Below are 143,744 nucleotides of genomic sequence, written 5' to 3'. Positions count from 1 at the left end.
TCTCTCTCGGTTGCCCGACCTCCGGCACAAGCTCGAGCTCAGGCAAAGCACGGCCTTCCGCCGTGCTTTGGTGATCTCGAGCACCATCGAAGGTCGGAAGCTCGCGCTCCAAGTGGGACAAGGGAAGGACCTCCACGCGGCTCTCATCCACTCAGTGGGTACATAGAAACACGCCGACCAGCATGAACTGTTTATAAACAAGCCCGTGTTTGCCAACACCTGTTGTGGGCATTTCCCGCGCGCAGAAACCAGAATGCCAAGTATCTGCGCATGCGCAGTGCCGAAAACAGCGCCACCGCACGGACGTGACGTCAGAGATCTGAGTTGGTCTACTTTATGCGGAGAGCAAGTCGTCTGCTTCTTGTGCAGGGGTTGTGGTGACGTCAGAACGAAGTCGAGCTCTGATTGGCTATGACTGGGAGGGTAGTGGGTAGACCTCAATGCTATAAATGCCTTGAGATCTACTCACTATTTTTTTGCAATCAGCCAATAAGAGCTTGGCTTTCTGACATCAACGCAACCACTGTGCAAGAAGCAGACAAACTTGTGCTCCGCATGCGTTTGTCAGCAGGAGTGGGAGCTCTGCAGCGTCTCGTGTCAAAGATTGTGCGAGTTGACTCGGGACCAACCTGCGTGCACTCGGTGCTCGAGAAAAGGCCTGCTGAGCGAGACATAACTGTTTATCTCACCGTTACACCATAATTGAAAAAAAGTCTGGACTAAAATTTGGATTTAAATTTTTGTATCTGAGAAACGCAGACTGGGAGTTGTGGCTCTCTTTACCTGCTGTGAGACATTGTGTAGTGCCGGGCCACAGAATTCGGATGGCAGATCGTGCGGACGTTTTTTTCCACGCTCTCACCGAAATGCCATTGCTCGTTCAGAGTGCGCTAAGGAGGTCTGATGTACTTAGAGTATCTACGGCGTTGACAAGATGTACAAAGCGTACCAAAACTATTGTATTTTTTTTTCTTAAAAAAAAAACAAACAACGACAAAAAAAAAACAAAAAAAAACGGCGCATTGCCGAGCGCTTAGTTTCCTCCAAAATATAGCTCTTGCGGTCCAACTCCCAACCAGACACAAAAGTTACAAGACTAACCTCTATTTTATTAAAAATTAAAACTTGTAAATCTTTTATTTGTTTTTTAATGGGAGTTTTGAACACACGTAAAACGGCGCTCTCGAATACATGGAGCTGAATGCGGGTAATTACCAAAAACGGGTGGCATTTTCCCACTGAAATTTTCAGAAAATAAAATATAAACTTTTGAATAAGATGACGGTTAGTTTCTAGACCTTGGAATCTGGTATGAACCGCTAGCGCTACATTTCGACAAAGAATAGGCGTTGAACAATGCGTCGTTTTCTTTTGTAAAAAAAAAAAAAAAAAAAAAAAGACGTTTTATGTAATCATGTCGTATTACACCTGAGAGTGCGGTGGAAGAAATCGGAAGAACTTTCAGTAGAAGGAACAGACACAGAGAACGTCTCAAACTCAGCTAACTGGTTTATTTCTCAAACAGCCTTTAAGTACCCACGGAACTTTTTCCCAACCACACTCTACAGATAAACTCCTTTGTTGCAGACAAAGGAGTTTATCTGATTAAGGATTTATACTATTCGCTTGAGAAAGTGCGCTTGATGCAAAGAGTTCGGCAGGTGCTAGAGTTAAACCTGGTAAACTTTCAGTCCAGGACGGGCATCGCCGTCGACAGTTTCCTTTCACTTCTTGATTTGTACCTTCAAGCAACAGTTGTTGAATATAATGGGCAGAAGTATGTTCAAAGAGATGGTGTATGCATTGGATCTTCGGTGGCTCCGATGTTAGCAGAAATCTATCTTAACACCTTAGATAGTAGCGTAAGTGAAACACTTAAAGAAAATAACTTGAATAGTTGCATTGTTAAAAGGTACGTGGATGATATTTTTATTTGCGCTTTTCGAGAGAATGAGGCTCAGGTTTTGGAATCGATAATAAAAACAGCAGCTCCGGAGCTTAGGTTTACAACTGAAAAACCTGAAAATGGGATCCTGCAGTTTCTAGATTTACGAGTACATGTCGAAGAAGGTCTTTGTTGGGAATACGGGAAAAAAGCCGGAAAACCTGTGTTAAGTAGAAAGAGTTGTCACGCCAAGTCGGTTAAAGCAGGGGTAGTTAAGTCCTTAGTAACAAACGCGTTGGGTAAATCATGCGCTCATTTTATGAGTAGTGCTGTGAAAGAACAGTGGAGGAGGCTAGAATCTGCAGGTTATGAAGAAGAATTCATTAAAAGACAATTAGAACTGAAATTTAACAACGAACCACGGGAAAAGGAAGCAAGAAAGAAGATTGCAGTAATCCCGTATTTCCACGGGATTTCCCACAACCTAAAGGCTCTCGCAAAAAAGTTCGGCGTGGACGTAGTTTTTTCTTCAGATGTAAAATTGAGCTGATTGACGCCCTTTCTGTCGGACCACAAGGGCTGTCAGAAGGCCCATCGGGAACCTCCAGTTCCTTGCAAAGAGAGTGTAGTATATGAGATTCCGTTGACATGTGGATTTAGGTACGTGGGACAAACTTCAAGATGCCTTAATGACAGGTTACTAGAACACCAGAGAAATGTACGCACGCATGCGCCGAACTCCGAAATAGCAAAGCACATAGAGGAATGCAATAATTGTAATGCGCATTGGTCAGAGACAGAAGTTCTGCATAAAGAGCGAAATGACATTAAGAGGGTCGTTAAAGAAACAATAAGAATAAGTTCTATCGATGCAACTTGGACGCAACTCCAAAAAGTTTCTCAGACTTTGAACGAACGCATTCGGTTTACGAGAAGAAGGTGGGGGAGAGACAATGTATATGTGTATATACATCTAAAAATTTTTTTTCTTTTTTGTTTTTAAATGTGCTTGTGATCGCGATTTCGAGATCCCTTGGGTGTGTTTTCCCAAAGAAAGGAAAGGGGAAAAAGAAAAAAAAAGGAAAAAAGTGTTGTTTTGTGATTTCTTTTTGTCTGGGTGCGTCGCCACGGTTTAGGGGCCACCTGTGTTTTTTTTTTTGTTTTTTTTGTGCGCTTTGACGCGGCTGTTGGGATAATTCGGGACATATCTCTGTCAAGGTCACTGCGATGATCCGCAGTGTCCCATTGTTAAGTCCTTGTCTCATGTGTGGGTTGTTTTGTATCCATCCGGTTTGAAATGTCTGCAACAAAGGAGTTTATCTGTAGAGTGTGGTTGGGAAAAAGTTCCCTGGGTACTTAAAGGCTGTTTGAGAAATAAACCAGTTGGCTGAGTTTGAGACGTTCTCTGTGTCTGTTCCTTCTACTAAAAGTTCGTCCGATTTCTTCCACCGCAGTCTCAGGTGTAATACGACATGATTAGCTACCACCAGCTCGCCTGCACTCTCACCGTCTTTTCACGCTTTATGTGTTTTAAATTTTTTTTTTTCAGAAAAAAAAAAGATACAAATTTATGCGCGCTCTGCTTTCTCGTTTAATGCTGCATTAAAAAACAAAAACAAAAATTAGGCACTTTCTTCCATTTGCGCCGACTTCAAGCCGTTTTCCCGCCAAGAGGCGGAAAATCGAAGTGGTCGGTGGACGCCTGGCGGTCTTCCGTCAGTCTGTCTTGGCAGCCGAAAGAAAGTCCGCTCATTGGCTGAAATAAAGTACAATTCTTTTGAAAAAAAGAAGCATTATTGGCAAGTTCAAGAAACAAACTAAAATATATTATTTCGTATTATTCTTCCAGGCCGGGGCCCTGTGATGGATCTTTGATCACGCTCTTTTTATATAAAACGGGGAACTCACGTGCGAACTACTCGAATCTTCTTCTTTTTTTTTCTTCTTTTTTTAGGCGTCGTGCAGAAGTAGGTTGAGTTATAGCAATAAACTTACGAATTAAAACAAATTGTTTCGGCAGCTCTATATATTAGGTAAAAATTTGATAAAAAAAGCCTAACGATTGACTCGTCACATATGCATGGTGAAATATACCCGTACGACCCATATGGGGTCGTGGGAAGTACCACGATGCATCGTACTATCATTTTTTTAATATTCTGAAGCTATCACCCGTTATGCAAATTCGAGCCTAACTATGAGGCCCTAAGGTCGGTGACAGGTTAAGGAGGCAGTAGACATTTCCGTCGGCTCTGGCTAGCTACATGTACGCCGAAGTGTTAGCGAAGGTAGAAATTTGGTCGCGCTAGAGGTGGAGCAGTTACCGCGCTTTTAACCTGCCTGTCACCGACTGTATGTGGTGCGAATCATGCAGTCACCAGCAGGTGCTCGACGAGTGGAAACAATATTGTCGTGCTCACGAATTCGTTGCTCCCTTTGCTTCAAGTACACCCTCACAAGCTTCTGCAGATACTCGACTCCGCAAACTATTACTCACAGCACCAACCAGCGATCTTCCCTTCAGCGGTTCAGCCAATGAAGAGGGAGTAAAGCGGTATCGCACCCTTCTTGCTGACTGAGTAGATAAACCCATGCAGTGCAAAAGAACAGACACACACACACACACACGCACACGCACACACACTTGTTTTTGGCAATGGCTGCTGAAGCCTGAGAAGCATGGCTCTTCTCGCTCGTCTGAGTGATTGAAGGACCAGAAATGATTGCTGCAAAACATGCATGGCGGATCAGCGTGAACTCACAGACTTCTAAAAACACAGAGGCTACTAAACGTGTGTACGATCCACAGTCGGTGACGAGGCAACGTTACTAGTCAAATGCCCGTAGAAAGCACTTGACGGCAAAGAAAAAACTCACGAACACGAGTGCGTAGGCCACATTAAGAACGGATCATTGATAACATTCCGCACCCTACTTGAGCAGGGACCGACGCTGACAAAGTGAGGCGCTAACATCCAAACAAGAAACAACACAAAATTAAAGAAGACACTTAGGACTGCTTACGTGTAAGAATGCGAAAGCATTCCTACACGCAGAGCATTCCTACAAGCACGTCTTTTTTCACGCGGCGCTCCGGCGGTGAACGCTCCCCCTAAAGTCACTGGATCCTGGGAAAGTAGCGCCATTTCCTTTCCTACCCGCTAGCCGGACACAAACAGAGCATACAGACGAACCAAACCTCGCAAGTTCATTGGCTAATCGGCCTAATTAGAAAATTTATTTGCAACACTGTGGACAGGATTGCGCTACGTTGCCATGGAAATCGCCATCTTGGTCCATTTAAATCTTCGAAGCTTCCAGGGGGTCGTTCTAAACCAGTCGCGCCAAGGTCACCATAAAGCATCATCGTACTGGAAGCGTTCCTCGACAATATAAGAGCCTTTGGCACTTCGTATGCGACCAACTTATTAATCATGCCCATCTCCCCGGATCTCTTACAATTATATTGTTCTTCTTGCGCATTTCAAGACAGTAAACTTATATTTCAGTGCCTCGAAGCACCGACACAACATCTGGTGGGGGTACGAAGGTGTACGCTTGTTTCGCCGGTGTGTGGTTAGCAAAATCTCGGTATACAAAATATGACTCAATAAAGCTACCCGTCACCAGCGAATCTCGATCGGCTCACCAAGAATAGAGGGGTCAAGGAGAAATTTCTCATTTCACGGACCAAGATGGCGACCACACGCGGAGCTTGGCGTTACTTTCCCAGGATCCAGTGACTTTAGCTCCCCCCACCGCCGGCTCCACGGCTTCTGTGACGACGCATCTGCGTTGCTGTGCTTTGGGCCAACGGGAATTTAACTGCCGTTTCGCTGCTACAGACGGTTACATACAACGCCGGCTTCGCTCCATGGGACAGTTAATGCTTTCGAATTAAATGTTGGGTGTTTGCGCTAACTTTATAGTTATATACTAAATGGCTGCTTAAGAACTCGGGACGTGGCTCTATATGTTAAAAATGTTTACTTCGTGACTCGTTCGTTGGCGTCCTTATTGGCGAATACCTTAATCTCATTGGCTGGGGGCGATAATGAGATGCTTATAAGTCATGACGTCATATGTTTCTTCAGCTGGCAGTGATAATACAGCGCACCTGGGCCCGAGGTGGGCGGAGGGCGAGGGTTGGGGGATGGGAGAGGGCTGGGGGCGGGGGGATCACACACGGGCTATGGAAGGTAAAAGCGTCGAATCGTTTGGAGCAACATATCCTTGGTTGAGAGCCTTCCCATATAAAAAAAAATATTCCGTCTCAGTATGCATTTTGTTTTACTGCCGATATTTTGATTAGGAGCATGAGCACGAAAAATCAAAAACGTAGTTTTGGGGTCCTAACCTACACGGCGGGACCAAGGAACCGGGACATCGCCGCCTGTTTTGATTGGTCGGCGGTGCTGCGCTCACCAACCGCACCAGGCGGTGATGTCCAGGTCCCTTGGTCCCTCCGTGTAGATTAGACTCAAAGAAATGCCTGCGCGTCTACTTGCCCGCAAAACACTCAAAGAGCCAATCTCTGCGAACTACGAAATCAGCACAGCGAATGATGAGACCGAACATACGTTCAGACCTCAAAATGAAGTCTGCGCTGTGGCATTAAGCAATGCAAAGCGTCATGCTTGCATCGCGTAATGCCACAGCGCAAACTTAATTTTGAGGTCTAAACAGATGTTCCACCTCATCATTTACTGAGCTGATTTCGTAGATCGCAGAGATTGTCTCTTCGAGTTTTTTGCGGGCAAGTAGACGCGCAGGCATTTCTTTGAGTGTAGGGCCTCCACCGTACAGATTAGGGCACCTGTTATAGATATAGAAATACTCTTCAATCACCCCTTTTTAGGCATCAGTTGTCATGGAAAAACGGCATGGCTCTCGAAGACTGATAGCCATCGCTCGACTTGACACGCTCGATTTGTTTCGCAGGATATTTGACCGGCCCTCTAGCCATTTCTGACCACAAAACTTCAGATATATAAGGCACTCCGGTGAGAAATCCCAGCGCGTTTTGGATATGATTGCTTCGGTTCGAAAAAAAAAAAAAACTCTCTCACTCTCTCTCTCTTTCATTTCATTAATTTTTTGCCCCTTTTAATAAACGCAATTCATTAGCATCATCATTGCTTTAACGGGTCTCACAGGCAGTTGTTCTGCAGACTGCATAACGTTCTGTGGCACCTACGCTTACGTGAGCAAATAAATAACTTCCTACTTCTGTGCGTGTTTTTTTTTTTTTTTTGAATCAAGGCATAGAATTATAGCGGTGATAAAAAGCTGGTTGCGCTGCTTTGCGGTAAGTCGCCACACAAACGACAATATTATAAAACAATTCCGAGATCTTCGCTACCCTTTCCAAAAACATTTCGCAGTTTTATTGTTTTCCGACAGCGGCACCATGACTTCCTCTTCTTGGACACGCACCTTCAATTTACACTCTGTTGCACCGTGTCGCCATCTAGAGGGAGCTCTTACAGATGCTCGACCTGGCACAATACCAAGGTGAAGTTTTCAAAAAGTTCGGGGTGACGCCGGCATGTTCCAATTGCTCCCCTTCCCCCCTCCCTCCCTCCCCCCTCCCCTTCCCTCCTCCCCCCTCCCCTCCCCCCATTTAAATCGGCGCATACACGAACCTAACCATGGTGGCATCGATGGCCAAGCGCGTTAACGCAGCGCAGCTCAGATTACGTGGAGTGAGAGCTCGCACTGCAGAGGCTGCAGCAATCCTGGATTCAATCCCCACGCACTCTAAAAAAAGTCTGTGCGTCTACTTTCACGCACAACACTCGGAGAGCCAATCAGCGCAACTTACGGAGGCAGCTCAGCGAATGACGATGCCGAAACATCTGTTTAGATCAAAAAACGCAGACTGAGTTGTGACATTAAGCAATGCAAAACGTCACGCTTGCATTGCTTAATGTCACAACTCAGTCTGCGTTTTTTGGTCTCAACAGATGTTTCGGCATCGTCATTCGCTGAGCTGCCTCCGTAAGTTGCGCTGATTGGCTCTCCGAGTGTTGTGCGTGAAAGTAGACGCACAGACTTTTTTTAGAGTGTTGCCCCTTGATCTGGGGCCCTTATCTGGACATTTGACGAAGAAGCCGGCAAGAAATCCGGTGGCTCTGATTGGCCGGCGCCAAGGTCAAGTGCGGAGTTGGCCAATCACGGCCGCCAGATTTGTCGCCGACTTTTTCGTGAAGTGAGGGCCCCTGGATGGGTATCGTACCGACGTGCGGTCGTGTATCACTACTGCGTGATAAAGACCACGGGATAGCAGTGGGACTGAAGTAGCTACATTTTCTATCTACGGCAGAGACACCGAACGCCGGTGAGGGCTGACTAACTTCCAGCCGTCTACATACACACGCAACACAATTAGTTATCCAAACATGTCTGCGGGCGTAGGTTGAAGGAAGTAGTAGCCTTTAGAACGGTGCTAAGATGATCCCGTTTCTCCAAAAGCCATTAGATCTCGGGAAAGATCCCGGGAAAGACATTGCGAGGTTTAGCGCCTGTGCTAACATACAGGCGGTCAAACCTCGCCATGTGATAGGTTCATGAACGTCGCTCCGCTTGAGTTGCGATAGAAATTGTGAATTATAATACTTTCTAACTGTAATCTATACTTGTAACTAATTGATTTTTACGCTAGTATTAATTCTTACCGTAGTTAGTTATCTTTGGAACCTTACTGTTAACTAGGTAACGTTAATCGCAGTTCAATAACATTTGAGTAAGTTTGATAGTTGAACGAAGTATGTTGGGACGTCCGTTTCCTCTCATATATGAGTGAAAACCTTCCGCTGTGAACAAACTTTCTCGTGAACGAGGCACATGGAATAAGAATCCTGTCATTCGGAGGGGGGGGGGGGGGGGGGGATTTTTATTAATGGTACAACTGGCTGGTGAAGGAAGAAGGAAGTCGAAGACATTTCTATTCAGAAAATACGATCTGAAGTTATTTTTGCACTTGAGGACTTATCTATAAAACCGGATAAAATTGTCTTAGCTGTTTTTTTTTTTTTTTGCTAAGTATTACTAATTCTTACCCAGCCAACGCAGCCATCGGGAGACGGAGTCGCTTCTAACTCAAGCATGTATACCTTCCCTATAGTGCGCATAACGAACGTACGAGTACTTTGACAGATAAAAGGAACTTACTTTTAATCAGGCGATTTTTCACATAACCTTTCATTATTTTGGCTGCTAAAAATACAGACTACTTTTCTCGCCGTTTTAAGAATTGTCTTTATAATTACACCGACGTAAAAAGAAAAAAAAAAGTTTTTTTTTTTTTTTTTCGTTTCGAATTTCGAGATAATACAAGCAAGGCAAATGTCATATTACATTTGCAGCGCCAACTCTATGAGGAGAATGAGTGGACACGGTTTAGGAGGTCCCGAGTTATATCTGTCCACTCATTTCACGTCTAAAACAGTTTCGCACTCGAGATGGACACACCGTGGTTAAACCCAAACCGAGACATCCTTTCGACCCCTATCGGAAATTCCCAGCGAACGTCCGTGAAAAATTTATTTCAGCCGAATAACTGCATTTTAAAATGAAGCCACCAGCTCAATTTTGACCGACCGTCGTCAGCATCTCTTTGTCAAGTGTGCACAGTGTTGTCACGTCATGATTCGATGCGCCGCGGGGGGCCTCCCGGGGTATGGCGTACTTGCCTTTCTGCGGTGCTGCGTCTCTACCGAACCGAACTAAATGATACTAACACTTATAAATCGTAATACTCCCGGGAAGAATTACAAACGGCCACAATGATATTTACTACCAATCAGAAACTCAGCAACCTATAGTTTAATTTCTCAGCCCGACATCCCTCGTTGCACTGGGCCCTATAGACAACTTTTGGAAAGTCTTTGATTTCTGCACACCATATTAAAGAAACGTAACATTAACGATGATTGTTGTAGGGTGAGACTCGAGGCACATCCCGAAATTAAAATATCACTAATTCCATAAATACATTTTTTTTATTTGATAATTTTTGAAGTTTTTACATTGACCAGAGTATTTGCCCCTGTAAAGGTGTCATTTCCGTGCAAATTGAGGCACCGAGGTTAAGCAACCTTTACAAACGCTACACTTGAGAACATGAAATCCATGGTATACGGAACGCAAGTTGGTTTGCTTTTCTTGAGGGGGTTGTGGTGACGTCACAAATACGCTGAGCTCTGATTGGCTCTGATTGAAGGATAGTGGGTAGACCTCAAAGCAAGCAGCCTAGAGGTTTAACGACTATCCTTTAATCAGAGCCAATCGGAGCGGCGCCTTTCTGACGTCACCACAACCCCCGCAAAAGAAGCAGACGAACTTGCGCATAACATCATCAGACGGAAATCGAGGGACCACTTTTTAGGACGCGGTAAACGGTCCAGTCGCAGACGCCTTCTTCCAGGCACCGAAGTATTAGGCGTTCGTAACACACCGTTGACGTTTAAACCGTGACGTGGGCTCTCGCAATCAAGCTGACATAGAATGTCTCGCGATGAAGGCCATGTACCATTGTGAAAGCTCGACATCTTTGCTTCTGGACCAGCTCTTAACGACTGCGTAAATATTGTGGGGCTTTTTGCTTTTGTTTTATTGCTCGTGCGTAGCTTAGAGTGCCTTCATACAAACACGCGCTTTTGGTTGATTGATGACATCTGAGCCATTTTTCCGCACAATCGTCTTTTTTTAGCGTGCAAACCGGTGTGACTCAGCTCGAGCGTGTAGCCTCGGCTGATGCTTAGACGCCATTTTACCGCACAAGTCAAGCACTGAGTGCGCCAGCATGTCGCGCGCTGTCCCACTCAATGCAACGAAGGATGTCTTCACCCTGAAACAGGCAGACATGTAGTCACCCTAACGTACTGCTCCTAATTTTTGTTTGACTTTGAGAAATGGCGCGCTGTGTTTTGACTCTTTTAGATTTGACTGCACCGGTGTTTTTTTTAATTTTTTTATTATTATGATGTATGTAGGTGACCTTATTTCTTATCTAGATTTTTTATTGTGACCAGGGATATTTTCATATTATGCCACTCCTAATGTATTTTTCAGAAGAAATGAAAGTATATGGAAATAAATAAAGATAGGTCCAAGGTTAAAGCACTGTCGCATTCCTTGGTTCTCCAACTTTTTTCTCAAACTTGAGAGTTGTTTGTGCAGGCGCCTCATGGTTTTCCCAACGTTGAAACCCCACCAGCTCGCCGTTGCCCTGAACTTTTTTTTTTTTTTTTTTTATTATAGCCTCCTTTATACTTACAAAGCCTGGCAATTCAACGACGGAGCCATAGGGTGCCCGGTCGCAGATTTGGAGCACGAGGATCTGGTAGCAAAGTGCATCAAAGAGCCATTTTTCGGGGAACCTGGACATCAGCGCACAGCTTTTGCAGCGGCGAAGACCCGAAACACACTTGTTCGCTCGGGAGAAGTCTGTTTCGGCATCTCGCCGCAGCGGGGCGCCCGTCACGTGGCTCTCCTCTCCTCCGTTGTCTGCCGCTCTACCTTCTCCATTTCGGCGGACGCTTCTCGTGGCGATCTGCCAGGCTTCGTCGGTATATAGGAGGCTATGCTTCCACTCATTTGTAGGCCTGTTTCCCTCGGCCAGGAGGCGGTATAGGCTCTTTGCACACGCGCCGGATTACAGCCGTCATTGCTGACCTTCTCTTGCCTTACCCATATGCCGAGCCAATGAAGCGGGCGTTGACGAGCTTGCCTCAAAGGTCAATGCTGGGGAGAATGACACAGTATGATCTAAAATGGCCATACATGCCCTGCTGTGGTCACGACGAAGCGAAGTAAAGGTAAGAAGAGGAAAGAAAAGTTGAAGTTGGGTTCGGCGAGCGGCGCCCACGCACAACTGCTGTAAAGCATCCGTAGCGTTCACGAGACGCGATCACAAAGAGGAGCCTCTGCTGGCGTCTACGAGACGCGACCACTCAACACCGACTTGAAGCGGCGTCCTAGCGTGCCATCATTCCACGGTCACAAACTGCCGTCTGCCAGCGTCCCTCGGCGTCTGTCCACGGGCAACTAACAAAGCGTTTGAAAAGACGCAACGTGACGCATAGCGAAAACCTCGACATAATTATTACCAATTTTATTCGCTGCCCAAAACTTGAGAGCTACATCCCTACGGGGTTCGGTAACGAGCACCTCCCGACTGCGACACCGAAGGCCGTGAAAACACACCTGGCGATTAATGTAGACATGACTGCGGGCGATATCACCAGATGGCAGCAGCTGCCCTACACCCCGCGCGACACCGGCGCGGCGGGCGCGGCGCCCGAGCCGCACGTTTTCTGCGCCCAGGGTTTGGGCCCCAGGGCCGTCCGTCCCAGCCCGGGTTCGGGCCTTTCCGGTCCGGCGGAAGCAGACGAGGCTCCAGGCCTCGTGCCGCTCCGGACAGCGGACGTCGTCTCTCAGAAAACAAGCTCCTGCGTCCACGCGCGGTGAGTAAGTAAACACCGATTTCATCGCTTATCACCCGAGTAAAAAAAAAAAAAAATGCCGAGTCATTCAGCCATGCAGCGTGAACGGGGTGTAATATTCTGCAGAAGAGAGCCACTGCGCATGCCCAGAATGCGTTCCACAGTCCAGCAGACACAAATGGCAGCGCGCAGAAGCATTGAAATACGATAGGTAATTTTGCGGGTCACGATTTGTGTGATGTCTCGTTTCACTCTCATTTACTCATTCAACGAGAGACGTAGTTGTTCCAGGTCAGCTGTTGAGTCACTCCTTGAGTCAAACGTCAGAAGACGGTTGGCTTCTCATGATTACCGGATTGATGAGTTCTGTGGAGGTGATCACCAGAACTCGTGCTCGATGCTAACTATCGTGCGACGTACAACATGGTGTCACTGTTGTTGTCCGTGATGAAAAACAGTGTGAAACACAAGGACACAGAGAAGAGAAATACATACAGGACAAGGCGCTGTATTTCTCTCCTCTGTGTCCTTGTGCTTCGCGCTGTTTTTCATCATGAATGTTTACCAACTAGCCCAACTGTCCATTTCTGTCACGTTGTCTTCACAAAAAGCAATACGAGAGTTTTGTATGTATACATACAAAACTCTCGTATTGCTTTTACAGAAATAGACATCCAGGAAACAACAAAAAAATTCCGAATGATTTTGCGAGTGTGCAGTACTCTTTGGTAGAAACGATAGTTTCTACCAAAGAGCACTGGACACTCGCAAAATCATTCGGAAATTTTTTGTTGTTTCCTGGATGTCTATTTTATTCGTGGCTAATGTTGTGCCGAATCGTAAAAAACGCACGCGCCCCTTGGGGAATAATTGGTTTGGCCAACAGTAATTTTTTTCATTAATTGTTTAAGCGAAGAAATCAGTAACAGTCAGGTTTCAGTGCCAGAAAACAGTGCTTATGAATACAATTTTTTTTTTTATACAACGAAGTAAATTGTTGTTTTCTTTTGGTTCATCGCGTTCACACGTATTCAGCCCTTAGCATTGTGGTGAAGTATAGTATACTAATGTCGAAGCACCACCCTAGGCAGTAAAACACTCTATCGAGAAATGCAGCGATGCCACGTTCGCGCTAACCTATCACATAATCAATCTTTGTTTTATCGCTATACATCTCGTTCTCCACGCGCTAACTTTTATTACGTCGTCTCAAAGACAAAAAACACAATTCAACACCGCAACAATTAGACCCAAACGACTCGTTTCACGCGCGCGCAACACTCGCGGATATATAGTTCCGCCCTTGAGAATCGGAAACGAGGCGACGCACTCTATCACACACTCCACATAAAACGAACTCCCTTCCGCCGACAACTCAAGGTTAGAGTCGCTCGATATACACACATCGCGACGCTGTCGGCGCTCGAACCTTGGCACGGACTCGGGCGTCGTTAGGTTAGGCCAGCCGCTCGAACAAGGTCGTCGCACTGCAGTAGACCCTCCCGTAAAACGCGATGTGATCGAGGCGAATCCTGCACCCTGAATGAAGGGGCCGCGGCAATTAGCGGGGGGCTTCCGTCTTAGCGCGCGGTGCCACTCCCCCTCCCATATGCCGAGCCTCTGCGTCTGGTCGGGGAAGAGCCTATTTCGGGCTGGGAAAGTCCCTTGGTCGGAAGCCAACCCTCAGCACGAGCCGGCAGGCGGTCCCGAAAGAGCCACGAAACCCCTACACTCAGCCGGGGTTCTCGGTTCGAATAAAGTAAACTGCCGTTTCTTGTTTTCGTTTTTCTTGCGCTAAGGACGACCTAATCAAAACATCGGCTCGGGGAGGGAGAGAGAGAGAGTTTTGAGGGTCGTTGATATTGAGGGGGGGAGCGTTTCTATTCTCGTGATATAGTGGTGGCTGTCAAAACGCGTCCGTGGGCCCGATTTGTATATAACCAACTCGGTGTTTGGGACGTCACGGCGCCCATGGGGGTGGCGCGCCGACTATCGGCGCGCAGATGTTCTTTTTGGCGAAAACAAGGCTCCTTGCGCGCGAGCGGTTGCCCTCGCGCTTGTTTATGAACAACAAGTTTATGAATACGACGTATACTCGGATCGCCCGTGTGGGTTTAGGGATCTCCGCGTTCAAAACAATGGCTGTTTATCGTGACGCCGGAAACGGAAAAGCTCTAAGATGGTCCGCATCTAACATTGGAAGATGCTCGACCTTGCTCCCTCCTCAATCATGCCCTGCCAACTACGAGGTGTGCTCGCCGGGTGCTGAGAGGAGTGGTAGCGGAGTGCCCAACTTGGTGCAGTGAAGAACGTTATCCTGTTTCTCCGTAAACAGTATCTACGCGCTGATTATCTCCCCACTAACCCGAATTAACTTTATACCTAGAAGAATCCTGAGTAAAGGCTAAATTTTAAGAGAGCAAACCGCCTGAGCACTGCGGTGAACAGATGCGCGAAGGGGATATCCACTTCTTGATCGAGCACCACATATGGCAACATGCAGCCGTAAAAATCGACTCGGGGAATGACGCAACGACCTTGTTGCATTTCTCTCTTATGTTTTATATCTTTTCGCAATTGCATAAAGCGTCCGGCCCGGTTGTGGTTGACGATCCATGACTAAGCTGTGAGACCGTAAGACGTTTGGACCCGCACAACTGACAGGTCCAGAAAGCTTTTTTTGAGGATCTAACAGATACCAATCATCCTTCGCAGCGCCCCTTCCGTGGGCTGTAGTGCACTCGGCGTGTGCGAAATACGCGCCCTGATGGCACACATGTATAGTTGCGCAGACGTCACCAGAAACTTATAAGTAACGTTCCCCAACGAAACATTTTTCCAAAACTAAACCACCCAGACAAAACAATGCGGAGTCCCCATGCTGTGGACAGATGAGCGCGGTGGCGCAGAAGACAGCTACTGCGCATGCCCAAAACACGTTCAACAGACCCCGTAGACCAAGACCGCAGTGCCTCGAAGGCGATTATTCGGATGGTCTATATGAACGTCCGCATACGACTACGTTTTGCGTCTGGCTGCAGACCATGCACGTTCGAAAAAACCTGCTACTTAAAAAAAAGAAAAAAAGGAGAGAGGTTATTATTTGTGTCTGCTTTAGGTGAGAACATGTCGATCGCCTTCCTAATTGGAATCTTACGGCCTAGCCTAGGACTTTCGGCGACGAGCCAAAGCAGGGGAGAACCCACGCACCATGAGGTAAGTACCCCGGGTCACGCGACTTGATCCCCCCTGAATTATGGATGAGAAGCACAGCGGACCCACGCTGCTTTCTAATCTTGGGAACGACAGATCTTGTATTCGAAGCTTCTCGCTCCCAAAAGTCCCCGAGTGGATACTGCGCCGCAACGCACTCGGGCAACCAATCATCGGTCTTCCTTCGAACTGGTCAGTCAATACAAACTTTTCTAAGATAATTTCCACCGCCCCTGCATACGCTCTCCGCAACGAACACGCCACTAGCTCCTTCCGCAGAGTTCTGTATCTCGTTGAGAGTTGCGGAGAGCGTTGTGGAAGCGTGCAAACGATCCACGAAAAGTGGCCAAGAATAAGCTCGGAGCTCGCCGCACCCTGCGATCCTTAATCTGGCAGTGACTCCACACGTTCAAACAAAGCGCGATACAGTCACTGTCGGCTTAAGAGACGCAGGGTCTGGATTGACATGTTCACGCTCCTTGCTTCGTGATTGGTTATCACCATGGAATGACGCAATCCCATTGGCCACTGAGCGCCGAGGAGATTCTCGGGACTCGCCCTGCCTTGTGTGTCCTAAAAAGTCATATGGTGTTCACTGTAGACATGGTGACAGAATTACCTACGGACAGTGTACGCCTCGAGCATGTTCGAAGCATGTTTTCTTCGTACTTTTGTGCGCTTCGAAACTGTCTGCAGAGAGTGTCAGCAGGCTGCTTTTTTAATTATGTATTAGCACAGCAGTGTGAGCGCGGGTCTAGGTGACCAGTTGGTGACAGGTTAAGGGTAAGCTCCTCCCACCTATTTCCACTTTAGCAGATCGAACGCTGGAGAGGTCGCCTCGTTTCTAGCCTTCGCTCTGCTAACGCGTGAAAGGAGGCGGGAGAAGCTTCCCCTTTTAGCCTTTCGCCGACTGTAGGTACAAGACCGATCGGCAGCATGCTCCGATAGCCATGCAGACCGACCCAGTGGCAAAAGAAGCGGACAGCTTCTTTGTAACTGAAACCGCGTGACCATTGGGGCATGATAACTCTCGGCTTTCTAATCGTCTGGACGGATTAAAGGAAGACCAGTGATTGGTGTTCCGAGTGTCATGCGGTGCAACACACATGTGTGACCTTCTGAGGTTGCGGAAAAAGACCTCTGTTGTATGTTTTGTAATCATACAGGAGGACGCCTTCGAGAACGATGTTGCAGTGCTCCCCCGGAAGGTGTCGATGACCATGAAGTGTTCGACTGTGGCACTAGTCCTGGCCCTGGTGCAGCTGGCGACTGGAGTGGGCCTCACGGCGCTGTCTATCCACACCATGCTCAAGCTGCGCTCACTCACCACCAGGGACTGTCCCCTGTGGGCCGCAGCACCAGTAAGTACACGGTATACAAAGGGAGGGCACTGCTCATAAACAAGCACGCTTGCTTACAAGAGCTGTGGGGAATGCGCATGGGCAGGATACATGTAGCAGACGGTGCGGACCCCTTCTGCCACTGAGACCAGGTGACCATTGGAGCATATGGTACCGATGAACATCCTCGTTGCTTCGACTGATTAAGCTCTTAGGCTTGCTCCGGATGCATGACGGCCTGGAGGCTTTTGAGAACGTAGAACGTTAAAGGGCCCATGAAACGAATTTTCGTCTGGGATAAATGAATTTAGATTGGCATTTTACTAATAGCATATCGTTTGGTGGGCCAAAAGAAGGCAGAATGTCAAAAGCCCGATTTTCGGTACGAAACTTTGAAAACACAGCAGACTATTTCGTACCTCCTTCCCTTCGTAAGCTTTCTGCCTTTTCAATGTGATACATCCGCGGTACCCAAAGCACGCCCAAACGCACGTCACACGACACCGGACCTTACTTATTCCCTTTACCCCTACGCTGACAGTGCGGTGGAAGCTATGCATTACCGGACCAATCAGCCGCCTCTTTTTCATCACTTGACCTCATTGTCTGCTCGTGGGTATGCGCGAAGGATCGTGATCACGTGGCAAACGTTTGGCTGGCCCAACGAGCACGTAGCTTCCACAGCACTCTCAGCTTAGTGGTGAACGGGGTAGGGAAAGCAACTTTTGTTCCAGTTTCGAGCGACGGGCTAATCTTCTAGGAGCAGAATGACCGTGTCCGGGTACTCAAACGAGGGCTCGAGCATGAGGGGAGTCCTACTTTTCCGTCTTCTTGAACTGTTTGGTACAGTGCACGATTTGTGAGTTGAGGAGGAAAGCTAAGAAAGAAAAAGATGAAATATCGTTTCACGCCCCTTTAATCTCTGAAAAACCCTAAGATTGAAGGAAAAAAAAAAAAAAAAAGGCACCACACACAGATCTTTAATTTGAGTGTCTATGAGTGTTGTCCCCTTCTTTTTGTTTTCTTTAGTCTCGAGATTTTTTAACGATGAATTGTCACCAGCTGATCACCTGTTGTTTCAGTACAACGTTGATTATAAACTTGCTTCGAGAGATTTAAAGATACACGTTTTGCTTTGCGAGTGTCGGATGGGCGGGCAGTGACCGTCTCACCATCTGTTCATGCTCATTTGAAATACATGTAAAATTTTCCTTGCCCCATGCGCAGTTGCTGTCTTCGGGCATCGTGGCCATCATCACGGTGTACAGCAACAGTCACTACAAGAGTCAGTCGAACCGAAAGCCCATATTTGTGCTTAAGGTGAGTCGGTCGGAAGTTCATTCAATGCACGCATTCCAGCGCTATTCCGCTCTCAATGCCGACTAAAAGGAATGACCCCGGTCTGTTTGCCTTTAATGAGAATAAACGGCTACGGCTGTTTTGACACCCTGGAGCCTCGGTACTGTCATAGCTGTGCCAAGTCACAAAGACGTAAAGGTAGGTTAACTTGCCTAGCCCTGGGGACTACATCAACAGTTCACAGCACCTGCTGTGAGCAAAGACTTGACGTTGCGAAAGTGTAAGTCGTAATATACTTTAGAAGCGTAAGAAAATGCTAACCATAATTTAATTGTTTCTCCCGCACTCCTGACAAAGTCTCCAGACATACATGTATGTCACAAATCATCGTGCTTCTTAGAAGGAGTGATACTTTTTGCCACGACCTCCACCGTGACAACTTTAGGAATCGACTGGCACCGTATATAGAAGCAGCATGAACTAAAAGACGTCGTGTTCTTCCCGCGAGTTAACTTCGTCATACGTGTCTGTTGTCGCCACTTGGTCCAGAATACCACGTGACTTTACCCTGGCGCGTCGAGTGTCGCCTGCGCGGGTAGACCGCGGACTACGCGTGCGTGGTGTCATGGTGCTGCCTGTGCTTCACTCGCAGGCCGTGAGCTTCGCCCTGAGCAGCCTGAGCGGGATCCTGTGCTTCGTGGCCGCCTCGTTCCTGGTGCTGCACGTGCTGCTGTACATCGACCGGTACTCGGACTGCCACGACCAGGGCCAGCACTGCCTGTGCACGATGAACGACAGCAGGCTGTACCGCTACGCCGGAGTCAACTGTGCCCAGGTACGCGACATCCATCCAGCCCTTCCGGAAGCAGAAATATGCATTGTAAACATAGAAATAAAACAGCGCAAACAAACACAAGGACAAGTAGAAGGAGGGACACAGACACAGCGCTGACTCACGACTTACTTTCTTTCTCATCTTTTTAAAACATTTCAACATAAGAAAACAAGAAATGAAAAATAAAAGAAGAAGAATCCAGCATGTAGGATATCCTCTCTGTCATATGCCATCTGAGGAATTTTTTACACAAACTAAACATTATATACCATTACAACAAAAAAAAAAAACAAATTAAAAAAAACAAATTAAAAAAAGCCAAAAACCACAGCGCGAGCCCTAATGCTCTGTGCGTACCTGTCTTGCACGCGGACTCTTGGTATGTCGGAACCCTTCCCTGGCTGCATGTAGGCACGCGCCTGTGGTTATAGGATCACTCCCATGGAAGCAGAAAGAAAGTGTTAAAGAGACGTGCCTAAACTCCGAAGAAACTCGAACTCTTCACTGTATAACGTCACTGACTCTGAACTGACGCAAAGATCGGGACCGTGTTGTCGAATGTAAAACGCTTCATGGATTTCCCTTGCCATTTTTTGTGAATGTTTAGCCAAAATTTCAATGTCGCATAACCGAGGGGAACAACCACACCTATCACAATGAATGGCTAGGTGACCCGAAGGTGAAGACCTCAAAGACAGATAATGCTCCCGAGCTCGAACATTAATACATCTGCCCGTCTGCCCAATATACACTTTCCCACATGAAAAGGGTATTTTATAAACGACCCCCACAGCACAAGCTACATATTTGATGCGATGGTTTATTCCACACCCTATATACAGAAATATACATTCCGGAGCTTATCGTCTTATCGTCTGGCGGCGACAGCGACACACGTATGAGCGCGTGAACGGCAAAGAGCGGTCCGTGGAAAGAGGCTCCCACAGGCTAGACGCTACTAAACATGTCTCGAGCGTACTCACTTACACTTTAAGTCCCACCGTAGCCGAGACTGTGATCCGATGGTGCCAACAGAGCCGCGCCGAAACTTGCCTCGTCACGGCACTCGTTGTCTCCGTGGGTTCTGCTATCATCTCCGGCTAAACCAGTTACGGCTAAAAACAAGCGCAGGATCGCGGCGCGTTCACAGTGCGTGATTGGTTAAAGGCCTGTTCACACATGCAGCGGAGCGCTACAAGCATAGCGCTAACCTCGCGCTAAGCACGTGCTGACGGTAGCGTTCACCAGCTTTGTATCGCACCGTCAAAACTGTTGCTCATGGCAGACGATAAGTAGCTGACGACACGTGAGGAGCGCTACATCAGCGCTTCGCTGCATGTGAGAACCGGCCTTAAGTCGCTGATAGCAAACCCAGAGAGACAAAGAGCGCCGTGATGAAGCACTTTTTGGCGCTACTTGAGTGGCTCCGTCGGATAACAGCTTTGGCTGCGGCAGGACACACTCGCGACCAACGGTACTAAAACTCTCAGTTGGGAAACTCACCCTTCAAACCGGGGCCGCTGGCGTCTACCGAGACCGAGCTAAATACGATAATAGCGCCACCCTTTAGCGACGAGTTGAAACATTAAAGTTGCTTCACATAGCTACTGCGAGATGTCCCTGCGAGATGGCACCACCGGCCCTTGCCCGACTCGACGTGCAGCCGAGCAGTTCCCGGAGTGGACGCTGCGGGAGAAATGGCGGCGTTGTGTTCGCCTTTAGCTCGGTTCTCGAGTACGGATTGGGGCCACTTTTTTAAAGCAGGCTCTATGGCAGTTTCCCAACTGAGTGGTTTTAGTAACGTTGCTCGCGACTGAGCTGAGCTATGGACGCATGCGCAGCGTCTGATACCGCACAACAGAGCAACAGTGCATGTTCACAAGGCGTTCCACAGACCAGCAGACAAAGATGCGAGCGCGCAAGAGGCGAATTTTGTAAAAGTCTATAGTTCGTCCTAAAGCCCCTCGACTCGTTTCAGTGCTGCGCCGCCATTCGCTTCCAAGGGCCGCTCCAGACGCGGGCCTCGTGCACTGGCGCATTTGACGCTACTTGCATGCAAGACCAACGAAAACACATTGAGGGGCTTTAGTTGGTATAGTCAGACACGGGTATCTGAACCAACACTATAGTATAGTCAAACACGGGTGTCTGAACCAACCTATAGTGTAAAACAGACAACGAGGAGAGGGCCTTAGAGCGATAAACTGGCAGCTGAAAGTGACCCCCGATTGGCTGCTGCCCATTGGGGTGTCACTTTTTTGATCACTAGACACGTGACCTTACATTTTACGTCTAGATTTTAACGAATTACCGCGCAGAAATAATGGCTTCCTGATATTTAATAACAGTACCGACGAGATGAGTTATGTTTCGTTTGTTTTAAGTCCAAAAGGTGCTTTCACGACAAAAACTCGGGCAGCTTCGCAATGCCTCCGCTAGATGCCGTCAGCCGCGGTGCTGTATTTTGGAATTTTATCGGAGCTAGACACTGATCTCTGGGGCTAACAGTATTGAAAAAAAAAAATAGTTTATCGTGTTTTTTTACAGCGATCGCGATACAGATCTCGCTCAGTTTTGCGTAAAAGCCTCAGGATTTGATACGGTCAAGTGTCTAGTCGTCAACAATGTACAACATGGCAGCAGCCAAGTGGAGGTAACTTTTGCCTAGTAAACGGGAAGGGCTTAGTTTGTCGCGCTAAGCCCTTCTACCTCGTTAAAAACAGAGCATACCGCGCGCCTCCATCTAGATGTGTCCGCTTAAACAAAGTCTTTTATAGACCAACACACGGCCGTGACGTCATGTGGCCATGACGTCACACAGCTGCGGTGGCGCTGTCGACGGCAGTGCGCATACGCAGACGCTTCACTTCACGCGAATTCGGTTTCTGCGCACGCGCAGTGCCCACACCTGGTGTGGGCAAACGAGGGCTTGTTTGGAAACAGCGTGTCGGTCTATAGAGTCTGCAAACCAGCGCTTCCCCAGGGGTGTGCACATAGTCGCAATAGCAGCCGAACTCTCGGTTCTCCGAGAGGAACCGTTCCGAAAGCCTTCTAAACTTTCGTGAAGCCGGATGACATTCGCACCATTTTGAGGCACGATGCTTCGTTCTCTTATTTGCCCCGGAGCACTCGAAAGAACGTCTCCATGCTCCAGCTCATAGTTCTAACCAGTTTCGACCGTCCTCTGATGGCCTCACAATGCACGCAGGTCCGTGGGACAGTAAAGGGCCTGTTCTACGTGACGGCGTCCGTGTCTGCAGTGGGAGGCCTGGCCAGCGTCTGGCTCCTGGCGCTGCTCTGGAGCAGCCGCTACGTCTACTTTCAAGCGGGGCTTAGGCCACCTGGCCCCAACGAGGCCAACAGGGACGCAGCGGCAGACGTCTACGAACAGTACTCGGCGAACCCGGAGCCCAGCTAAGGCCAGAGCGTCTCAGCTGAAAAACTGCAGTTCTTCAACCAGCCGAAGAACTTCAAGAGCCCAGCTAGGGCTAGTGCGCCCCACTGAAGAACGGAAGTGTTGCAGTAATTCAGCCCGCTGAAGAACTACAGGAGCCCGGCTGGGCTAATGTGTCCCCTCTGAAGAAAAAAAAAACTGCAGTTTTTCGGAGGAGCCCAGCTAGAGCGAGTGCGTCCTTGCTGAAGAACCGAACTCCGCGAAGCATACGTGAGGGACTGTCAGGCTTCGAGTCATCATCACCCCATCGCCTGAAACGGCAAAGCGGAAGCAAGCAAAACATGAAGACGAAGTTCAATTGCATCAATAGTGAAAGATGGGCTAGTTAGTACATCGTTCATTTCAACAAAAGCGCCTCAACACAAGGACATAAAATCACAGCACAAGAGTTCAATTCTTTGTACAGGGCTTGCACGTGACGCCGTCGTATCATGATGGTGGTCATTCCTGCTTGTTCATGTTTTCAGTTTTGTTTTCGGTATTGCGAAACGTATCTTGCAGAAGGTACGCTCAACAACAAGGCCATCAATATCGCAGCTGATGTGACGTTAATGCAATTCTGTATACTTAATTTGATCGTGACGTCATTTGCCATGCTAATGGTCATTCCTACTTCAGTATGATGAAGGTGCGCACGCAACAGAAAGGCCGCCACAGTGGCCGATGGTATGATGTCAATGCATCTATGTATAAGTGCTTCTACAGAACCGTTCTTCAGCCTTCTAAAAGTCAAAGTTCTCACCAAAATCGCTTTTGTTTCAATTCAAGGAAGCTTCTGCGCTGTGCAAGACGGTGTTTGTGATGCGAGCCAGCCTGGCAAGCCCATAGCCTTCGCGGAATAAGCTTGAACCAACAGCCGTCCAAAACCTGAGGACACTTCAGACTCGCTTTGGATTTGGTGCCTTCGCGGGAAATCGTGTCACAATTTTTTGTAAATTTTATATTAAAATTACTTTTGCTTACAGCACGAATCGTCCGACTCTCACTTGCGAGCTTATACGGGAATGCTCGTTACCACAGATCCATCATGAAGTTGCACGTGCCATATCTTGGTACAAGTAGCCTCCATCAAAGGCTCTGAGCGAAGCCGTACAATTGTACGTCCTTCTTGCAGCTTCAATCGGTCTAAGCTTCTTTCGTATCCTTCGTGAATAGAGGCGGAGTTCATCACCCCGAAAGAAGTCACAACTGTTTATGTTTCAAGATGCCAAGACAGGTGAGTCGAACTTTAAGAATAAGTGCGATCATATTATTCCTGGGAAACCCAATTTGGAAGGACCACACCAGCTTATAAGCCCTCTGCATTTCCCAGGGTCATTACTCGCACACCTGCGTGTGTGCATTTCTGTGAATACGTGCGTCGTCGTCTGCGACTCACCGAACGGAGTCGTCTTGCGGACTGCTGCAGCTCTAAAGTTTGAGTCATAAATACCAGGATCAAAGTTTCCCTTTTAGTCTTGAGGTGTGAACCTTAGAGAGCGCGCACGTACCAGCTGCATGGGCATTATCACCAGCAGGGTTGTTCAAGTTACTCCAGAAATGTATCCAAGGTATAACCCAATCGCCAATATCTAAATTTATATTTTAATGAAACAAAATCGCGACTCATGATGCGAGCAACGTGTCAAGAGATCGCAGTTCTTACTAAAAAAAAAAACTCCTGAAAAGTTGAGATGTCGAGTCAGCATTCATCAAGTTTCATTTTGAATCCTTCTGCTTTAGAAGAGAGACGTTTTCTTTTCTTTAATAAGCACGTGGCTGCGCTGCGGCTAGGGGAGATTATCAAAATCGAGAGGTCTAATTTGCGCCGGTGCTTCTTCGCCGCAGCGCACACATGCGCGGCAAGAAGCGCACTTAACGGAGCTACCACTAGATCGTACCAACACATCACGAACAATGTAACAAAATATTGTGGAACTTCTGAGTACTGTGAATGCTTAATGCGAAGACAAAACATAACTGACAGTACGTCATTCGCTGTTACCGTATATAGCTCGGTCTCGGTGGACGCCAGCGGCCCGAGTTTCAAGGGCGAGTTCCCCAACTGAGGGTTTTAGTAACGTTGGTTTCAACACAGAACGTTCAGTACACTGGCTAGATTACACGACGCTTTTATTCTTTATCTCCGATTACATCTCATCTTCGGCTCACATAAATATGCCCAAATTATATCACCCAATAGGTTTCCGTCCCTTCAAATTCGGAGGTGCTTTTTCGGGGTTTATTTATTTTTTTCCTACGGATTCGGGGTGTCAATTTTCGCTGTCAATTTTCGGTGTTTACCGGGGGGCCTACTTCGAAGAAAACCGAACACGAGAATTGGAATCTTGAACCATCAGGAATGCAACACGCATGCGTGAAACACGAATTCTCCAAAAAAACGTCCCGGGTACCGATAAGAGATGGAAACAAAATAAAGGGCGTGGTTCCGAAAAACATTGAAGCAGCCTCGCGGACAGTTCCGCGCTAGCACGAAATAAAATTGCCGATACAAATGTTTGTCCCGTGAAGCTTCTGTTTGTCTCATCGACGGACAGCGCTCTAATTGGGGGTTTTTCGTCCCCCCCCCCCCCTTTTTTTTTTCTTCAGATTTTGATGAAATTAACTTGGTGGGTATTTTTCCGGGCTTATCGATATTCACCGAAAACAGCTTCTCCCGCCTCTCTCTCCTTTGCAGAGCTAACGCTGAAGAGAAGGTTGCCTCCTCTCCAGTCTTCGCTCTGCTAAAGTGGAAAGGGGTGTGAGGAGCTTGCACTGTACTTTTAAGACTACAGTTATCTTATCACCCTCTAGGTCTTTGCTTTTTTTTTTATTTGTTTAGCAATAATTTTAATTTTAATAGGCACACCTACAAACTAGTTCGAGCACCGATTTTCCCCGCCCGTAATGAATGCGGTCGACCAATGTTGATGCTGCCTATGCTATGAATTATGTATAAAAAGAAAAAAAAAAAAACCTGGTTGTACAGCATTGAACAAAACTGCAGTGCTTTTGAGACCCGCACTTGCACCTACGTCACGGTTCGCCTGGGCCAAGAACGTTTTTTGTTTTTATTATTATTATTATTATTATTATTATTATTATTATCACTCCTCTTACTGTCAAAGGCACCTACGTTTGTGCCAATAAAGTAATATGGTCATTATCAGTGGTGTCGTGTTGTGTAGCGAGAGGCGACTTACGGGAGCAAGACAGACACACGTGCGACGCTTAGGTAGCCAAGTTTGAAGAACGTTTATTCATACCCGTGTTGCCAGCGTCTTGGGCAAATCTGCTAGTTAACCTATGTGTTCACAGATGGCAGCACTATCCCACATTCACCCCCCCCCCCCCCCCCCCTTTTTTTATGGGATAGCCATAAGGTCCGCTGTGGTGTTTTCAGACACCGGTTACCTCTGCTGTGTAGGTGCGAGTTGTCCCCACATCTTGTTTGACATTGTTCCGATCCATCGTCGTCTGACGCACTTGTTGACGGTTTCGATTGGTTCGGCGAGGCAGGAGAAGGTGAACAAGGGATTAGATGTGTTCTGTTTCTCCTGACTGGACCTTCTTGTGTGTCGACGATGTAAGATCTTGGCTCAGAAGTGCGACGGTGTACTGTTCCTCTTCTTTCCAGGTCAACGATCCAGACTTCTCAGCCGTCGACAATGTCGGCAAGGTCTGGTACTCGGTGTCGGCGATCATAGGCCTTGCATTGTTTCACGCGAAGCTCTTCTTCATATTTTCGTAGCCGTGCCATGTCTGGAGTTGATGGAACCAGCATCTTCTTGGCTGTTGGGATCGTGGACCGGAGTCTTCTTCCCATTAGCCGTTCAGCTGGGCTGTACCCATTGTTCAGTGGTGTGGTCCTGTACGCGAGTAGTGTTTTGTATGGGTCTCCAGTCTTCTCCATCGACTTTTTGATGATCTTAACTGCTGCTTCAGCCAGGCCATTGCTTTGCGGGTAATGGGGAATAGATGTGATATGTTGGAAGCCGTACTCTTGAGCAAATGCGGAGAATGCTGACGTTTTCACGCGCGAGAACTGAGGACCGTTGTCCGACACGACAACCTCCGGTATCCCGTGGCGGGCAAAGATGCTCTTACAGTGGCTAATCACTGTTTCAGAGGTGAGATTGCTAAACAGTGGTACTTCCGGGTACCTAGAGTAATAGTCCGTAACGATGAGCCACCACTTGTTCTGATGATAGAACAGGTTCATAGCCACCCGTTGCCATGGCCTTTCGGAAAAGTCCGTTGGTAGTAGTGGCATCTTTCTGTTGCTTGACTTCTCGATGCAACGTTGGCACCTCTTTACAGTCTCTTCAACATCCCTGCTGATGCCAGACCACCACAAAGAGTGTTTAGCTCTGGCCTGGGTCTTGACAATTCCAAAGTGCCCTTCGTGTAGAAGACGTAAGGCATCTTGCTGGCAATGCGCGGGCACGACGATCCTTGCGGTATACAGCAGGATGTCGTCTTCCAGCGTGAACTGATGCCGAAACTCGTAGAAGGGTCTGACATCCTTCTTGAGGTCACGGCGACTGGGCCATGCCTGTTGTGTGTACTTGCGCAATACTTGGCATACAGGATCTTCGAGCTAAGCATGGAGCTCAGTGGTTGAAGAACGTCAGCCAAGTTAGGGACAAACCTGCTAGTTAACCTATGTGTTCACAGATGGCAGCACTGTCCCACAAGTGGCGTACCAACTTGTCTTTGAGTAAGGGCGAACCAACCAACCCATCCCCCCCCCCCCCCCCCCCCCCCCCCCCCGGGGCGGGGGGCGGTGCCTTTGGTATCCCCTGGGCGCCACCGGCCAGAGTTTGCCCTGCCCAGTAGCGGCTGTTTCAGGGAAGGCAAAACACATGCCTTGCCTCCACCCCCCCCCCCCCCCCCCCCTTGCACCCGCTGGTTAGTACGCCCGGCCCATGGTCATTATTACTCTTTGCACCTTGGTAGGACCTTAGTTATGTACCTTAGTTATTTAAATGCAAAACAGACAGTCGGTGCTAAAATAATGATATACTGAGAATGCACGAAGTACAATATTCGCAGGAAAACTGGTGCGATCCCAACATTCAAATTTTATACTGGAACGAAAGTGTATTTACCCCGTTTAGCCTGAAATTAAAGTTCGTCGCTTCCTGCCCCCTTTCCCTTCCTTTGCCTTTGCCTTCCCCTCCCCCCCCCCTCCCCCCCAACAAAAAAAAAGTTCATTTTTAGAATGCTTGCTATAAAAAATAGCCACATTTGAATGTCCCATCATGTACCATGGTAATAAAACCCGAGACTCAGGAACACACAGAAGGGGACGAACACAACACAACGTCCCCTTCTGTATTCCTGAGTCTCGGGTTTTATTACCATGAATCACCACCAGCTCGCTTTTTTTTTTTTTTAAAGTATTATTCCATCATGTACCCCGGAAGGAGGGTGCACCATCCATGAGAGTTTTGCGTCCGGGCTGCGAGAAATACATCGAGACTTGCCATTATAATGTCCGGACGGCCTTTTTACATAAGCGTTTAGAACTGCAAACTTAAGAATGTTCACTCCAACATTTGTTTTGAAATCTGTAAAATCTGTAAGTATAATAAATTGTAAAATATCGCGGGAATGTTTTGATGGGGACGCATGACTATACAACCGCCTTGTTCCGTAGACAGCAAAAAATACGCCCCCCCCCCCCCCTTACACACACACACACACACACACTAACCCCGGAAGAAAAAAAAAAAAAAGACGTCTCGTGTGAATTCCTTATTCCTACCAAGAGAATATCCTGCCGGCGAGGCAATGCCGAAACCCAAGCACGAGCTTGTCTCATTCGGATGACCTACAACTTGAAGCCTGTGCACGAAACAAAGTGCGTAAGAACTGCGATCACGCGATCTATCCCAAGTTTTCGTCTTTATAAAAAAAAAAGTTATATATATATATATATATATATATATATATATATATATAAATTTTTATTTATGTTCCTTTACGAAACTTTTAAGCAACCTTGTTCAACTGAGACGAGCGAAGTGCAGCACCGCTCTCAAAATGTAAACAGATATCGGCCGAGAAAAAAAAGAACAGTCAATCGAATTGGGATGTTGCATGTACGTCATTCGTCTTTATTAAAAGTTTATTACAATTGAAAAAAAAAAAAGAAAAAAAAAGTTTGTCAGAAGTGGGGTTCGAACCCACGCCCTCTTACGAGGACCAGAGCTTAAATCTGGCGCCTTAGACCACTCGGCCATCCTGACAGGACGGGAACAGCCGTTTAAGAAGGCTTTAAGAACCTTCTGCCCTCAACTAAAAATTTTAACATCTTCAGTCGTTGTTATAAGCTTTCTAATCAAATACTAAATAGATAGACTGCTGCCTTTAACTGCCCGCATACATCCAGGTCTAGAGATGTCGATTTCTAGTACGTTTAAATGGCGTCCGTCATCAAAACGTGAACACTGTCATGCGATACCGCTCGCCGAATCCACGATCAACGCTCAACACTTCTTGCACGCACAGTCACCATAATATCACAAATGGCACAAATCATATTCGAGCGTTTTCATAACGACTTGATCAGCTGAAAAGAGAGATCCATGCGCGACAAACGTGCGGCGGTGAGCAGCGGTATGTTTGTGAATTCGCAAGGGAGCAAGTTGAACGTGCGCTGTCAGCTGCAGCGAGCTGCCTTGAGTAAGCTAAGCCAGCCAAAGGACTTGTGGTTCTCTTATCGGTGTCGCAAAACGGGGTTCGCTAGATACGTTATATGCCACTGGAATCAAAACAAACGGACCAAAATCCTGACGCTGAAACACTGAAGGCTGAAGCTTGAACGAGGTGAACGAACTTGAACCAATCGAACGTACCATGCAACTTGCACTGGACACTTCGTTCGTGCAACTGTCTTATCTTGGATCGTCGTTGGTGCCGTTAGAATGCTTTCGTTTACCGTTGTTCTTGACTGAGCACTAAAACGTCTACGATAGCATCTATAAAAAGTATGATGAAGTATGAAACTTCTCTTCATTTGCAATGATTAAAGGATTTGCCGGTTCGGTTGTTTCGGTCACTAAAAGTTTTCACTAAAAACAGGCAAGGTAAGGAATGTCCATTTGAAAAGAAGCCTCTATGCGACAAAGAAACAATGAAAAACAAAAAAGGCTTTTTGCCCGTTCTTTTTTTAGACGTTTCATTATTTTTATCTGTCCAGCAAGAAGTACGCGGTTGTCGCATGAAGCACCTAATCCAATCCAATCCGCGTATGGCCGATTTGGTTTTGCGTGAATATTTCGTATGTGGATGCTACGTTTCTATGCTGCAAGTGCTCCGAGTAAAACAGTTCTGGAATTGATACATCGGTATGGGCAGTCAGCAACAGTCTCCACGTAAGATGAAATTACTGAGCTGAGAGGTAAAACAAAACAAACGGTTAGAGTACATGCGAACTGGCGAGCTTGCCTCCTTTACCCCGCCTACCCCACCAGTGCCTTTGGTATCATGAAACATGTCCATGTTATTACAACATGTATTGTTTGCGGGCATCGAAATAGTGTAGATGGTTGAGCGTGTTGGGTTTCTAATTTACGATAACGAAAGAGGGACATTAAACAAACAGACAATACAGTCTGTTGAAGACAGCAGACTGTATTGTTTGTTTGTCTTCAATGTCCTGCTTTCGTTATCGTAAAATCGAAATAGAGCTTTTGGGTTTACAACGCAGTGCAAATCGGCATAAGAACTAAAAGAAGGCCTACCTGAAAATCAATTCTTAATTTTAGAAAATACTTTCGACCGCAAATGCAGTTACAAGTAGTATGGAACATGAAAACCGAAATTGCAGACGGACAGATACTGTCTCACGTTACTTTCACAAGCCATGAAGCCATAGAACGTTATGTGTCTACCACTCAACATTTGAGTCCATTTAAAAAGTTGTTAAACAAGAAATAACAACACTTCTGTGTTCGAACAACATGAAACAGTCAAGGCTGCGGCATATGTTGCACTGGTCGGTTTTATTTTTTGCAGAACACCTACTTTGACGAAAAACGACGAAAATAATCCCTGGAGAAGGGGAACAAGAGGGGCAAAGGACAAACACAAATCTCCAAACACAGCTAGGTGACAGGTGCGTGACCGAAAAAATCCGCCTGGCCCGGGTATCGAACCCGGGACCTCTCCATTACAGGTGGAGTGCTCTACCAACTGAGTTAACCAGGGGTTAGACGTCGGTAGAGCAAACGGGTTTTATCAGCTGCCACCAGTCTAACACCAACAGGGGTGAAGCTTGCAATTTAAGGTTATGATTATAATGCAACTGAATGCAAAGGTGCAAGCTAGCTGGACAAGATTCTTGTCCAGCTCGCTTGCACCTTTGCATTTAGTTGCATTATAATCGAAACCTACTTTGAATTTGTGAGCTATTTAGAGCTCCAGTTCTACCCAGAATCTTGAGAGCTTAATTTCACAATGTTTTCATGAAGCTACCTGACCACTATTGATTATGAGTATGGCATACATGAACTGACTGTCTGTCCTTATGCTTGGTGCTAGCCTTGCTCACTGCCTTGCTTGCCCCGCTGTGCGAGGCATGGGTGTCCGAAAGATTCGAACTCTACCGTGGATGGATGTCCCAAGATTAATATACGGATGGAGGCAGCGGCGTAGACTTTCCATTTTCCCGGGGGGGGGGCAGGCTGAGAAGTTCTGGGGGGGGGGGGGGGTGCTGCTGCGCCTTACCTTTTCGCCAGAACTGCAGATTGAAGCTAACGAAAGCACGCTGGCATTCCATTTCCCATGTATTTTGTCAATAAAGGCAATGTGGGCGTTATTTTGTTTACATGCCACTACTCGAAGCTCGTTACATGGCACGTAAGCAGCGTCTCGGTAAGGATCATGGCCCGAGTCTGGGGGGGGCTCTGCCCCCCTCGGATCTCGCCGGGGGGGGGGGGGGGGGGGGGGGGGGGGCACGAGCTTTGATGCCCCCCCGAAGTCTACGCCTATGGATGAAAGCAAATCAGCGCATTCCTCGCGACTGAGAAATTGTCTGACCCAGTGATGCATGCTTGTGCCATCATGCAAGGCACCATTTTGCGTACAACCTCTGGAGTGCTCCACATAGGGTAGTGTACCAGGCCCTGCGACGTGCAGGGTGTCTAGCGACCGGGAAAACCAGGAATTGTCAGGAAAATTTTTATTACCGGGAAAAATCAGGGAATTGTCAGGGATATTGTCAAAAAGTGAGCCCAGTCGGGGAAAATGAGCCGGAAACGCCATCGAGCGCCCTGAGGAAAGACTTGAGGGCTGAGGGGCAGAAAAATGGGCCATAATTTCTCCTTAGAGCAAAGCGCGGGCTCTGCTTAGCCGACGTAGAGTGTGCTAGCCAATGCAAAGAGAACAGCCGACAAATCCAGCCCAAGCCTTGGATTGGATCGGTGTGGATTGAGGGCTCGACACTAGGCTAGATCCAGTTATAGCTACTAGATTTTGTAACAAATCGGAAAGCCACAGACCCCAATCCAATCCAAGCCCCAAGCCGAAAGTATCCGAAAGTGTGCATCTGGCGGCCATGCGGCCATGCTGCCATTCAATTATTTACGTGTGTGGTTGAGTGTCGTGTTTTCATCGTGTTTCCATTCCGGAAGTGGCCTCATCGCTGGCGATGTCGGTGGCGAGAAAGTGCTTGTTTGATCCAGGCTGGACGAACCCGAATATTTCGGAATATGCAAGTTGGTTTAAGCCTGTGCAAAATGATCCTCACTGTGCCCAATGCTCAATGCCTTGTGTTATAATGGTCTTATATATTTAACCGCCTCTAGAGTGGTCAGGGAATTTCACCTGAAATTGTCAGGGAAATACAAGGTAATAATTTGCTAGACACCCTGGACGTGACATCAATATCTCTAGTTAGAGGATTCGGAACTGCATTGCTACTTAGCGCGGCAAGATTGGTATGTATGGGCTCCACAGGGGCAAGTGCACTTACAGGTATGACACATTTCAACATTAGTGCCAGGCTTGCCTACATAACCACTTGGCACATTGGGCGCCTCGACGTAATCCTCTTTTCCAGCCCGTCTTCCATATTTTATGTCTCGAGTGAATGACTGTTTGCCCACATTTCAGCACAAGTCCCAACTAATGCCTCATTCGTCAGGAGCATTGGTATTCTTCGCTATAAATGCTGCGTCCCCTTGTTTTGACCACGCAGTATTGGTCCTATTCTCTCTGTCCTATTCCTGGAATCAGGTAATGGCAGAAGATGCACTGGAAGCAAGTCATCAAGAGAAGATAAAGTGGAAGCAGATTATTGAAAGTAAAAGTGCGCAGTAGGCTGACATGGTGATGACATGGTTCAAAGCTGAAGGACAGGAAGAAATAAGTAATGGAGAGCACATCATAGCTCACTGCACACAGCTCAGTGAGCTTCACTGTGTGCTGTATAGCAGTGACACACACAACTCAGCATTTGTTCATCGGTGCTGTAAGGAGCAGTGCAGAGAAGCTGCTGTCTGGAGAAAACGACAGATTTTCATTTACGTGAAGACAACTTTAGAGGTAGAGCCTTACGAGCAGCATGATAGGACCAATGTGTGCAACTGAATGTTTGCCTATTTGTGCCACAAGATACATTCCAGGGAAGCTGAAACCCAAGAGAAAGGGTTAGTGTCATGACTCCGATGAAGCCAACTTTTGGGAGGTCTCGGTTTGTCTCAGGGTTCGGAAAACCATCCAGTGATGTGTAGATTGGGTGGAATTTGTAAAGACTTTGCATGGGAGAACAACTTAATAATACGGAATTACAGTGGAATGTGATTTAAGGCGTGGGAGGAAGACTCATGTTTGCAAAACTCGATAACTAGTTTGGTGCCTGTTGTATGCTTAGAGAGGACAGTTTAAATGGGGTGGAATTTTTATTACCCAGAGTTAGAAAACCATTCAGTTTAAACCTGAAAATCCATGTGTCTGTTCTGAATCTTGGGGTGTGTAATAAGCACATTGATTTCTCTGAACGAGCTGCACGGACGGGGACCTAACCAGCAACAAGAATAAAGGCAATGGTGCTCCTCTGAATTGTGCGTACCGCCACATTTCCCTCTAGATAATATATATATATATATATATATATATATATATATATATTTAAATAAAAGGTGTATATGAAATATGTTTCATGATTTGTGGGTCTCGGCTGCTATCTTGTTCTCTTCATTTCTGCTCATTGCATGCTGCTCAATGTGCACATAACTGCCTATTTATGCACATTCAATTTGGAAGCAAACTCATTTTTGTCTCACTTTCTGTATCGGACTGTGAAGTGCTGGTAAACTTTCACATTCAACTTTTATAGAATTTTCCATGTACGTATATTCGTCAATGTATCGTAATCTATTAGATTTCAGCTCCTCTAGTTTTGAGATTGTCGCTTAAACGTACAACGCGGTCCTTGGGGTTTAAGCCCGGTTTTTATCCGCACACTAACGATGGCACCGGCTTGAACAGCGAAAATACAACAATTACTACAAATGTGGCCTCGATGTACGTTTTACACACTCCATGAGGTTGGGGTGGCGACATGTCGCTCCATTTTGAACATCCCGCCGTCCTATTTGTAAAACGGTGCTTCATGTTAGACCCGACAGATGGCGCCACAAGTACCGTGCCACAGCGAACGCCTCGGCTGGCGCGCTTTATTTAAACTTTGGGCGTGCCTCCGAACAAACATGCGACAAAATCATGATTTTATTTTTAACCTGTTAGATCAGGCATATTTGATTCAAATCACCTTGTCTAAAGAAGACATAGTTCGTGCCGCTCAACGTGTGTGTGTGTTTTTTTTGGATCACGGCAGACTCGTGATTTGAGTGAGTTAACAAGCTTTTGCCGGTTTCTTCCGTTTTTCTCCCCGAAGCACAACTAAAGCCCCTTGACAAAATTCGCACGTTGCTTTTCCTACAAGTATCACCAATCATCGACCTGAGAACGCTAAAGACACGTGCCACGGCCCACGAGCGGGTGCTCTGCCGTCGTTCACTTCCTAAAAGTGAATTGGTTGGATTCGGACATTTCCTCGAACGCCGTTTCATCGAGCACCGTTTCGTGGAAGCCGTTTTATCGAACGCCGTTTCATCGAACGCCGTTTCATCGAACGCCATTTCATCGAAGCCGTTTCATCGAACGCCGCCTACTTGAGCAGTAAGACTTCTACATCTAAAAAATAATTTTTTTAACGCCGGTAGGATAGCAGTGTTTTAATATTTACTATAATTTATAAACTTATACACATATAAAAGGGATACAACTTTTTTGTCACCTTATATTCTTTTTTATAGTAAATGATGAGCTCTGTTAATATGGCCAATAAGAAACGGGAACGCTGACGACACTTTCTAAAGCTGTGATCATCAGGTGCAGTGATGAACGCACGTCCGTTCAAGGGCGTATACGTATACCTTCTTCCTTGAATACACCTATTCTGCTTCAAGACGAAGCCGTCCTTGAAGCAGTGATCTGTCTCCGTGTTGTTAATCTATTGTAACCGACAGAACCATAGACCTGCCGGATATTTGAGATACAGTTATATACTGCATGTCGAAGATCCGAGAGGTCCAAGCTCCTGTCGGTTTCAATAAATTATCGAAGGGGGGGGGGGGGGGGGGGGAAGAGAGAGAGAGAGAGAGACACGTCTTTCTTAAGAACGTATATGTTCTTAAAAAGAAAGCTATTCTCCTAGGATAAAATGAAAACACGGGTAAATCGTTTATCATTAAATTTTTTGATTACAATGAAAAAATGCTATTGATGAGAAACGCTCCTAAACTTAAAGGTACTAAGATATCGGTATCTGAAGATTACTCTCGTCGAGTTCAAGACATTCGAAAACAGCTGTGGCAGACGGTTAAAGATAACAGAACACCAGATGACAAAGTCTTTCTTCGCTACGATAAACTTATCTTAAACAACGACGTGTACGCGTGGGACCACGTAAACAACACAAGAATTAAAGTTACATCCGCACGTGCGGAAAAGTGACTCTTAAATGATCAGCAGCGTCAGCTCAAAATAATAAATGTCAATGCAAGAAGCCTGGCGAACAAAGTTGAGGAGTTGGAGCGTATACTGCTTGTTCATTCTCCTGATGTTGTGGTTGTAACAGAGACATGGTTACATCCTAATATAGCAAATTCAGAGCTATGCCCGCCTGAATATAACATAGTTAGAAAAGACAGGGCTTCTAGGGGAGGGGGCGTAGCTATAATTCATAAAACGTCCTTGTAGTGTATGCCCGTATCTACACCAATTGATCATGAACTATTGCTGTGTAAACTCTGGTACGTCAATGTGTCATTCATGGTATGTGCTGTTTATAGACCACCAAATGCAGCTATCAGTATGATTAGCGATCTCAATGATTACTTAATTCAGCACGTTAAACCCTAAACTAATTTCATCCTACTGGGAGACTTCAATCTACCGCACATTGACTGGAGTACACTTACTGTGTCCAATAAAGATCGTGCGAGTGGAGAGGCCCTGATTGATTTAACATTTTCACTAAATTTAGTTCAAATAGTAAATTGCCCTACTAGGGGCGAATCACTACTAGATATGTTTTTTTTTAAATGATCGCTTGCTTAGTAAAAAATACAGCAGCGAAGTTTGCGAAGGTATTGCTCATCATGATATGGTGCTTGTGTCAATTTATTTAGATCAAAGATTGCGATCTTTACCTGTTCTGTTAACAGTTCCAGATTTCAACAATGCTGACGACGTTTCTATCATCGATTTTTTAGAATTGTCTTTTGATAAGTTTGAACAAATGTCTTTTGAATGTGGTTCTAACATTGAAGCGCTGTGGTACTACTTTAAGAATATTGTAAACAAGTGTATATTGAAATATGTACCTCATCGAAAGAAAAAGACTAACGTTCATAATCCATGGATTAACAGAGATATCTTGCATTTGAAACGTAGAATTGCCCGAGTGAGAAAGAATTCTAAATCTAATAGAACAGAAACATGTCGCCAGCTTCTTTCTGAATTAAATGCACGACTTAAACTTGAAATCTCAGAAGCAAAGAAAAAATATTTTAATACTTCGCTCCGCTCTTTCATTAAAAGTGCGCCACAAAAGTTCTGGCGTTATATCTCACCTAAGGATAAGTCATCTGTCCAAAGTAATATTACCGCGACTGAGTTCAATTCTTTTTTTAAATCGGTATTTACTTATAACTCAGGAGGGAATTTTTAACTTAATTTTAAATAAATTAGACGCTAAGAAAAGTACTGGGCCGGATATGATACCAAACACTTTTTTAAAAAGGTATGCAGAATGAATGTCCAAGTATTTACATGTTTTGTTTTGTTTTTCTCTTGAGCATGCAGTATTACCAAATGACTGGAAGACAGCAAAAATAATTCCGATACATCAAGAGGGTGACTGGAGTGCAGCATCAAACTTTAGGCCAATATCTTTAACTAGCACCACGTGTAAATTGCTAGAGCATATTATTTTTACACATATTTCATGTTACTTAGATAAGCATAACCTAATATATAGAAATCAGCATGGGTTTAGGAAATCACTTTCGACTACAACTCAGCTCATAGAATTTACGCATGATTTGGCTGAAGCCATTAACGAGAGGGGCCAGACTGACGTAATTTACTTAGATTTTTCTAAGGCGTTTGACACGGTGTGTCATCCAAAGCTGCTGGCAAAACTTTCCAGTATACTCAAAAACTCACAAATTATAAATTGGGTAACCGCGTATTTATCAAACCGAAGATGCAATATGTCCACTATAACAAAGTTGATTCGGACAAAGTGCGCGTTACTTCAGGAGTGCCCCAGGGTTCCGTACTTGGGCCACTTTTGTTTTTGATTTACATTAATGACATTCCAACCAATAGTGATGTCCCGATTAGATTGTTCGCTGACGACTGTATTATATACAAAAACAATAAAAAGCCATACCGACAATCTTAAACTGCAGCAGGCTTTGGATGAGATACTGTGTTGGACTAAAAAATGGCAAATGAAGTTAATTTTTTTTTAAACAGCCGTCATGACAGTGTCCTGTAAAAAAAAGCCAATTCAATTTAGTTACCTACTGGATGGACAACCAGTAAAGCGGGTCGAGGAGTACAAGTATTTAGGACTTCTTTTTAACAATAAACTGAACTGGAACCAGCATTTAGAATTAACGGTTAACAAAGCGAGGGGCACTTTGTTTGCGTGTCGTAGGAAATTAAAATATGCTGATTTTGACACTAAACTTATTGCTTATAAAAGTTTTATTAGGCCTGTGCTCGAATATGCTAGTTCAGTATGGTGCCCTTTCACACTAAACGGTATTAACAAGCTTGAAAGTATCCAAAAGTTAGCTGCTCGGTTTATTTTTAATGATTATCGTAGAGAAACATCGTCCACCGAATTAGTTATTAGAGCGAAGCTTCAACCGTTGCAAATGAGAGCGAAAATTGATAGATTAAGATTGTTGTTCAATATTCTTAATGGCACTCTTCATGTTCAAAGCTCTAATTATATACAACCATTATCGACCGGGTCCTCACGTCTAAACCACACAAGAGCGTTAAAACAATACAGGTTCAAAAACGACTGTTTTAGATATTCTTTCTTCCCTCGGGCAATTCAAGAATGGAACGAGCTACCAAATGATGTCGTCGTTAACACAATTGTTGCTAATTTTGTATCTGCTCTTGAATTCACACTTAATTGAGTTTTCATTTATAAATCTGCATCTTGTATACATGTTTTGTACCCACTCCTACCATGGCTCCTTGACTGGAGCCAGTAGTATTCCTAAATAAATAAAAAAAAAATACAAAATAAAAAAGACGCGGCGGAGAATAGCTGTTTCCCTCTTAAAAAAGTGCCTTGGCACGCGTGAATAAATAAGGGGATGAAGTGGGGAAAAGTGTGTAGCCGAGAACAGCCGCCTACCTCGCCAGACAAGAATAAGTCGCGTATCCACCCATATTTTGATCAAATAGCTACCTTCTATGATTCAGTAGCCACCGCTTTGGGGGACAAAAAATGTACAGGGTAGTAATTCTATTTCTGGTGAATTTAGAGCGGCGTCTAAACTATTTCAAAAGCGATAAAGTTATGTAGAACGTATTGTATTTCTCCAAAATTCGGCAAAGGAAGATTCGACGAAACGGCGTCAAGTGATTCGATGAAACGGCGTTCGATGAAATGGCGTTCGATAATATGTCAGCCTAAATTGGTGTATGTTTCTTTACACAGCTTAGAACTCGGGTTCCCTCCACGGGCGACTTAATGTCTCCCAGCTGTAGATGAGCAATGTAGCCAGTGCAGTACGAATGCTAGCCTGGGGTCTTTAACGTGCACCACGCAGTAGTGATCCACGACCGCACGCCGGTACGATGCTCATCCAGATCGAAACGGGCAGGGTCGGGTATTGAACCAGGAATTCCTGGGTTCTGCAGCGCAAGCTTTCGCTCCACGTGCTCCGTGCTGATGTGCGCTAACCCACCCATTTTGTTTTTAAGCAGCAAGAGTTACGCGGGTTTGTATGCTTTTACCGCACAAAAGCAGACAGCCGACACGCCGGCTCTTTTTCTGTTAGGCTATGAGCAGCCGGCCCGTTATATCATTATACTATAGGTTGTTTGCACATGACGTCAATCCGCCATTTTGTTGTTAGTTTGTGTTTTCAAACAAATTCACTACATTGAAAGATTACATCGTAACCGGTTGAAATGATGTCAGCGTGGTGAAACATAAGCTTACGTGCTCTACGCATTTGAGGGGGCATGCAAATCCTTGGAAAGCTCGAGTTTGGCACACACCAGACAGCTCACAGCAACAAAATGGTGGACGAAATTACTTCAGTGAAAACACCCTGTACAATTTCTGGAGACGTCTTTCGATGAAGTCCCACTGCCAGTGGCGTGACGGGAAGGGGGGGGGGGGGGGGGGGTGGGGGGCGGACGGACCGCTTCGGGCGCAGCGCTGAGGGGGGTGTCGCGGAGGGCTACCGCCCCGGATGCCACTCACCCTAGTGACACCACTGCCCACTGCTCCTTGTCCTCTGGAAATCTTTTCGCCGCAACACTGAGAGGTCCGACTCAACAATTGACCGCAAAATACCACCATGTTCGCTTGGCACGGATGTCGCACTCGAGATACGCAGTTCGGGATCCCCATGTCGCGTGCAGTCCGAGCACCACTAAAGCACGCAGCACAGTTGGAGAGTGCTCTTCGCTCTTACACACAACCATTTGAACACGTTCCAGTCAATTTCAAACTCTACAGTGAAGAAGCACTTCAGTTCCGCCCCAAAAAGGTAAGCGCTGCTGCACTCCACAAACACGTGATGTAAGGTTTCAGTCGCCCCGTACAAAGCGCAGTTTAGCGACCACGGCACAAAGAAGCATTTCTTGTCAATTGCCAGATCTTCACAGGGAGCACTTTAACATGAAAACAAGGAAAGAAATATTTGCTGTTTGCACAGCTTTCTCAGCGGCTTGAAGAGATCGGATCGGTTGGGAGCGTTGACGCACTGTCAGTACAACATGACTCGTAAGACTGCTGAGCGAATGTCCCAGTATATGACTATAGATATGTGCGAACTAGATGTGTCTGTCGCAAATTACTGGCCTTGTAAGCTTCATCACTGAAGAACTTTTGTATAATTTCCAAAACCACACAAAAAAAAACTTTTTTTTTATTGTGCCGTCCCCAGTCGTTCCGGGACAGACTGGTGACGGCACAGATGGAATACATGAAGGCTGCCCTAATGACGCAAGGAACAGATGAATGCTCTGGCACTGAGTGTTCAAAACTTAACTAACATTGCCATCGATCTAATTGAACGCAATGCACACCTGCAGGGAAGGCTGGATGAGCGGGCTGTCAAACCGCCTCGTAGCTATGCTGATATGACCAATCAACACAAATAATAGGACAAACTAAAAAATTCACAAACCTGACAACGCTAACAGCACCTGAAGACAAGAGGCGCGAGCCAGAAAAGGCAGCATTTCTGGTGTTCTCGAAAACACCGCAGAAGGGGAAAAAATTCCTACAAGTAATCTCAACTCTGAGATCGGTGGTCCTCACTGAAGAGTTGGCCCTTACCGCTCCCTAGTTTCGGACCATTAAAGGGACAATGAAGGCAATTTCGGATATTTTTTTGGCGATCGAACTGGGTTCCCGGCACGCCTCAGGCCACGATGCCCAAATTTCTGCCGAGCGTTGCGGGAGAAACCAGCAGGAGCGGGGGTCACGTGACCCTGCGGGGCCTGGAAGCGTGACGTCACAAGAGACGTGTCAGCGATTGGTCGAAACGAGAAACGTGCCCTCGGTCACTCTTTGGTTCGTGGTTTTTATTAACACCGTTCTAATTCCACTTGAATAACCATGAAAACTATAAATCGAACCGAAAATGATAACTAAACCGTAAACAAAACACCATAATTATTTTTCTCTTTGCTACACTGCACGCGAAACGGGCAACGAGCAACTATGGGCAAACAAAATATATAAAATAAAGAACACAGCGCGGAGCACGCGGGAGTTTTTTGGTTCTGGTTTCAGATGTCGGTGCCGTGTTTACTTTAGGCACACGGCACTCGAGGGATTCTGCACAGCGGTAGTCATGCCAAATTTGTGCGCAGTTGAAGGATGTCCAAACGGTCGACTGAGGACACCTAAGACTGCTTATGTGTAGGAATTCGAAAGCATTCGTATACGTATACCGTATTCCTACAAGCTGCGCGCCACGCTATCCTCTGCAGGGGCCGGCCGGAGAGCCTCTGCGGACCGCGGCCAGGTTATCCCCTCCAAAATGGAAAAGAGGTTTGAAGACAACCTGCAACTTAATGGCCAATACCCCCCCCCCCCCCCCCCCCCCCACACACACACACACACACACACAAATGTTCAACCTTTTCACTCTCGTGAAGAAGGAAGACCAGCGGAGCTGTACTCGATACACTGTGTGCTTCTTCGTCGTCGTCTGTTTTTCGCGCTGTTTCCCACGATGAATTCCCACCAACGCGCCCAACTATCCATTCTTCTATTATAGCTGGAAAGGTTGCCGCCATCTACGAGCGACGGCGGAAACCATACTGATTGTGAGCTTGTCGCCGTCGCTTATAGATGGCGGTAGCTGTCCAGGTAAGTTTGTGTCGACATACTCGGACACGATCCTGGGGAATTTAGCCTTTAACAGCTCCGCTGTAAAAACAGCAAGACAAAAACAACAAAACAACAAAGATTGAAATTCAACAAAAGATCATAATGGGGAATAGTCTACAGTGCGGGGGGAGGGGGGGGGGGGGGGGGCATCAATGTCCCGCCTGGGAGTAGGGTACAGACCAAATAGGTGCCCACTTCCTCCTCGCTTGGAAGGCCGGTCGCTTCGAAAGACTATTATTAAAGCTTGCCCTCTAATCCTTCTAGAAAATGAGAAGAAAAAAAACAGTGTATAAAAAAATAAGTTTAAATACCTTGGAAACAGGAAAGGATGCACCCATAGAGTTATTATAATGTACGCTAGAGGTTCAACTGGCGCTAGTGTCTATGCGACTTCCGGGAGGCAAATTGAAGCAGACAGCAACCAGTCTACTTTTGCGGTGCTCCTGTGCATTCCTATGGGAGAACGCGTGTGAAATTTGTCTCTTCGCCGGAAAATAACATAAATAACTTTTATCATTTCGGTTGTACCGGATAGTGTGTACATTTATTAACATTGTAAAAGTGTATTGCTTTAATTACAGCATTTTTCTTTACCACCGAACGATGTTAAGCTTCGCTATATTTCAGGCCCAAACCTATGTTTCATGGCAGGTATGTAAAAGCGAGCGACGATTCTAAGCAAACTAACGATCGAAAAGAATGTAGAGTGTGTTCAAGGTTCGCTAGCATTGCGGTGGCGCTTATATATTGCTAATATGCCCGTCCTGTCACTCTATGAAAATGACTCCTTCGTGCTTCTTTACGACGCTTAAAAAACATTTGAATATAAGAAATAAAGTACGTGGACTACGAAAGGTGTGCCTTTTTATTATTTCCTATGCCGGGCAGTTTTTATCGGGCACCTATTCTCTGACTTCTCCCTATTTGCAAAGATTTGGAGCGTGCGCAGGCATGCGGTTGATGATTGGAACCCAGAACATGCATCTTTGCACATATTCATGAGCAGAAAGAATAAAGCACTACTTATTTATTGCAAAATTTATTTTGATCACCTGCATGCACTAGGAGTTACTTATCCAGTTGCATAGTTCTTGCCGCTTCTCTTGGTTTTCCACATGTCTTTCGTTCGTTTGACACGTATATCCCCCATGGTGGAAAGCGCCGGCCCCGTGTTCGCGCTAACAGTGTCCGACAGTGCACATAAATACATGTACGAAGCGGTTTTAGCACCGCTTTTCATGCCACGAATTTCAAATAAAAACGCCGTAACTGACCAATTATTTTGTCTGCGTGACTGAGAAATGTTCCAATGTGCCAGTACGTACGAAATATTCGTGATATTTGCTCTTATAACCGAGCGCAGCGAGAAATGCACTCGCTTTTTCCCATAGAAATGCATTACCGGAAGTCAATTTCGGACTGGTTGCTGTCTGCTTCAATTTGCAGCAGCACACTAGCGCCAGTTGAACCTCTAGCGTGCATTATAATAACTCTATGGATGCACCGAAGACATTCTGAAAAACAACCACTATACCTCTTTTGAAAAAAGTGAAATGGAAAAACGTAAAAAATTTATAAAATATTACATGTACATACCTGTGCAAAAGGTTTTCTTTGGTTTTCGTTTTGTTTTGGATTGATTTGTCTTATAATCCTATGTTCTCTTAAAGATAATAAGGAAAAGAAAAACAAATAAAATTGTATATAAAAAACAAATAAAATTGTATAAGAAACACTTAAATGGACATTAGCCTAATCGGAAAAAAAGAAAGAAAAAGCGATCTTCATTTTAACATGATTAAAGTTTAATTTTTTTACAGAAACAAAATAAAGGACAAGTACAAAGACAAGAAGAAAAAAAAACTCAAGAACAAGTATAACGTACAAAATATTACCTTTTTAAAAATAAAGAGCACTAACATAGAACAAGCCGTTGATCGAGCCCGCCGCCATCTTATCTGGGGTATCGCTCCAACTATTTAGTTTTCTTCTTCCCTTCAATTGGTTTTTACTTTTCAAATATAACATTTGGTGGACCTGCCATCCTATTTATTTTGATTTCAAATTGGCTCTAGATCGGTTGTTTCTTCGCAGGTGATACCGATAGAGGTATACTATTTGAAATTGATTTATCTTCCTCACTGCCAAAGACGGGAGCGAAGAGGCCAGTTCCGCCATGGGGTTTCCGGATGGGATTGCTGTCTCCTTCGTTGGTCGGACCCCTCCCACCCCTTCCTCCCTCCCTTAAACAAACACATCTTTTTTTATGTTTTATTTTTTTAGCAATGATCTCTCATTTACACAGAGCCCCAATCTCATGTACTGAATCATTCAAATGTTAACTTAAAAGACAGAAAAAAAAAAACTGGGCACGCGGGTTAAGCTGGCACAGATTCATTTTTGAACGCGGCCGGTCGATGGGTCTAGAAGGATTTTGTTTCTTGAGTGCGGCATCGACACCCTACCGCTCACCGCTGCAGAATCTGGGACACTGGAGAGGCAGCAGCGGACCGCAGGCTGGGTAAACAAGCGTCCGTTGGAGCATCGACGACACGCCGCAACGTTCGAAAATCTTCGCCGTCCAGGGATTCTTGTTATCACAGCGGCCATCGTTCAATAACGTCGTCCCCTCTGGAAATGCGTTGTATAAGCATACAGCTTTCCTTTCTCTCCAGGGCGCTTGCTCGCGGTTTCCGAGTTATTAAAAATTCCCTCCCCACGCTTATCGGGAAAATCCGGAGAATCGGAGACACGGACGCCGGTCAGCACGAAAGTATACATATATATGTATGCGACGGCTTACTCGCACGTTTCGGGCTCAACAAAGCGTGCGTGGTCACTCGGTACAAAAAAAAAAAAAAAAAAAAAAAAAAAACAGCATTGCATTGTTCCGACTGTCATTACCGTTTTGCCTCAAAATAGATAGAAGCCCAATAAATGCAACGAAGCGTATAGGCAGCAATAGTTCTTCGATCCCTGAAGCATCTTCATGCTTCATTCATGCATTGATCATAACTGCAGACATTTTTTACATGACCAGCGTGACAGGACCGTAAAAGTTACACCGACGACGAGTTCGCGCTTTCCACTTTTCACTCGCTTCCTCCTCTCTCCCCTTCTACCCTGTCCACCGTTGCTTGTTTCGTTCTTCCCAATGGTGAGGATCGAGGATCTTCTGCCTGGCAGAATCTCGAGTCTGGTCGTCGGCGTTTAAGCTTCGCATTTAAGAGTGCAATGCGACCGCTAATTATAAATCCCCGCTCGTTTCCAAGCCGTTCAAGTTACAAGGGCCAACCTCAAAAATTGAAAACCGAAAGATATCGCGACCATTCGCTCGTTCTCGCACCAAAATGTTTTCACTTGGTGAGCAGCCGGCAAAACGATCTCTGGGCGATGAAAGACGATATGCAGTAACCAAAGAAATTTTAAAACTTGACCAAGATGGCGTGACCATCGACGAACCATCCTTAATCGTTAAGGCATACCATGCCTACTACTCAAATATCTTTGGTAAAATGATCCCCCAGGAAATGCTAAAGAGATAGAAAGCCTATTATGAACGATGACTTTGCATAACGAAGATAGCAAAAATATCATAGAAGGCCCTAACCCGTTAAGTGAGGTCAAGGCAGAAATTGATTCCCTTCAAAATGACAAAACACCTGGACCCGACGACCTCAGTGCTGAAGTTTATATTAAAAAAAATATCGGGACAAACTATGCCCAGTGTTACTAAACGTGTTGCAAGGCTCTTACTACTGTAAGGCACTCCCACCTTCTTTTTAAGACTGTCATACTGTTCTAATACCTAAAACCAAAGACAGAACTTTAAAAAAAATGCAGTAGGATATTATAGGCCAATTTCACTCTGCAATGTGGATTACAAAATCTTCGCGAAAATCGTTAATGACAGGCTTCAGATGGTAATTGAAGATCTTGTTGAGGAGCACCAAACCTGGGGTATACGTGGCAGATCTATTCAAACAAATATCCATGTCGCGCGCTGGGTTTTCGAGTGTGTTCCAGAGTCTAAAGGTAAGGTTGCCTTAGCGCAAATTCATTTGGCAACGACTTTCAATCATGTGAGCCACACATTTCTACTAGTAATCCTACGACACATTCACCTAGGCACCACAGTTTTAGAGGGAGTTAACCTATGCTACCAACATAGCTCGGCAAGCCTAATAGTGAACAGCATCCTCTCTGCCAAAATACACATAAAGGCTTCTGTTAGACAGACTTGTCCATTATCTCCTTTTCTTTTTGACCCTTATCTGGAACATTTGTGTCATGAGTATACTAAAAAGTCAGAATATCCGAGGAGTTTTACTACATAATGTAGAGGGGAAGATTCTTGCCTACACTGATGATGTTGCCGTCTTCTGTCCCGATAAGAAAAGCGTGGAGAAAGCTATTCGCGTAACCAAAGATTTCTGCGATGTTACCGGAGCATCAGTTAATCCTGCCAAATGTAATGGATATTGGTACGGTTCGTGCGCTACTTTGTCAAGAGCTTTTGCTGCTATAGCCTGGGATCGCGACTCACTTTTGTATCTGGGAGTCTCACTTTCACACTTAAAAAGCAGCACATCATATTGGACTTCGTTGTCAACCCTATTGAGAAAAAACGTCGATGCATGGAAGGGACGTGACATACCCATGTTCCCTAGAGCAACCGTATGCAACGTGCTTCTTGTGTCCAAGCTAATGTACGAGTTACAGGTGATGCATTGCGACCGTAAGAATATTAAAAAAAAATTCACTGAATTTTCGTCGCATTTATTTAGTTTTCGTCATGGCCGGGAGCCTCTTACAAGAGACAACCTTTTCTTTCCTCTTAAAGCAGGTGGCTTGGGTCGCTGCCATTTATTTGTCCGGCAATTAGTCTTCCGCTTCTTTTTCTTTAAAAATGCCAACCATCCTTTTCTCAATACCGTTATCTAGCTAAGATTAGCAAGTAGCTTAAATTACTTAATTTTCTCAAGCGATGACAGCTTTCAAGGGAAGACCCTGGGACTTTTTAAAGGAGGTTGTAAACAGGTTTGGCTTCTCAAAGACACGCTTCTAATTAGAGTTTTTGTTCACTGTACAGAATTATCAAGGGCGACAATTGAAAGCCTTTTTCCTCTACCACTTTATCGAAGTCGCTTACCCGTTGATCCCCAGGATGACGTCCTTAAGAGAGTGAAAAATATGTCTGTTCCTGCATAAACTGAGACCCTCTTTTTCAAATTGCACACCTCCACCTTTGCCCGTTAAAACTTGGCTTGCAAGTAAGGGGATATTTATACCGAGGACTGTTAACCGCAGGTTGTCTAACAAACCCGAAACAATAGAACACTGTCTTGTTTACAAAAATAACGCTTTCTTCTTCTGGGACGTCCTACAACGAACGCTAAAAAAAGATCCCAACATCACCGAAAAAAGATCGAGGTAAACGTAAGCATTCCTTATGAGTTGTGAATGCGAAAGCATGCAAGCCGCTCGTCCGCTCCTTTTTTCGTCTGCTGCGTACTTTTCGTTGCCGGTCGGCGCTTGTGCTCCCCTGGTGACCTTGGACGCTCCGCGCTAATGGACACGCAGCGCCATGGGGTGAGCTACATGTCGTGGAAACTGATTAACACTGCGATGGCGGCGTTAAATAAGTAGCTGTACGAGATTCCCCAGCCAATTTGTGAGAGCCTGCTTCTGCCCCTCAGCCCTCGCTCAGGAGGACATATGTGGTTTGCCTTGGTTGTGGAGGCCCACGGGGAAGAATGAGTCAAATGCTGGGAATCCCGGATGTCTGCAACGCGGTTCTGCTGTTGTCGTGTTTTGTTCTTGTTTACTTCCAGGAACGTGTTCGCCCGAGTGCCAGTCGATAAATATTGATTCGCGGTCGACTGTGTGGACCGCATAACTCGGTTTTGTGGCCTCGTGTTTTTCCACGAAGGACCATTAGGTATAAATGATACGTTTAATTTTATACGTCTTTGCAGGGCTTACAAGCGCCTAAGAAATGAAACGCGAACAATAGAAGTGTGTTTAATGAATGTTTTATATTAATCACCACACACACGCGCGCAAACACAACCGCACACGAACACAATAAATAAATGCTGGGGACACCACAGGATGGTAATAGTCACTTGTGCCCCAAAATTGCAATGTTATTTTCTTTTAAGTGGCTCAAGAATATTGGTTTATACCATTCCGTACAAAAACAATTAATAAATCGGTATTAATATTTTTTATTCTAGTCAGATTTATTTGATTTAAATCAGTTTCATTTGATTTTACTGTCAAAATAGTGATTTTCAATCTCTAGAGTAATCTGTCAGGTCTTGCGAAGAATCACTAGACCTGACAGATTTATTGATCCACCCGTCCGACCATTAAAAACAAACCAGAAGAAAGAATTACCGTAAATTTAAAGCGTAGCTTAATTAACAACTTTTTTTTCTGAGTAATTGAGCCTTAGCTGAAGAAAAAAAAGAGCATGGTATTTTTAGTTTCGTGAAAAGGGTTTATTTACTCTTCCTTTTGCATTCTTATTTCTTGTAATATATGACACTACTTTTCTAGTGTTAGCTTCTTTCTTTCGCGTTCTTATTGCAAGAGAACGTGACGTAACTGACGATAAGTATATGGTAGAAAGAAAACTCAACGTTCCGATTTGCTCGGAAGACCTCTGCTTTGTGCTCGTGTTCAACCTGACATGAATCTTCCTTGATTGATGGCTCCTTGATTTAAATGCAAAACAAATGCACATACAAAGCATCAAAGGACAAACAAACGGTACAGAAAGAGACAGAATAAACTTTATAAAACCCTAATAAGATCCAGAACGCGGGTTCCTTCTCCTACTGCCGGCGTGGTACCTCCCCTGCAGAGTCGCCGGGCGGACAGGGCGGCGACTTGCTCGGCTCGCAGCGAGTTGGAGAACGCAGCCGAAGCTGAGCAGCAGGGTCGTCCACTTCTCGTTGTGTCAAGTGTCGTGTGAGGGAAGAGGGTGGGGGATCGGCCGGGCAGGACCAGAATATATGTCCGATCGTGGCCTTGTTGTGCTCGTCGGCGTCCTTTGTTGGATCATAGCACTTGGTGCATCGGGCCTTGTATAGATCCGGGAGGCAGTGTCTGAGTGTCGCGGGGTAGGAAGGGCATTCGTCTGAAGTTGGCGTCATAATACTTGATGGCGTCTGTTGAGTGACTTATGTGGTGTTGGGTATATCTGGCGCTGTAATCCGTAGCGTTGTGTAATGTCATGGAAACCACGAAGTGGTTCCTTATGCCATGGGAGATCCCTGTACTCGTTAGCAGTCGGAATGGCTACGCCGACCGGCCCGCATGTCCCGCCTCGGCGAGTCGCATCTCGATCGGGCCGCGGCGTGGGCCGCCTCGTTACCACCGACCCCCCCTGAGCCGGGGACCAGATTAATGTGATTGGGTGTGTAATTGGAGGGCTGATGGATGATTTGAATGTTAGGAACTTCGTTGCCGATCGAGAGACGCGACCTGAGCCGAGGCCGAGAATGGCCGTCTTGGAGTCACAGATTATGGTGTGTAACGACTTGGGCGCGTGGTTCAGGGCCAGGCCGATTGCAGCTTCCTCCGCTCTGGTGGGGGAATCCTCCTTGACTGAGGCCATCACTACAATGTCCCATCCACCATGGCCAGGGCATAGCGGTCCCGGTGTTCGCTGTAGTTAGCCGCGTCTACGAAGTATACGTCGGGACGCCCAGCGTACAGCCTGTGAAGGGCCTCCGCTCGGACTTTGCGGCGTTGAATATGGAAGGTCGGGTTCATGTTCCTGGGTAAGGGTGGGATCTTGAGCCGAGATCTAAATTCGGTTGACAAACGGTACAAAAAATATGTTTGGGATTATAGTTTTCCGGAAGATATTTGATTTAAATCATCGCAGTAAAACCGGTCTATATAAATCGCGATTTAAATCCTCTTGATTTTAATTATCCAGACAGCACAACACTCTAAAAGGGCTGCCAGATGCATACTTCCCCGCCAAGCATTCGGAACACCAATCATTGAACTTGATAAATCAGTTGAGCCAGCGAGAATGCAGATCGGGCATCGGACAGTTTTTGTGGACCGTACGCAAAAGCTTTGCGTGTGCAAATCAATTGCAGGTCAGGAGTGCGCATGCGCAGAATGAAATAGAAGGGCTTGCGGACTGCGTACGCACTCCCGAGATGTCTCGGGACCAGTGAGAGCAGTTTCAAGATGGCGGTTATCTCGACTGGGGCAGCATGAGCTTGGCATGGGCGACGTGGTGTTCGCGAAGTTCAGTGTTACATGAAATTACGTGGTTTTTAGCTCGGCTATTCTTTCCGGGACCTACCGCAGTCGAGTCAGATCGCCGTGCAGTTGAATGAGTATGAAGATTTTCACTGCTGGCAATGATGCGTGAACGCTGCAATCTGCTCAACGCTAAGCATCTTCGCGCAGTTCATCGACGACTGAAGATTGACCCCCCCCAAAAAATTACCAAGTTGTCTCTGTGCACTGGACATCATTACGTCATTTCTTCCCGCGATAGCATTGATAGAAGGTGCCGTTTCCACGGGACGATTGATGGAGGCTTCGTGATCGAAATTCGCATGGTACTCGATCGTAGCCTCCGTACCCCGCAAAAAAGCGCGCTCGACCAGGTAGCTGCGGCTCGGCGTAATTTGAAATAAAATTATTGGAAACGTTTTCATTTCATTATTTCTTTTGAGGAGCATGGTGGCGCTGTAAGCACGGGGAATTGTACGGCTCTGGCAAATTGAATGAAGATGATCATGCGAGATGTTCACTTGGCAATGCTTACGAAACGCACAACTAAAATCCGCGCGAGCACGCAGTTTTTAGCGTACGCTAAACTATTCCGCATTGCGTACGTAAGAACCAGCAACGCTATACTAGAACTGATGGATGTGTAAACCGGCCTCCATAGTATACTTCGTTTCAGCTTCGGTCCGAGCGCGGCCGATGTTATGAGCCGAAGGACCAATCAAACACCGCAAAAAGCGCAGCGTCATAGCGTGCTCTCTGCGCTTGATAAGACTAGCCGGCGGAGGGGCACGCACAGAGAGACGGCGAATACCGGCTGGTCCAATCAACTGCAGAGAGCATGCCATATCGTTGTGCATCTTTCGCTGTTTGATTGGCCCTTCGGCTCATAATATCGGCCGCGCTCAAACCGAAGCTGAAACGAAGTATAGCGAAAAAGTTTTCACCCTCTTTGCCGCTCAGACTGCCATTATAGAGCATCATCGATAGCGATCACCGTTCTCGTAGGCCCAACTGATTGAACGAAGGTCAATCATTGGTGTTCCGAGTGATTAGACGCGCCGTTATTGACCTCCTCACATCTTACCGAGATTCCGAGCCACTGAAGCGGGCGTTGACGAAATATATGTACACAAGGTCCATATATGTAGAACACTGCAGCACCTGGAAAGCCAGTAGCCTGCCCTGTTGCGGTTGTGATAAAGTAAAGTTAATGGATCAAGAAAAAACAAAAGGTGATGGTCGGTTATGACAGCGTCCATGCACAACTGCCGCGCCTTGGACTGATGAAGGCCCATGTTGCCTATGTTGAGCAGGAGTAGACCGGCAGCATTGGTCTTTTTACTGCGAATCAAACAGGGAAAGGCCCGCGCTGTAGCAACATAAACTAACCCGCAAAAAAAAAAAAAAAAAAAAAAAAAACTTTCTGCCAAGCTTTGAAGTAGTTCTTGTTATTTTAGCTAGGATAGCCTCTGCAGCTATGGTGACTGACAGGATTAGAGCGGTATGGGAGGTATTTCGGTTGTCCCGCCTTCAGCGCGAGTTCCCTATACCTTCGATACCGCTTCGCAGCAGCTTCGAGCGTGCACGCGCAGCACGACGAAGGTAGGATAACGAGCGCGTGCTGGATGCGCGAACCTTCCAAAGGGACGCCATTGCCGTTTTCATCATGGCAATGACTATGGGACTCGACGAAAGCTGCGGCCGCCCTGGTCGCTTCCAGCAGGTTTCTCTTCAAGCCCTTCCAGCTTTGCGTCTTAATAAAAAAAAAATAATACCGACAAACGGCAACGAATATTGAGTCCCTTTTTAAATAGTGATTCTTTGCCTTATGTGTACACACGATTTAGGTGCCCCTAGTCCGGAGCTCCCGGGATGGACTCCAAGGCCAGTTCCGCACGTTCATCCAGGCTTTGTTGGTTGTCTGTGCTGCTGGAGTCGGCCAGCCTCCCCTCCCATGGGGTGCGGGTGGGACCTAATGATTCTCGTGCCTCTAGTCGGCTCCCAGACTTGCTTATCCGAGAAGGGCAAACAAATCTGGGTGCCGGCAAAGGGCTCGCGTGGGAATCACCGATAAGGAAAGCTGGGAGCCAACTGAATGGGAGCACGTGACTCACCAAGGCGTGTTTACCTAAGCATCTCCTTCCTCTCTACTCGATTACACCAGGTAATGTGACGTGAGTGGCGAAAAAGAAAGGAAAATTCAAACAAACCGCGCTCTTTGTTTGAACTTTGCTTTCTTTTTCGTGTGTAAGGAGCGAGTTTACGGTGTGAGGGTACTTTTGCAGTAGTGCACTGTAGTGTGTGTCCCTCAGCTTTAGTTTAGGTGTTGGGAAGCTCATGTAATATAATGCTTTCGTTTTGTCGCGAACTATTCAAACGTTCGTAGAGAACAAAAAAAGGTTCCCTCTGACTTCAGATACAGCTTCAGATAACTGGCAACAATGATTTTAAGTACCAAGACGGGTAAGCGTCATTACTCCGAAGCGGTGCTCATTTAGTGGCTCTAGTTTAGCCCGACCGCACAGGCACAAGAAGAGAACGAACTGCATGACCCCGTGCTCTTTGCGCTGCTTCAGTGGCTTCATCAGCCCATCACGTTAGTTGCGCTCTGAACTAAGGTAAAGCGAAGCAAATATTCAGCTCTTACGTTTTTACAAGCAAAACCAACAAAAATCATCTAACACGCCTCAGCAAAAAAGAAAAAAAAATCGCGCGCTTGTTTTGATTTAGATGGTTGAGCGTGTTGGTTATTAATTTACGATAAGGAAAGAAGGGCATTAAAGACAAACAGACCTTTTGACGAGCAACAGAAAAAGCAGATTGGCCTCCGTCAGAGTGTTGGCACCTCGGTCAGTATTCAAACCCGACAAATGGGGATTCATAGGCCAGTGCGTTGGCTCAAAGCCACTGAGACGTTTTAATGTTTTGTGTTTTGTTTTAATACCATTGTCATTTAAAAGCCATTCAGGTGGTTGTGAAACAAAATATAGTCTAACCATTCCGACAAGCATAGTTATAATTCGAGAATGATATTGTTTTTGCATACGTGGTGGAATCCCAACTAGCGAAATTGCTTTCATGGTGCCCATTTCATTTGGATCGAAGCCAGGTAGAGCCACTAAATGAGCTGCGCTTATTTAGTGGCACTGTAGAGCCAGGCCAGAGCCAGGCATGTAAACCTACGCACTATAGAACGCGCGCAAAAGCAGCTGTGGTGCACCTACAACGCCGCGCTTGTTTTGACATCTCTGGCTCGCTCACTGCGGGCATCCAGGCATCTGGTACTCTAACATCTAGCCGTCTTCCTGTCTTTCACTTGGCGTCCTATGCGGAACATGACGGCAAATGCACATCAAGCTATTCTTGAACACGTGTCACTACCTGTATTTTATATTAAGAAACTGCTATTCGCCGTGACTGAGTAGGAAACGTTCGAGGTCTAATAACATTCTTCATGTGCAATATATCGATGTAGAAGGTTTGAAAAATCTTATATCGAAGGATGCTTCGTAATTTAATGTCTACTAATTTTGATTAATTGACGTGATTCCGTTTTTATAACACGAAGAAATAATATCATTTTAAACTTTATTTTTTATTTTAGGATATACATTATCTGTACAGTTCGTTGCTTACGTTTTTATTATATCCAACCGACCGTTTACGTAAATTATCGTGAACGATGGAACGTAATAACTCGAGAAACCATTTTTTTTTTCAATATTGGAGACTGTGGTCTATTAAAAGCTGAATATTAAACTAACAATTAAAATAATTATAATATCGAGACATCAAAATACAGTTAAAAAAGTTCTTTAATTTGACATTAACTTTATGACTGTAGGGTACATAAAAACAAAGTTATAAAAAGGACCAAAACGTTATGCACAATGGGGCTGCAGCTTAAATTGCAAACGCTCTCCATGGTTCAAGTTGTTCGCTCCCTCTTCGGCCTGGCCCATCGCGGTCACCCAGCGCCAATTGTGTTTGTGCCCAAGGGAGAGGAAGTCGATCGATCATTTTACCGGAAATTCGTTCCCGGTGCGCCCCAATTGCCCGGACCCGCATTGTTGCCGCCTCGCGGTCATGCTTCCCCCAATTTGGCTTATCCTTCAACCCATCTTGAATGGTACTCCGTTGCGCTATTGATAATGATAATAATAATAATGATGATGATGATGATGCGGCTATTATCTTTGGGTCGGGCGGGTTGAACAGTGTTCATGTCCAAGCCTGGGGACAATTGCGTGTTTAATGTCCACTGAGGTTGATCTTCCACCACCAGTATTCTAACCTTCTTTAGAGCGCAGCTCTTAGGCGCCCGTTTCCGGCTTGAGCGGCGTCGGCGTCGCCGTCGCCGTCGGCGTAACCGCGCGGTGCATTACGGGTACATTTTCCCAAAGGAACCCGAGGTCCTCCCGAACAACCTCTGGTTCCTTCGGGAGGACCTCGGAAGAACCTCGGGTTCCTTCGGGAGGACCTCAGGTTCCTTCGGGAGGACCTCGGAGGACCTCGAGTTCCTTCGGGAGGACCTCGCAGGACCTCGGGTTTCTTCGGGGGGACCTCGGGAGGACCTCGGGTTCCTTCGGGAGGACTTCGGGAGAACCTCGGGTTCCTTCGGGAGGACCTCGGGAGGACCTCGGGTACCTTCGGTGACCTGGGGGAGGTGTCATGTGACCTCGGGGGGGGGGGGGTCACGTGACCCCCCCCCAGGTCACACGACACCCCCCTACCCCCCCCCCGAGGTCACATGACACCTCCCCCAGGTAACGTGACCCCCGAGGTGCCATGACCCCCCTCGAGGTGCTGTGACCCCTCCCCCCCCCCCGAAAACACGTGACCCTCAGTACCCTTCCCTCCTCCTCCTCAATAGCTGCGCTCTAATTAGGCGTTACAAAAAGTTGTAAACGGCTATCATTTTTTTATGACCTCTACAGGAGGCCTGTGTGGCCCTCTGGAGGTCGTCTCCCATGGGCGTACCAACCGGGGGGCAAGGGGGGCGCTCGCCCCCCCCCCCAGTTGCCACAGTGGGGGGGGGAAGGCATGTGTTTTGCCCCCCCCCCCCCCCCCCCCCCTGAAACAGCCGCCACGGGGCAGGGCAAACAGTGGCTGGCGGCGCCCAAGGGATACCAAGGGCACAGCCCTCCGGCTCGGGCCGGGGGGGGGGGAGGGAAAGGGAAGGGGGGAGGAGGGTCTGGTTTGCCCCCCCACTCAAAAACAAGTTGGTATGCCACTGTCGTCTGCACTTGCGATGCATTGCTGGTTGCTTGCGCGCTCAGCCCACCTACCCCTGTCTTGTTAGGTTGGGGTCCCTCTATTGTGTCAGTGAAGCCCAGCACCTCGACAAGCGCCAGCGGTCTTTGAAAGTCTGGGCCGTTGTCTTGTGTCCATGGCTGGTTGGAGCCTTAGACATTCTAGTACGATGTGCGCTATTGTCTCGTCGTGAGCCCCGCACACCCGGCAGACGCTCGCAGTTACGGTCGAGTCGAAATGTCTTCTGTAGGGCAGCGTCCGTTGTGCCCCGGCTCGAGCCTCGAAGAGCAATCGACTCCGAGGGAGGCCAGTCTACCCAGCGGAGAGGACGCGAGGTAGGAAGTTACCGCGTAAACCAGTGTGTTTCGAAAACCGGAGCGGCGCCTGGCGGCCGAAGTGCGAAACGGAGAAGAGGGGAATAGATACATGTGGAGGTATTTTCTCATACATTTTATTTTATTTATTGTTGCCGGGATCACACTGCTCATACATCATACAAAAGGCAGGCTGCAAACTCAAGTCACCGGAATATCCCTGGTTCGAATGCCGCGTGCCAAGTTTCCTCCTTGAACTCATTGCCACGCGGCGTTCGAAGCACGGATTTCGCGGTGACTCGCGTTCAGACCTACTGTTTTTTGTAAGATGCATAAGCAGTGTGACCCCGGCTTTAAAGGCCCAGTAGGGCGTTACATAAGGGGAGGGGGGGCATAAAAAGTGATTATTAGCGGCGAGTTGTGTCGGTGGCTTCCTCCTGTGGGTCCCTCTCGTGACGTCAGTACCATGCTAACGACGAGTTTGATGGTGTTTGTAATTAGCATGGTGAAAGCTTGAAATCACAGCTCTCTGAAACCAGTACTGCCAACACCGTCAAAACTGAAGTTCTTACATTCTTCTTATGTCCGTCAATGATAAATCCTTTGCTGACGTCATAGTTAGCATTCAACCAATCGTGGAAGGCCGACCACAGCGACGCTTTCGATCGCTCACGTCGCCAATAGAACACTCATTATCTACAACTACCAATATTCATCTACAAAAAGAAAGAACAAAAGAACGCCCGATTCAGATGCAAGAGTAGATACATACATATATATATAAAGTGAACATAATTTCAGTTATAATAAACAATAATAAATTTACTAGAGGTTACAATACGAACAGAACTAGTCCCTTGTAGAAAAAAATTAGGTTAAATATTCACGAAACAAGATGGCGTAAGCAACGTCTACGATAGAATGTAGGGAAGGTCGTTCCCAATCACGGTTGCCACGTGAAACTGTTGAATTAATGATTGCATTCGTCATACCGGTTAGACGATTGAAAGACACGCGAAAGGAACGATGACAAAATAAGTAAATGTGGACGGCCTCAAGCACGTTCCAACCATGTTTGCCTCATGCATCTGCAGGCAGTTTTTTTTTATGCCTCTGGCATGACCGTCTAACAAGGAAGAAACACGCTTCAGACAGTGTCTATACAGGCTGTCCTTTTTTTCTTTTTATTTTTGTACGATGTATTAGCAGCTTGTTGCAAAGTTTGAAGTCAAACTTCGCAACGTGTTCCGGTTTCATGTCCGCCAATGCGGTGGCCCTTGATCCTTCCGCGTCAAAGAGATCACGGAATTCCTGGAAATCGTCGCGAACAACACTTCATCAGACGAGATAAGCGAGTCCGAGATACCGACCCTGAGATGCGGTTCGAAAGCTCGCCGAATATATCAGCGAGGTTAAATCCGGCAGCGCGGCGACGTAGGGCGTGTGGTTCCGACGCATCTTCGTGCGAAAGCGCGATTTCAGTTCCGGCCCAAGTACGCCCGGAATGTGGGCGGGCAAACAAGGCTGTATTGCAATTCACCAAGAATAAACACACTTGTGCGCCTACTTTTCCCGCCAAGCATCCGATGAGCCAATCGCTACGGAGCGCATCTAGCGAATGAGTAAGCCCCCCTCTCCTGGCCTTGCCCACCACTTGCCTCCCCCTTCTCCTAAGAAAAGAAAAGAAGTCGTTTGTTCTGGTTACACAATTTGGGAGCATGATGCTATGGGACCTTCAAGTATCAATCGCACTGTTCATACAGGATACAAAAGACCCGGTGTTTCCTTTAGATATGATATCTGGGGACATGTCTGTGTTGTTCGAAGTACGTCTGCCTCATACGATGTTGTACTTTAGGTACATCGTGCTTAAATCAATACTTTAAGTAGGTTTCAGAAAACGTGTACTTTACTTGAAGTACATTCTCCGAGCATGTACTTGTACTTTACTTAAAGTTTTTCTTCTGGTATTTTTTGAGGAAAGTACATACAACTCCTGACTTCAAAGTGCAATCCCCAAATTAGGTCTCGTTAAATGTGTATCACAAAACGATGTTTTTTTTTTTTTTTAAAGCTGAGACTGCAGTCAATGCAATAAGCACGAGAACACGAGGTCGCGGCTTTGAAACGCGTGCTGACGTGCAACACCACCTAGACAGAAGGTCTCCGCACGCGTCATCACAGTCAAATCGATCGAGGCGGGAGATTGGGCACGAGTGCCGTGTCAGTGTTCGGCTGGGACTCGGGTCCAATCAGCGAGTCGAAGGTTAAACTCGGGCCCAATAGCCGAGTTAGCGCGATCCGACTCTAATGACGTTTCGTAGAGAAAGAGGAGACCATGCGGAGGCCTTCTGTCTAAACGTTGTTGACGTGCATTCCGCACCATCAAGATTGCCGGCCTTAGCAAGCTGTTAATGTGAGCTCGTTCTGAGCATGCGCTCTAAACACCGCCCTCTAATATGGTGTCCAATGAATAACCCCTGCAGCTACTTCACCCAGTTTTCGCGACACGGGATCTGACCTCGAATGCGGCGTGCCCCCAGTACGCGTAGCCGCGGTACTCACTCCTTTACGTTCGCACCTTCTTCGGAGGACCTGACGTCATTGACGTCGACCCCGACGTCGTCCGAGAGGTCGTCCTAAAAGTTACCTAGATGTCGTTTTTGACGTCTTCGTCTGAGGTGTCGTCCTCGACGTCATTTTTGAGGTCATCCTAGAGGTCGTCCTCGAGATCGCCCTAAAAGTCGTCCAGAGGTCGTTCTAGACGTCGCCTTTGACGTCGCCCTAGACGTCGTGCGTCCTAGAGGTCGTCCTAGAGGTCATCCTGAAGTAATCCTAGAGGCCGTCGTTGAGATTGCCCTAGAGGTCGTCTTAGAGGCCGTACTAAACGTCTTCCTAGCAAGCAGATAAACCCGCGCCGCGCATACAAGGAGCGGCAGCACGCACACATTCACATTTGCAGCGAAGCTACGAAGGAATTATCGGTTTGAGTTGAGCTATGGTTGGTACATGGTCAAGGATGGTGGTGAAACAGCTTGCACGTTCATTACAAAGAGACAGGACAATACACACACACGAAGCTGCAATGATGGTGGGGAAAGAGCTTGAGATCACCACAGAGAAGGAAGATAAACCGATTACACGGACGCGAAGCAATCGCTCAGTTTCGAGGCAGTGCTACTGCAGTCGCACTGACGTCCATGATGGCGTCGTAAACCTTTCGTAAAATGAAGTATTTACTCAACATTTGCGTCGTCGTATTTACAGTGAGCTGCGTCATGAGTTTCATGACGAATGCTATCCCAATTCATAGACAACTGACAGCTGTGGTTTCTGCAGCCAATTTTTTTTTAATGAATGTTTTCATTAGTGACACGAGCAGACGACGCACATCCCTCCGTTTGTACTGGAAACGGCTTTGCCGTAGCATTTCGAACTCTCGCTATACACTTCTCGTTCGGTCAGCGCATGCGTGGAAGTTAAACTTCAGGACACTCGTCCACGAGAGGATTGCTTTCGGAGGCTACAGGGTTGACCGCCATGCTCTTTCTATAGTATATTTCACGGGATGAGGACGATTCGTCACATGCGCATTCGTCACAGGACGATTGGTCACAGGATGATTCGTCACATGGGAACATTCGTCACAGGATGACTTGTCATGCGGGCAACTGGTCACATTGATCGAGCAGGGGACGATAGTAAATTGTAAATTTCAACATCTGCCCACATACCCTGATGAGGAGTTTCACGATTTTCCACTGTTACGTAAACCAATGGTTATATAAACTAATATTACAATACTCATCCGCTTTTCCTTTCATTATATTACGGGTCTTGAGCAAGTTGATCTCAGTTGCAGGCTTGAACGAGCAATAATCTGACTGGCAGCCAAATTAGTTTTTAGTTTTGCCTTGCATACACCTATTCGACAAAACCAACAAGTATCGGAATTCCTTCTGCCGAATGTGTACGAGTATCCCTCGTGCAGCATCATGGCTCTCTCTGTTGCGATCACCTCCATCATTTTGAATGTAGTTAAAAAATAGTAGCTCTTCTATGGCCTCCGCATTCACCGTTCAGGACGGACCCAGACAGCTAAAACGTCTGTTACAAATTCTTTGACCTCGAGAAGCGAAAGACATGCTAAGATAAGAGGTGACCGACTTTCTGAGGCCCAACCAACATTCAATGTTCGGGACCGAATCAGAGGCTAAAACGTTCGTTACAAATTCTTCGCCTTTGTCCGCCCGAACCAAACTGAACAATACATTTTTGGGGGGACGAACTATTGTGGGACCGGTTGGCCGCATGACGAGTCATCCTATGACGAATGTTCCTGTGTGACGAATCGTCCTGTGACCAATCGCCCTGTGACGAGTGTGCATGCGACGAATGGACCGTATCCCACATTTCACTTCCTTGGTTGCAGGCGAGTGCAAGCGGCACCAAATTCAAAGGTTAGAGGGACCTCTGACTTTGGCGCCGTTGTCGAAAATAATTACTCTGTGGCCACTTGATTTCGTCCAATATTCGCCGCTATTTTCGATTACCCTTTGGGGCAACAAGAACAGCAAGGACAACAACAATAATAATAATGATAATAATAATAATAATATATTTATTTGAGCGAATAATTTCTCAGGTCGAGGCACGGGTCTGTCAAAGCCAGTAAAGGCTTGTGGGACAGCACCCTAATGGTCATAACCAAAATATCCCCCAAACACAAACAGTGTCAAGCTCACCATGCAGCATCTGCACTGTAATGCAATAAAATATGATGAAACAAAAATGCACATAATAATAATTTTATTTCTTGACAGTTCTGGGTATCCAGAAATGAGAAACTATGCGTAGTTGCCTAATATCCGGCCAAATATATAATTTTTAAAGTCGTTTCAAAAAAAAAAACAAAGTTTGAACGTTAGGCATAGACAAAGCCTGAAAATAATCAAGAGACGAAAATGATGGCTTGTACAGCTTGGACGAAATGGATTGAACGCACTTTTAAAGTGTCCGCGTGAATCGGTTTCTCCACTTATAATGCTGGTATTTACTACAGAGGTGTCTAAAGTTGGTGAAAGCTTTCGCTAAAATTATGAAAAGATTGGATCACCTGAGTAAATCAAGATAAAAATCAAAAACTATGTTTTCCTATATTGTGCATGTACACTAAAAAAAATGTCTTACTGTGGCACTTATTTGGGCCAAATGAAGTGAAGGATAGGTAAGCCAATTCTATTTTCTTTCCATTTCACACATTTTTCAATCGTAGTAAACGTCAGAATAGCCCCGACGATTTCGAGCACCTCTGTAGTAAATCCCAGAGCGACAAGTTAAGAAACCGATTTACGCGGTCAGTTTAAAGTGCGTTCAATCCATTTCGCCCACGCTGTATACTGTACATTCCGGAAGATACCTTTTAAATTATTATTAATATTTCCCCTCCATAATGCAGAGCATTTGCAAAAAAACGGTAATCTTGTATCGGGGCGCTCCATATGCTTGTGAGTAAGCTATGACCCTTCGGAGTCGTAATGGAAAAGATGTCCTGATATTATAGAGTAGGCAGGAAACACTTCTTTACTGGGAACATATATGAGAAAGATGGGTGTTCCTTGAAAGGTCAGAATCCCATACCACCCCCAGATGCTTTATGGTGTCATGGGTATGGAATTGGTGTACAGTAGCATGAGACGCAGAGCGTAGTGTGCAGTAAAAGAGGAATATGTCACACTGTCACCTTTAGAGGGTTGTGAAAACACACCAATTTTGTTTCGGCGATATTAACATCGATGAAGTTGTTTGCAAACCAATTCATTAGTCGAAGAGAAGAGTCCTGTAGCATGGCCATCGCCCTTGGATAGGACAGATGGCTTGTTAGCAAAGGAGTATCGTCAGCATATTGATAGAGTACGGTTTGATAGAGAATCACACATGTCGTTGACGTAAATATTAAAGAGTAAGGGCCACAGAACTTAACCCTGTGGAACACCGAATTCTAATGAAACTCTGTCGCTGTGTATTCCGTCAATTGAAACCAGTGTAAAGCGACCCTGTAAAAAAAAAAAATATTAGTAGTGATAAAAAAAGGGCCCCGAAATCCAAAGGAAGAAAGCTTTTGGATTAAAAAGATTGAGGTACACCCAAGCACTTCTTATGAGTTGTGAATGCGAAAGCATGCAAGCCGCTCGTACTTTTTGTCGCCGGTCAGCGCCTGTGCTCCCCTGGTTACCTTGGACGCTCCGCGCTGATGGACACGCAGCGCCATAGGGTGAGCGGTTGTGGAAACTGGCTAGCGCAGCGGCCAATGGGAGCCCCGTCGACGCGCGCCAGCCAATGGAACCGAAGGAAACTAGATGCCGTTTTCGCGCTTCAGACTGATGACGTCAGCTCGCTCCATGAGACAGTTAATGCTTTCGCATTAAAATTGAATGACTTACAGTGTCAAATGTTTTTGATATATGAAGAAAGAGAACGCAAGTATCCAGATTGTGTTCGAAACGTAATCGGAGAGCGACTCGAGAGGGGATTGTGTCCCACGTCCGGGTATGAAACCATATCGAGGGGAAGATATAACACTGCATCTGTCAACAAATGAAGCCAGTGGTTATGTATATAACATTTAACAATATTTGAATGCGACATGGGTGAATAGATATTGACCGTAAATTTTCTTCCTTGCCCTTTTTTAGTCCTTTGAATAAATGTATAATAATAGCAACTTTTAGAACAGTGGGAATGACACCGGAATCGATAATTTCGTTAGACATAAGAAGCAGAATTTTCAGGATGTGTCTGAAATTTCCGGGGTGATCGGTCAGGCGTATGTCATCATAACCCGGTGCTTTGTTATGTTTAAGTCCCAAAAATTAGAGGAGGACACTTAAGACTCCTTACGTGAAGGAATGCGAAAGCATTCCTACACGCAGCGCATTACTACAACCAGCGCGCCCCGCTGTTTACCGCAGAAGCCAACCGGGCGGGGCGACATGGCTGAAAGCAGAGCGTAGAACATGTGAAACAGTAGCGCACAGGAAGATGGAGGGGGTCCCTTTTTTCTGGCCACGCCTGACACGTGACCCGAGAGGGGGAGAGTGCGGCGGCCGCGCGCGCTCCACCCTCTTTATTTTACCGGCGCGCGGGCAGCAGCGCCAGGAAGAGGGCTTATCTGTGGGGTGGCGTTCTTTGGAACTATGACGCGTCGCAACCAATGGGAATTTAGCCGCCGTTTTTCGCTGCTACAGATGGAATTAAGCCGCGTTTTTCGCTGCTACGGACGGAATTTAGGTACCGTTTTTCGCTGCTACAGACGAAATTTATGTGCCGTTTTTCGCGGTCACAGACAACGCCGGCTTCGCTGAATTGGACAGTTAATGCTTTCGCACTAATAATATAGATTCCAGGTCTTGCATTGTCTTAAGAGGAAGGAACTCGGAATCTAAGGTAGAATTAGAAAGAGAAGTCGATGTGTAACTCGCCTGGCGTTGCCTGAAAATTCGGCAAACAAATCATCGAAGGTGTTGGCCGTAACAAGCGAATCAGGACCAAAAGTTATTTCAAAATTGTTGGCTTGTGAACGGTGATGCTACTCCACGCAATTCATTAACTAACGACGACGTTTTAACTGAGTTAATAATAATAATCCTACTTTATTTATTCTAAAATCCGCGTACCAGTAAAAAAAAAAAACAGTGTATAGGGGAATGAAAGAGTATCATGAAATATTGTGTTAAAAGTACTTGAAATTACTTTGAAAGACTTTACCTCAAAAACATTGCGCCCGGTGTACTTACTACTTCAGTTCAAGTACGCAACCTCTGATTTACTTTGTGCTTCAAGTACATTTTAGGTGTGAAGAGTGGCTTCACAAATATCTATGCTTTGAACCCGTCTGCCGACAGACAGTGACCGTCATACAAGAAAGAAGCATGCCTCAGAAAGTGTCTGCAGGTTGCCTTTTTTTTTTTTTTTTTGCGCCATGTATTAGCGATGTGAGCGCGACTTGCACGAAGGTGTGAAATGATCTTCCGCGCTGATTACCACTTCTGCACAAGCGATATTGTACACTATAGCCCCTCTCAAGGAACGACGAATGGCATGGCATGTCATGTTCCTTGGTTCGATCCCACGAAGCACCCGGAAAAGAGCTAATCGCCGCAATCTATACGGAGCGAATGACAAAGCCGGAAATGTAGCTGGAAATGAGGCGTGCGATGGAACACTGAGCAAAATGAAACCGCGCTCAATGTCGCGGAATTTATTTTGCTTTTTAACGCTACATTCCTCCCCCCCCCCCCCCCCCCCTTCCCCAATCTAAACATGCTACCCGTCCGTCCGGGCGTTTCCCGCTAAATTTAGGGGGGAATCGATGTGGCGAGATCTATATACGAATTCAGTTTCTCAGCTAAATTTAGCGGGAAAATTGATGTCACGTGACTTGACGTCGAGGGAAATACAGACCAATTCTGTTTCCCCGCTAAATTTGGCGGGAAAGAGTCGTCACGTGAGGTCCACCTGACCTCACGTGACCTATACACCTTGGGAAAATTGACGTCACGTGACGTATACGTAAACTCGATTTTTCCGCTAAATTTAGCGGGAAAGTTCACGCCTTGTAATTTAAAACACCAATTCACTTTTTCTCGCTAAGTTTAGCTAGAAATTTATGTCATGGGACCAATACACCAATTCAATTACCCGATAAATTTAGCGGAAAAACTCACGTCTCGCGACTTATTAAGACAGCAATCCAGTTTCTCCGCTAAATTTAGCGGAAGGAGGGGGGGGGAGGAACCGGCGTCACGTGACTTAGACACCAATCCAGTTTCCCCGCTAAATTTAGCGGGAACATATACGTTTCGTGACATACTAATTCGCCGACCAATTCCCTCAGCAATTCCCTATAATGCATTTTATCCATTATGCGACTTTGAAGCTTAAGGTCGGTGCCACTTTTTATGGTCGAAGATATTTTCGGAATCGCCATTCGCCGACCTCCATCCGTAGATCGCGTCGATTGGTTCTCCCAGTTGCTCTGCAAAAAAACCGCCGCGCGGCCATCTTTTTTATTCTTTATTTTAAGGTTTAGAGCAGGCACACATGTTTGCTTCGAACATGTGTACAGGCAGTCTTCGTGTGACCAATCTGACTGTCATACGAGGAAGAAACAAGCCTCGGATAGTGTCTGTCTTTTGTATGATGTATTGGTAGTGTGAACACGGATTAGAACATACTTAAAATATACTTGGGACCCTGGGTCTGGCTTTTCGCCCACGCTCGCCCTCCGATCAAGATCTTCTTTTTTTATTTTCGATTCATTAAAAGAGTTTATTAAAAGTCCGGATCCCAGATAATAAAAATGATAAGAAAAGGTAATAGTTAAGAAGCTACGTTTCAAGTGTTTGTGCCAAGCGCTCGCCGCTTGACCAACAGCCGCGGTCGTAGAAGATTTCTCCGCCTAGATGGGCGAGAACAAAAGAACCGCGTTCCGAAAGAAAGCAGACGACCACGGAAGCTGTCGGAGCGTTCGCACGCGACGCCGAGATACGGACCGATCGGAATTCGCCCCCTCCACACAACTTCGAGCGATATAACTACGGCAGAAGTCCGTTTCTAAACGCGGAAAGAAAAAACGAAAACGAAGTAGCGATTTTGGAAGAACCGGGCAGATTTTTGGTCTGCAAAGCCACGCGAGGAATGTGGTCGGCACGGGCGAGAAACAAAGGGCCGGCGCGGCCCATTCAGGGCTATCGCAACGGCGGCCGCGCGGAGTGCCTGACGTCAGCGGCGAGGAGGAAGGCGCCTATAGGATCCCGGCCCGGCCGCCGAGGTCGTCACAGGGCCGGCAACGCCGTACTTCGACCGCGACGCTCTTCCTGGTCCCGACACCGTCAACGCAGTCCGCAAACCCGTCCACCCTTGTCCACACAGCGTCGCACAGGTGAGCGCCGGTCGACGCGGGGTTCCGAATCATCGTCGGAACGGTTTCGAAGCCGGTTGCGGCGAATGGTAGTTTAAAAGTCGCTTTCATCCTGCTATAATGCATCGTACAAAAGACGATCTACACACATTGTCTGAGGCTCTTCCTGGTATGGCGGTCACGTGGGTAATTATACCGAGACTTGTCTGCGGCTACGTTAGACGCGTGAAAATTCTTAATGCAAACATGCTAGGAAAATGCTCGAGACGTATACCCGCAGGTAATTTTGTCATCGCGTCTGGACAGCGTCTGATTCCGTCTGACCGCGGTTTGAAGGGGAAACGCTCTTGGAGTTGCTTCGATGTGCCATTCGGCACTTGGGACCACCCACTGTGACACTTGGTGTCACATTCAGAATCAGAAAGCGTTTCTTTGGCTTTTGGGGACGGAGAATGGGTGTGAGATCGGTGGCTTACAAGCCTAAATCTATAACCATCTCAAAACGTTTTTTTTTTTTTTCTTTCATTGACGTTTATTACAATTTACAACACACGTTGCTGCACGTTCTGAGCCTTTCCTTCGTTCAACGCGGTTTCAAAGACCCCCTCCATCAACCCCATGCACTTTGCTATTCGCGAATCTCTTGGTTTGCCACCGTGCACGATGATAATCTTTCCTCCCATCAATGCTTAATTTCTTACATCCTCCTCCGCCCTGCCCGTGACAGAAAAAAAAAAAAAAAAGTTTTGCTGCACGTCTTTGACGTCTGCCTTTTTGCCGGGCTTTGAGCGCGCGCGCGAGGTACAACTGATCGCTCCTCCCTGTCCTTCTCATCTCGTCAGTGACTATACGGGCAGACAGTGAGGGAGAGGAGGATACGAGAGAGGGTACGTCAGAACGCTGAGCTCTGGTTGGTCTGCACCCGTCGACCGCGTTAGGACGCGGAGCTCCGGCTGGCGTCGGACGCTTGGCGTTCGCTTTCGAAGGTCGAGTGGAGACAAAGGTCTATTAACTAATCATTTGAAGCAGAGATCGGCGTTCCTCCTTTCCCTCAATTTCCACCCCGACGTGCGCGATCCAAAGCGTGGCTGTGGTCCGCATTCCACGATTGTCCAGACTCCAAACTCGCGCTATGAATACTACTTTCCTCAATACAAATATGAAGAATGTCTTACTGGCACCTCCGACGCGGTGTTCGTTCAAAGACGCGATGACTACGAGCTTCCACCGTGCTTTTCTAATCGCACCATCGAAATTGTCTCTGGCAATTAATCGATAACCCTGGCCGCAATTAATCGATAACCCTGGTCAACAGATAGGAGACATAAACAAGAGCCACCGAAACATCTCGTCGTCAATAGTGGTCAGTTCCCATTTTGCCACCAAGGAAAAAATAAAAGGTATTCGGGGTTATGAGATTCATTTTACCGATTACGTCTCCAATAACTCAGATTTTTTGCTCAAATCTAGTCCGAAGCTCGTTGCAAACTTCCTTTAAGGCCACGTCTTGGTGCACAAAAGTAAACTAATTGAGTTTGAGTTTGTACGGCGATAACTCAATCTCCGAGCCCTAAGCAGAAATATAAGAAAAAACAATCACGGGGAGTTTTTTTTTTTTTCTTTATTTTTTTCTTGCTCAAACTGACCCAAACATACCACTTCACGTTTTTATGATATACTTATGTTTCAGAAAAAGGGTGCGTGTTGCGACGTTTGCTCGCGTATTTGATAAAGAAAAATGAACCTGTTGTATATTTTTATGATGCTTAAGGTGCGTGCATTGAGTTATTCGCATACAATGTCGAACTCGAAGTTCACTCTAGTTCCCCTTTAAGGGAGAGGAAAACGAAACACTTTTTTCTTCTTCTTTGCAATCGAATTATAGATGACATGGTACTGCTGTACCACGCGAAGTTGCAAGGATGTTTACCAGTTTGCGTATAGCAGCGAAACACAACTCTTAAAAATCTCTCGGCGGAGGATTAGTTTGTGCAGGTTAAAGTGCATCTCCCATACCCCACCTCCTGAATGGAGTCACTGCTGAAAGAAAAGTTTCTCAGCTTTCCACCCCCGTGTCATGTATCGACATAGGTGCTTATTAGTATCCTACTTCAAACGACATCGAAGCTTTGCAACTGCCTCCAAAACTCAAATATATCAAGAAGAAAAAAAAATGTATATAAGAATAATATTGTTATTATTAGAAGTAAAATAAATATTACGTTACGAAAGCACGGCTAATATATGGTCCTTATTATCATGATTGTCATGTATGACACATTAAGGGCCCATATCAGCGTTACAGAAGAGGCGAGGAGTTGTAAACAAAAACATTATATAAAAAAAACCTGAAAGTAGCACGAAACGTTGGTTTACTTAAAACTGAACTTGCATGTTTTATATAAAAAAAAAAAAAAAACCTGCCTAAAATACTCGAGCAAAAAACGAGTAAATACTAATTGATACTTAACCTATAAATGCTACTGCAAATTATCGGTTAGTTCAACTGTAAATGCTACCTTTAGGGGGGGGGGGGGGGGGGGGGGGGGGGGGCTTGCGTCGTGATACGACTGTGAGCTATCACGATAACTTGCAGTGATATCTCGAAGTTAACTTCCGCAACATACAATAAAACGTATAGCCTTATATGCGTCTGTAGGCCTTTAATGAACTTATATTAATCCACCAAAAGCGTCAACCACAAGCTATAAGAGCATCTAGAGTAAAAAAAAAAGAAAACGGTTCGAGTACAAGCGAGCTGGTGGATGTTTACCATCTTGCAGCTTAACCCGAAACTGGGGTATGAATTAGAAACCTAAAAGTAGAAAGGGCAAAAAAAAAAAAAAAAAAATGGGAGAAGAGAGCGTCCGGAGCCACGTATAATTAAGGCGTCGAAATGACAGTTACACGTTTTGCGAGGCTACTCAGCGAGCGAGTTCCCGGTTCCCCAATTGTTTAAAGACGCGCACAAATATACCGACATGCAGCGTTAGTGTGCAAGACTATCAAACAATCGGGTGTGCCTGCGAAACGTAGAAAAACGCTGCCTGAAAATAATGAGGGGCACGCGTGAAAAACTTCGCAGTTGCATGCAGAAGAATTCTTGCGGCGAGAAGCTTGCAGCGTCTTTTAACGTTTCCCCGGGTGACTTCAAGCAAGGTGTATTTAGTCAGGTGGATTTTCCCCCTTTTGTGTTCCTGATTTCCCTCTAAAGGCACGTTCTAAGTGATGTTGAATTCGCGCTAACAAACTGCATATATTGTTAATTTTGTGGACTCGATAAGACGCGACCACTGCCTAACACGCATGAGAGGGTTGCTTGGGCTCACTGAACTGGTACGTCCAAACGGTGTACGTCTTAAGGCGGAGGCTTAGATTGATCTCCAGCACCGCGTAATAACTATAACTTGTACAACTTGACGTAGCGCAAGCAATCAGTGCGTCGGCGGAAATTTTGGCTAGGGCACATGACAAATGAGCGGGGGTGAGCGCAGTAAGCGTCCCGATTCGTTGCCATTTTATGATTGTAATGATTAACGTACGTTTCTTGTGTTGTAAGCCTCAATGATACTAGTCGTCGCGGCGTTAATCGACATAGAATTGTTTCGTGCTCTCTTAACGCGTTTCAGCTTGAAAGACCACAGTGTACAGACTCAATTTGACCATACATTGGTCAAACTGGTATATAAATTGGTCAAACTGGTGGGAAAGTATATATTGGTCAAACTGGTCGCTGCGTTAATGACCGCGCACGGGAACATGAATTGTCGATCACGAATAAAGGCAATGCACACTTGCCTACTCACTGTGCCGACTGTGGGTGTGATGCGCGATTTCAGGAGATTAGGATTTTGGGTAGAAGCAAAGACAGCACAGCCAGAGAATTGATGGAAGCTTTTTATATAAAGAAGAACCATGACTGTGTTAGCGATACCTCGGTTTCTTTGTTCGAAAGTGAAGTGCAGTTTTTATCCGGGTTGCTGGTTCGATAATGACTAGATAATGACTATCGTGGAATGTGTCTTGGTGGATGACTTTACTATCTATTTTCTGTTTTTTTTTCGTCTGTGTAGCGTGCTGCGCATGCTCTTTCTGGATGTTCGTGGTCGATTGCGCACGAATAAAGTAGTTGAAAGTTTGCGCTTGTCCGTGTATACTCGCTTGTAATTGTCCCCTGTGTCGCGCAAAAAACCTCTATACTGCATCATGAACCAACTAGGCCAACAACAAGTTTTAATTGACCATATCTGTTTTCAATTTGTAAACTTTAGTACATGTAAGCAGTTTTATATACATATATGTAAAATATTAGCACAATCATGAACTGCCCTCTAGCCGGCACGCAGCGAAACTTCCCGCACGCGGACTTTCGCGCACGTCCCTAAGAATTCGGGAACCCTCGACTCTTAGAAAACGACCCAGTGCGGCACACATCGCCAGGCCGAGAGAACTCGCAACGCGGCGTCAAACGTTCCAAATTGTTCCAAACTGCGTCTTTGACGTATCGGATTGAGCGCATCGGACTGCGTGCCAATCAAAGGACAACAATGCGCAGGGGACGCCTCACGATGACCAGGTAACCTAGCTCGCACAGTCATTAATTGAAATCGGGGTAAACAAAAACACGTGAGCGCGCTTGGTGGGGTAAACAAACGCAAGGAGCAGAATGAACTTGCACGACGTGTTGATCACCCCGGTCCTGATGTCACAGATATATGAACCCTAAAAGGCCGTCACAGCACTGCACAACGATGCCCTCAGAACACAGCGATCATTGGCCAATTCTTTTAATCGATCCAGCCAATGAGAGGTACCGTTTGCATTATATGTATGCTATAGTATAGTAGCGCAGTCCTGCCCTGCCCACGTGGGCAAGAATGTTGGTGCGGAAGCGCCTTGGGCAAGAGGGAAGAACTATTCGCAGTAAGCGTTGACAGGCGCGGTGACGTGAGCGGGCTTCTTTTAGCCGCCGCGCAAACAAGCAGCCCGATGAAGCTGGCCCCCCAATGAGCCAAAACAGCCGCTTGTCACAAACACGTTCGGAATTCCCGAGCTGCCGTTGCCGCCAAGTAAAGAGCGCCGAGCACATGGCAGCTCTCTCCCCCCCAACACGCGGAAAGTAAGCGTGCGAGCGGACTCCGCGAAAGAAAACATGCATAAGGTGGAAGGGGTGGAACGCAGAAGGAAGAGCGCTCTTTGGTACGCGGTAAGGGTTACGGTTCAACGAGGGCTCAAGGAACCCCACATCTGGCCGCGCGCGCTCCCGTCCACCATGTTTCGTCAACAACATACTCGACATGTCAATCATTGGTCTTTCTTCAATTAGTTCAGCTGATGAGAAGAGCGTTCGGCATCGTGCTTTAATGGTAAGGAAGTTTTACTGGCAAAATGGCAACCACGTACTCCTTCTGCCTGTGAGAGTGCATGGAGGTTAAGGTACCGAACACTCAAGAATCTTCTCATTGGTTCAATTGACTAAAGAATGATCGCGTTTTAGAGCAGCTTGGGACTTTTTTTTTGTTGTGTCAATTCGGTGCCATCATTCTTTTCATCGTGCTTCCCGGCTTTTGGAGTATTTTCGCACTTCTGAGAGCGCAGGACGCAGTATTCTGTCTTCATTCTCAAGTTGAACAGGCTCACTCAGCAATGACTTGACACTCTTCCCCCCCCCCCCCCCCCCCCTTAGCATACTCGCTCATAGCTTGAGCACACCTCCGAAGGGGCGTTTTCGGAAACGAGACATTTATAACAAGTTCCCATGACGAACAGATCTAAAACTTGAACAGTCCACAGATGCATTTATGCCATGATGGGGTCCCAATCGATGACGTGCGTACGGTGTTGCGTGGTTGCCGTTGCAAGGGTGGCCAAGTGCACGTCGTGAATGCCTCCTTTGTGCGTATTCGAACTTTGCAGGAGACCGGCATGGCGCATCTGGAGCGAGCCGTCAGCTTAGTGCTTCTACTCCTCACCTGGATGGTGCTGCACGACCAGTCCACCGCAGTCCCGGTGGCGGCCACCTCGCCACGGAGGACATCGCACGACGTGCTGGGTCAGTGCTTCCCGGGCACCTACGTGCTCGAACTGTGCCAGAGCTGCGCCAAGCTGACCAAGCTGTCCAAGGCGTACCGCATGTGCTGCAACGACGACCCCGGCAACAGCACCGAGTCCGTGCGGTCCTTCTGCGAGCGCCTGCTGCGGCACTCGCCGTGAGCCGTCGCAAGGAGAGGGCCACGGCAAGAGTCCGCGGTGATCGTCTTTGAATTCCATCTCGTTGCGAGTGGCAGTGCTGGACCGAACCACTGCTCGGTTGGCCTACGTCTGTGAACCTTCGCAGCACGGGATACAGATCAAGTTGGGATGCGTTCGGCTGCTTGAGACTATATGGTGGACGAGAAGAAGGAATTCTACCTCGATGACGTGGAGTTGCCTCACGCTCTGTGTACAGCTGGAGAGAATTTGAGAGGCAGTTACCGGGCGGCAACAGGAAAGATGCTGTACCGGAACCGACCAGCGGCATGACGTCTTCAACATAGTGCTCATAGAGGGAGCAGTCTAAGGCCAACCGAGCACGCCATTCAAATGCACACGCTCCTGCGGGCGTCCGCGGGTTGCTTCGCGGAGCAATGAGCACGAAAATGAGCAGCGACTCCATGACAGTGCTCCGGCTCACCTTACGTGCGAGCCAAGCCAAAGCTACAGGAGCGAACCGCATAGCCGCGTTGTGCACTTGCCACACGGTCGTGCAGTGGAAGCGGCGTTCAAGTCAACACAATCAAGTGCGCACTTGTAGCTCTGATTTTGCTCGCACTTGGAACGGTGTACACCAGTTTCATAGGCTACGCGGAGTGCAAGTTGGTCTGCTTCTTGCACGGGTGTTACGATGATGTCAGAACGTCGAGCTCTTATTGGCTGATTGAAAAACAAAATAGTGGGTTGACTTCAAGGTATCTAGCATTGAGGTCTACCCACTATCCTTCCAATCAAAACCAATCAGAGTTGAGCGTCGTTCTGATGTCACCGCAACTTCTGCAAAAGAAACAGACGACTTGCTTTCCGTCAGTGCTTAAAGTCAGGGGGTTGTCTTGGGGGATCTCGAACTTCCCCACAAGTTTGACAAGGGGTAAACTTATAATCGTAACGATCGATTTTTACAACAAGACATGATCTGATTTCCTTCCACACAAGTTGTGTCACGTCGTCAGGCATTTTTGTATCTTATACAAAGACATGCCGGGCTACATTTACACACTAGTCAAGTCGGTTTTGTGTGTATCTAGTTCGAACCCCCCTTCCTTATATCAAAGTTTGTAGAGACTCCCCCGCAGATTAAGGGAGACTTTAAGCACTGCTCTCAGCATAGCGTCCCGTGTACTTGCTATAAGGACGCGAGCGAAATTTTATTTGGTGGTTTCTTGCGTTTTGTGCATGCCACCCTCGCTGTAATGAATGGATGGCGCCAAGTGCGCACACCCGGCCTAGTCATCATCCACTTGAGATTTATTTTATACCTGCCATTTTCTCAAAAAAGAAGAAAAAAACGACGAGGAGTGATTGGTTGATATGATATATTTTTTTATGCTGCGTTGTTTCAGTGACGTTCCTCATCCGTTTCACTGAAATCATAGGGCGCTGATGTTCTCTATTAGAGAAACAAAGGTGCAGTCACACCTCCCATGTTTACATCACACAAAGAGACACGATGTTGGCGGCACACATGACAACAGAATTGCCCGCAGACACGCTTATCATGTTTTAATCATGTTTGATGCATGCATACTTCGAGCGTGTCTGCACACAGTTTTCGCATTAAGAATATGACAGGGCCACCATACGAGGAAGAAAAAGAAAGACGCCCAGTGTTTTCTACGATGTATTGGCTTGAGGCGCTGGTCCCTCAGGCACTGCGTACGCGTGCTTCACTGCCAAAGCCACGATCCCTAATGGCCCACTTCAGATGCAGGACTAAAGTTCGTCTGCTCCTTTTGCAGGGGTTGTGGTGACGTCAGAAAGACACCGAGCTCTGATTGGTTCTGATTGCAGGATAGTGGGCAGACCTCAGGGTAGCTTGCATCGAGGTCTACCCACTATCCTTCAATCAGAGCCAATCAGAGCTCACAGTCTTTCTGACGTCACTGCGACCCCCGCTAAAGAAGCAGACGAACTTTAGTCCTGCAGAGTAACTGATAGCTTAAGAAACGCGGGGCGTGGTTTATTACGATAATGTTCACTCTCCTTGCTTCGCCATTGGTTCTTGGTCTTTCTCACTGGCCAATGTCGCGAGCTCGTTGGCTCTGGAGCGACAACAAGATGCCTGGGACTTAACCACGTCCTGTCTTTCGTGAGCTGACGGGAACCATAGAAGGCGGTTCTGAACGGAATATCAAAATTGTACAGCTGCGCTCTCGAAACTCCTTTCGCCTTTATTGAAGGTGCTTACGTAGCTGCATTCGAGATGGCAGAGAAGCATCGCGGCAAGTGCCATAACGATGCCACATCAGCGCGTGACAATGCAATTACTTCTGCTTAGTGTATAAATGTTTCTTCACTTTTTGTGTGTGTATGTGTGTGAACAAACTCGCTATGTTCATGTGGGCACTTCCGACTTGTACATACAGCATGTCCCCGAAACCAATTTAGTGTTTTTTGTTCTTGTTGTTTTTACCTGAAAAAAAAAAAAAGAAAAAGATTACGCATTGTTGAATCCTATTTATTCGCCTAAACGTAGCGCAGTCCGGACCAGATGCCGAAGTTTCGGAATTAACAGTTATCTTAGTCAGAAGTTATGCGTGTTTTTGTAGAACTTTCAATGGGAAAATGGTTCCCGTTTCCGGTAGCTGATGCCATTCATCGTCACGTGTTCGTAGGCTTTGTCGGCCGCCTCTTATATAAAGTTCTAGAAAATTGCTTGTAACTTTTGAACCAGGTAACGGCAAGCTCAGAAACTTTGCCCTCTGGTCCAGACCGCCAGCGCTACATATGATGGAAAAACTAGCGTTCGGCGTTGATTAGTTACTTTTCTCGGTAAAAAAAAAAAAAAACAAATGTTTTTGGGTGGACAGAGTGTATATTACTCGTCTGCAGTTTTGTTAAGAATTGACAGTTTCCCGGCGAAAACTCAAACATTAACTACCACAAACACCGCGGAATGTAAGTGTTTTGAACATATTTCGGCTCGGACTCAAGCGCGCTGTCATCACCTGACATAACACTTTGTGCCATCAGGGGTCATGACCAGTGTTCAGGAAGCGCATTTGAAGACCTCGCTAGAATGTTGTATTTTTAAGCCCTCGCGAGCCACTTGTCAAAACTTATCTGCCTGTATGAGCAACACGTGCTAAGTCGAGCTATAGTTGGTAAATAGAAGAGTTGTTTTTCACCGTGTCTTCTGTATATGAGCAACCCCTAATGCATGCATGGTTCGTTGTTTTTAATTCTGCGAAGCGGCTCTTGAAGTCAACATGAGCCCTTTACACAACAAAATTCTTCCTCATCGAACGTTTGTTTCCTTCACGAGCGAGGCGCGAAACCTGGGTTCACAAGCTCGCGCTATAACGAGCTCCAGGTCTCAGGGGATAGCCATGAAGCGCCCTAATACTACGGCGCGCGGAACGCGTCTTCGCCGGGTGCGGTTAGCGTCCCACCCCTACGTCAAAAGTGCTCCCGAAGTGCCAAGAAATGACGCCACAGAAGCCGGAGTGTTGCATGTCGCGATCCTGGCGGTTGGTCGTACAAATGCTAACGACAAGCTGCGAGTTGCACAACCGAACGCGAGTGTCGCTGTCGTCACTGCGTCCCAACTTCTGGTTGTCCAAGCTTCCGTGGACTGCCACATCGGAGAGCGCCCTGCAGCAGAACCAGGCATCTTCCACATACATCCCAGCTGTTGGGACGCCACCAGGATCGCGACCGGCGACAGCGTGACATTTCTATGACGTCATCAGGCGGAAATCGAGGGACCACTTTTTTGGAAGCGGTAAACACGCCGGTCAGAAGCAGGTTCCAGGCACCATCCTAACACCTCTGCCGTGTGGCAGGGATTATAGACTCGCACATTTCATAACATCAGCATGCATATCAGTCGTGAATGTCGTTTCAAAACGGATGTAATTATTTTTCATCGAAAAGAAAGGAGCAGTGTCTTCATTTCGCACTACGACAGCAACTCTTCTCATTCATAATATACGCCATGTGTGCGAGCAGACATGGCTACAGTATGACTGTGATGTTTAGTTCTGCAACAAAACGCGTCACATGTCGGGCTCCAAGATGTTGAGGATTTTATTTTATTTATTGTTCCTGTTGTTCCTCTCTTGTGGTGCTCTTGTGAATAAAATGTGACGTGAAAATTGTGAATAAACGACTATTCTTTAAGGGAGGGGGGGAGGGGAAGGGGAGGGGGAAGGCACTAAGCTTAAGAAAGGTATTAGGAGCAAGTATCAGGATGTACTAGACCAGTAATGAGACTTGCCCGGGAACACTTTGCAAAAGACCGATTAAATTCAAAATCTTCCCAGCCTAATGACTGCATCATCAGCTTACACCGATGCGACACAAAACAGACCGGAATATAGTCAAAACTAGCTTTGGTTTTCGTTATTTTTGGACATATTTTTAACATTCGAGGAGAATAGTGCCTCTCAGAATGTCTAGAAACCCCGCAAAGCACCAGCCAACTCATATACGCCACTTAGGCTTAGCATCTTTGTCACCGTGAGAGGAGCCATCTCATGAAAGATACAAGGGAAAATGGTTATCACTCTGATTTTTTTCGGTCACGGTCACGAGCAAATGTTGTCCCGTTGTACCTTTCGCATCGTCGCACACCGTAGAACCAGATTTGATCACCGCCTTGCAGCACAGAATAGACCCTTTTCAAAAGGAAAAGAAAACAACATGAAAGGCCCCTCCCACAACACCGCCCACTTTTTCCATTTCAGCAGAGCGAACGCTGCATAGGAGGCGGGAGGCGGTGATGAAATCTGCTAAAGTTACCTGCTCTACGAGTGGTAACTTTACCGCACCACTGCGCTTCTCACGCATGAAGATGACTGATATAGTGGTTTTCGATGACGCTCAGCAAGTTTCTCATTGGAACCATATCTCATTGGAACCATTGGAACCAATTAACGAACTAATTAGTAAGTGTCACGCACTTTCCGACGTCCGCCACCACGAGCGACGCGGTCCCGAGAAAATTATCCTTTTACCTTGAATGCACTAAGTTGAAGAATATTTGTCACTCTTACGTGAAACACCGTGTATATGGATGAAGCAAAGATGCGTCGCACACGATCTTGAGGCGTGTCTGCAGCAGGTAATTCGGTCATCACGACTACAGCGAACACCTTTTGTAGGATGTAAGATCCGAGCGACTGAGGCTTCAATTAAACAACATCCGTGGCTCCCTAAGAAAACGAATTGCAAAGGCTTCGAGAAAAACTCCCGAAGAATGCCAAAATTAACCACGAGAGCTCAGAGAGCAGAAGACAACGGCCTCAAAAGCGAAAGACATAATCCTCTGAAAGCGGCTAAATGAGGTTCGAGTCGAATTGACCGGTCTTAAATACTCCCAAAGAACAAATCTGGAATGGAAAGGCATCCTAATCTATAGCTGGCCAGTCGTTGGCTGATAGAGCGTTCGCTCTTGGCACAAAAAGGTGGGGTGCGAGGTTAACGAGGGCTGATATCGGCGTCGCTAGCGGGGTCCCAGTTAAAGATAGGGCGTCGAATATATCCTTGTCAAGTTCAAATCGTGTCACGTAACACGTCCGAGATAAAAGTACTCGAATCTGCAAGAAAAAAACAGCGCATCGGGGAGTCTCAAATCGGTCGGAGCAACATGCAACTGCGAGTGTAAACTATGCGGAACGCAAGTTCGTCTGCTTTCTTTGTGGGGGCTGTGGTGACGTCAGAAAGATGCCGAGCTCTGATTGGCTCTGCTTGAAGGATAGTGGGTAGACCCCAAGGCAGCGCGCTTGCTTTGAGTTCTACCCACTATCTTTCAATCAGAGCCAATCAAAACTCCGCGTCTTTCTGAAGTCACCACAGCCCCTGCAAAGAAAGCAGACGAATTTGCGCTCCGCATACTCACCGACAACTTCAGAAACGCGTGGCGAGTCCAGAGCATAGATCACGGAGATTGCAGCATTAACCGATAATAAAGCCCAAGAACCATTCACGAGGCAAGTGCACTCTCAGAAATAGGACCGAAGCGCTCAAGTTTCGCCGCCGACTACAGCGCCATTCCAGCCCCTGGCGGGACGCCCGAACCCGAGTGTGTCGTTGTTTTTCGCCTCGCTTCTCCGTCGTAGGCGGTCGGATATGACATTCATTGCGATAGAGACGATATAAAAGCCCGGCTAGCACAAATGTTTCGTTGTTGATCGCAGCAACAACCTCCGATATTGTTGTAGTCAATCCTTAAAATTCTACCGCTCCCCTGAAAAGCCGTGCGAGACTCGAACGGCGCCAAGCCTGGACCACGTCGGTGCTCCGACAAAAGTAAGTCTCTCGTTCGTTGGAAGATCAGTTTTGCTAAATACGCGAGAAAACCTAAATGGAGTTGGTGTCCGAATAGAAACAGAATGACTACCGAACGCGGGAAAGTCAGTTGACTGGAAATGCATGACGGAATATTTGTTTTTTAGTGCGCGTCTGTCGCTTCCCTCGAGGTGTTTGACGAGGCTTCGGTCGCTATGTTGGATCCCTTTGGCACGGATATTTCAACTATAATCACTGGCAGGGTGAGAACGGCAGGGAGAAGCTTTAGTTCCTCCAGCACTAGCTTCCAACCTTCGACAGGGTTTCTATCTCGCGACCGTCGAGCGTTCACGTGCAGCCACATCGCAGCGAAGAGCAACGAAGACGTGCTAGAGCTCGGCCGTTCACAAGAGACGCCCTGCATGCCTTTTTGACTTTGTCAGCATATGTCTAGCTAGGGGAGGGGCTTTTGGGGGTTGCGAGTGCAGCTTTCTTCTGCCGTGTGTGTTTCTTAATCGCTGTTCCCGTTTTTTTAGCTGTTTATAGCCATAATATACGACGCTATAATACACACATGCATCCCCCCCCCCCCTTCCCAAACAACACACACAAGGAATGCACCTCCAAACCGCCTCAACCAGCCAGCCACCCGCCCCCCCCCCCCTCCCTTTTTTTTTTAAATAAAAAGAAACCCTGATTATGTTTTTACTTGCTAGAGACAATAATCGTTTCTATTATTTCGTGTCGATTTTCTACTCATCACACCAGAGATCTTATATTATTGATTTATTTTTCAGTGGGGGTGGTTCAGTTTTGATTCCGCCAACGTCAGCGGGGATCTGCAGCGTGCACTTCATGAACACCTGCAAGGACAACGCTCAGGCTCATCCTGCAACAAGTTACTAGACGAGATGCCAGCTGAGGTGTTTAATAAAGACTAATTGCAGGGAACCTACCAACCCTGTAATTGCTCGTGAAAGATTCTTAGTTAATTTAAATTAATTTTCACCCCCTCGCTCGAAGATACAGGTGACCTTTCCTCATCTATTTTGCATTCTCTATATGTGCCCGGTTCTTAGCCTGTTAAAAGTATCGTTAGTTGATTGGCAACTTCTGTCTTTGAGTTACATGTTTTGGTTTAGTCTGTACCCCAAGATTCAGTATAGCTTGGCTAAAGATGGATAAGCTTAGGTGACGACTGCTTTCTCACGAACTGGGAGACATCTTTCGTGAGATCTGGAATATGAACAGCTGATCTGCCGTGCAAGATCCCTGAAGTAGTCGGGGTTCTCGGCCCTACAATTTCTTGGACAGTCCTTGCTTCTCGAGATGTGTACATCATCTACAAGTATCCTGCCGGCCATACTTCGAGTCTGCTCCAATGTCACCGTGTTAAGAGCATGAGAAGAATTTTTATATTGTCACAAGGTTGTGTGTTTACCTACTCGTGGTTGTGATAAAACTCAATAAACATCTTTTTCACTGTCAACAAAACATTTCTGAAAGCGTTGCATTATGTTGCTGTACCATATTTTCCAGACTATAGTCTGCAGGGGCAAATTTGGGGTAAAAAGATTTTGCTTAGATTGTGCACATACGGTGCATCGTCCGCACCTGGTGCTTAGTCGTCACGAATATCCTCTCATAGACACAAAGAAGCTGGTATTATACATAAATTATCATTTACGTACTCTTTCATTCACCAAATCAGTCGTATCGTCATAATCAACGATATTGAAAAACAAAAATTTTGCATAGTCCGCACAGCCTAAGATTCCAACTTTTAAAAGTATAGCCCGGAAATTACGGTACATTCCTGGAAACGCTCGAAAACATGCCACGAAAAACTTTATTCAGTGAAGCAGCAATTAAACACTGGCATGCATGGATTATGTTTCTAGAAAATAAAAGTTGTTCTACTGATGACAACCTATCATGTGTCACTGGTGTTTCCTTTGCTACACAACATTTTCCTCCTAAAATGTCCCACACAGTAAAGTATGAATCAAGCCCCAGCCAATATCTGGAAATCTTGCATGTGGACTGGACAACTTGAACCTGAAAGAGAAATGAAGTTTTTTATGAATCCATCCAACTGAACATTGTCATGAAAATTCGACTAAAATTATGTGCAGTCATATGCATAGCAGGCTAGCCTCTTTTCGTTTTCAACTGTTTTGCCCCTCTTTCTGACAGAATCTCGCGGCACATTATTGCTCATACTCGCAGAAAAAGAACCATTAATCAGCAGGAGCAGGTCCCAGTAACTGCAACCCACTGCCTCAGTGAAGTGGGACAAAAAAACCTGGTAATAAATCTACGAAACCTTTGTTCAGGTCGTGCCCTGGCGTTTTAGTTCCCTACTGCTGAGGCAGGCTGATGCAGGAAGTGTGTTCAACAATGCTAATAAAATTACGAGCGTCGGCACAATGCTCGCACCGGTCCGCGACTCCAGCCCAGCGAGGACGTGCAGTCTCAACTGTACGCGGGGGACTTATCTCTTCCCGGAATTATCACCCTATGCCCGCATGATCCCCGACACGTAAATATTTCTTCGACGTGGGCGAGCCCGAAAAGCTATCCTACTCGTAGCCTCTAGTGCGAGAACGTAGTCTGCCGGTGGTTCAGCGACCGAAAAATAGTATCCCGACGTCGTCTAACAGGACTCACGAGAACAGTGGTTTATTGTGATTAGTAATCTTAAAGGCACAATGTTATTACAGCGCAAAATTTAAACAAGGGACGCTCACCTGTAAAGTTATCTCGTAGACGCCGCACGGGCGACACGACCGTACTTGCGAGGCGGACCCGACTCGTTGGCGGGGAAATCAACCGCTTTCTCGGTGGAAGATGCGTGTTATTGAAGCTTCTCTATCGTTTCTTGACTCACCATGAGAAATAACTCTCGCACGCTTTCTATCTTTCTCTAAATCTTCACTGTACGCTCGAAACACCTGCGACGCCAATGCAACGCTACGAACACGACCGACGCGACACGACCATGTGTTGTACTGCGGTGGCGCTACCATCGCAATTTCGAAGCGCCCCCTGGTTGGGCGAATCGATTCTATAAGGGTGTAGTACTTACCCCCCCTTTGTCCCCATATATAAAAACACACCAAAAAATACAATTCGACGTTCAGTTTACAGACGTCCAACCGACGATACCAACTTTCAGGAGGGGCTCGATAGTCGAATGATACAACTTATTAAAACAGGTAATGTAAGCATTAAAGAGTACTGAAAAACACTCGGGGTATTTTTAGCCCTGCTAAAAACCTCAGTGTTTTTTGTGTTTTTTTACGCGTATATTTTGCTTTGTAGTAAGTTATATTACACAGCTTTCAGGCCGCTCGTAGAAACTGGCATCGTCAGTTCGACGTCAGCGAACTGAACGTGCACGGAGTGTAGTTTTGGGGTGCGGTATATGTGACAAGCGGTGTAAATACTACACTCACTATTTATGAGAGTGCATGGAGACACGCCCTGCGTTTGTTAAGTTATGAGGGACCTTCGAGAGCGTGCGTTCTGACGTAAACACACGCTCTCATCTCCTTCTCTTCCGCAGTCTTTCACCATATTGTCGTAGAAAAACCGCCCCCCCCCTTTTTTTTTTTCTGATAACGAAGTAAAATACTTTTTTTTTTCGCGACGCGAAATAGAAACGAAGAAATCTATATTAAAAAAAGACGGCTTCCAAGGAAAAAAATAAGGTCTTTTCCAGCCTTCAGCTGTCAGTTTTCATTTCGTTTTATTTCTTGTAACGGACTCGCCCTTGGGTTTGTACCCAGATATTACGCGTCTGTATAATTTCGTATAAATAACAAGATTCGAGCGTTTCGTTTAACTCATTCTGTGTATGTTTATGATTGGAGCATCATCGCTGATTCAAGTAAGTTTGAATCATAGTTCAATAGTGCCAAACGTGCAGTGCCTTCTATATTGGCGCAGGGGCGGATCCAGAACTCCGTTTTTTTGTGTGTTTTTTTTTGGGGGGGGGGGGGGGAGGGGGGGCGGGAGGGGGAGGTGGGCGGGAAAATTTTTTAAGGATACTTTCTATTCTTTCTTGTGCACCGGAGGGTCCCATGTCAAATGGCCCTCCGAGAAGGGGGGAGGGGGGTCGACGTTGTTTGGGGGGGGGGGGGGGGGCGGCCGCCCCCGTCGCCCCCCCCCCCCCCCCTTGGATCCGCCCCTGTATTGGCGGCGATGGAGACGATGTAAGCGAGGCACGGAACATGGTCTTCACCCCACGCAACGTGGGCCACGACCTCCCTCGATATTTTACTTTGTACTGTCTTCTTTTATAAAGAAGGTCGTGGTAGGGGCAAACACCAGCTTGTTTTACAGTGCGATTTCTTTCTCTCTACAGTGTCACGTGGTCGAGGCTGCAAGAGCAAAGAGATACAGAACTTTCCCATAATTCGTTGCTCGCCTCGCGTGCGGCCTCCTACAATTTTGTTTTAAGCGGTCGAGGTAGAAACGCTTGACTGACCGGGAGGCATTTATGCATTTCTCAATTTGTCCGAATGGCCAAAATTCGCAACCCCAAAAAGTTACCCCCCCCCCCTGCCCTCCTTTTTCCGAGGATCACACATGGTGCGACTTTGCTCGTGATTTCGTACTTGGGACGTTGAGCGCCGCAGCTTCCACCACGCATGTGATGTCGCACTCGAAACTGCGAAATCGCGAGTAAGGAAGCACCGCGCGAATCAGGCAGAAGACTGGCAGCCGGCATTTCGTTGGTCGTTCTTTGTAGGTGAAGAAGCGCCAATGTAGCCGAAGGAGTAGGTGTAAGTACGTGTTCACAGAGTACCACCCTCACACATCAGCAGACCTTGCGCCTCCCCGTGCGTATACGTCCCTCGTTGGATGTTGACTCAGACGTTTTTGTTTGCTCCCGCGTCGGAAAGAACACGAGATTTGGTATGATACCAAAAATTATGGTAATCTGGCCTTGGCGAGCGCGTTGTTGCACGAGCGAATCGCCTCTCTGATAAGAGGTGTCTTGTTGCCGGGGGAACTTTTTTTCCCCGTCAGTCAATCCACGGTATCTACATATTTCCGAAGCCGAGACCCCCGGAAGCGGTGAGGGGTTAAGATAGTTCTGGAGTATAATAACGGTGACGCCTACGTAAGGCATCTCGGTGTTGCTAAAGTTCGTAGAGATTGGTCGCACTGCTAATAGCGCATAATTAATCTGCACTTCATTCGTACCGAAAGGCGGTACTACACGATCGGCGGATTCAGATCCACACCAAACATTCTTCAAGTACGACCGGCTGCGCCAGCAACACGTCATCGCATTTCATCATCATCCTAATACGTTTATCAGTCACCTGCCTTCTGGCTGGGCGGCCTCAGGGTAGGCAGGGGATGCGAAAGGGGAAGCGGTGGATGATAATGATTAGACGAGCTATACAGACCCGGAGTATCGGAGGATGTCTTGCTGATGGTTATTCGGACTCGTCCTCGCAGAGAAAAAAACAAATTACACGCTGCAAAATGCATGCCGCGGAAGATACGCGTTCAACAGCAAGGCCGCCTCAATGGCTGCTGATGCGACGTTATTAGAAGCCATGCATACCGGTGGGAGCCGCTTCGGCCGAAGGCCTTAGCCTCGGTCGCCTCGCCAATACGAGCGAGCGAACGTTAGCGACGGCGTCCATAATTGCGCATCAGGCCCGAAGGTCGTCTCGACGATAAGTCGTCTAAGCAGGTTGGTCAACAGCCAGAAGGGCGCAAAAATAGTCGGGCGGAGCTAAATGCAGTCCGCGCTATCTTATCGACGCCCGCCGGGAAGTCCGTGGCGGGCATTCAGCAGAGACGCGCGCGCCATGTTCCTGGTCTGGGTGCTGGTGTCCTGCCTGAACGACAGCTGCTCGGACGGACCCCCTGCGGCGCTGGTCGAGACCGCGGTCGCCGGCACGGAGTCACCACTCGGAGACTGCCTGCCGGAGACCCGCGTCCGAGCTCTGTGCCAGAACTGCGCCGCGCTCATCAAGGCACACAAGGCGTACCGGATGTGTTGCACCGACGAGTCCGGCAACAGTACCGAGTCCGTGCGGGCCTACTGCGCCAGGCTGCTCGAGCACACGGTCGGCGGAGCGGGACTAGTTACCAAGAAGCGCGGAGGTGGCGCTGGCGAGCGCTGACACCTGGAAGTTGGCACCACCTCGCCACGAGTCTCTTGTCGAACTCGAGTTCCGGTCGTCCACAAGCCATAGCACCAGTGACGTGTCCTTCCCTGCGACGTCAGCGAGCTTTCACTAGTCTTCGCTATGGTCTGTGGCAAGCCACATCCCTGGCAGTCACCGCACCCCGGAGCATCGTGCTTGGATTAAGGTAGCCGTCATGGCGAGGACCTCGAAGATGAAGCCACCGATTTGGCAGCACATACACGGCACTAGTAACGTACCCTCCTCTGCGACGCCAGTCTTCACTAGTCTTCACTTCTGTCCCTGACAAAGCCCGCCGCCCTAGCAAACGCTCTGCACGCTTGAGCGCCATCCCTGGATTAGGGCAGCTTTTGCACCGTCAACACGAGAAGCTCGAAGAAGATAAAGCCACCGATTCGGGAGAGCGTACTCTTGTATTCCTGTTGCAGGAATCCCCAGGTTCCACTGAGTTTCTGGTCCGTCCCAGTAGCTCAAGGAGGGTACGAACTGGAAGCAACCGAGATACCTTTTGGAGCAAAAGGGCAAAAAGTACCCGTGGAATTGCGTCGCCATTCCAAGACTAATTTTTCTACTCTTGGCTTCAGCGCTTCGTGAAGCCAAGCATAATAAACCTTTCCGTGGTAACGCTGCAGTGACGCCCACGATGACCGACTGCACTCCGTCCAACCCAAGCCCAACTGCAGGTAACTAGTGGCAAAGCCATTGAAAATCGGTGCCTCTTTAACAACAATAGGGGGGTCCTTGTGAGGAGAAAGGAATAAGCTACGTTGCGAATCATATCGTTCACGTAACATACTACATTTAAAAACTAGCGTGAAAAAAAAAAAAGACTCACTCTTTTGGCTTTTTGCTAAAATCTCATGCCATACATCTTTCACTCCAGGTACCGATGTGGCTACATTCTTCATGGACTTATAACACAAACGTCCAGACGTCTTTTAGCAATCGCTTCGTGGGAGATTTCATATGTCTAGCTGTTTTGTCGCCTGAATTGTACACTTCTTCATTCAGACGAAGAGTCCAATGTGCTCAGGCCAACGACCCGGAACTTCATCGAAGTATCTCTGTGACTCGTGTTCAGACGAAGCTCGCCACAAAGACGCTCATTGTCAGACCCTGTGATACTTCCCTGCAATCCGTGTGGTCGCATTCAATACGCTCGTGCCCGAAGTTACTCTTTTTATTCCTTTGGCTATTTGAACTTGTGTGTGATGTGTGTTCTAAAAAAGACTCCGTCGCTGATGCTTGTACTGCAGACTTTCTTCGCAACTACTGTTTTATTGGGCCAGAATGAACATGCCTCCATCGACTGTCTTGATTGTCGACATCATTTAATGTATTTATGATGATCACAAAAACAGTAAGCAGAATTGCAAAAAAAAGAAGAAATCAGTAACGTGATTTGAGACACCGTTAACGAAGTGCTTTCTTTTGTCTCTTTAATTTCATTATTTATTTATCGTTTATAAGAGGCCTCCGGGAACACAGCTGTCCGCGGAATAGAAAACATTGATCGAACAATCAGAATAATAAGAAACAAGAAGGGAAATACCACTAAATCACCCTTATCCACATCTGTGTTCTACCACCACCCCAAAAGTCACAGGACAGAAACTCCTGACTCTTGGTTATTAACTCAGCGATAAAACGGCACCGATGTAATAGGTGCCGAGATTCCAGAGTGCGTGCACTTTGCAAATGCGCACAAAACACTCGAGTGGTGCAATGGCCAGTCTTCACTCCACTAAAGGGCAAGGTGTGTTCGAAGGAATCTTACACGGTGACAAACTGCACCGAGGGGGTGGTGTCACCAACCCCTCGGCTTTTGCATGTTTGCTTCCTGTAATTTCTTTACTTTTCTTTGAGGTGATGGTGTGCTGACGGGTACTGCAAACCTCAGTCGGTATTGGCGAGGAGATCGAAATCTAGGGGGCGCTCTGACCTTTTTGTTGTCCCCACACCTCGGTGTTTACCACACACAAGGCTGTGGACATGCCAACAGGCCTTGTGGGCATGTTCATGACTTAACGTAAACATACCAACAATAAACGAAGTGACGTTTATTGCGAGTGCCGGATCGCTCCCGAAAGGAGTCGTCATAGAATGCCAGCTTAAGCCGCTTCGGCTTTTGTGCTGAGCTGGGCACCTTGCATGCTGCATTGTTCATGCAGGCCGGAGTGGTAACAAAAGAGCTCCTCGTCAGTTGACCGGAGAATACCAACTCCAGCCGAACGCGGAAGCGGCGTTCGGTTAAGTCAGCCGAGCGCTAAGTCATTGTTATTTGTTGTCCCCATCCGTGCAGTTCTAAAGTTAGCCGCTGGGGGCGCCACGGTTTGATCCCCTCCCCAATAGTAAGTGGCAGCTCAAGTCCCCAGCATCTAGCCATTACTCCGCAGCCAATCAGATTGCAGCACGAGCCGACAAGAACGCCGAGGAGCCAATCACGAGGCAGGAGCGTAATCATATGATAGACCGCTTTGATCGGCTGCTCCGCGGGAACTACTTTGACTACTTATTCAACCACTACGTTTTGCTTTTTCATTTTTGGCATTGTTCGTTAAAATTAGAGCTCGACCTGTAATAGTGCTGAGCATACTTTCCGGGTCCATCGTACTGGACTGTACAATGGGTGCTTCCCCCGCAAAAGTCGCTTCCCCTAACACACCGGTGCGAAGCGGTGAAGCTCTACGCACGCTCGCCAGTGCGAGGTGGTGGAGGTTGAGCCGAGAGTGCCACGGCGTGGAGGCCTCTGTCCCGAGGTAATTATCGAATGGTCTCTTCGTGAGTATGGCACCCTGGTTCTGCCTCATCGCAGGCAGCCGCCATACTGCCATTTTATGATTTTTCTAGCGACTTCTAGCTCTGTGACATCGCCGACATCATCGTGTGGAAGTTCAGATGGCCAGCGCGGTCGACGAGCGAATTTTAGCTAAGGAGTAGAGACACCGTGAAATACATGTTTTGTACTATTTTCATTTCCATTTCTACTTCTTTCGACTAATATTACTTTTTTTTGTAGCGTGAGCTACACTGGCCGAGGTTGAGCAGTTTCGCGTGGCTCCTGGAGAGCCGTGCTGCGCATGCGCGAGGAGCGGTGACGTCACACGGCGCACAGCTGGCGCGCCGGAGCCGCCGCCGCCGCGCGCGCCTGGCCGGTCTGCGCATTCCAGAGGAATGACGTCATAGCCGCGGCAGACGCACTGGCGCCGCCGCGTGCCCAGCTGTGCGCCTCCGTTGCGCAGTAGCCAAGTCTGACGCTGCACCGGAGTCTCTTGATAGCGCCTCTCATTTTGTGCGCATGCGCAGAGGTATCAGTGGGAGTATATATATAGCGGGGCGTTTTCCAGTATGGTATAGGCATGGAGAAGGAGAGCGAAATTGCTGCTCAGCGGCGCAGAAGAGCGGAGAAGCTTAACTCATCGGATCCCGAAGTAGTTGCCTGGCAATTAGCGGTTGAGCGTCGGAAGAACGAACAGAAGGCTAAACGTGCTGCGGACACACCGGAGCAAAGGGAGGAACGCCTAATCAAGCTAATCCTAGACAACCAGGAAAGCTAAGAATAACCAGCTGAACCTAACCTCACGCTACGCATATCCTGGCATATCCGAGCTAAGCCACTCCAATTTTTTTTTTCTTTGTTTTGGCCCAGGTGGGTCGTACGTTTTAGCAAAAAATTATATTTTGACGCGACATGTAGCAGAATGGCGGTGATAGCGAAGTTCATCGCAGCACTTCCATCACTGCGATCTGTTCACGCTATACTCGGCGTTGCATGTCGCGGGGCTTCGTTTTTAGTTCAACACGTAATTTAGGACTCGTCAATGGCGTAGTTGGATGCGGTGTTGTGTGGCGCTGCGCACTTGTTTGGGCTAATGGAGCTTGCCAATATCGATGCTTCTGTCCAAGCGTGGTTAGACAGTTGCTGGCGAACATTCGTACGAGAACTTACAAACAAAATCTGGTTAAGTATCTTTTTTAAAGACGATATATATATATATATATATATATATATATATATATATATATATATATATATATATATATATATATATATATATAAATATATATATATATATATAAAGATACTTATCCAGATTTTGTTTGTTTGTTTAAAAAAGATAAAAAAAAAATATATATATATATATATATATATATATATATATATATATATATATATATATATATATATATATATCTTTTTAAAGAATGGATGTATGGCAGAAGAGTTTGCCACATAGCAACTTCTGCTCAAAGGAAAAGCTGAAGTTCATGTAACTTTATAAATTTCTAGGCTTGGTCTGAAAAAATAAGGTAATTAATTGTCGCTTTGTTTCTTTCTTAATTTTTGCGGAGGATCGATTATGATTTTTGAAAGCTCTCCCTGAGGAGCGCACCGCATTTCGCACAATTCTCGGAGTTCGAAAAAGCGAATGCACTAACGATCCTAATCCAGGGCAGATGTATAACTAATTTTTGGGGAGTGCCACCGGCTGTCATAAACGCTTTGATCGCGGAGGTGGCACGTTTCGTGTGCCACCCTCGCGAAACGTGTGCGGGGTTGGCTATGTGGCTATTTTTGGGCTATTTTTACAGCGGGCCTGTTAAGGGCTAGTTTCCCCTGTTTCGTGCCCGTGGACAAATAAATCTCGACACAACCCTCTGGACAGCTACCGCCATCTGTGAGCGACGGCGGATACCAGACAACCGGCTTGACGGTCGTCTGGTTGCCATCGTCGTTCATAGGTGGCGGCACATAGTACAGCTCCTCTGCTCTTCGTCCATCACCAGAGTGGAAAGGCTGAACGTTTTTATTCTTGCTTGGCTACTTCAGGAATGATACCCTAAATCGGTTTCAGTTGGCGAAAATTCCAGAAAACACATTTTTGAATGCAATGTATGCAAAACAGTTAGCATGTCAAATATGGATTACGGAAGAATGGTCAATGCTGTAGAGATTTTCATCCATACAGCAACGAAAAACACCACAAATCTTGTCCTGTGTTGTACCCATTTTACTTCTGTATGTTTTGAGAGTTTTGGGCAGGATTAATAGAGGTCTTTGGGGGTGCAAAGGGGAAGTTCAGTATTTATTTGGGGAAGGTCCAGGGAAGTTCGGTCTTTGTTTAGATGGGGGAGCAGTTCATATCGTTGGGGTTGTATTGTTCGAGAACCGAAGTTCTCAGTCCGGCAGTGGGTTCACCGCTTAGGGTTCAAGTGAAGACTTTGAACGATTCAAATTGTATAACAAAGGTTGGGTGAAATACCTAACAAAGCATGGGGCCGTTACCCTCAATGGTCGGAGTAAGATTTGTGGCTATATATGGATTTGAGGAAATAAACAAAGTAGCTGATTTTGAGACGTTCCCTTTCCGGTCTCTACTAAGTTTCGCATCTTTACCGACACTCTTAGGTAACCTTCAACACGATCAACGTTCACCAGCTTGCCTGCACTCACTGTCCTTTCTTTATCCGTCGGAGGCTTTTCTCCGATGCTCCCAACGGAAATTTCGTATGCAAAATGTGACGCGCCTGAGGGATGCATTTGAAAATGAAACAAGTTTGTTGTCAGGTCTATAAAAGTATAAATTAACACGTCTAAAAACAGTGTTTCACTTTTTCGCCACTTTGGCTACTTTATTTTTCCGACTTTGGCTATATTTGGGCTATTTGTGCCAGCCGTTCGGCGACTTGTTGGCCATACCCTCGGGCCATACATCAAGTGGAGAGAGGGTCTGCCCGCCGCTTCCGCGCGCAGACCCTCTCTCCACCAGATCGCGACCAGACACGGCACGACTCGCACCTACCTGTATTGCTATGCTAGAATAAACATACGCAGTTCAATCAATCTTATCTCGACCACGACGTGGTGGCAGCGGTGGGATACCGACACTTGGAACTGCGGTCACAATTCTGACGGGAGCAGCGTCTTACGGCTACATTCTAGGGCCAGCGCCTCAACCACGTAAGAACGGGGTTGAGGCACTTACGAAACACCTGCGGCAGAACAAAGGAAAAAAAAAAAAATAAATAAATAAAATAAAAAAAATATTAGTCTACAGTATTACCGAAAGAATAGAAATAAAAAAATAAAATTGCACAAGCATTTATTTCAATTTTCACGGTGTCCCTACTCCGCAGCTAAAATTCGCTCGTCGATCGCGCTGGCCACGTCATCGTCTAAACTTGCAAGACGAGGATGTCGGCGATGTCACGGAGCTAGACCTCGCGAGAAACTTCATAAAATGGCGATGTGGCGGCTGATGCAACAAGACAGAACCAGGGTGTCATATTCACGATGAGATCATTCTATAATTATCTCGGGACAGAGGCCTCTACGCCGGGGCACTCTCGCCGCTCTGCTCAACCTTTACCACCTGGCCCTGGCGACCGTGCGTCCAGCTTCACCGCCTCGCACCGAGAAGAGACCTTCGCGGGGGAAACACCCATGGTCAGTGCAAGACTTGTGCTCGTTACTTGAAAATGTAATGGATTACCGTTACAGATTACTTTCGCTGAAAAGTAACGGATTACTTTACTCGTTCCGTTGCAAATTACTTTCACGTTACTTTTTCCGTACACTTATTCAGAAAACAATAGAAACCATTTTGATATTTTTCAAAAATGTTCCGCAGCACTATCTTTCGTTTCTTATATGCCCGCATTATGGTAGTCCTGGTAAAAATAAAATATTCTATTTCAGAGAAAGAGTGTAGATGTAATCCGTTCACCCGTAAGCTTACAAGGCACCGAAAGCTGAAACCACACCGCCATCCCGCTAGCTTACGGCCTCCCGAACTGATCCCTGGAACAGTACAGACAAAGCTAGCGGTGCGCATGCTCCGTAGCAGCGTCTACATCCGCCATGAGATTCGGAGCTAAAGAAGCGATTTACGAAAGCTCCCTTTTGACTCGGGTGTTTCGCCTGTTATTCACAAGAAAAGAAAAACGTGGTTCTAACGTTACAATGTATAGCCAATGCAGAAGTCCCCGCTTACCTTGATGCGTATCCGTAGATTAGAGTTTGTTGTTCTTGCTGACAACAATGCGTTTTTTGTTTTTTTTGGCAAGCAAAGTATGCACTGAAACTCCAGGTTTCCGTTCTCCTTAATGCCTTGAATTTCGAGCATCTCATTAAGAGATGGCCACGGAGACGACGGACAGTCCATGACCGAAAACTCGACCAGTCAAAAAAAAAAGTGGCGGTTACGGGTTACCGATCGTTCATCACTTCTCACTTTCATACCGATATTCGTGGAGGCCAGTGGAGGGGAGGTCATGAGAGCAAAAGAAGCGGTCGCCGTCGGTATCACAAAACAATAGATGATCACAGCACTTTTACGCGTTCTCCCCCTCTTTCTCTTTGTCAGAACTTCTTAGATGGCCTACCCCCCCCCCCCCCCCCCTCTTCATGTTGGCAGTTGACTGTAAAGTGAGGAGTGGACTCGACCACCATGCCCAGACAAGTAAACCGAAAGTATCGCATGTACCCTCGAAGACGCTGCTTTTAGCCTCGCGCCGTGCGCTTTTCAGCCGTGCCTCAAGAGCGTGCTAGAATACAGTAGGGCACATCAAAGACAAGACCCCCTCGCGCGCGCGAGGCTACATCGTCTGTTACGCGAGTTGTGAACCCGCGAAACGAGGAGGTGCGGGCCCGCGTTTGATGTCTGTGCAGGTGGCGGGAGACGTCGAAGAAGTTGGAAAGGGTGAAATGGTGTAAAAGAGAAAAACAAATAAACACGAAGAGCTTTCTCCTGCCCGGGAGAAGAAGAAAAACACGATGGATGTCTTATAAGACTCACAGGAAAACTCTCTAACAAAATGTAGGGTTCATAAGCATGCAAGATGGCAGGAATGGGGTGGACTGTATAGAAATTAGGGACCAACTCCAAAAGGAAAACTTCACGGCATCCGAACCATCTTTTATGCTATAAGAACGCTACCATAAAAACCGTATTAAAAAAAGTCCGGCTCCTCGCGGAGGATTACTAATTTCCCTCTTTATATTGATAATTACGATATCTCTAGGTGAATTTTAGATTAGATATCTGTTATCTTATCAAGACGTACGCGCTTCAAACGCCAAAGGCATCGCTATTTCCTCCGACAACAAAATCCCGTAAGAACTACTTTGCGCCGCGCATGAATAATGAGCAAAACTTCCTTTACGGGGGTACGAGGCAACAGGAAAGGAATGGAAAGGGGGAGGTCAGGGGCTTTCCCACTGAACACGATGTCGTCTCTTAGACACTACCCCCGATGCGGGACAAGTGTAGGGAGCGTTTTTCGGAAGCCCAACCTCCAGCACGAGCTCGTCGCCTTCCGTCTTGCTTTGGCCACGCGTGCACGCTCGAAGCTCTCGAGATACCCTAGTCAGAATGCTCGCGCTCCGGGACAAATGGATATTTTAGTTGCCGCTCCAACTATACGACGATGGGAGGGAGTCCGCTTCCTGCGCGAACTTCCCAACTTCGGCACCGCTTCGGCGTCTCGCGAGCCTCGAGCGTGCGCTCGTAGTCGAAGCACGACGGAGGGCAATGTGCGCGTGCTGGAGGCCAGGTGCTCCGGAGGGACGCCCCACCATTCTCGCCCCGAGCGATCGCTCACTCCTCCCGGCGGACGGCCGCACGCTTCGTGCCTCGGTGTTGACATCGTCGATGGAGCGTTTCCAGTGCGCAGTTTCCTGATCGCCGGAAAAGGAGCTCCTAGACGATTAGCTTCAACTCGTGGACGTCGCGCATTACGGGGAAGAAAAATTTGCGTGTATACTTTGTTTCTAAGTCGGACCACAGCCGACTCTCCGATCCGGTGGAAGCAGTCGAGCGACGCCAAATGTGTGTCGTCGCGAAGCGGGGTTCGGCATTACTATCCCGAGCTTTTTCCGCGCTTTCATCCACAAATGTTCCATACAACCTTCCACGAGTCTCCTCCAATCGTGTCCTGTCAGAAAACCCACTGAGCACAAGACGTCTCGTAGCCGTCTTGAAACGGCTCGACTAAGCTAGAGACGTCTTGGACTACTCAAGACGTCTTATAAGGCATCTTCACAAGACGTCTCAAAACGCGTTGGCGTAGACGCCTAAAAGACATCTCAAAGAAACGACTCGCGTCTTGTAGCTGTCGCTAAGATGTCTAGGAGACGCCTTGCAAGACGTCTTGTAGCCCAAAAAAAGAGGGAGCGTGATGAAGTCTACAGGGCGGCTACAAGATGACTCGAGACGTCTTAGGCTATCACGTCTTCCAAAGACATATACAAGACCTTTTGTAGCGCGAGCTACACTGGCCGAGGTTGAGCAGTTTCGCGTGGCTCCCAAAGAACCGTGCTGCGCATGCGCGAGGAGCAGTGACGTCACACGGCGCACAACTGGCGCGCCAGAGCCGCTGCCGCCGCGCGCGCCTCGCCGGTCTGCGCGTTCTAGAGGAGTGACGTGATAGCCGCGGCAGACGGACTGGCGCCGCCGCGTGCCCAGCTGTGCGCCTCCGTTGCGCAGTAGCCAAGTCTGACGCTGCACCGGAGCCGCTTGACAGCGCCTACCATTTTGTGCGCTTAGCTCACGCTACGTATATCCTGGCATAGTCGAGCTATGCCACCGTAATTTTTTCTTGTCTTGCCAAGACGTCTTTAAGGCCTGCCCAAACAGGCTACTACAAAAATCGTCAGGCCACACGACTCCTGCAAAAATAGTCAAAATTGAAGCGTCCGGTAGTCATCGGTCGAATGTCTGTTTGGACACCGGCCAAGCCAAATTCACGACTTCCCTACTCGCCTCCTCCACTTTTCTTTGAAGTCGGTGCTCGTCAGACTTGGGGTTACACGCCACCTGCCAATGGTGTGCCTGATGCCTGTCTGTCTCCCGTGGTTCACGAAGTCGCCGCGGGAGAAGTGGCCTCGGGGCAGGAAGGCCAAAGAGGTCCGGCATCGGGTGTATTTGAGAGATTCCTGCGTCGAAGCGCGCCTCTCGGCCGCCCTTGTTTAGCTTTCTTTGTCAAAATCCACGTTCGTAGCTCGAAAAAAAAAAAAAAAAATAAGGTACAGTGCGCAACAGTAGACTTTTAGTTGTATGTAGAAACACTGAGAGCTTCAGACTATAGAATTCATTTTAGTCAACTCCAAACCAACCAAGTTTGTTGGAAAACAAGAGCCGCGGGAATCCGATCCAATATACAGAACTGCTGGAAGATGACACGACCTTGGACAAGACGCGCGCTCGCCTGGCTTGCCCCCTCACACCGCTCAGACGGTGTTGCTCAGGCTCCCCTTTCCCGTTTTCGGGACTTCCAAAGCGGCGGAGGCCTTGAGCGATTCACCGACAGCCAACAGAGCGTGTGAGTGACTCTCCGGACCCACGTGATGAGCAGAGCAAGGCCGCCGTGGAGGAGGCGAGGGGGAGATTTGACGGGGGAAAGTTTCCCCCCGGCAGAGTTGACAGGGCAAAATCCCCCCCCCCCCCCTCCCCCCCCCCGCTGCCGGAAGCGGAGCGCCGTACGATTTGCCAGAGTCGTGTGTTTCGTAGTATCCTGTTTGGACACCCTTTCGAAGGCCTGTACAAACAGGCGATTACAAAAATCGTCAGGCCACACGACTCCTGCAAAAATCGTCAAAATTGAAGTGTCCGGTAGTCGTCGATCGTATGTCTGTTTGGACCATGGAGAATAGAAGGGTAGGAGAGGGCATGACGTCAGCCGCGTAGCCTTCACAAGCCATGCTCCTTTGAGGCCTCGCCTTTCTCATTTTCCTCCTTTCTCTCACATCACGTGACCGCAGCTAGCCTCCGATCTGATAAAACCTACCGGACGGAGCGCGCGCAAGCCTGCAAGGAATCCTGCTACAATCAACTAGTGCCACAAAATAAGCTACGCTTCAGAGTAACGACACTTGGCCATATTGTGGCTTAAGATCATGGTTGCCAGTTATCTGAAGCTTTATCTGAAATCACAGGAAATGCTTTTCCGCCCTTAACAAATGTTTAAACCGTTCGCGACAGAGCAAAGCAATATTACATGACCTTCCTAACACCGAATCTAATGCTGAGTAAGTCGCACTTTGAATCATGACGATCGTCCGTTGCGTCTGTTGTGCATACGAGCCAAAATGGCGGCGCCCACAACAATGTCGGGGAACGGAGTGCCTAGGAGTGCCGATACTCTAAGCGCAGCTTATTTAGTGGCTCTACAATCAACCATCCATCTCGCACGCGACGTGTCACGCGCACCAATCGTTTAAACTTTTTATCGTGGAGCGAAAGCTCGCGCTGCAGAACCCAGGGATCCTGGGTTCGAGCCCCACCCCTGCCCGTTTCGATCTGGATGAGCATCGTAACGGCGTGCGGTCGTGTACCACTACTGCGTGGTGCACGTTAAAGACCCCAGGCTAGCGGTTGTATACCGCACTGGCTAAATTGCTCATCTACAGCTGGGAGACTCGTCGACCCTGTGAGGCAGACCAAGTTCTAGGCTGTATAAACATACACACAACCCAATTTTTTTTTTTTTAAACTTTTTATGACTAAGTTTTACCAATATTGCAACGTGCCCCCTCCTAGTACTTCTAACCTCCTTGGTTTGGACACCGGCCAAGCCAAATTCACGACTTTCCTCCTCGCCTCCTCCTTTTTTATTTGACGTCGGTGCTCGTCAGACTTGACGTCAAACGCCACCTGCCAATGGTGTTCCTGATGCCTGTCCATCTCCCGCGGCTCACCAAGTCGCCGACCTTGCTACCGCCGTCACCTCGGCAGGAAAGCCAAAGAGGTCCGGCTTCGGGTGGATTTGGGAGATTCCTGCGTCGAAGCGCGCGTTTCGGCCGCACCGGCTCAGCTTTCTTTTGACAAAATCCACGTTCGTGGCTCGAAAAAAAAAAAAAAAAAATAATAAAGTGCAGTGCACTGAGAACTTAAGAATATATAATCTATTTTATTAAATTCCAAACCAACCAGGAACAAGAGCCGCGGGAATCCCATGGGCCATCCAATCCACAGAACTGCTGGAAGATGACACGACGCGCGCTCGCCTGGCTTTCCCCCGTCACCCTCGAGTCTTCCCTTTCCCGTTTTCGGGACTTCCAAAGCGGCGGAGGCCTTGAGCGATTGACCGACAGCCAACAGAGCGTATGAGTGGCTCTCCGGACCCACGTGATGACCAGAGCAAGGCCGCCGTGGAGGAAGCGAGGGGGAGATTTGACGGGGGGCGGGGCGTTGTTGTTGGGCGGGGGGGGGGGGGAGTGTCCCCTCGGCAGCTTTGACTGGGGGAAATTCCCTCCTCTCCTCACTCACTCACCCCTCCCCCCCCCCCCCCTCCCCCCGACAGCCGGAAGCGGAGCGCCGCACGATTTGCCGTAGTCGTTAGTTTGGACACCCCTTTGACCCGGCGTACACGCCAGAGTGGTCGGACTAGTTCGGGGTGGCGACGGCGGCGCGCCACCGAGAAAAAATCGGGGTGTGACGAATTAGTTGGATTTCAAATGTCGATTGCGAAGAGAAAAGCGAAACATATCTCCCGCGCGCTTATTCTATAGAAGTGCAACATCAACCTGTTGCAGGTTCAGAATAGCAGGGCCAGCACCTCCTACGAAGTTCTCTGCTCGCCACGATTGGTAGTTCTCTCTGCCAAAGTGGAAAGAGGGCTTTGTGGGACAAGCTTGCCTCACTATTCTGAACGTGCACGACACTGAACGCGACAACGGCACTTTTTTGCACTTTAATTCGAAACTACAGGGTGAAACAAGGAGACGCCAGGCTCTTTAAATCGACCGGAAAATTCGGTTTCTTAACCTATCGCGCTACGACTTTGTGCAGCGTTGCCTACAGATGGTGCATTTTTTTTTTTGTAAAATTTGCGAAGAGCGAATTTACCTGAAGAAAAAGCAAAGAAAGAAAAAGGCTTAGCTCCTATGGAAACGCAGCGACGCCACCTGTCTTCAAACAACACGGCGCCGTATCGCACGGGAGACAAGAGATGGCGCAACAAACGCCGCCAACGAACGAGCATACGGCGCCAAGAGCAGGCCTTTTTAGCAGACGATCTTTTCGACTCAAAAGCGGCGCGCGTTCCGCAGGCGGCGACAGTCGCAGAAAAAAAAAAAAAAAAAGAGACAGGCGCGGTAAGAGCAAGGAACTGCAGTTCCTTGTCCGCAAAAGGGCCGGCTCTCGGCGTCGTCTGCAGTTGGCGTCGCGACCGCTTGCGCCATCTCTTGTCTCCCGTGCGAAACGGCGCCGTGTTGTTTGCAGACCGGTGGCGTCGCCGAGTTTCCATAGGAGCTAAACCTTTTGCTTTCTTTACTTTTTCCTCGGGTAAGTCCGCTCATCGCAAATTTTACAAAAAAAAAAAAAAAAATGCACCACCTGTGGGCAACGCTGCACAAAGTCGTAGCGCGATAGGTTAAGAAACCGAATTTTCCGGTCGATTTAAAGAGCCTGGGGTCAGTGTGTCGAACCGAAAAAAATACGGGTTCGGTTACGGTTCAGGTTCAGGTAAATTTATTTTGTTCCGGTTCAGTTCCGGTTCGATTAATTCGATCCGCGAACCGGTTCGGGGCGCTGAACCGGTTCGCGAACCGGTTCGGAAATTATAAATGACAAATTGCAGCATCAAAATAAATTACAAATAAAACATCTGAAATCAGCACATTCGAAACGGGATACATCGTAGTGTAAGGCTCAGGGATTTCTACCAGGAATGGTTTCTTTATGTGCACTCAAAGGCTACCTCACCGACGTTACGCATTCGGACTTCATCTAATTGGGTCCGACGCAGTAGCTGTAAAATCCGCGACCTCCTTACAAACCCACTTACAAGTAGAACTTGCTAATTATCCCGCCACCTCGGCGTGTAATCAATTGAAGGAACAGTGGGGAGAAAATACAGCTTTCTTTATTTGAACTAGCCTTCGGTAACTCAAATTAGACCCTTTAAGAATTATTCATTAAACAAGATACGGAATATGAAAAACACTTCACCGAACGCAACGCCAGAAGGACGTAATAGGATAAATATTAAAATAGAAGAGTTCGCTGTCTCACAAATATGTTAGCTTCTAAGTGCCTATACGAAACCGGATGCATTATTATCAAACTCCACAGCCTTTTCCTTTCTCATTCCGATGGAAGCAAGCTTCAAGAACTCGCGCGTTCTAGAAACGTGTTATGAAATGAGCACACAGCAGCATTTAGGATTTACGAAATTGTAGGAAAATAAAATTCCGTGACGCGATTTTTTTTTTTTTTGCACAGTTTTTTAATTCTTTTTCGTGCAAGCCGCGACCAGCGCAATACTGGTTCCTATGTCAAGATTCATGGATGCAGCGTTTGTCAAGATTCATGGATGCAGCGTTTATATTCCTAAGACTGAGTGGAGAAGAAAAATATGTAAGCGAGGTGTGTCAGTTGACGGCACTTAAAAAAACAAATGGCATTGATAGCACATTCATTGTCAACAGCGCGTGGCCGAACCGTTTTGACATGAGCCGGTAACCGTTTTTTTTTTTCCGGTTCAGTTCCGGTTCGGGTTCATCGCGATAACAATATAACGGTTCGGGTTCGGGTTCAGTTCCGGAAAAAATACTGGTTCGGTTCCGGTTCGACACCCTGCCTGGGGTCTCCTTTTTTCACCCTGTATATTGGTGGGCAGCCAACTTTACTGCTTAGGTTAGTGCCCTAGGTCAACACTTTCCACCGTAGCAGGGGGTGTTCCAAAAAAAGTTTCCGAGGTTTTTCTCGGCGCAAAATAGAGTATGCATGACTGCACGCCCATTCTCCACTCAAAGGTAGCGTTACAGGCACGAACCAAAAGCCAACGTTTCAGCACAAGCCCATATTTTATTTAAAAGTTATAAATGATCTGAAAATTTCAATGAGGAAAACGGGGGCCATTTTCGCCCGTTTTCAGCTCCTGGCGCCATAGAGCACCATGTATTTCCCATTTTCCGACCGAAATTTAAAAAAAAAAAAAATCATTTTTAACTTTTTAATAAAATATTGGTTCACGCTGAAACTTTGGCATCTGGTTCAAACCTTTAGCGCTACCTACGGGCGGAGAATGAGCGTTCGGTGATCCATAGTTTCGTTTTTGTGGTGAAAAAAAAACCTGTAAAGTTTTTTTGGTGGACATCTGGTAGCTTTGAGTACAGCCTTTCTACCCTCATAGAAAAAAAGAAACAGAAAAAACCAACCATCATTTGTTCGCACTAAAAGTGTACATTTTTCGTGGATCGCATCTCGCCAAGGGCCAGGAGCCCGTGGCCCTAGCCCCGCCACGTGGCCCCGAGAGACAAGCAGACAAGCTCCAGCCGAGTGCTCTTTATTGGCGTCCCAGGCAGGCAGGGAGCAACGACACATGGCACCTTCGTCCTCGCTTTCTACACGCACGCAACAGGCACGCTGCGCACACACCCGTGGCCCCTTGCACAAGTCCCGGAAGAAAAAAGAAGGCAAAGCAACGCTGTAAACTTTATGTAAAAGCAGAAGCCTACAGTAGACATCGGGGCGTCGTGCACAACAACAACAACGAAGAAAAAAACAAAGGAACCGGAGTGGGGGAGGGAAGGACCAAAAAGGCCCGGAAATCAAAGCCGGCTGCGAGGGGGCTTTTCCCGTCCCAACAGTGTGGGTGCCGCCGCACGTGCAGCTGCGCGTCCTCTTGGCTGCATCTACGGCTGGAGAGAGAGCACGGGGGCGGCGGCGGAGTCCCAGGGAGAAAATGCAGTGGAAGAGATGCTCCTCTGGGAGGAATGCGCACGGACGATGCAGAAGCCTCACTTCTTGCCCGAGGAACCCTGCGTGGAGCGCGCATGCACACACGGTTATACGTGGCATTACACGTGGCAGCTACACTATGTTTCAGTCATAGTTATTGGGAAAGCCTAGGGTGCCTCAATGTCCTGTTGTTTAGGGTGATGCCGTCCTTCGTAGTACCCGATGCCCGCAGCACGCGCTTACGGGGAAAATACAAAGAAATCGTTGAGAACAAAATGTTGCTGTAGCACAGTCAACCCCAAGAGCCTGTGTGGGGAACACTCTTTTACGCAATTCTGAACAAAAAAGTAAAAGAAGCGTTCGAAACAATGCCGGATGTCATCACCCTAAGCAAAGTGCAGATGAAGGCATCCTAGGAAAGCCAACCACCTGCAGCACTTTCCCCCCCCCCCCCCCCTCCCCCTCCCCCTCCAGAGCTTTTAGAAGTGCTCGAAGAACTAATGGAATAGGACACACCAACAAAACTGGCCTATCGCCAGTGGCTGTACCAGTGGCTGTAAGACGCTCTGCCAATGACACGATACAGCGAGGTCGTAATGGCATGTCGGATGCATTCGGCTGGCAAATCTTAGTACATACATCATAAAATGCCACTTGGAAACCACTAATCTAAACGAGACGAACGTTAAACAAATTACTTCTTTTGGGCATAATGGTAAGAGTCCAAACAGATTTACTCATGTACACGCTAAAACCCCAAATCCAAAAGGCAGAATTCTGACAGATCCATTGCACAATGCATTGCACATGGCCTCAAACCATTCATTGTTGGCACTAGATGAACACATTACCTAACCTCCCAGAAAATAGGGGCTAGAAGACGACCTGAGTGCCCCTATGAAACCCTCAATCTGCACTTCAGATGCAGCTAATAACCATTGAAGAACAAGCTTACCTTTCGCATCTGTTACGGTGGGAAAGGAGAAAAAACGGCGAGTATTACAATGAAGCGCAAGTTAGTACGAAAAGAGAAGCCACGTGTGATGTCGAACATGCACCATTAAACCATGCTGAATAATAGCATGATGGCAGGGCCATTAATGGTACCTCCCTTCACCCCTACCTGAGTTCCATACCTCCCAGGAATAATGTTACTCTATCCAAAAGACAAGTATATCAGTTGCTGCTAACAGCTTTAAGGAAGCTTTCAGGATAAACCTTGTAACGTACCATTCTAAATAAAAAAAAAAATACAATTGTGTTTACCAAGTTGAATGCACCATGAAATCTTGCGTGGCAACATTATGCCGTATATAACGAGGCCTGCATCTATGTATGAAACTAGAAACAGTATGAAAGGTTAATGGATAAGCAGACAGATAGTTCCCGCACAGCACATTGAAGAAATATTAAAGCACCCAGAGAGAAACAGAGCCACAGGACAAGAGGACACCAGCTGATGAAGGTGGTGCAGGTAGCAACTGCACCAAGCACACACATGCAAACACGGCATAAGGTTTGCCAGAGAAAGGCACCTACTGGCGCACCCACGACACCATATTTCCGAGGCAGTATTAGTATGCCGCGCAGACCTAGTCGTTGCACCATGGCCCCGCGTCTCCCAAAGCCGACGCCTTCTCAGATGGTGACCGCCTGCCCACGAGGCACCCAGCCACCTGCCCTAGTGCCCAGCCTCAGTTGCTGCCAGGCCTAGGGAACTGCCAGACCCAGATAACTGCCAGGCCTAAAGTTAGGGACAGGCCTAGAAGACAGCCAGACCTAAGGGACTCCTAGACCCAAGGGCCCGCCAGACTTGGGGGACCGCCAGGCCTAGGGAACTGCCAGGCTGACCCATACACCACAAGCACACTGCAACCTTCCCAGGCTCGGATATGCTCTCGCAATCACGCGGGATGAGGGTGTCGCTTCCAAGTCACAAGACCAGCTCCCACCACCGACGGCCACCAAGTTGCAAAGGTAACCAAGAGCCCCACAGGCAAGCCACGCGTGGAAAAGCCCCGAGCAAGGAGGAGGCGCGGGAAGGGACGAGTCCAGACAAGTCCATACTAACGGGAGAAGCAAGGAGGGACAGCCGGGGGAGATTCCACGGAGCCTCATTTTTTGCTCTTCTTCCAGAATTTCAGCCGTAACTGAGAAAGAAACCAAAACCACTCAAGGTCACTCGGGCGTGTCCGACAGGGTCGTGCCCAAGACTAACTGAAGGCAGGCGGGCCTCCAGGGTCGACAACACCGCATCCACGGTAACCGCAGAGCGAGGAAACCCCAGCAAGACAAGGGCCATAGAGACCACGGTGTAAGCTTACAGACGACATACAGCATATGTGTGGATGCCACTTGGCTAAGTACAGCCGTACATGTGCCAGGGATTACATGGGTGAAGACACTTCCATAGTCATGAACCGAGTGCGTGCAACTAGTCTCTAGAAAGCCTCCTGGGTGAAGCATCAGCTGCTGTTCAGAATATGTATGTGTGTCTTAACTGATGTCTTTCTGCACATTATCTAGATGCGTTAAAGCGCAGTTCACACACTTGCAACCGAATAGGACGGAAAGAGACAAGACCGGTTGTACTCCGTCACAAGTGTGTGAACAAGCCTTAAAGAGCCCGCATTATTACGAACTAGGGCAGAAACTCTCAAGCTTTTCAGTCTCAAGAAACCCACATCTCTTTCCAACGATGACCGAGGAACAAAGCACAGTTTCGGCACCTATGCAATAAAGCAGCATAGAGGCGTACACTCCAAGTATGTACACACAATGCTCCGTTCACCCTTACAGAGCAGAAAAGGCTACAAATGCGAACCAGCACATGCTCCTTGCCTCGAAACATGCCTTTCCAGCGCAAGTGATCATGCTTTGAAAGCACTTTTTAAAGCAGTAATCTCGTGCCTGTAACTTTAGCTGCCCTGTAAGCTTGAAAACGAAGTAAAGGAAGTATTTGGCTTGTAGCTTGCACGAGCAAGTGGCTCAGATTTGCTCAAATAGTGCTTGAACAGGAGACATTTAGGAGGCCGAGATGATAGAAGAAATCTGGAAGGTTTCATAACTCCTTGTTGACAGTGTGGATAAGTGTCAGGACAGTTGACAGAGGTTGCACCAGAAAGGCCACCTCACAAAGCCCTAGTCTTTGGAGGAATATAGCACACTATGCAAATCATATTTGGACCTATGCTTTCCCCTGAATGCTCACAAAGTGGGCATGTGCAAACAATTTCTAACTCTGGTCGAAATGAGGAGCGAGCTCAGCTACCATATTCTTCGGCTATCTGTACTAGATATAACGAGTTCAAAGCAAATAAAGGTTTTGGCCGAATCTTTTAAAATAGAATATTAAGTGGTTTCTCTAGGCCTTTTATTACTGCAACATGCTAAAACAAAACCCCAGCTGAACTAGCGAAGGTTGCTGCCAAGCTTACACTTTTCCATCTCTAAGCTGAGTTCATGTGGGATGGCAAGTAAATGATGCATGTGACATAAAATTAAACATATAAAGATGTCTAGGTGTACCTAATTGAGGGGATTATAAATACTCTTGCTATATGAAAATATATTTTCTCAAATCACACATGGTTAGTGCAAGTTGTTAAGGCATCTCTGCTTAACACACACCCATGCATGCCAGTTTAATTTTAAATTTTTTACTGCAATGTAGATATCAACGTTTACAAAGTTTCCGCTTCTTTCTAAGTACACCAGGCACCCATGTGCACTATCCCGCTTTGGAAACAAGCTTTCCTCTGAGCATATGGCTGCAATATTCATACTTTTCGGTTGATCATGGATGGTTAGTCTCCTTGAGTGCGCTTCTTATCAAAGCACCGGTGCTCTGCAGAGAAGCCACACCCACGAAACCGAGCTCTGTGGGGTTGTTTTCCCGCAGTGCACGAGTGCCCAGTAAGAAGTACATTCAACGGGGCTAACCTGCTGCAATCAACACTTAAAAAGCCCCTGAAAAGAAAAAAAAAAAAGGTTTTTTTGAAGCGATCTAGTTAAAACATAACGGTAAAAAAAAAGAAAAAAAAATCTTTTTAGAACATTATTGATGACGAGATTTATTTATAAATTCTGCGAGCAAAGTCCATGACGTCACAGAATGGTCATTCACTCTTTCCACCTCAAGCCAATCCAACTCTCCTCCATGCGCCCGAAATGCCGAGAGAAAACAAGTGGAAAGGAGCTGACTACCAACTAAATCGCGGCTCGCGCCGTCAATATTGCTCTAAAAAATTTTTCTTTTTTTTTTTTCGAGTAAATTTAAGTTTTTGACACGCATGTTCCAATAAGACTGTTAAAAAAAAAAGGCTTGAGGTACACCTAAGCACTTCTTAAGAGTTGTGAATGTGAAAGCATGAGTGCCATTCTTGTGCGCATTCTTGTGAAGCGGGCGTGCCGCGCTGACATCGGCGTGCAGCCGCCCCAGAGTACGCCCCAGCGAGCTCTGGTCTGGGAGGCCCGGCTAGCCCAGCCAGCCGGGCACGCTCTGGCGCGGCACATAGCACGGGCACATAGCGATCCTGGCATGCTCTGGCACGAGAACGTGGCGCCATGGGGTGGCTCTCCTCGAAACCGATGTGCGACGGCCCTATTCATCAGATTTGAGCTTCATTTGGCTGTCGTTTTGCGTGGCTTTTTCTGCGGCTTCAAAGCTGGGATGCCTCAGATCGCAGCTTCACTTCCCTCCATTCGGAGAGGGGAATTTAGCTGCCGTTTGGTGCGGCTGATGACGTGTGCTTGGTCCATGGAACTGCTAATGCTTTTGCATTAAAACATTTTTTTTTTCTTTTCAGTGGCCCTTTAAAAAAGTATGAATATCCCAGGTTATCCCAAAGTAAATATTGAATAGTGTATTACTTGAAACTACTATTTTAAAATTAGAATATTTTAATAAAATTAGGTTCTTTAAAACTTCGAACAGCACCCATCAAGCAACATTATGGTCATGTTTGCTGATACAGCACCCAGAGACAAATGAACTTGCGAATCATCACTTTTTGTGGCCTTCATAATTTCTTCTTCAAAAAAGTTACAAAGGTCTACCGGTCTCAAAGATAATCAGAAAGAAGTGAAAGCACTGAGAAATTGGTCTGACAAAAATGCATGTAATGTTAATTATAAAATGACCCCTAAAAAAAAAAAAAGATGTTTCACATTAGTGTATGTATATCTAAAGGTAATCTTAGCTGCCAAGTTCCTAGTGCTACTATTCTGGTACAAATCTCGTTAATTCAAACTCAAGGGGGACCGAAAATTTGTTTGAATAAAGCAAAGTCTGAATTAACTGGAGTTTCCTCCCATAGAGACACATAAATGGGACCTGCATGTTAGTTTGAATTATCCACAAGTTTGAATTAAGAGAGTTTGAATTAACGAGATTTGGTACTGTAGTCTTACTGTTGACATATACTTCTCTTCACTCGCACACCCAAACCCGGATATCATTTGCATATTTTATTTTTTTTATGAAAATGTTTTTTATAAGTGAAATTGGAAGTGTTGATTGTATGTGCACAGAGCAACTCGGATCGCGCAAACAAAATGCTACAACTTTACGCAATTCAGGTCAACGTCAAACACTAAACTTTTCACGCAAGAATACTCCACTGCACTGACAGCTTTGGTTGCAATCAACTAATTTCGAAAGAAATCACAAAAAAGAAAAAAAAGAAAAAAGAAGATTGCACATTTGGGCTAACTGCGTGGCACTCTCTACAACAAGCTTCGGTCATGGCTGACGAAGTTGAGGAGGAAGCCGCTTCCTGTCTGAAGATTTGCCAAGATCCTGGCCTTGGCAAACCTGTCCTATCTGTTCGTTTGTCCGGTACTCCCCAACGACTGGTGCTCCGATTAAAGTGCAGCGAGGGTGCAGCAAGCAGAGAAGGATGCGCAGCAAGCAGTCCACCAACCAAGGCAGACGGTGCACAGGGTTAGTCGCCTCAAGCAGCCCCATGACCCCCAGCACAAGGAGAGATGCGGGAAAACAAAAGCCGGTGCAAGAGGCCCCGTCGTGGCACCACACAGAGAGACAGCATTGTGCACAAGCATGGCAAGACGAGCCTCGCAAAATAAAAAAAAAAAAACCCCGCAGTCGCTCTTCCGTTTCGGTGCCAAACTTCTCGTAGGACGTCACGTTGACCGCAAACCGACCTCTACGGTCTCACCTCGTCTTCAAACAGCACCCTTGAAGATACAATATGACCGGGATAAACAAAGTACAGCGTACAAAAGACACTGTGTTTGCTGCAGAAACAATGACAGAATTTTCTACGAACACGCATCGGTCAGCGTCTGCAGACGGTCTTTTGCATCATGTATTCGCAGTGCGACCATGGCTCTAGGCACACAGTCGCCGGTGGTTTTGCGGAGCCAAGGGAGAGGTGCAGACCCAAGAAACCTCCGTAGTGTGCAAGGACCCGGAAGACCCACTCGTCAGACCCCGAACACCACATTTCACGGCCTCCACGTTGGTGCCACGTTGGTGCTTCTTGAAATCCCATGTTCCAGTGCCTGGCAGTCGGCAAGTCATTGAACGAGCGAGTTGCTCCAAGAAGTTTGTGCGATTCGGAGGCATCGCATCGCGTCGCCTGCAAACGCTCCGCTTCTGGCACCGGCTCAGGCATTTAGGCAACGCGCGGCTGTCCAGCGGATCTAGGCTGGGGTTAGAACCGCGGGTCGGCAGAGCGGGGCTGGGCACGAGGGCAGGTGTCTCCCCACAATTGCGGGCGGACAGAGAGGGCCCCACTCACCCGCAGCCGCTTCTTTGCTTTGTTAGTAGTGGTTTTACGAGCGTCCCCGGCAGATGGAGGGTGTACCGGCCCCTGGCGCAGGCACGGAGGAAGACACCCTTGAAGCGGCAAGCCACAAGCACACAAGCAGAAAGAGAAGAGCCCCGCAGAACCCAACATTCCCCCGTGGTCAGACTCCATCAGCTAGGTGACAACCAGTCGGCACAGAGTGGCCGACTTGCAACGCACGGCGTTACGCAGGTATGCTTGTTCCAGTAGTTTGTTACGTACATCATTCATACAGTGGGCAGACCGTTACGTGCAGTAAGCTTCGTACGAAACTCAACCATTTACCCATAACTTCTTTCTAATTTTTGAACATACCTGTTGACGTCATTTCTTTATTTATTTTTTTCAAGATAGCTTCAATGACTCGTAGCGGGCACTAAACGATGGGGTACACAGTGTGCACTCATTAGTAGGTTTGTAGGAAAGGCTACAAACCTGCTGCAAGCGGCAGCACTGTAGCACAGAATTTCGGCACTGCTGTATTCACCTTTTCTCAAAGCGTAGCGCAGCACTGACCGAGCAAGCAATTTGTGTCGGGGAAAAGGAGCGTCGCTTTGGGAGTGATCTGCGTATGCAGTGTCCCAGTACAACACTAGAATGACACACCTCACACTAGATAAAGCTACTGCAAGGTGTTCTGCAATACGCAGACTTTAGTGGTGACCGGACAAGCTTACACCTTCTGCACACCAAAAACTCAGTCGGAAAAAAAATTAAACTCAATGTGCGTTAACAAAGTTCAAGCCTCCTACCTTACCACCGTCCTACCCCAACCAGAAGCAGGAAGATCGGGGACATATCTACCGTTTCGAAATCCATAAACCTTGCTCGCACTAATTCCAGCACGGATCGAGCAGATGCCACACGTTACCACATTCCCCCTTGCCTGTTACTTTGTCTCACAAACATAATGCCACAATTTGTTATTTAACAATGAACCGTCCCGCAAACAGACCCCAGTCCGTTAAAGGCGCATCCACGGGCATGCTTCCCCCTCGAGGCATGCCGGAAACACCCCTTCCCGACCGACAGAGAAAGAGAGAAGGCCGACGCGGACAGACTACAACGGCAGACGTGGACGCCTCACCTTGTCCTCCTTGTCTGCGGGCGAAGCCACCAGGTCAGGGGCCGGCCCATTGGTGGCCAGGGGAGCTTCAGACCCCACCTGCGACGCACACGTCCCCCGTTTAGGACCCCGCATTTGTAACACTTGGTGCAGCTCGCTTTTGCGATCCCCCATATCTTTGTGGGAGACGGAGCAACACCTCCAGACAGCAAAGTGCCGAGTGCTGTGTTGCCCGTCAAAGAACAGCACAGGGCAGCTGCGGCGGCATTTGGCTGGAACTCGCGTTTGACTGGTGAGGGTAGGTGTCCCGACAGAATGCCGATGGGGCAGTTGCGAGCAATCTGTGCCCAAGTCGGCTTACAGTAGACGACGCAGGAACTTCAGCACTACGGCCTTGCCGTTTAGGGGGTGTTGGACAGAGTGAGTGAAAGAGAGAGATAGTGAGTGAGAGACAGAGAGAGAGCGAGAGACAAAGTAGAAAGTGAGTAGGTGTCAGGAACTCAGAGTGATTGACTGAAAAAGGGGTAAAGAGACAGGTAGAGAGAACAAGAGAGAGAGAGAGAGAGAGAGAGAGAGAAAAGGAGAGCACCTTGGTGGCCCCGTTGTGCGGTGGCGTGGTGTCGAGGGCGGCCAGCCGCTCCCCAGCCGCTGCTCGCTCCTCCTCCAGCTGAGCACGCAGCTCACGCACCTCCTGCACACACACGGCGGAATCCCAAAGAGTTTGCCGCAGACCGCGAGAAGGTCAGACGTATGTCCAGCTACCAGGTTCGAACCCCCAGCCGTGTCAATGCAGAATTCTGCCGCCACGCTCAACAAGTGCCACGGAACGGGCAGCCGCCTACGAACACCAGGTTGCTGCGCTCGCGTGTTTTCCCGGTAACAAAACGAGCTGAAAACTCTAGTCATTAGTGGCAAACCTGTCCCTCACAACACACTCAACAAGGTTGCATCAGACTCGAATGCAACTGGTAGGACGGCCGACTGCAAGCATTGCGCTCAATTCAGCAACATGCCACAACTTGTAACACTGTAGTTTAAACTATGCAATCGTGGGTCCTCTCGAAAGCAAATGACTCAGCAATGGAAACAAAGACACGACGCAAACTTCAAAGCTTCCCATTACCAAGGGCGAACGTGCCCCACATTCCACGCGCCATCCGACTGGCCAAACGCGGGACCCAGCGTCCACCTACCTTCTGGAGAAGGTGGTAGTCGTCCTGTCCCTTCTTCATCTCTTCCAGCACCTGGACTCTGCCTTCCAGGTGAGACTTGACATCCTGAGCATTTCTACTAGCCTGGTCAAAGAAGCAAAGGACAACAATGAACCAAGCCCTTGGCCGGACCCCTGGTCAGAACTACGCTGCCCGTAACGAGTCTCCGACTGAAGCGTTTGGCGTCCTATTCCGCCCACGCATCAAAGTGATTTCGAGGTGGCGACAAACGACGTCGCAAAAACTGGAGTGTCGCCGACGCCGCAATCCCGTCGGTCGGTCGTAGAAGTTCCGACAAAAAGCGGGAGCGAGCGTGAGTGTCGCCGCCGTCAAGCGGAAATAGAGGGACCACTCTTTCGTACGAGGTAAATGCGCCGGTTGGAGACGCGTTCCGGGTGCCGTGACGACTACGACGACGGAGCCTCACCTCGTCGTACTTCTGTTCCAGCATCCTCTTCTCGCTCTCCTCGTCCTGCAGCTTCTCCTGGAGTTCCTTCAGTTTGGCCTGCATCTGGACGGTGGGACAAGGAACACAGCCCCTCAGGCACGGATCACGTCCACGCCACAACCACTAAATATGCTATGCTTTCAGAGCGTCGGCACTCCATTCCCCGATCGCCTCGAGGGTGCCGCCATTTTGGTGCTGGGTGGAGAGTTAGTGGCGATCGCCACGGTTTCGAAATCAGACTTCTCGAGCTTCGGACGGTGCTGGGAAGCTTGGGCAATATCGTTTTGCTCAAACACGAACTGTTTTAAAACTGCTCTTAAGCAACGCTGAAACCAGAGTGAGGTCAAAGTTCCCTGCTCTTTCAATTGACAGTTGCACACGAACAACCTTGACTACCATACTTATTTAAATATAAGTCTACCTTTTTTTTTTTTTTTTTTCCGGATTTGATCAAATTTAAGGGTCGACCTATAATCGTGACCAGAAAATTTCGACCTACCTTCGTGACCAAATTTTGAGACTTTACCGAGTGCATGGAGCTATAGAGTCGCCGATCCCGCCCACCTCGACGTAGTGCGGCACTGCTTCTTGTTTCGGAGAGCTTTTGGTGCACGAAAACCACCCAAAACAGCAGCAGCCGGCAACCCCCACCACTGGCAGGCACTCCTCGGGCCTACCCTGAAGCGTAGCTTATTCAGCGGTTCTAGTCCACACTTCCACCACCATTCGGACGGCCCTCCCACGCACCACGTTACGACCCACAAGCGCAGGCAAAGGAGGAAGAGCCCCAGCCAAGCTTCTGTGCTCGTCCAGAACACCTGGACAGACGCAGCACAGAGTAGCACGGCCCTAAGAGGGTAAGTCTGGGCCGTGCTTAGGGCAAGCATGTCGTCCAGTTGTCCCTGCGCGTCAACGCCACCGGAAGGAGGTTGGAGGAAACGAGTACGAACGACGCCCCGCAAAGGCCCGGAGGGACACAGACCGCCACCCCCACCGAGGCCAAAGGTGCCGGCGTGCCACCCACCTCCGAGGTCGTCTGCAAAAGATTAGAAAGTTCCACGAGTCCCTCAGTGACTCATCTGAGCATCATACTTAGACATAACGTGTCCAAAACATTACCTTTGCCCCCCTATAAAACTCAGTTAATTTTTTTCAGGCATTTTATAGCAGAATGTTTCACCATGCAAAATAAAAGATCCCAACTCCATCTCCCCCTAAAATACTAAAATAAATGCCTTCTGCTTTCAAGAAGCGGACACTCAACCAAAGGTCGCAGAATTATGCCTCGAAAACTCGACGGGCCGAATGCCGTCTCCGCCGAAACGGCACACAGAGGCAAGGAATGTGTGGCGGTGCAGCACCCACCTGCTGCAGTCCCTGCAGCTGCTGCAGGTCCCCCTCGAGCGCCTGGCAGCGGGCGCTCAGTTCCCGCTCCCTGTGCTCCCAGGTGGAGCGCTCCAGGGCGTGGGCCTGCTCCTGCTCCCTCCAGCCCCGCTCCTCCTGCTCCACCGAGCGTTGCAGGCTCTGCAGCATCTCCTCCGTCTCCGAGAGCACGCGCTGGTAGTGCTCCACCTGCAACGTCGGATGTACCGCTTCAGCCACGTGGGCGAGTCACCCCAGGAATCGCGCCTCTACATCGGAACTTGCAAACTGGCACCGCTATGCAGAATACCACAAAACCAAGCTCATTGTGCCACTATAGGTTCCTTTTCCTCGTTTTAAGCAGATGCCCAAGAACACAGGAGCAGCGCATGACAGTGAGCGAGGGTAAAATCAATAGGAATAATAAAAAGAGGCTTACTCGAAACGCAAGAGTCAATCGATACGACGACCGTATCCATCAGCAATTTTATTGAAAACACATATGTACGAGCCAGAGAAATAGAACCGGATGAATATTATTTCGTGTTCGGAGCAAGCTGATCGCGCCTCAAGGGCAGCCTCAAAACGGACTGCACCATTTGGCAGGCCACGGATCCCTTAAAAACCACGGTTTTCATGCCCTGGAAGATGGAAAGCCACTTGGCAATAGCGCCAGCAAATACATTACTATGGGGAAAGCTGGATACTCACCTCGTCTACAAGAAACCAATCTGTCAGAAGGACGTCGCAACGGCAGCTAGAACTAGCTTCCCCTGACAAAAACCTGCCCCGCTCTCCTGCTCGGGCAGTCTGCCCGCTACTGCAAACGATTTGCATCATTTGGCACGACGCAACATAAAATGCCATGAAACTCTTAATACTTTTCCAAAATACAATGGCTACAATGTCCTGCAGGCTACCCCTGCCATCTCCTATAAGTCTTTATATTTGCAGGGTATGTATCCAGTATTTACGCCTAGTGATGTATTTGGAGTCGGAAACATTCATCTCAAGGAGACTGACGACGTGGTAAGTGACCAAAGGTCGACGTTAAGCCATCGTTTCCGTTGTTGCATCCTCGAGAAAATCCTCCCAGCCACTCACCTCCTTCTCTAGCCGTGCATTGTCCTGGCTGCTGTCTCCCTGGGCTGTGACCTTGCTGAGCGCCTCCTCAAAGCGCTTCAGCCACTGGGCGTGCTCCAGGCCCTCGGAATCATCCACCTGCATGCAGACACACACACACACACACTGGGCACGTGAACACACACACTGGGCACATGACAGTCTGGCCAAGTAGCTCGGTGCAACCATCAAGGGTGGGGGCACACCTCCCTTGGTAACCGAATATTCTTTTTCCTCTTTTTAAGTGCATAGCATTCATAGGGCCACTTTAGAAAATTGAGAAATCACCGATCAAATCCTACAATGAGGTCCTGACGCTTCAAAACCTTCAGGGGCGGCTATTTCCAGATAGGGGACAGTGGCTTCGCTTTCTTTTATGGTGATGGTCTCTTCTTAATGCGGAAGGATTAACAGTTCCATAGAGCGAACCGACGTCATCAGCTTTGAAACCACGCCAAACAGCCAAACAGCACATAAAATTCCCTTTCCGAAGTGAAGCCACTTTCTGGTGAATTCTGCTCCCATTGGCAGGCGCGCGTCATCAAGGAATGAGGCTCCCATTGGCTGTCGTGCGGCTTAATTCCAAAAAAAAGCCAGCAGAGACGCCCTCTCCACGGCGGAGCAATGCACGCAGCAACCCAGCCACCAGTAAGAGGGAGCGGTGGCCGGTGGTGGCGGGTGTAAGGTCGAGCGCAACGCCGCCATTACACGAGCGCGCGCACTGGGCCGTCGGCTAGCGAAACGTGGCCGCCCACGCCAGTATGCCGCAGACGAACCAAGAGAGCGGAAGAACGACCTTCATGCTTTCGCATTTACAACTCATAAGAAGTGCATATGTGTCCTTGGACTTTTTTTTTTTCTTTTGAACTTTTACAACTCCTTTAACAGCGCCTGCGACGCTCTTTGAGGAGCGACCACCCTGATCCAAAAAGTGTTCTGGTGCAGGTGAATACTGAATAAAGGACGTTGGGTAATGCCGCCACTGCAGGCTCCAGTGGTCGTTTCCCCACCTGCCTATCTCACACCCTGCTCTCGGCCCACAGACGATGGCTCGTTGGAGTGACGCAAAACAAAACAGAATATCCTCTTTCTCAATACCACTACTGCCCGAATCAAACCCAGTGGCTTGATGGAATTTCCTGGCAGCCACGAGCATGCGAGCGGCACATTCACTAAGCTCCATTTATTTCACCGACAGAGGCTACGAGATGGGTTTGTGCGTCGTCGTCTCTCTCACCTTGACCTGGGGCAGCAGGCGGTGTAGCAGCTCTCGTTCCTTCAGCTCGTGCTCTTTCAACAGCTCTTCCCTGAGGCTCTGCAGGACGAATGGCGGTCAATATTTCTCCAACAAACATTGTCGTCTTGCACCGCAATAACATTAACAAACCACGAAACAACCCAACTAGCTAGGCTATCTGCTAAAAAATTTCAGCGCCTCCCTTCTTCCCCGAGACAATCGTAGAACGCTTGACAAAAGATCCCTCGGAAAAGTCCACGAATCACCAAGTTTTGGATACTCCAGACTTTACCTTGCCGAAATGATGACAGAAACCATAAAAGGCTGCTCGTCTCACAATGCAAACAAATGCTTTTAAACAAGTTCTGTGTTGAAACAAGATTTTGGAGAGAGAAGCAAATGCCATGTGCCACTCTGACAGGGCATTTGGCGGTACATTGCGACCAACGTGGGTGCTCCCCGACGCTCAAAAATATTTTGGAGAGAATTAAAGGGGCACTGACACCCCAAAGGTCGTATTTATTTTTATTGTCTAAAACGATGCAAGTTGCTGTCATAGACACGCAAAAAAAACCGCATCGCGAAAAAAAATTTTCCCGCGCGCGCCTTTTTATTTTGGGCGTTTGATTTTCCCGCCTCTCGCCTCCTCGCTTCTTTTGATCGGTGACGTCAAAAATCAGGAAATTTAGAAGCTTTGTAGGCGACATCTCTAGAACATTTAATTACGGCAATCCTAAAACATGTTTTTTAACGCAATTGCGAACGCACTACGGCCCTTCTTTTTGAAATACCAAAAATCGGGAGTTCGTTGTGGTGTCGTCTCCTGGATTTGTATCCTCCAACGGAAAACAGGCGACACCGCTCAAAACCGGTCCGCGCCGCCGCTCACTCCTTTCCTCCTCGCTTTGGGTCGCCATGGCAACAGCAGGGAGTGGTGAAAGGAAGTCGACTCTCAGGTCTCCTCAATTTTTGACGTCAAGGCACCGGCGCCGATCGCGCGGGAACTTCGAATTCGGCATTTGGAAATTGTTTTTTTACTTCACGAATACTCAATTCCCAAATCTCAAATTTTGTGGGTAATGTCCCGGCATCGTTTTCAATCGTTTCGGATAATAAAAAAAAATATGATTTTGATGTGTCAGTGCCCCTTTAACGAGCAGAGGGCACAGGGTTGTATAAGGACTTGACGCAATGTTTGTGCCAGTCAGCAGTCTATTGTTTTGACGGAAGCTGGGAGCGCATTCTTATCTTTTAAAAGGTGTGTTTGTTGCTGAGCTTTGTTAGGGAGTTTTTTTCCCCACAACTTTTTGCATGATTGAAAATTGTTCTGCTCATTGACACAACATAAGGGGACATTGGTTGTGTACGAGCAGACTGGCTGCGATTCTTCTTATTTATGATTTACGAAACCTCCAGTTGAGAGTAAGCACTTGCTTGCTTTACTCATCTTCTTTGTGTCCCTGTTTCCTTAGCACTCAGTTTTTTTCTTGTTTTTTACTATGTATAGTGAAGATGTTCTTGCAAGACCGTCAAACTGTGGCGTCGTTCAGCTCGAAGCGGTTTGGCACCTGCATCTGCTGGGAGTGCTGCTGTTGCTGCTGCTGCTGCTTGCGCTCCGCCGCCTGCATGGCCTCCACCACCTCCCAATTCTTGGTGCGCAGGTCGTTGTTCTTGGCCCGCTGGGCGTCCAGCTCCGCCTTGAGCGCCTCCAGGGCGCGTTCCTGCTCCCCGCTGGCCACCCGCTGACTTTCCTCCAGCTGCGCCTCCACCTCCGCCTGGTGGCGGCGTAGCTCCCCAACCTGGGCATGCCACGACCCGCCACGGTTACCCCCGTAGACACCGCACGGCCGAGGAGAATGGGAAGGACACGAGCGAAGGAAGCATGCAGATATTTTTCCTATCAATGCATAGCTTGCCTGTCAGCATATTGTTTCTGTCTATGTACTGTTTGTCAGCATAGTTTCCCTATACAGTCTAAGCTCATTATAACAGACCTGATTACAAGAGACATTTGGATATAACATACGGATTTGTGAAGTTCGATTGTTTTCTTTCTACATACCATTGACTCAACTTCACAACATACATACTCCTTTTACAACAGACCGAAATCTTGGTCAAAATCAAGGTCTGTTGTAACGAGCTTAGACTGTAAATGACTGTTTCCATATCAGAGTACATTTTTTCCTTGTCCAGTTTCTTTCAGTGTAAAGTTCCCCTATCAGTGCACATTTTCCATAGTACAGTGTCTGCGTACAATTTCCCTATCAGTATACATTTTCCCTTGTACAGTTTCTGTCAGCTTAGTTTCCCTACCACTGTACATATTCCTTTGTACATTTTTTAATCAGTCACCTATCAACCACCACAGTAAACATTTTCCCTCGTACAGTTTCTGTCAGCGTACAGTTTCCTTATCACAGTACACTTTCCCTCGTAGTTCCTTTCAGTGTACAATTTCCCTATCACTGTACATTTTCCCTCAAACAGTTTCAATCAGCATGGTTCCCCTAAGAATGGACATTTTCCCTTGTACTACCCGATTCCCTATCAGTGGACATTATTCCTTGTACAGATTCCCTATCAGCCAGCACTTCCTTGTCGGTGGACACCTTCCCTCGCACAGTCTCCGAGCATACAGTCACCCTCTCAGTGTAGAGTCACTGACACAATGAGAATGGCAGGGTGTTCCTTTCGATTTCCCGGGGTCCATCATGTGCTCCACACCTTCCGCTGTGCTTTGGCTGCACATCCCCGCTACAGGTGCACTCTCAACACTGAAGCATTGTGGAAGGCAAGAAGGTCACGCTGAAGGCAGGACAACTGAAGCTCCTTGCCGTTTTCACCTTGTTAGTGCCCATAGTAGCTTTGTTGGTGTACAGTTACCCTGTCAGCACATTTTCTGTCAGTGTAGTTTTCCTGTCAGTGTACGGTTTCCATGAGCATGCAGTTTCCGTCAGTGTGCAGTTCCTGCCATTGCACAGATCCTCTCGGCGTGCCGTTTCCGTCGGTGTTCCCCGTCAGCATGCAGTTCCCATCAGAACACATCTTGTGTCTTGTATAGCCCGTGGCACATCCCCGGGCAGCCTACCTCGCGGGCGTGAGACGCGGCCGCCTCTGCTAGCCTGCCCCTGAGCTCCTCGGCCGTCTTGACCTGCTCCTGGCAACGCTGCTCCAGCGCCGCCATGCGACGCTGGTGCTCCACCCGCTCCGCCTCGAGCTCCGCCTGGTGCACCTTGCTCAGCTCCTGCACCTTGCCCTGCAACCATCCGTGCCCACCACGTCATTGCACGCGGCGACGGTCGAGGAAAACTGGAGCCACATTGCGCCGCATAAACGTCGTCCCGGAAAGCCCAAAGGTCCATTCGTGTTTTCCCGATTTACTTTCTGGGCGAGTTTTGTCCTGTGTATGTCAATGAGAGAATTCTTGTTCACACTAGCCATAAGTTATAGCCATTTCTTAAATCATCATAATTAACCTATACCCTTCAGTTCCCCTCACCATGAACGGGGTCCTCTATCATCTAAACCAATCCACAAGGGGTCCGCAAACTATCAATGGTTGAGGACCAGAGTCCTAGATGGCGTCACTTGTCTCAAAATGGCACCGGACGCGTTGAAATAGGCATTAGAAATGTTTTGATCAAATTGATTGATTTGAATAAATGCAGTAAGGAAAGAGTTAAGCGCTGGAGTACAGGTTGGAGCCCGTTTTCCAAAGCAGGCTCCTATGGCAGTTTCCCAACCAAGTTTTCTTCTGTAACATTGAACTCAAGCGAAGATACCAGAGCGGCGAGTTTTTGTTTTAATTGTTCGGTGTTGTTCAAAGGAAAAGGGGATGACCCTTTTCTATCCACCCTCTTTCTCGTCCAGAGGGAAGGAAGCGGCGAAGAACGGGTTCTGGAGCACGCCCGAAACAATCGAAGTGCCCCGTTTTCCAGACCCGGAAAGGACAAGGTTACCTCCGAGGCCTGCCTGGTGGCCGCCTGGGCCTGGGCCTCCTGTTCGAGGCGCTGCCTGAGCTCCTGGCAGGATGCCTCCGCCGTCGCAAGGCGCGCCTGGGCCTGGGACAGCGCTTGGGCGGACTCCGCACGCTCTGCTGCCAGGGCCTCCGCGTGGACGCGCTCCAGCTCTGCCTCCCGGCGCTCCAGGGACTCGCGCACGCAGCCCGTCGCTTCCCGCAGCCTGCAGGATCGAACCACACGCACACTTTGTTTTCCAGGAACCGGGGCACAAAAGCCAGCGCCGGTTTTCTCAAAATAAAGGCCAGTTCACACACTTGCGGTCGAGCGTTCCCGACTGCATTGGAACCATCTAGGACGATGGAACACGCCGGCACCGTCTAGTGGGTAGCACTAGATGGTGCCATCTGCCATAACTAGACCGACGAGGCAGAGGGGCTTAGACCCATAAACTGGTATAGTGTTTGCCAGGCAAAAGTGACCCCCACTTGGCTGCCGCCATGATGAACCCTAGACACGTGACCGTACCAAATCCTGAGGCTTCTACGCAAAACTGAGCCAATATTTGTACTGCGATTGCTGTAAAAATATGGTAAAATATTTTTTCGATACTGTTAGCCCCAGAGATCAGTGTCCAACTCCGATAAAAACCCAAAATACAGCACCGCGGCCGACGGCATTTAGCGGAGGCATTGTGAAGCAGCCCGAGTTTTTGTCCTAAAACCACATTTTGGACCTCAAACAAACGGAACATAACTTACCTCGTCGGTACTGTTATTAAAAGATCGATAAGCAATTATTTATGCACTGTACTTAGTTAGAATCTAAAAGCAAAACTCCAAGGTCACGTGTCTAGTGGTCAAAAACATGTCGCAGACGACAGGCACGCCACTCACTCGGTCTCCAGCTGATGCACCCTCGCCTGCAACTGTCGACCCTCCTCCTTGGCACGCTGGGCGGCCGCCATGTTCTCCTCCACCAGCTTCTGCTGTGCCTGCGGCCGAGCATGCGGAAAACCCAATCAAGTCAACGCCGGCTAGAACAGCCCATGCGATAGAATTTTGACGGCGTTGCAGATCGAGCCCAGACGCGGATTGGACACAAGTGCTGGGTCAGCATTCGGCTGGACCTCGCGTCCAATCGAAGCGCCCAAGGACGCCCAGCGTCGGGTTCAGGTCCGACAGACTTTTCTGGAAATGCGTAGCGCCCAGTTGACGCATTGCGGCGTTCCGATACGCAGCACACGAGATTATCCAGGAATCATAGGCAAAGTTTTTACAGCGGAGCCGTTAAGGGCTAGGTTCCCCAGGATCGTGTCCGTGTATGTCGACACAAACCTACCTGGACAGCTACCGCAGGCACGTATTCTGGGGGGAGAGCCCATGGGGCCCGGGCCCCACCCTGAAATCTTCCCCCCTCCCCCTCATACAGCATTTTGTCATGAGCGGGCCCGCCCTGAAACAAAATCCTGGCTACGTGCCTGAGCTACCGCCATCTATAAGCGACGGCGGCAAGCACACAACCAGTATGGTTTCCGCCGTCGCTCGTAGATGGCGGCAACCTTTCCAGCTATAATACAAGAATGGATAGTTGGGTGCGTTGGTGGGAATTCATCGTAGAAAACAGCGCAAAAAACGGACAACGACGAAGAAGAAGCACACAGTGTATCGAGTACAGCTCCGCTGGTCTTCCTTTTTTTTCACGTTGGTTTAACGTCATGCGATTTTAGAACGCAGAGAAGGCAGAGGGAAAGCAAAAGAGTATGTGACGATATCACTTCGTGTTTGCTTTATTTCTTGCGCATTCCAAGGTCATAATAATGAGAGACGACGAATCGTGCCACTTCCAGGTTATACGAAGAGTTTTGAGTCGGCACGAGAGTACGGCTGAACAGCACCGCCATTCCCCCCGCTGCGAGGTCTCCACGCTCCACGGAGGAAGAGGAGGTTGTGTGCAAGCCTCAATTATTCTAGCTCGTGCCGATCGAGCCCAATCCACGGTCGCCAAGCCTTGGAGGGGAGAAGAACCGGGTCATCCACTAGGGCCAGCAGAACGAGACGACAGGACGTATTTTTCAGATACCCAGCCTCCGGCAAGCTTTCGTTTCCTTTCCTTGCGCTTTGGCTTCTTGTTCACGCTCGACACTCAAGAGATGCCATTATCGAAGCTGGGAAGCTCACTCTGGGGGAGACTTCCTCGCCGTTCTACTAATTCCGTCAGCGACTTTAGCTTGTTCTGTGCCTTGTGCATAAACAACCGCGGTCGTTCGAAAATGGGTATTCTTTCTGAGTGAACGGCGCCGAGTCTACTCTCCAGCAGAGATTACAAAGGCCAATCATGGGGGGAGGGAACTGGAAAGGCTTACAAGCGAGGAGACGTTGGCGACATCTGGATTCAAAAATGCCCTAACTGTGCTAAGACGCTTTGGATGATGTTCGTGCACTCATAATCTTGGCCGCAGATCCCGCCTCTGAGCCCCGACGAGATTAAGGCACGTCATTCGCTGGGATCCTTACGTAAATTGCAATAACTGATCTTCCGTCGGCATTGCACCAAAGTATACGCACGGGCTCTGTGGATCAAAGACATTGGACTTGTTTTCGAAGGCGCAATACGATGTGGGAAGGGGAAACCAGCAGCCTCGTCCGAGGGACTGTTGTTGGAGCTCTATAATCGTGCATCTCGCTGTGGTCTCACCTTCAGGTTGCGCTCCTGCTGCTGCGTCCTGCTCAGTTGCTGGTTCAGCTCTTGACGCAGTTCCTTCACCTGCACATAAGAAAGAGAAGAGAAATACGTTCTCAAGGTTCGTGCTACACTAGCTTTACAAACTTATGTTGCTGGGACAAATGTAAACGATCCTCTGCCTTGGGACACTTGGTAAACCCGCTAGGGTGAAAATACAGCATCTCCCCCCCAAAAAATTTAGTCTTTTTCTACCGCAAAAAAATAAACGACGCAGCACCAAATGCTCAGATCCGTTAAAATATAGCGCTAGCGGTGCGAACCAGACGCCCAAGATTCAGAACCGTTTGTTACATTATTAAAAAGTTATGCAATTCTTTTTTAAATTTTTTTACGGGAGAATGGGCGTGTTTTTGATAACTGGTGCCGTTCAGCTCCACGTATTTGAGGGCTCAGTCAACCACCATTTTCCCGTTAAACATTTAAGAAAATCGTTATGAATTTTAAAAGGTTAATGGTTAGTTCTGAAACTTTGTCATCTGGTATGAACCGCTAGCACTACATCTGGCCTAAGAATGAGCGTTCGGCAATGTATAGTTTCTTTTTGCAGTAAAAAAAGCCCAATAAATTTCGGGGGAATGGAGAGGGGGTGACACCTGGTAATCCCTTGTTGCACCGATTTAATCCATTGCGAGGCCGAGCTACGACACTAACATAATTTGAAAATCACGAAAGAATAAAACATGTAGGGACGAAGACAGACAGTACGGTTCTTTCAACTAGCAACCGACATTTAATGATGCCGCCCTCAAAGCGTCAGCCCTTTCCTTCCCCGACGCCAAAGTCCCTCGGAAAAAGAAAAACCCTCGGAAAAAAGAAACCTGGGAGAAAGAAGTCTGTTAAGGAAGAAGAGACAAAAGAATGTAAGAGAATGGCTAAGGTTGCTGTTAAAGAAATAGAATAAAAAGAACAGAAATAAATAAATAGAGAAACAAATTAGAAGAAAAGGTATTTATGTGTTCCCTACTTTAACTCCTGCCTCAGAAATGCTACATCAGTCTTGGATAACCTAAGGGAAAGCGAGGCAAAGTTCAAAGGACTAAATTATTTCTCCGTATGTCCTTGTGTTTCCCGATAACTCGGGTTGCATGGAAGTGTGGCTCACAGTTCAAGTAAATGCGGTTGTGCTCCACAATAGGGTGAAAAGAGTCTCTGGATGCTTGGATTACTTCGAGGAAGTGCTCCCCCTGAGGTGAGTATTGAGGCATCTGCCAGCCTCTACAATGTTATACGGGCGACTCTCGAGGTTTCCTGGGACTGTGCATCTAGAGTTGCTGAACAAGTTACACTTAGACTATAGGCACCCCAATCCAAGACTGCGTTGCGGGCGCCGCCATTTTGTCGGCTAGAGCAGGGCGGGTGCATTTAAATAATAGTAACCACACAAAAATTAGACATCCTGCGCTCTAGATGCGGTGTCGGGAAGCCCCGGCGATATTGCTCCACTCTGTTCTGGACTGTTTTAATGACGCGGGATGAAAAAGCTGTTTCTTGCGATTTCAGACAAAGCCTTAGATAAGTGGCAACATTGATTTTTAGTAACAAGGTGGCTCAAGTGTAGCTTATTTAGTAGTTCCACTTGTATCCCCGAAACCTACAGTGCGCTAAACACTGTGCTGCCCCAACCCCAATTAAAAAAAATAATAATTTCTTGATGTTATTTGATAAACTCTGAGAAGCACAAAATGTATGCCAAGTGAGCTGGGCTATGTTTGAGTGCGATGCGACATCGGGGTGTTACGCGCAGTCTTGTAAAGGATACTCGAAAAAAGTATTCGATTACAATTATAATTACCCCTGCTCAAAAGTATTCAATTAGATTACTCGATTAGTCGAGACAAAAAGTAATTGGCAATTACCTAAAGAGGTGACTGTTATTTCTCCGACTACTTCAGATTTTCAAAACGACAAGAGTTTACTGCCGGTTTAAAAACGGGCCTTTCATACAGTACAATATTAGATTAAGAATCCCTGCATTATTACCTACTTATCTTCTTAAGGGAAAATGATAAATAAAATTGACCACAAAAGTGCATTTTTAAAATTTTATCGGGGTTCTTGCAGAGCCCGTCCTCCAAAAAACAAGTTCAAGTGAGCACTAGAAGACATTTAAAAATTGTGCCTACTACACTTATATGCCCTTTAAAATGTGTGCGACTTTGCAAACACATTGTTTGCATCACTCTTTTCAACCTCAAAACATAATAAAATCAACAAAACTTGTTTTTGTGCGTGTGAGGTTGATAAAACATTGTACAAATGAATGCTGCGTTTTATGGACGTTTCATGGTCGCATGGACAATTCATGGATGCACGCAAAATGCAAATGAGTAGCTAAACAACTTGATCTGGTGTAGGTGTCCAAAAACAACACTTGTTGGACTGTTCACAGTGAAGGCTGCTTTTTACGATGCAATAGACCCTTTTCAAAAAATCCCAAAAGCCTGAGCGCGTTGCGCGACGAATAATGGGAGTCCTCCCATTGCTACGCCCCTCCCCACGTCTCTCCCCTTGCTACCACGCGGCATAGGCAAGCAGGCGCAGGTTACCACATCAACAACATTTGAGCAGCCGAGTCGGGCGGGCAACAAGTCATTAACTGCCCCTTTCTCATCTCTATCCTCTGTACCGGCTCTGTTGTCTGCTGCCCCAACACTTTGTCGAACCTGGTGGAAAGCTGCCACGGTTGCGGTACAAAATAAGTGGATTCGGTGACACTTCAATATGTGAAGGGAAGTTACGAAGAATAACGTATTCAAATAAGTTCACCTGCCGCAATGCCTTTACGCTGCCACAGATTCGGTAAGCCGCCAACGACGTACGACTCGGCGGATGGGCGGGATGGTGGATGGCAGCAACGACTGCTGGGAGGTAACTGCCGGGACGCGCGCGCGGTCGCAGAGGCGCAACGAGAAAGCACGTGATCTGCACCGAGGGTTCCCAAAATTCCCTGCCGTCGTAGCACTGCCCGTTTTGCAACAGGTCTATTGCTTTCTACAACAATGGCACCGAAGCAAGAAAGAAAGTGTGTGAAGCCCTTGATGTAACACCAGATGTGTTCTGTGACGTGACCCTGAACCGGATGGGCAACACTCGAATCACAAAAGCACGCTTTCTGGCTTCTCCGGAAAGCAAGAAAAGAAGAAAAATGAAGTTGTGTGCCAGAACAGGCTTCACAAGGCAGTGCAGAGGGAATGAGGCTGTACACCACGCGCATCTTAGGACTGTGGATGAGCAACCAAACTTCCAATTGCAATTTCTCGAAAACAATGTTTTTGAGCATGCAAGGAACATTTTTTCCGAAACTAGCGGAGCTCTCAGGGGGACGTTTCTGTCAGTTATTACTACGTGAGGTACTTCATTTACTGAACCTCATAAATTGTATATTGAAAACTTTATTCATTTATTAATATATTTTTCTTCACAAGAAGCATCAAAGATGGACCATAGGTGTATACAAATTTATTTTGAAAAAGTCAGACGTGCAATTCTTAAGTTTTACAATTCATAAACTGGCCCTTAACCAAAGAAAAAAAAAATCATCTTTTCTTTAATAAAGGCCTTAGTGTTTCTGAAACAAACCTGGTAAGCAACAAGCAGAAGCACAACAGTAACAAGCTGGAAGGTTTAAAATTGCTCGTACAAAAAGAAGCTGAGATAATGGCACAAGTCGAGTCATATGTCAACCTACCATCCCCCAATTCTAAAATTTTGGTAAATCCTGCCAGAGAATCCTCAAACAAAATCTTCCTTTGGAGATTTCCTTTGGAGATTTTGTTTCGAGGATTCCAAAGCAGGAAACTAGTATGAACAAAAGGCGCCACAAAAAAACTGAAGAGAAAAAAAGTAATGGTTAGAAGTAATTTAAATACTTCCAAAAGTAATGAGATTACTGTTGTGATTACTTCGTATTAAATGCAATCAAATGATTACAAAATTACTCCAAAAAATTTATTACAAGTAATTTGATTACCTGTAACCCGTACCGTACAAGTCTGGTCGGGCGACACATTGACCTCAAGGCCATATAAGCGATATAGCAACAATACACGTTGATGGCCTAGTTTGATTTAACACCGCAAAAAAACAGTTACCGTATTTACCCGATCCTAACGTGCACCCGATTTTCGTAACCAAATACAAGATTTTCATCCTGCACCCGATTCTAACGCGTTTACATAGTGAAGAAAAAAAAAAAGACGAGTTTTCACACACAAAAAACAAGCGAAGTTTACCGACTTCCAAGTGTATTAGTCCTCGCACTCAGAGTTAATTTTCCACCTTCCGCTCAACAGAGCGTGTTGTCCTCAGTGCCACCCGTCGCGTTCTGGATCCCGCGTTTTTCGAAGAGGCGCTTTAGCATTTTTATATCTTGCAAGTGCGGGCGACGATTGAACAAAGCAGGAACGAGCGGGACGAATAAGAACCAACGAACGCTACGCCGCCATTTCATAATTCCGATAACAGTGCTACCGTCGCAAGTGTTGCTAGTGTGATTTCGGTTTCGTATCTGACTGTAACACACATACCATTTGCTAGCTCTATTTTTACAGCGGAGCTGTTAAGGGCTAGGTTCCCCAAGATCGTGTCTGTGTATGTCGAAACAAACCTACCTGGACAGCTACCGCCATCCATAAGCGACGGCGGCAAGCACACAACCAGTATGGTTTCCGCCGTCGCTCGTAGATGGCGCCAACCTTTCCAGCTAAAATATAAGAATGGATAGTTGGGTGCGTTGGTGGGAATTCATCGTATGAGAAACAGCGTGAAAAACAGACGACGACGAAGAAGAAGCACACAGTGTATCGAGTACAGCTCCACTGGTCTTCCTTCTTCACGAGTGGAAAGCCTGAACGTTTTTTGTCTAAAAAAAGTTGCGCATTAGAATTGGAAAAGTACAGTAGCATGAAAGACAAAGGACAAGCAGAAGACTGGACGAAACAAGCAGTACATTCAACTCGCATATAAAAAAACATTTTAAAAAATTGTTTTTTTTTATTTTAGATTTTTTTCATTTTTTTTATTGAACTGCCAGTTGAAAGCACTCCTTGTCTCATCCAATCTTCTACTTGTCCTTTGTCTTTCGCGCCAACTCTTTTTGCGAGGTAATATAGCCCCTGGGGGCTGCATTGCCTACATATCCTTGACCCATGTGTCGGTCGAGCGCAACACGCCATGTCTCTTTTCTCGCAACACCCAGCCCCAGCACGCATTCTGCACTATAGTCAGTTACAGGTTAAGAAGGTAGCGGCAAATGCCCCTCAAAGAGAATCAGATATCCCTCCGCCACCTTTGCATCCAATAGCGTCTCACTGTTTCCGTGACGTCGCGGACAACGCGCGAAGAGGGTCTTGCTTTTCTGTACATATTTGCTTTATCTTTCAACTTTGACTTAGCATTGTGGAAGCCACGAGAGGGAGATTAGAGTTCTCCCCCACCGACGGAAACAAATACGACTTTCGGGGCTTAGCTTCCCCCCCGATGAATACAAAGGCTGCTTTCAGGGGCTCGGTTCCCTCTCCGATGAATAACAAAGGTCGCTTTCTTAAAAAGGGGGATCGGAGACAAGTGGGAATCCATTGAAGCGGAACAAGGAGCGTCTCCAGTGAACTCTTCTTTCGACTGCGGAGAGATTTGTAACGGGCGCATCACACTTGTGGGAGGAGCTTCTCCTACCTTCTTGACTTGTAACCGACTATAGTACGAGCTTGCGCTCTCAAGTTTGGCCTCCCACCTTGGTGGGAGGCCAAATTGGCTTTAAATCGGGTGTGCCCTCAAGGCGGCACCGATTGAGGCATTTTTATTTTTCAATCTTTTTTGCAAAGCCTCGCCTTAGCAAATGTCCCACCTTGGTGGCGTGTGAGAGGGAGTGCTGGCGCTCTGCCTCCAGGTCCTTCTCCCGGTCGGCGAGCATCTTGCGCAGCTGTGCCTCGGGGTCGTGGCCCCGCTTGTGCCACTGGCCCGCCCCCCCGCCCCCCGTGCGATTGAGCAGCTCTTCCACCAGCTGCTCCACCTCCGCCTCGTCCGTCAGCCGCGTGCTGCACCTCACCAGCTTCAGCAGCTCCCCCGCCGAGAGATCCGCCGAAGACGGGCCGTTGCCGCCCTCCGCCGCTGCACCGGGACGAGCGACCCTTCAGGCTTGGGACAAGCGACCCTTCAGGCTCGGGACAAGCAACCCTTCAGGCTCGGGATGAGTGACCCTTCAGGCTCGCGACTCCCAACACAAGGGTTCGTACAATGTGTCTATGGCACGTTTCCACAAAAAAACTCAGAAAGTGTTTTGTTTTTTGTTTTTCTTTAATCGCAAAAAGCAATTATGTGTTTCCGAAAACTCAGTTCCTGCCCAAATGTAGTGCTAGCCATACGGACCCAACGCCGAAGTTTCAGAGCTTGCAGTCATGTGATTAAAAAGTTATGGGGGATTTCAGGAAACTTTTGATCTGATACATGTTTGTGGGCTTCGTCGACTGCCATTTTCCCAATGAAAATTTTGGAAACTTTTGACACCTGGTCCTGACCGCTAGCACTACATTTGGACGCAATGTATAAGTAATTTATTTTGGAGGAGAAAAAAAACAACTAAAAACATTGTAAATATCCATTGGGGATGCCCCATTGGAGGTTGGGTATTCCCATACATGTATTCATTATTTTTTTCTGTTTAATATACCCTTTGATAAATGTAGATTTTTTTTTGTCTGGCATCAAACATTTATACCAAAAAAAACATCCCCGAATTCAAAGAAAAATGAACCCCAAAAACATGAATTCCTACTGATAATGCCAAGTAGGGAATCACAGCCCCCAGTCCCCAAAAAGCTGCAGTCCCTATAGACCTCTTTCGAGTACTCTTGTACCCAGCCACCGGCAGGCATATCCGGTATGTGCGGCGAAAAAATAACGCAATTCAACCTGCAAATAGTAAAAAAAATAAAGAGGAGACGAAACGAGAATGCAAAAGTTGCGCTTATATTTGAACTGTATTCTATTGGCGTGGCGACGGCAAAGAAGAATGTTTTCACCCGTACTGGAAGTGACGATACTTCAAGATGGCGTCTCCCTATTGAAAAGGGTCTATAGCTCAACTTCTCAGAGCCAAAATCCCTATAGCTTATGCCCTTAATGCCCCAGTTCCCAACGGCCCCTGTCCCCATAGCCCAAGTTCCCCCCGCCCCGGGCAACAAGCGTGCCACTCACCCACGTCAGCGGTGTCCCCTTGGGGCCTGGCCTTGCGCCTGGGCTTCTCACGGAGCGGGGAGCTCTTTGGCGGCGTCTTGGCCCTACGGGGACCCTCCGCCGCAGAAGACGCCTCGTGCTCCTGCTGGAGGTGCTTCAGCTCAATCTCGTCCTGCGAAACAGAGGTCGGATCAGCCACGGGGACGTCCTCCTTGCACGTCGGGAACTCCGAAACAAGGGTGCAATGTGGAGTGCGTTCAGCCGGCGGCACGCCACGCTCAGCATGTGGCGGCATGGGGACTTCAGCGGAAGCGCTGAACGGCTCCGGCGTAACTTGTGGCAGTGGCGGCGCACAGGTCTACCAAGTGACATCATTTTTTCATACAAGCTGTTTAAAAAAATTGTTTTCTTCCTTTACGTCCTTTAAGAAAGGTCCTTTTTGGAAAATACATCACAACATACTCCGTTTCACGATAACGCGCCAAACTGTGGAGGTTACAGCTGATTAAGTAGCCAACTTTATTTAAAAAAATCACAAACACACTGGAATGGTACTAAAAGTTGCTCACCAAGTAAAAAGAAGGTAGTGACTATTTCCACTTTCAAAATAATTTTAGATATTATTTTGACGTCCGTGACGCCACTTCCTGAAGACGTGAGAATATCTTAAAAATAATTTCGTTGTCCGCCGTCAAAATATTCTTTTTCCTCATTTTGACATATCCAACTTAGAACTTTGGACTGGAACGTGATCGAAAGTGGCGGTCAAACAAATATTTTGCTTGCAAGCAGCGTCTCATTTCAAAGCACATTTTCCAAAAAACAAATGTGCAGTAGACTGCAGTTTCTATTACCTTTGTGGAATGCAAAAAAAAGACTCTTAAAGTACATCAGCTATCAGGCAGCACATAAAGTTTGCTTGGTTGTGCCCAACATTACAGAGTGTGGCACTTTTTTATGATTAATTTTTTTGTGTTTTATATACACAAAGAAGCTGAATGTCGTGTCAAAAAATTCACAGTTGATTGGAAAATATGTGCATCTCGCACAACCGTGCAAGACCCTTTGTTCATTCGCACCGGTCAAGAGACATCGAGGAGGAAATGTAATTTTAGACAAACCCCCAAGACGGGGGAAAAGACTAAGGACAACAAAACACACGGTCTCAAAATTTGAGACTGTGTGTTGTGTTGTCCTTAGATAGAATTAGGAGAGTGTATTGATTAAACATCTTGGTTTCGCATTCGCATACCAAGTTGTCCTTCGTCTTTTCCTCAGTCTCAAGGGTTTGTCTAAAATTAAGTTAAACCATCGCCAGCTTGTCTGTGCCCTAACTTCTTGCAAGGAGGAAATGTTTGCATTCACAACCTTTTATTTAGTATCCCGATGGTTTCGTCGTTAGCCCGCTCGTCATGCACGAACCAAAAAGAAAATCTAAACTAAACAACAAACTCACGAAATCCGGTTAAAAACAAGGCAGGAGCAGGATGCAAAGCGAGACTGCAGTCTGCAACCGTACGAAGACACGCTCGCACAACGTGGAGGCACAAAAAGCGTGCGATATTTCTTAGTGTTACATAGTGTACGCACTTACATTTGTTACGTGCAGGCAAGACAGAGGGATATCCAGTTCTCCTTTGTTGTAGATTCAGAATTTTAAGTGAGACGCATGCCAAAATGGTGTGCGAGAGCTCGGAACATTGCTGCGGGGCATGTCACGTCCGAGAGGATCAACTGTCGAGCCAGTCCCACACACATGCCGAATAAGACATTCCCACTGCCAATGAGGACCGAAACTTATTAGGCACGTGACATAGTCAACAAGTCAATACAACACGGACACCATCAGAAACTAAACAGAATGAAACCACAAAACGGATACCACTGCTACGGCCACATCACCGAGAGACGTTGAAATAATCAAGTTGCTATTTGGACGTTTAACAAAAGTGAATTCAAAGGCGTTGAATTAATTTTCGAGATATTTCGACCGTGGAAGTTGAAATAGTCACCCCCTAAAAAGTATGGATGGAAGGGAAGGTGACCTCTAAAAAGTTCTGGGAAACAGGATCGGCACTGAACGTCTATAGTCCGTTGCAACCTAAGAACGAAGGGCGAGGGTAAGACGGGCCGGAGAGGAGGAAGCGGATGGAACGCTAAAGAGAGAAGGTTTCCCCCCTCTCCTCCAGCGTTCCGTCTGCTTCCTCCTCCCCGGCCCGTCTTACCCTCGCCCTTCGTTCTTAGGTTGCAACGGACTATAGACATCTGCAGTGCCAAAAAACCGACTTACACGAGAGAGCGCTCCCTCACCTTTGGCAAGATGTCCTTGAAGGAGTTCCTACGTACGGGCGGCGGGGGGGCCTCGGCGGGAAGCTCCTGCGGCGGCGCCTCCTTGTGCACCAGGATGGGCTTAGCCGGGCGGCGCTGGCGAACTGCCGACGACGTGGGCGCCGCGGTCGGCATAATGATGGGCAGGTCTTCGTCTTCCTGAGGGATCAGCACCACTTCCGCCTCCTCCTGGAATTCCACGTGGTCAACTACCGGAGATGGCGGTGCAACCGCCGCCGCCGCCGTTGCGGGTGTGGGTGACGGTGGCTCGCCTCCCTCCGTGTCCTTGAGGCGCGAGCGCCCCCAGCGGCCCTTCACCTTCTTGCCACCCCCCTCCCTGCGTGGAGACGAGGATTTTATTTATTTCAAAATACCATCAGTCCCTCGTGGGACTATGGTAAGAGGGGGCATATACGTTTTCTGGGTATATACAAGAAACAAAAGCAACGCACACTTGATCGAGAAAAACCTGATAAAATTTTAACATTTTTCTCATATGAATTAACCAAACTGCTGAAAAAAAATGACATAAAAAAAGCTAGCAACATGATACTTAGCAATTGGCCACAATGGCATAAACGCCAGAGCAAACCCGTGTATGAAGTAAGAAGCTGCGTCAAAATTAACCGGGTAGAGCCCGGAGACAAGGCCCACCCATGCACCACTTTAATGTTTACAAATGAATAGCCCAGCGTGCAATGCCCAAAGCAAAGTACGGACCTGTTTGTCGCTTTGGAAAGCGAGTGAAACATGTGCCCCATGCAGAAACTCTGCAAATGGCCCCAGCCAGAAGCTCTTCACTGGAAAGATCTATAGACCATTCCATTTAGCGCTCTCAGGGCGGCACCATTTTGTTAGAGCGCAGCACCCTCTCCACACATCCGGGAAGTTCAGCCGGTTCGGCGGGGTAAAACGAGAGAGAGGGCACGCGCCCGACTCTGCTAGCAGACGGCAAACCGTTCTCCAACTTTAAGCTGTACGGAACATCGAACTCTCGCTCGTGGCTTCCTCTATGAAGTGGTTCGCGTTCTTAGAGTATTTATGGCTACTCCAAAATCAGCCTTTAGTGCTCTGTTGTTTAATTTCAGTAAATGATAAACTAGCGTATCTTTGTTTCGCTACTTCAATGACAGTAGAGTCAGCCAGCACCTCAACCATTGTGTCTATTGCACCAGGAGAGCACGTTTTTATTTATTATTTCAGACTTCCACTCATTGTAGCTAAAGGCCTACACCAGTACGAACTTTGTACAGTGAAATAGCTAGAGCAACCGGGTTTACTTTTCGCCGGAGCGACCACCCATTCTGACACAGTTTTTCTTTTTTTTCTTTATTGGCAAGTTAGGTACCATTGCAATTAGACTCGGCTAGTCTTTTTATCGAGCATAGCATCTGCGCTTGAAATTTCCAGAATGACACGATTTTAAACCGAGTTTGTACGCAAGCAGGATGTTAGGTACAGCCCATTCGGCAGAGCAGACGACGAGCGGGATGAGAGGGCATTCTTTCTCCCTTCCTAGTGGAACGGTCTATACTAGAGTCGCCGACAGAATGAGAACGACAGGGCATCTCTTCCGGACGCCCGACCTCCAGCACGCCCTCGTTGCCTTTTGTCGTGCTTTGGCTGCATGTGCAGGTTCGAGGCTCGTGAGACGCCAAGGCGTCACCGAGCGCAGGAAGCTCGTGCTGGAGGCGGGACAACCGAAAGGCTTGCCGCCGTTCTAATCCCGCGGGCGAGCGTAGGTGGCGATGCCGCGTCGACACGCCACGCACGAAGGGGTTGGGGCCTAGCGGGCGGGCCCTTTCCTCACCGCTTCTGGGCGGCCTTGGCCTGTTGCAGGGCCGACTCGCGCTCCTGGGACCGCTTCCGGGCCTCCTCGATCGCCTCCTCGTAGGACTTCTGCCGGGTGCCCAGCACCGACACCAGGAACACCACCACGGCAGACACCACAAACATGGCAGCGCAGATCTCCAGCTCCATGGTTCCTGCTATGCTCTGCCCGGTCGCCTCCCAAGCATCCGCACTGGCCCCGTCACGGCCACCCTGAGACAGACGCCCGTCTTGAAGCCCCTTCACACACTTGCGACTGCTCACGACAGTGTGCCTTAAAACCTCTTCTCTTACGAGAGAACGCGCCGGCGTCGTCCATCGGGTAGCCGTGGAACATTTCGTATTTCTTTTTTGTGCACCATTCTTTCTTTCTTGGCCCAAAAAACTTTTGACAATGTCATAAACGACCACTCCTCTTAGGTAGTATGTAGTACAACTGACCTCAGAAATACCGGAAAACTTTCTCTTTTTAGTGAAATGCAGCTCCAGGGTGACCTCATAGATGGCACCAGCGGGACAGATGCAAACTCAAGTTTGTTAACGGGCCTTCAGCATGAGGTTCGAAAACACCACAGCTTGGCAAAGACAAGCACAACCCACTACCAAGGTGTTAAAAAAAAAAAGTTCGCTGGTTTTCAAGCATTTTTAAAGCCCTGCAAATGTGTTGTGTTGTATAACTTCTTTAACACAAAGCAGAACCCACTACCAAGGTGTTAAAAAAAAAAAAAAAAGTTTGCTGGTTTTCACGCATTTTTAAGGCCCTGCAAATAGACAAAAAAAATATGTTGTACAACTTCTTTAACGCACTGCATATACTTTTATCACCAACTCGTGTTTCTGCACGCACTGTTCAGGTTTTATGCCTGCTGGTCAAGTGATTGCTTGCTTACACATGACGTGTAGCGACTTGTGAAGCTACCTGCTATCGTCTTCATGTTGGCATGTGTTTCACACAACTGACACGGCCTTCTTATCACACTCTCCCACAGACGAGATACCGAACAATTCCCACAAGGTAAGACACGCCCGTTGCAAGTTGCGCTTCGCGGGCATGGCACATAACCTCAAGTATGTCCACAGGCACTATGTGCCATGTCACCCATACGCAGACTGAGCCCACCAAGTACAGCTAACAAACAGGCTGGGGGAATACAATGACCGCAAACAACCGAAGAGAAGCAAAGCAAGACCAGCAGATGATGGAATGAACAAAACCGAAGCTACTATTTATGAGGCAAAGCACCTAACTGACGTCCACTAAACATATCTTAATTGCAGGTGTGGACTAGTCTGGAAAATACGATGCTGCAAATGATTCATATTTGTAGCAGGCTCCGACAGGTCAAAATAATTTTTTTTTATTACCCGAAACGATTGAAAAAGATGCCTGGACATTACCTTCGAAATTCTAAGCTTGGAAACTCGGTATCTGTGAAGTAAAATAACAATTTCTAAAAGCCGAAAAGACGTCGCTGCACTGGCGCGGATCGCCGAAAGCGATCCGCGCCAGTGCAGCGACGTCAAAGATTGAGTCGTTCTGTAACCCGAGTTTCTCTCCCGCCTAAGGAAGTGTCGTGTTTGCGTGCCACTTATTGCTGTGAGCACGAGTCAGAGAAGTTCTTTTAGGGCCCTCCCAGCGATCTCAAATTTTGAAACGGTGCGAGGTCGAAGAGGATGCGCAGTGAACTTCTGTGAGCGGCGCAAGGGGCCATGTCGCATGGGTGCTGCGTGAAAGGCTGCCCCGGTGGAGTCACAACCAAAACTATGATACACAGACACCAGACCCAGTTGTTTTGACCATTTGACAATTTTCTTTTCGAAGACTGAGAGGTTGTCGGGCACCGAAAAGAGAACTTAGTCCAATTCCCCGATCATCCTCAGTGCTACATTTGCCGAGCGCCGCCATGCTTTTATAAAGGATAAAAAGCCACGAGGCGACATCTTTTCCGGACTCCTACTTTCGATACTTAAAAAGAGGGTGCTAAGTATGTTAACAATTCTGTTAGAAAGCATGTTTTACGAATACCGTTATTAAATATTATAAAAAAAATGTTGCTTATGAAGCTTCTAAATTTCACAATTGATTAAGTCATAAATAAAAAGAAGCTAGGAGGTGAGAAGAGGGAGAGAGAAACACAAGAAAAAAAGGCATGCGCACACGTAGGAAAGTTTTTGCATTCTGGTATCGTTTTCTGTGTCTACGACTACAACTTTTATCGTTTTTGACAATGAAAATAAGTATGACCTTTGGGGTGTCAGTGCCCCTTTAATTTTTGCCTATTCTGCGAATAAAAAATACTTTGAACATACATGCTGCTCAACGGCAAGTTTACTCTCAATCGCAAAATTTCAATCGTGAACAGTGTTCCCAATGGGGACATGGCAAATGCGCAAAATATTAAGCTGTTTACCGTGCACTTAGTGCCTTGATTCACCCCGTACTTTTGAGGATGCATCACCACATTGCTGCAACCGTTTCCCCAGCTTTCTCAAGACCCAAGCTTCACGCTTTTCACAATTATGGGACCTTCCCCAAACTAACATAAGGAAGCTCTAAAATAAATGCTTCCCTTATTGATGAAATAGTGCAGAATACCGAACAATTGCCCAACCCAAAACTGGGGGATAACCTAGAGGATGGGGAATGGCACTTGTTAGACCAACAAACAAAAATGCAAACTGAGTTATTAAAACAAAAATACAGAAGGGGCATTGACAGGGTTGGGCATCAGCACTTTACACCAGGGTTCTTCGAGTAGCGGCTCCGGAGGACCTCATTTCGCTCAGATAACTGGGTGAGCACTTGACATGTCCATCGCTTACGTTTCAAACATTTCAAAAGCAGCAGGTAGCTGCTCATTGTGACCTTAGCACATGCTTGGTATTTTACAGTATTACAAAAAGAAGCAGGAAACAAAAAAAACGTTCAATTGCCTCGTCCGTAAGGGTCCAAAGCACAGACATTGCGGGGTAGCAATAAGCATCTTAAATTATAAGAAAAAGCTAAAGAGAGCAACAGCAAAAAAATGTTTAAGAGTTCTTATCGGTCAGCGACTTAATGAAATAAATGCAAGCTTAGGGAATTCCATGGTGAAGCATAAGAGAATCCTGCCACATAATTTGTTGAATTAACTTTTAGGAAGAGCTTTTGTCAGATATGAAAAATTATGCCAACAAAGGCCAAATCCAACACTGTTCCCATGGAATGTACAACAACCCTTGCAGACTCAATGCACTGCCAATCTTTGCAAGGGAAAAGCAGCCGAAAAGAAAACCTTGCCCAAATGTTATCTAACACGCACTCCTGGCTTTAGAAAAAAAAAAGAAAAATACAAAGAGCCTTGGCAAAAAGATATTGAAAACAGATACTCCAGCCAAAGGTCAGACAAACAAGGCATGCAAGCCTTGGTTTTTCCCATGCCCTTTTTTTACTGAGGGAAGTGTGGCGATACTAGCATTTGGCTTCCACGACACACACTTCCTGTAAAAAAAGAAAAAGAAAAAAAAAAAGGAAGAAAAACATTGCAGGAAAAGGGGGGGGGGGGGGGGGGTTTGTGAACTCATAGAGGAAATGTACAGCTGTCCTAGACCAAATACATTTACGAATCTCGCTGCAATTGGACTGCCATGTGCTGTGCCGACATGACACGACACAACACACCTGAAAAACCCCTGGCAGACGCTCTGAGGTGCACTGAACGCACGCCAAGAGAAACTCTCTACTACCGTAGTCTTCTGGGAATGCCCATGTGCTCCAGACTGTCTGGAATGGAATCTCAAGGGTGCCTGGCTCGCTAACCCCCTCTCCTTGTGGGAAGCCTCTGGATCCCCCTGAACGGTATCCAGTTAATGCAATGAGAGAGATAAGGCATCTCCAGTTGCTGCCTGGCCCAGTAGTCTGCTTATCTGCCCTCACACAGGAAGGGGAGCCTTTGCCCCTCAAGGGTTGAAGCCCTTTCGCAAGGCCAGACTCCTCAAGGCATCAAGATGGCAGGATGTACCCCCTTCCCCTTCCCTTTCCCCCACTAGCCTAAAAAAAAAAAAAAGTTTAAAGTTTTATATTTTTTCTAATTATTCTTTTCATGAACTTGATACAGCAACGTCTCCTCAATATGGAGGCCTCCGTTTCCCCCAAAAAGCATCCACAATGTGAGTTGTCCATAATGACAAGACGGCATTTTCATACCCCGCAAATTATGTCTCTATTAACCCTATTAACAGGGTCTATATTAAGGAGGCATCAATTTACGGCACTTGGATCTCCTTGAAAAACCTCAACCTCCAACATTCCGACCAAAGAGCCATACCACGGCTGTTTCAACATCAATCAAGAAGCAGAACTGTGTCCGAAAACCTACGCATACGATCCCAACACTGGCACTGAACCTCGCCACAATTTGCGTCTTTAAAGAGGAGTACGGCTAAAATATTACCGCAACGTAAATGAAAAAAAAAAAAAAGAACATGGAGATATGCCAAGAAAAGAAAGATGGTTCAGACAGGTAACTTGTTGCTCATGGGTATTGTTCGAGCCGAGCGAGCAGATGCCAAATATTAGCTAAAAAAAAAGAAGGAAAACGGCAAGCTGCTTTTCTGGCTAGCGGACAAACATGTGTAGGGGGACTGAGTTATCGAAAACAAACGCCACACCTCAAGGGAGCAGGTGTGCTCAGAGATGCGAGTGTGGCTGCAAGTCTTGTTGAATAATGCACGGATGCCAAGCACAGAATGTCGGAATCACTTTTCAGCCAAGTTATGCCATTCATTGCCTCAAAATTTACAAGAGCCTTAGAGGGCCGCAATTTTCATTGGATGTTGCAGCAACATTTCAATGACCTCTTTCTGGCGGTTGCTTCGTCTGAATGTGTTGAGAGGGGAGTGCTTTTCCCACTCTCGTCGAACTTGATCAAATTTGGTCAGGCCACAATCATTTGTTCCCGAAATGTGACAAATGCAGGAATCGGAAGTTTTCCGTGTTCTTATCATGAATGATTTTCGGATGCAGTCTCATTTTTCAGCGTGCTCTAACGAATACCTGTTTTGTAACCATCCACAGCCAGATGCACTGATACAGAAATGAAGCCGCCGCACATTCTAAAAGTTGAGGAACGCGGTTGCATTTCCACAGGTCAAACTCGGGGCTACCGTAAGACAAGGTAACCACTTGACGCAGGAAGGAAACTGTAGGGAAGTTGGCTGGCTCGTACCCAGTCAGCCTCCTTACGGCTTCCTCCTGTGTCAAGACTGTCTTACATCAAAAACGCCTCCTACTACAACGTCTTTTTCCGGCTATTCGAAGCTTCGGCTGACGTTTCCTTCACGATTTCCCTCCGCGTGTTTGAGGTAGAGTGTTCCTCTAGAGACAACCAGGGTAGGCCTACCAGGGACGGACGTAGCGTGGGGGGTCAAAGGAAGCGACCTCGCTACAGGATCAGCGACACGGAAACTTGGCGTAAATATCATCACATCATCATCAGCCATAACGTAGAGCGCAGCCGGAGGCCTCCGGTAGTACGGTCCACTGATCCTTTTCAGCAGGGTCGCGATCCTCCCTAATTAAATACTATTATTATTACCTTTCGTTTGGCAAAAAACGAGGGAGCTTGCGCACGTAAAATCGTACTTCGGTATTGCGTGGATCGTCAATTGGTGTTGCTCGTTCGGGTTTCCCTCAGAAAAGCGGCGACGGCAGTCTCACAGGCTCGGAATGTCAATTCGTCGGCCCTAACCTTTTATTTTTTTTATTATTATTATTTATATTTTTACGTCAACGGGCAGTCATGTTGGAGCTTCCGGACCGCGGCTACTACGAGCACGCTACGTGTCAAGCGACACACGCTTACGGATAGTGATCAACGGCGAGCCTGAACCGCGGCTCGAACCCTCCTGAGCGAAACGGGGAGAACCACCGTTAAGCGCCAGCGATTCGCCTTAAGCGGGCGACGCTCGTTCACGAACGCCCGGTAGCCTGGGGGCTCGTCTAGCCTTCCGGCAAATCGCGAAAGAGAAATTTAAACTATCTGTGTCACGCTGAGAACGGAACAGGCTGACACCCCTCCGAGTCGTACCTAGGCCTAAGCGATAGACGTAACTCGCGACTGACAGATTCGCCGGTTGACTGCGAAAGTAACAGCGGCCGCTGCCGACTGGAATCGGTTTCGGTGCACCGAAGGGCGCTAGGACGACCTCGGGGCGGAACCTTACCTTTTCAGCTGCAGCAGATCTCCTATGACAAAATAACAGGTGTATCACCGGCAGAGCCACACGATCACACACACACGCACACACTGGCAGCCTCGGACCGGCGGCATGAGACGCCCACGGTCATTGGCCGGCTGGTGGTCACGTGGGTCAATTAGTGCCGCGTGGTTGGCTAGAGTTATTTCTTAGCTTTGCGGTCATTGGTGGGTATCTGCCACGTCGGGAGTCGCCGAGCAGACGAGGGTCGAGCGTTTTTCCAACTTGCGGTTTCGGAATCGTATGCACCGAGGGCATTTTTCTCGCCTTGGGCCGAGAAAGTCAGAAGGAAATTTTATTCATATATTCACTCTCTTCTACATTTATTTATATGATTCACTAGAGAAAGCTTCGCGCGTGCATCGAAGGAATTTTCGTAAAAGTCTGAACTTTATGAAGAACATTCGAAGAGCCTTCCGGAGAAAATGATTACCTTCGCACGAGGTGCAAAAAAAATTCCCAAGTTTTCCACTTTTCTTCTTAAGTTAGACTGACTCACTGAACTCAAAAACGTTCCCTTCTTTCACATTGGAACCTTTTCGACAAAGTTGCAAATCTCCAAAAGAAAAAAGGAACACACTTTTTTATGCAGTTATTTTAGTGAAAATTTATAATCTCAGCTACATAACGAGCCCTTCTGTTGCTTCTCATTGCTTTCCATCGCTCTCGACCTAATTTTGATCTTAGTATTCGACAAATACCATTTCTTGATTCGACCGACCAACCAACCCACCAGTTGTAGTAGTGACTCACAGATGGCGCCACCTTTCCATACCTTCACATCAAGGTCTTCACTGTCCTCCATTTTCTCACTCTATCTATTACTATCCAGAGTGTAGGGAGTAATGGCGGGCGATTTAAATTCCCGTGGAAGGGGCATCGCCCACGCTGGGGCGTCGGATGGTGTGGGCCGCACCGGCTAGGCTTGACCTAGCTCTGCAGGCAAATAAAGACGTTTATTCCTCCTCCTCCTCCCACTATGTTCTGATTTCGGTTATATTTTTTACTCGCGTTCCGTGTGCACCCCTGTAAAAATTCGCCGACTCTGGTGGAATCTTTCAAAAAGTGTGCAACGCTTTGCTACCCTACCCCTCCCCGAAATCTCCGAAAGACGTAAGGTTGTCATTTTCACTAGTATGTTAGGTCGCCGAGTGATGGTTTGGTCCCGTTTCAGAACAATGAAGCATGTTGGGCACTGTTTACGTAGATGCTCTCCCGCGGACAATATGAGTGAAACACACGATCTGTCTTCTTTCCGCGTCTGTGGTTTCCACAAGCTCAATTGCCTCTTGACTTGTACAATAGACCGATGTGCGGAACCTCAACTTCGCATTTTGTCGGACCACAGGTCCCTCAAAAACTGATAGGAACGGCAAAAGAGCATGAGGGACTGCGACATTATTTGAAGCAGCGACTGCGTGACGGTGCAGGTTTTGGGAAGCGAATGGCGGCGCACAGCAGAAGACTGAACTGAGTGACGCCATTTTGTTGTAACGGTATGTGCTTTGTCATTTTTATTGGCTGTCGTTGCTTGTAAAAATAAGTATCAAAGGACTTCACTGTCAGCCACTTGGGGGCATGACTGCGACATCTTACTTGGCGCCGAAGAGACATTTTTCATATTATGGGAGGTCTTGTGCATAAGCGATTCCCTCTGGTCTCTTACTTTGTCGTTCCCTATGTGGTTGGGGTCACGTCTTTATCTTCCTTAGTAGGTTTTCCGCCACCGTCAACAAAACTGAAGCTACAGGAAGCCGGCGGCGCTGAGTCCTGCAACCTGCCTCCTTAAGCTCTCCTGTAGAGTATGCATGGTGTCAAGACTTCTCACGCGGTGCTCCTTTTAACTAGCTTCGCGTAAGAAGAATCAAAAGGCAAGAGTTTCTTCTTAGTGCGAGGGTGATAAAGTCAACACACATGGCGCTCCGTGAACTTCTATTTTAGGTTAAGAGACTGCAAGAACATGTCGCCTTAGCGTTCGTGTGTAAATCTTAGTCGCCCAAAGTGTCGCGTGAAAACATCCAACAGTGAATTGACAACGCTATCATCCGAAGCCCCCCCAGGCGTTTTGGTCATACAGATAGTCATCAACAAATCGAAATACGTTACTAACACTGCTCGTATCCAAATTCTCGCGAATGGTTTGGTCAATCTTCACCAAAAAATTGTCGCAAAACACTGAAGTTACGCGTGCGCCTACACAAATTTCGTCTTTTTGTAAATAGAACCTGAGCTGTTCCAAGAAACCATCAACTTACCCACACCGCTAGTACTCTGAAACTTCACCACACCGTTGTTGTTGATACGCTCACGCACCGACGCGAAGAGGCTCTCGTGGAGAACAGAGTAAAACAAATCAACGATGTCGACAGATAACGCAGACGCGTCCGCGTGAGTACCGGAATTCAAGTACTCCACCACCACCTGTGTTTCGCACCAAAAATGGGTCACTAAGTTGCAGGGTAGTTAAATGCTCCAGATGGTATTGGTTTACCAGCCGCTCCTGTTTTGGTGACAACTGTCCTAAAAGGTGAACCCTCCGCATCTGTTCAGCCGTGAAAAAGGCTTCCAGGTGCCCAATCTTGCATTTCGCAATGCCCCTTTCCAGGTTTCGCAACTCAAGGCCGGTGAGCAACCTCAAAGCGGCGCTTTTGACTTTCTTCGGGTCGAGAGACGTCGGTTTGAAGTTCTTAAAAATGGCGTGCAAAAATTTCCGCTAAGTTTAGCGGACAAAAAATTCCCTGCTAAATTTAGCGGAAAATGTTTCCTGCTAAATTTAGCGTGGAACCTTTTCCGCTAAATTTAGCGGGAAATTTAGCGAAAATTTCCCGCTAAATGGGAGAGGAGCAGGAGAGGAAGGTACGGATGAAGAGGAGGGGCATACCCTCGTCTCCGTACCTACCCCTCTTCCTCCTCAAGAGCTGCGCTCTAATTCGGCGTTACAAGTCTTTCTTTTTTTCTTTTTTCTTTTTTGCGCGCTGTAATTCAATATTTTTGAAGTTCGGTAATTTGTAATTGTAATCCTTACCTTTTTCAAGTAACGGCCACAAGCCTGATACTAAAATTACCTCTAACTTGCCGGGGTCGCACTGCTTACACATCATGCAAACCACAGTCTGCGCACAGACTCGAAAGCGATTCACCGCGAGATCCCTGATTCGAATGCCGTATGACAATGAGTTCAAAGGAAAACACTTGGCAGGCGGCATTCGAACCAGGGACATTGCGGTGACTCGTGTTACTTTTGACATGTTGAAAAAATGATCGAAGCACATATCAAGTGTCAAGCCCCCAACTTCTGAACATGCCTATAGGGAGTATTCACTGAACGCCATATTTGTGGGGGCTGTTTAGAGCGCATGCTCAGAACGAGCTCACATTAATAGGTTGCTAAGACCGGTAATCTTGATGGTGAGGAATGCACGTTGCAAAAGAACTGTGGAAGCTCGCCATCAGCACGCGGTCAGCAGTCGCGCACACAGCTATGGCCGCCAGTGAATACGCCCTATAGCTGTCCGAGATGCTCGTCCTCGTCAGCAATCTCCCCGAGCACGCCGGTGCGATGCAATAAAGCTTGACGCCTGCGGTTTGGTGATAAGTGACGAAGCCCACCCCAAGTGCTACACCTACGTTTCTGCTCTGGAACCTCACAAAAGTGACAACCTGCAATTTCCGTTTTAACATTACCTCTGATATACAGGATGCCAAAAAAAAAAATACAGGGTTGTTTTTACCGCAAAAACAAACTAGGCATCGCCAAACGCCCATTCTCCGCCCAAAGGTAGCTCTAGAGGTCCCAACCAGACGTCAGAGTTTCAGCCCGATCCGATACCTTATTCAGAAGTTATAAGTGATTTTCTGAAAATTTCAACGGGAAAAATGGAGCCCATTTTTGCCCGTTTTCGGTTTCTGGTGTCCATAGAGCCCCATGTATTCGAAAACTTCGTCGGCCGCCATTTTCCCATTGAAATTTTCGGAAAATCTCATAACTTTTGATTAAGGTATCGGATCGGGCTGAAACTTTGGCATCTGGTTGTGACCTCTAGCGCTACCCTTGGGCGGAGAATGAGCGTTCGGCGATGCCTAGTTTATTTTTGCGGTAAAAAAGATCGTGTAAATTTTCATTTGTGACACCCTATGGTGTGTTGTTTCACGAGGAAGGCGCCACGTTACGCTCTAAACTTGCGCTCGACCGACACACGTCGAGGTAATATAAGTAATATGCGGATATCAAGTCGTCTGCTTCTTGCGCAGGAGTTGCGGTGACGTCAGAAGGACGACGAGCACTGATTGGCTCCGATTGAAGGAGAGTGGGTAGACCTCAAAGCAAGCTGCCTCGAGGTCTGCCCACTATCCTTCATTCAGAACCAATCAGAGTTCGGCGTTCTGACGTCACCACAACCCCTGCAAATGAAGCAGACGACTTGATATCCGCATAGCCCCGGGTAATGTGACCTTGACGTCAGGGCTTCACTTTACACGCGACGTCACTGGTATCGTGGCGTAACGTGACACCCAGTGTTACGTGACAATACTTGACGTCAAGTAACAATCGTCATCAGAGGGTCACGTCACGTCGCACACGCACAGCTCCATCTGCCTCATTCGCAACACATTTTGTGGGTTTCCGAAACCCTGTTTGGTTTGCTCGCCCGACGCCACCAAGTCTGCCATCCGAAAGAAGGCCGTCTCCGAATCCCATCGTCTGAGTAGCACGGGAGACTGAAGTCACGATACTAGACTAGAGCGACACATCTCCTCTTCGATTCAGAAGCATAGAAGCACCTGGAAGAGATTAGTCACCGACAGAGAAACACAATCCGTGCAGGTTCTGAGTCCGTGACTTGTTCACGCCGGGTTCACGCCTCATTTTTTCGATGAATGAATAGACAGATACGGCTGAACTTCTTTAATCGGGCGGCAGCTTGCGCCATCTAGCCTAGATGTGTTTGTCGGCGTTCCTATCGGCTAATGCCTTAATTTCGTCACTCGACAAGCAAAGCGTTTCTTGAGGTGTCAGCGACTGTAATCACACTTGGGAAAGACGGCCAACCTCCCGCATCCAGAAAGCGTTGGATTGCTACCTAGAGGACAAGGCCTGCGCATGACGTCATCATTAGTGGCTCCCCGACCAAAGCTAACTCGACAAGAGTCGCCGCAAACACGTCTGTCTTGGCGTCTCCGCGTATTAGCATGGCGCTAGTTGTAAGACGCTGCGAGGCGCTCTTGCGGCGGTGCTACGCGAACTAGGCAACGCTGCGCTCTTGATCCTCTAGTGATGACGTTTGGGGGGGGGGGGCCTTGTCTTCTGGAAGAGACCAATGGCGGCAGGACATACACACAGGCGAGCCTCCACGTTGATTGACGCGTTTATTGAACAGTACAGGACGGAGTACAGGGTAAGTATACAGACGCACACACGCGCACACACAGAGACGGAACCGAAAACTGCAAAGACAGGACAGGAAAAAAAGAAAAAGAAAAAAGGTGGCCCTCGACAACAGCACTGGTACACACAGGGGGCACGAGCAAATGAGGTACAGCAAGATCAACCATGGGGCCGCTCAATCGGAAAAGAACTACGACAGTCCGTCAGAGTCGATGGAGACGACAGCCCGCAGCGTCACAAAATAACCCCCTCCCCCCAACCCCCAAAAGTAAAAGTCTGAATTAGACATTTCGTTAAGTGTAACAAAGGCTCGATAGCACTTGATCGGGTTCCCAACGTAAAGCTCTCTCAATCGCTGTTTAGCTAATATAATCCCCCGCCAAATTTAGCGGGGAAATTAATGTCACGTGACATCATTACGCCATACGGTCAGACCAACACGAGCAAGAAAGGCCCGTGAAGGTTTCCCATATAAAGCCATTGCTTAAGAAAAAGTGTTGCGTGATGCAAAGCAGTAGGATGTGATGCCAAATAACCGCACAATTAATTGTCTGCTTCTGCGTTATGTATTTGCTGAGAAAAAAAAAAGTCAAACCGAAACTAGATGACCCCTAACGCGAATAAACGTGACCTCACAGATCCCGGAAGTCACATGGGTTCAATCATTTCCGGCAAAAGCGCCTTCAAAACCTTTTTATTTATTTTTTACAAAATTATATTAAGAGTTTTGGTTGTCTTAAGAAAATGCGTTTAACGAGTTACAATATTGTTTTCATTAAAATGTGTCTCAGGCAGATTATTAGTTCCAAAAGCGTTCCAAGTTAGATGACGTCACGACGGTGCGGGCCTGCCGTCTCGGCTAACCATGACGAAGGCTGTCGCTGTTGCGTTCAACTCGAGTTCCTTTCCGAGTCATGCTAGAGGACGCGAGCAACACAAATACATACAACTAAAACGTCCGTCGTTCTAGCATGGGGGCGGCTTCTGACGCAGAACGGTACACATTAACGGAGTTTATCTACAATGTGGCGGTGATCTGGGGACTCGCCCGTGGCTTCGGTCCATCGCACTCGTGGTA

General features: G+C 47.4%; 2 protein-coding genes, 4 long non-coding RNA genes and 1 other non-coding gene across 10 annotated transcripts; 3 read left to right on the top strand and 4 right to left on the bottom strand.

The window, feature by feature from the left end:
* Nucleotides 1–3,442: 3,442 nt before the first annotated feature.
* Nucleotides 3,443–29,467, bottom strand: LOC121834843. Its single transcript, XR_006077350.1, has 3 exons — nucleotides 29,317–29,467; nucleotides 18,753–18,963; nucleotides 3,443–3,641 (listed from the first exon to the last, which is right to left on the bottom strand). It is a non-coding gene; the product is annotated as an uncharacterized LOC121834843 (long non-coding RNA).
* Nucleotides 12,168–23,438, top strand: LOC8042920 (sarcospan). 3 transcript variants are annotated; one of them, XM_029979219.4, is made up of 5 exons: nucleotides 12,168–12,354; nucleotides 16,713–16,907; nucleotides 18,114–18,206; nucleotides 18,838–19,020; nucleotides 22,229–23,438. In XM_029979219.4, exons 2-5 carry the CDS (start codon nucleotides 16,761–16,763, stop codon nucleotides 22,436–22,438), a joined length of 633 nt encoding a protein of 210 aa, XP_029835079.1. In that variant the 5' UTR covers nucleotides 12,168–12,354; nucleotides 16,713–16,760; the 3' UTR covers nucleotides 22,439–23,438. The 3 variants fall into 3 exon arrangements, with proteins under 3 accessions (XP_029835079.1, XP_029835080.1, XP_040075743.2); XM_029979220.4 differs by having other exon boundaries at nucleotides 12,215–12,358; XM_040219809.3 differs by lacking the exon at nucleotides 12,168–12,354 and adding an exon at nucleotides 15,458–15,549.
* On the bottom strand, nucleotides 28,624–28,707 carry Trnal-uaa. Its single transcript has one exon. It is a non-coding gene; the product is annotated as a tRNA-Leu (tRNA).
* Nucleotides 29,468–64,982: 35,515 nt separating the features above from the next.
* On the top strand, nucleotides 64,983–75,758 carry LOC121834842. Its single transcript, XR_006077349.1, has 2 exons — nucleotides 64,983–65,423; nucleotides 71,319–75,758. It is a non-coding gene; the product is annotated as an uncharacterized LOC121834842 (long non-coding RNA).
* Nucleotides 75,759–77,692: 1,934 nt separating this feature from the next.
* LOC120847887 lies at nucleotides 77,693–79,818 on the top strand. The gene is made up of 2 exons (XR_005717497.1): nucleotides 77,693–77,906; nucleotides 78,683–79,818. It is a non-coding gene; the product is annotated as an uncharacterized LOC120847887 (long non-coding RNA).
* A 21-nt stretch (nucleotides 79,819–79,839) lies between these two features.
* LOC120847886 lies at nucleotides 79,840–80,940 on the bottom strand. Its single transcript, XR_005717496.3, has 2 exons — nucleotides 80,636–80,940; nucleotides 79,840–79,943 (listed from the first exon to the last, which is right to left on the bottom strand). It is a non-coding gene; the product is annotated as an uncharacterized LOC120847886 (long non-coding RNA).
* Nucleotides 80,941–99,336: 18,396 nt separating this feature from the next.
* LOC8037192 (ribosome-binding protein 1) lies at nucleotides 99,337–137,365 on the bottom strand. 2 transcript variants are annotated; one of them, XM_029979223.4, is made up of 20 exons: nucleotides 137,248–137,365; nucleotides 131,024–131,256; nucleotides 129,196–129,550; nucleotides 126,907–127,057; nucleotides 125,558–125,820; nucleotides 119,665–119,733; nucleotides 117,864–117,961; nucleotides 116,968–117,190; nucleotides 116,097–116,264; nucleotides 114,574–114,804; nucleotides 113,006–113,083; nucleotides 111,751–111,867; nucleotides 110,650–110,856; nucleotides 110,309–110,320; nucleotides 109,264–109,347; nucleotides 108,819–108,920; nucleotides 108,215–108,316; nucleotides 107,647–107,724; nucleotides 101,819–101,897; nucleotides 99,778–99,827 (listed from the first exon to the last, which is right to left on the bottom strand). In XM_029979223.4, exons 2-19 carry the CDS (start codon nucleotides 131,191–131,193, stop codon nucleotides 101,862–101,864), a joined length of 2,544 nt encoding a protein of 847 aa, XP_029835083.3. In that variant the 5' UTR covers nucleotides 131,194–131,256; nucleotides 137,248–137,365; the 3' UTR covers nucleotides 99,778–99,827; nucleotides 101,819–101,861. The 2 variants fall into 2 exon arrangements, with proteins under 2 accessions (XP_029835084.3, XP_029835083.3); XM_029979224.4 differs by lacking the exon at nucleotides 101,819–101,897 and having other exon boundaries at nucleotides 99,337–99,827.
* Nucleotides 137,366–143,744: the final 6,379 nt, after the last annotated feature.

The sequence above is a fragment of the Ixodes scapularis genome, unplaced genomic scaffold, assembly GCF_016920785.2.
Source record: "Ixodes scapularis isolate PalLabHiFi unplaced genomic scaffold, ASM1692078v2 PGA_scaffold10__122_contigs__length_95168666, whole genome shotgun sequence".
NCBI lineage: Eukaryota > Metazoa > Arthropoda > Arachnida > Ixodida > Ixodidae > Ixodes > Ixodes scapularis.
Note: the sequence above shows the minus strand (reverse complement) of the source record. Positions and strands in the feature narration are given on the sequence as shown.

Coding starts and splice junctions, on each gene's coding strand:
- LOC8042920 (XM_040219809.3), top strand. CDS start 15,460: ATGTCGATCGCCTTCCTAATTGGAATCTTACGGCCTAGCCTAGGACTT. Junction 15,550..16,712: donor GAGAACCCACGCACCATGAG/GTAAGTACCCCG, acceptor GTAATCATACAG/GAGGACGCCTTCGAGAACGA. Junction 18,207..18,837: donor AGCCCATATTTGTGCTTAAG/GTGAGTCGGTCG, acceptor CTTCACTCGCAG/GCCGTGAGCTTCGCCCTGAG.
- LOC8037192 (XM_029979223.4), bottom strand. CDS start 131,193: ATGGAGCTGGAGATCTGCGCTGCCATGTTTGTGGTGTCTGCCGTGGTG. Junction 116,265..116,967: donor CCACCAGGCAGGCCTCGGAG/GTAACCTTGTCC, acceptor GGATGGTTGCAG/GGCAAGGTGCAGGAGCTGAG. Junction 108,921..109,263: donor TGGAACAGAAGTACGACGAG/GTGAGGCTCCGT, acceptor TTCTTTGACCAG/GCTAGTAGAAATGCTCAGGA.